Source organism: Stigmatopora argus, chromosome 13 (assembly GCF_051989625.1).
Source record: "Stigmatopora argus isolate UIUO_Sarg chromosome 13, RoL_Sarg_1.0, whole genome shotgun sequence".
Lineage (NCBI taxonomy): Eukaryota > Metazoa > Chordata > Actinopteri > Syngnathiformes > Syngnathidae > Stigmatopora > Stigmatopora argus.
In genome coordinates this window covers 9,353,163-9,494,428 of record NC_135399.1, presented here as the reverse complement: position 1 = coordinate 9,494,428, position 141,266 = coordinate 9,353,163, and the positions used below count along the sequence as shown (strand labels likewise).

Here is a 141,266-nt window from a genome sequence, read left to right as displayed (position 1 = left end):
AAATGATAAATTGAGATTTGCTAACTTCTGCATTAAGTTTGCATCACTTGCATAATTTTACTCAAGTAAAAATCTTTACATCTATTAAAAATATCAATCTAGCATGACTAAAAATGCATTTTTTTCACAGTGTAGAAAATGGAAAGATGACTGGTTAAATCATACATTGTGTTCAACCGTACAGTAGTTCAGTCAATGTCCTTAAAGTTGTCCACAACATCATCCAAATTGAGGATCTCGTCCAATAGAGACCGTGACTTTTGACCCTCACATTGGTCTGAAGCCTCAAATCAATTATTTGGCTCTGAGGCTAGGTGAGAAGAAGTCAAACTTTAAGAGATTTAAATGTCATTAAGGCTGTAAATTTAGAATGTTATGACTGTTAGTTGACCAGCGCTTGTATGCGTACTTGACTCTTCGTCAAACATCAAATACAACGAATGGCATACATAGATTTAACTACAGAACATTGCTGCTGCAGGTGAATGCTTTGTATTTCAGGAAAAATACAAGCCTCGTCATATTATTAATATATGAAACCAAATTGTCAAAGAAATTTGGTGGTGTTCTGCACAGTTGCTACATTTTTCTGGTATGTTTTTAGCAGGTATCCAAGTGCTTGTAGCCTAGAGGTCATGAGTAATTCCGGGTCTGGCTTTTTCTAAGGATAGCCATCGGCATCCACCTTCTTCTTCCGCTTATTCTATTTGTTGTGTTTAGTTTTCCAAATGACCTTGACACAATGCGAGGGTCTCTTCTTCACTGTGATCCAACTGCTTTTCCACATGGAAAAACCCATACGCGTGGTCATTGATGACACAATCGTCACATTTTATGGCTCTGATGTATTTTAATAGAGCCAGGGATGACATAGCATCATCATCACCTACCTCGCCAACGTCTTTATTGCTCGCAGCTTTAGCGAGAGAATATGAACAGATGTGTTATAACAAAAAAGAGCCTCGAAAAAAGGTAGTTAAATAGTATACAACTGCTGTTTTTCAACTCTGTTTAACAGGTTTCAATGAGAGCTCAAGAGAGTATTTTTCTGTATTATCAAGCGGTATTCCATGCTAAATGGGGTTGGCTGAGGTTCTTTCAAACAATCCAAACTGCAAATTGTAAACTTATAATTTCTATGACATTAAGTTGGATGTATACTACAGTATCACACAGCTGCAGTGCAGTACGGCCAATTGCTAAATTGACATGTAGAGACATATCGCTGCGGTGGGATTTTATAATGATAAAAACAGATTCATCCGGTAGTAATTATCTGGTAAAGGCACATCCCATGTATAAAGAGGTACACAGATGTTTCCCTTTTCGAGAGCTGATCAAACCTCTCCCTTTTATACCCACGATAAAACAAAAACAAAACAAATAACAGCACAGTTTTGTCCTACTACTTATCTCTCGATTGTAGTTTTGCTTTAATATTTGACCAGCCGTGACTAAAAAGCCCTCTTGTGTTAAAAATGGCTCCACAGGGAACATGAGTTGGGGGAAGGGGGCATTTCTGTGCCCACAGGAGACAACAGCTGAGCGACATTAATCTATTTTTGTTCTCCCCTGTAGTGTTTAGATCATTGTATATCTTACGCACACACACAAACCTTTATTTTAGAGGATGGGTGATCCAGTAGTTTAAAACCCACGTTTGTACATAGCGATCAATGGCTGCCGGCACCTCCCAGTCAAATTGAATTGAACATCTATTGTTGACAATGGCTTTACAAATGTATCATTGTTTTGCCTTTGGAACATTTAGGTAATTATTTTGCCCTAGTTTTACATATACTGTTTAAAATATGTATTTTCCCACATAAAGTGGCATTGTCTTTTTGTCTTTTCCTGTGTCTGTATTCTCACCCTCTTGCTACTGTGACAATGAAATTTCCCGAATACGGGATGACTAAAGCTATCTAATCTAATCTAATTTTACAACCGTAACACCAAGAAGCTCAACGTTCACTGGCTATCTACAGGAATTTAACATTAACATAAATGACATATAAGATTTATAATTGCTCAAATTATCTGCATTGATTTTCTAATTCCAGTTTTTCCTGTACTGGTTGTCGTGTACTAAACACTCAACTCACTTCAACTCCAGAGGATTTTCAAAAACAACCACAACTGTCACATAAAGATTGAACATAAATAGAATAAAAAGCCTGGGATAAAACACATAAAACAAACGCAATCATAACATGGTCATGACTAGTAAATAGAGTGCTATTGGCAAGATCAATGCTCTCAGGGCACATAAAATGAGAAGAGGTAGTCATTGAAATGGTAGAAATAGCCAACAATGAATCTTCTTTGTAGTTCTAGGGCACTAAAATGTGTTTAAACTCAAAGCAGAGTTAAATTGCCAAAAACACAGCCTAGGAAGGACATCCTTGTCTTTAGAAAGAAAAGACCTTGAAAATTGACAGCATTGAATAAAGCTGTTAAATGTGTTTTTCACACTACCATTGACTGTGAGAGACACCTGATCTATTTTGAATGGGAGAGGCTGGGATCCCACAGTTAATATGGATTGGTCGTCTGTCACTGTCGATGACACTAACTCATACCTCTTCACTGACTGCTCTCCATCCATTTCTGCCAATGGCACCCCGTGGATTAAAGAATTTGCTAAATACAAGGGCAGATAGAAGAGTAATGGTTCCAAAAAGTTGTATTCAATATTATTCAACCCCTACAGCAATATTCTGTTCAACTAACTAACTATACTATCTTGTTCATAATCAAATCAAGACTTGTAACACTTAGATTTGTTCATATCACACTTAAGTCCCTTTTTATCCATTTATGAATGACATTTAAACAAAGGGTTACTCTATATACCTCACAATTTATACGGTTAGAATTCAAACACAAATAATTTCTTCAAACAAAAATGGCAGACACCCTGTTTGGGATTTTAGGCATGTATTCTTGTTTTCTTGTTTTTTTTGTTTTTTAAAATAAATTGTTTACCATTAATCCCAGTTCATTTGCTGTGCAAATGGTGAATTTGAGCTTCCTTTGGATGAGTAAAAATGTAAACATATTTATCTTTTTAACATTGTAATTCATTTCTTTTCTTTTTATATTAAACGAAATCTTCAATTTCAATCATGTATGTCTTTTTCTTTTCCAAATCCTTGCATCATCCCTGTATATAAATGGAAAAACAAAAGCTAAAACCAACAAAGTCTTCCTTGTTGTCAACAGTCTTCCATAGCTTTTTTTTGACCCGAAAAAACCCAGTGAGGAACTCCCTTTGACGTGATAATCAAGAAGTGCAGGCAAGCCCCTCCTTTGACAGTGGGAGCCTCTCAGCAAGTTTACTTTAGCCCACTCTACTTTCCTCCACTGAAAAATACACACGCACTCGCTCACTTTCATTCACACGCAGGTTTTCCTGGGACACGCGTGCACACGGATTGATTTTGGATACTACTTAAAAGCGCTTATGGATGTTTCTAATTTGCCCATTTCTGTTGTTTTTACAAACCTTTCATTCTGAGACAACTTGGGTTAGTTAGACTTTGAATTCATTGAGTGCGCAAATGGCATGTAATTGCGGTTCAAAATAAAATAAAGGAAAGCACGCAAATTGCGGAACTACAAATACGCGTTTAATTGGGATGATGAAAGATTCTCTGCAGGATAGATTACGCCATCTAACTAAGGGACTGTAAGGTAAGATTTTAAACACTTTTGGTGCATGTTATAATACTTAAATGAGGAATGCAAAAGTTGTATGCATGAGTTTAAAAAAATGCTACAGAAACTGTGCATGTGCCTAACAACCATATTTCATTCGTATAGAAATAGTAAAATGTATTATTTGTAATTAATCTTACTAGACCCATTGGGTTGATAAAATGAATGAACACAAGAACATTAACGCATATGTAAAATAACTTATTTTACAGATTTGAAATATGTATATTAAACAGGCAATAACTTGGCCAATCAGCAGTGTACGTCTGAGGTCGTAAATTAGAATCTCGTTTCACTATATATGGAGTTTAATGAATTCTAAAAACATGTATGTTAATTTAGCAAAGATTGAGACTTGAGTCATATCATCAGGAAAATTCAATTTACCTAGACTCTCTAAATTATACATAGACTAAGTGTGAATTTGAGTGTAAATGGATTGGCTGGTGACCTTGGGTGTAACTACACTTAACTTCAAGAATGCTGACAACTGAGTGAGGATGAGCAGGATTAAGATAAATGCCCTCAAGCAAGTTTTTTCAGGAGATAAATGAAAACATCAATGCATAAAACCATGAACTATTGCATTTTGGACTTTTAGGGAAAGCAAGAAAACTGTTTACATACATTTTCAGGTGTACACCTCTCAATTTTCTTGGTAATAGCTAATTTTTGAAAATCCTGTCCTGCAAATTTCAATTATTTGCTGATCTCGATTTTTTTTTCATAAACAACACTTAACATTCTAATCAATCTTGTTTCATTGAGCAATTCCTGTGAAACAAGACTGTTTAACCATACATGTAGTTTGCAAATAAATGAAAAGTTAATAACCAATGTTCCCAAACTACTTAATTCTAATTTCCTCCATCACAAATTAAAAGGCAGCGGTAGTTTGCTTTAAAGGAGAACTAAGGAAATGAATGCTACTAATTTCATTTTCTGATTAAGAAAACTACTAGATTACATCATGTTGGTATTTCTATCTTTTTTTTTCTTTTTTTTTTTTAAAACAAGTTTTTAAATGTTTTAATGCTGAAACTGTTTGACTAACATCTATCATCTGAGTGAATTCGCAAACTAAGCTCAGGCAAAAGTAACGTAGCCACCTAGTGACGGCAAACCGTGATTGTATGGAACGTCAATACAAACTCCACTTCTGCTCCTTTCCACATTTAACATAGCAAAGAACAGCAGACATGACAACCGTAAACATTATGTTGGGATCACGAAAGTATGAAAGTGCCCTAATATGGTCACATTAATAACCACGGATGTCCGTCACATTCTACATAACACATTAAGATGGCTAACTGAGTCGAGACACAACCGGTAGAGGAGATTGGTTGATGACTATACCCAATCCCTAATAAAATTTTATGAAATTGACCAAACAATCAAATGACTCAACTCTATCTTAAAGGTGGCACCTCTGCTGTACACATATGTTGGATTAATACCTTTCCGACATTTACAGTTACACTAATGTCTTTACTTCAGGCCACTGCTAACCTAGAAGATAAAGATGTATCCGAACATAGCTGCGCTGGTGGCATTATGGGCCCTTGTGGTTCCCGGGGGCCAAGCATGCCCTAGGAGCTGCAACTGCTACCAGGTCAGCGAAGTCCATTGCACTTTCCGCTCCCTGTTCACCGTCCCTACTGGACTGCCAGCGCACACACGGCGCATCAACCTGGGGTAAAGACCGCCGGTTTGCACACTTCACATGTACACGAGCTAATTGTCACACAGTGCCTTTGTTGATTGGGTAAACACATGCTAAGTTGGACCGGAGGTGTCAAACAATGCAGACACGCTAACCAATTGCTGGGCCACCCTCCAGAAAAATTCTAATTTAAAAAAAATGTATAATTAGAATTTAAACCTTGTGTTCACATATGCGGACATGACATTCTAGGGCCACACTTGTACACCAAATGTTAATACTGTAATCACCAAAAAGTTGTGGTGAAATAAATAATCTGTTAACACCACCAGTGTCACAGAATATTGATTCTAGAGGGTCTGCTGCAGAACTAAAGCTGCTTGTGCGAGGCAATTAATTGATGTTTCACTGTCCACCACCCCCTCCATACAGGTTTAACAGCATCAGCAGGATCCATGATAGATCACTGGCCGGTCTACAGAGGTTAGAGCTTTTGATGCTGCACAGCAATGACATCCACCAACTGCCGGACGCATTGTTTCGAGACCTGAAATCACTGCAGGTGAAGTGGGAAGGGGGACCCAATTATCATTCTTGTAATGAGATTCATAATAGAAAATGGCACTTCAATTTAAAGAAGGGTATGCCGACTAACGAAATGAGGTTATGGCCTTTTCAAAAATGCAAAGTATAGTGGTGGGTATATGAGTTCTCCCTAAACTGTGGCAGTAGCTGTAGTGTTTTCTGTTCCCCCAACTGACTGACATTTCCGCCAATGCACCAGCCTTGTATTTGTCCGTGGACATTTAGACAGGAACCCGAATTTAACGATGTTCTTCACCGAGCTGCGGTTTCTTTCATCTCGTAGCCAAACAGGGATATATGTTGAATTCGCCATACCGTGATAATAGGATCCATATTTTCGTCTGCCTGAATTGTCAGCAGCTGGAACTTTCCCACTTTTGGAAGTAGCCACCCTGGAGAGCTGATTTATCATGAGCTTTACAGAAATTCCACAACGTGGTTTTCATCAACATGCACCCTCTCGCAATACTGTCAACTCTTCCCCTATGCCTGGAAAAGTGAGATTCAGCCCAGCATACCAGAAGGCAAACTTTACATATAAAATATTCATGATGCAAAATATTCTCGATGAGCTCCCCCCAATATTTGTCCTAATTCTAGTCACCGAACATATCTTCCGGTCTCTTCTAAATGTAATTTCTTTCCACCACGGCAGATATTGAAGCTGAGCTACAACAAGCTGACAGAAATCGCGTCATGCCAGACTTTCTCTGGGCTGACCTCGCTACTTCGTCTATACTTGGATCACAACCATCTCCAGTACATCCACCCGAGGGCCTTGCTTCAGCTGCCCAGCCTCCGTCTGCTACGTCTTCAAGGAAACAGGCTGCATCAGCTACATCCCCACGCTTTGTGCACACTATCCCTACTCAACACTTACTATTTTTCAACACTCCGGTGGGTTGAGTCTCTAAAACTAAAACTTTGTTTTGGCTATAGTTCACCACCAGTGCTTCGAACATTGTAGTATGTGTGGCTAAACACCCAATCCATTTTGACTGGAGGGATAACTCTGTGATGGTACCTGCTGACCCTACCAGTCAAACTGGATTGGGTGTCTAACACAGTTAATAGCAGCCATTTAGTAAATATTGCTCTGATTGATACTCGTAAACTCTTTGACGTGGTACTTAATCGCCATAAAATGTTTAAGAACTGGTTTACCAAACATACAAATGCAGGTATGATATACAGTCAAACTATTCCTCCTCCTCTTCCCCATCTGTAGGCACCTTGATGTGTCCAACAACAGTTTAATCACCCTGCCCAAGGCTACTTTGCAGACTGCACCGATGCTGGAAACTCTAGCACTTCAGGCAAATCCCTGGAGCTGCGACTGCAGTATGAGTTGGCTCGCCTCTTGGCGTATTCTTCATCCAGGTTTGTTGGCCTTTATTTTAAATTCAACTGAATGAGAGGGCCCAGAAGGAGGGCAAAGGTTATCTTAAGAAATTAAAAGAGAAATACAACCTTCTTGACTGATTGATGAGCCTGTAATGTCTTGTAACATATATCAAAATATCAAATAAAGCTTGATGGTTGATATATGAGTTACATTTACATTTAAATACACGTGGTTGTGTTTTCGTGTACATTTGACATCCCTGCTTTTAATCACATGCACCCTGTTGGCTCTCATACCAAGAATCTTATTCTATGCAGCAATTTTCAAAAAGACTCAAAAGGAAGACAGGAATTTCAAACTCCTCTCATTGACATGCCAGACTTAACCTCCCATGACTAATACATATTGGCAGCATTGTGTGCAGGCAGTTGAAACAAAGGCTAATGCTTGCCATGGAATAATTAGGTTTGCATATTTACGATTTATGGGCAGATTAAATAACCGTATCAAATTACTAAGTGATATGAAGTGTAATTAATAGTACCAAAGAGCGTGCCTTCTAAATTTGGCATTAGCAATGTACGCAGGAATCAACATAGTATATATGGGATGAAGGAGCACGTTCTTACATCTTTCTTTTACTCTTTTCATCCAGACTTAATGAAATGTTCAGGAGATTCTCAGTGTCCGACATGTGAATTGCCAAGGGCCCTTCAAGGTCAAAGTTTGATTGATCAGAAAGAGATGGCCTGCATCCCCCCTGTTTTTACCCCGGGGGCAGAAGAGACGCCTTCAGAGACGTACCTGGATGAAATCCAACCGAGCGAGTCCTTCAGAGAGCCTTTGGGTGCCGCATCTCTAGACTTGTCAGATCAACTGGGGAACAGTGTTGAACTGCGCTGCAACATCAGTCATTTGGCAGACTCTCCGGCCCCAGATCTCTCTCTTCCCTCCTCGTCTCCTGTAGCCATGGCTCTATCTTTCACCCTGGAGTGCCTTGTGGCAAGGGAGAGCTACGAGAGTCTTTGGAGGATCCTAGCTTATTACAGTGAGACCGCAGTGCACCTCGAGCGGGAAATCATGCTAAGTAAAGCCCCAGAACTGGCCTACCGCTACAGACAGACATCAGAGACAGAAGGCTATTACAATACTGGGGTCAAAGCCTCTCTTGCAACAGGACCACACTGGCTAATGCAGCCTGCTATTGGTATTCAGCTCAATAGAGCACAGTCAAGTCGACAAATAGTTAGCCTTACATATTCAACCAGAGTTTCTGCTCATCCTGACCCCACTCCAGTTGCTGCAACATCAACCCCTATTTCCCACCCATGGGTACTCATTTCGATGAACCATACCACTACATCAATAACAGGCCTAGAGGGCACTAGATTGGAGCTCTCCTGCCCTCTACTGAGCTCTGGTCCCCCAAAGGTACAATGGATTCTGCCAGATGGCTCCAAACTGACCTCCCCATCCAGTAGCCAAGACGGAAAAATTCAGGTCTCTGGCTCTAGGCTGCTATTACAGAATGTGCAACTATCAAATAGAGGGATTTACTACTGTGTCGCTCAGGCTGGCAAGGACTTAGATGTTCTCCCACTGCACGTGGTAGTAGAGAGGTCCTCTGCCCCACAATCAGGTGAGAACGTTGGAGCTCCTGTCACAGGAGGATCAGGACAGCCAGTCAGCCTGAGTTGTAATGCTTCTGGCTCACCCGAACCACACATTAACTGGGTATTACCGGATGGAAATATAGTAAGGCAGGAATTAGCAGGACGAGGTGGCTTGTCTGTACAATCAAATGGCAGTCTATTCTTTCCCAACCCCTCTCTGAGAGATGCTGGTCATTATCGTTGTGTTGCTGTCAACCAGTATGGTAGTGCCTCTCTGTCCATGACCCTTGAAATAAATCAAAGGAAGACTTTGTCACTTGGAGATGTTCCCGGGGGGCCACAATCTGCCTCTGGGAGATCAACAAAGATACGAGCACCATTACTAAGTCAAATAGAGGAAGGATCAGGCGCTGAATTGGAGGAAAATGATAGAAGCACTCAAGTCTACAGGAAACATCACATTCCACAATCTTCACACAAACTAAATCAAGTTAGGAAGCCCATAAGACGGGGGCCTTTGAGAGAAGGTCCCTTGAGGAGGGGAGGGAGGCCTCTAACACCGGAGCAGAAAAGAAATCGTTATAGCACCAGCAAACAAAAAATTGACCCACTCAAATGGGCAGACATACTAGCAAAAATACGTCAAAAGACCACAGTCACGGACAATAATGAGGACATCACAACAGAAAAGCCCACAGCAAATTCTTTGAGAAGAGATGAGAACAGTGAAGAGCAAAGAGGTAACATAGATAACATAGAGAGAGAGGGAAATGAGGGATCTGTAATGGAGGGCTCATCAGTTGACGACGCAATTCTCCGAGAGGAAAGTTTACAGCCTGTTTACCCCACCCGCACAATAGTGGTCACAACCCAAGCAAAACTTGCGAGTAAAGAGTACTCGGAAACACAGCCCTATGACAACGAGCATGAGAATGTGACACCACATACAAAAACACAAACGGATTTAGTTAACTTAAATCCAACATTAGAAGGTAATGAAATTGATCCAGATCAAGTACGAGCAGAGGAGCAGGAAGCAAAGCCCACCTCGAGAGTCAGTCCTTTAAAACCACAAAAAGGACAATTTCCTAATTCAGTTCCAAATACTACACGGCCACAAAGCCCTTGGAACTCTCGGAGAAGGATTGGACAGCGAAGGCGAGTCATTAACAGGACAAGGGGTCGAACCAAGAAACCACTTCAACCGTCACCCGATTCACTAAAAAGTCCAGCACCTGACACTACTACAACCCAAATGACAACAACCAAATCGCCGACAACTATGTCAGAAAAGATTGATGATATTAATACTCAGTTTTCAACGTCAAATGTTGACACAGAACGTCCTCCAGTTCCTTCTGTTCTTGGCACAGTTGATATCACAACTGCAAAATCTGACTTGCCCACACCAACACCTTCATCCCCCACTTCATTAACCCCCGATGACACAGACGCAACTACAGATGTGATGACTCATTCAGGCAACATGCCAGATAGTGTCGAGTGGCCTGTCTCTAAAGCAAAAACCCTGGCAAACACTGACTCTTATGATGCACACAGAAACACACAAACAACCATAAGCCTAAATGAAGATGTACCCTCGGGTGAAAAGGGTGAAGGGCTGAAAAAAAAATTGTTGGACGTCCCAAATGGATCTCAATTCCCCACCCCTCACTTAGCTACCCTCACTGTTTCCTTGACAACAACACATCCAATCAGTATTACAAATAATCCTGCCAGCACGTCTGCTGGTGAACCATTTGTTAACGACACAATTCAAAAACTGACTACATTTTCTCCTGTGACGAAAAATCTAATTCCACTGACTTTACCCCCCACAACTACCCCAACTCAAAGGGTCACGACATCTTCCACTCTTACATCTACTGCTCCGACAACTGATTCATCAACCACACTCTTACCAACGACTAGTTTCATGAGGCCAGATAATTCGGATACATTCAAAACTACTCCGACTAAAATCCCTGGCCTTTCTACATCAGGCACAAGCACTCCTAAAAAAAATGCCACTCCAGCCAGAATTACTGAGACTGAGACTACACCAAGTGCATCTTTTATATCTAGCACAACAACAAAAACAACAGCATCAAGTGCCACTGCATCATCCGGAGAAAGGCCAAACCTCGGCCAGGTCATCCCCAAAGGGAGGCCTGTGTCTGGCGTTACGCATGAGAGCCGACCCCCCACTGACTGGAGATACCCTGGAGCCAATTTCATTCCAGATTCACACAGCATCAGGCCACAGTGGTCTCCCTCTCCTCTTCCTGCTGTCCCACGGGTGAGTTTTAATAGATTATTTAAAAAAGTATTTAACCTAACACGTTTTAAAGTCACTTACAATAAGCCTAAGAACAACGGTCTTCATTGAATGCTAATTTATTCACAAAGACGTACGCTCTTTATTTTTAGGAGATTTGCCACCCTCAGTTTGAGATTTCTTAAAGGGTATTTATAAAATGTAATTTACATTGCTGGCACTTTCCCATAAACTGTTATTTGCATTCACACCTACCCGGATGTGGAAGCCCTGGAGCAAAAAGTTCAACAGAAAATGCATAATGAACCTGAAAATAGTTTAATCTGTGATCACATGGTTTGGTGCTAAAGCGCAAGGATGTTTATGGCATTTTCACAATTTGAGGGATTCTTCAAAGCCCCGCCAAAGTCTTTTCAAAAGCCAAGATGAAAAACACATGGTCTATTACAGCTGCATTATGTGGTTGGGAATCTAATCCCAGCGGATCTATAGCAATCAGACGTTAATTCATTTACAAAGCTGTGCAATCCGGTGATGAGCCTGCCGACAAGGACCTATTGATCACAAATGACTATTCTGTAATCTTTCTGTCATACATTTTAAACCTCTATTGGGGCACTCATTTAAACGTATTGGCTGTCATTAACGGCGTTAGACATCCAATCCATTTTGACTGAGAGAGGCTGGCAGCGAATGATAGTCAAGAGCAGGGGTGGCCAAGTCCGGTCCTCGAGAGCCCCTATCCGGTCGGTTTTCCATATCTCCCTCCTCTACCACACATGAATCAAATGATTAACTCATCAGCAAGCTGTCCAGAAGCTTCATACCGATCCCGATTATTGGATTCAGGTGTGTTGGTGGAGGGAGACATGAAAAACAGACTGGATAGGGGCTCTCAAGGACCGGACTTGGCCACCCCCGGTCTAGCGTTATCAATGGCATTGAAAGAAAAATATTCAAAGCCAGTCCTCCTAGTTTAAATTAATTAGATAAAAATCATTGTAAAAAAATGACTGTTTATTGGGGGACATAACCAATGTGTATTTCCGATTTAATTCAAGAACAAGAAAAAAAATTCAAATTGAAACGGAAGCGATTATTAACTTTTAGGTTCATGAGGTCAAAGAAATTTTGGGATAACTTGATAACAAATTTGCAGTGAAAGTGATAACAGAAAAGTTCAGAGGGCACAGAGGTCAGAAATAAAGTAACACTTTAAAATTGGCTGCTTAGGAAGAGGTCTGCTTTCCCAGAGTGCTCTTTTAGATTAAATTGTATTCATTTTTATTTTAGTAAAATCTTGATCGATTAATGCATTTTTTGTCACGTATAAAAATATGGTAAACAATCCATCACTGATGAAAAAACAATCCAATTGAGAACCTGGTGTACACATGTCAACACCACGTTTGGGTCACGTAGTATGGCACACTTGTACTCTCTAGAATGTTAATATGGTGGTGACTATGTCCTTAACTTTTGTGTTTTTATGAGGTTAAGTTTTTAAAAATAGTCGCTTGTCCTAGAGAGTTACCACCAACAAAAACTTGGCGATGTTGTTTTTTGATTCCAATAGTGTTAACACACATTTTTGTATTTGATAAAGCAGTCTCCAGTTTTAAGATCCCGGCCAAGGATTGCAGACCCACACATCAGAACAGTGTCGATCCCAGCTGGAACCATCGCTAGGCTTACTTGTGAAGCTCACGGAGAGCCGAAACCCTCCATCACATGGACCAAGGTTGCTACAGGTGGATGCAGTGAAACTGATATGCACACATTTGGCCTAGCATACACATGTAGACAAAACACACAATCAATTTATATGGAAATGAGACCAGTCATATCTTCAGTTTACATTCATGTCAAACATTTCTCTCCAGAGTTGTTGGATCTGATTTGTAATCTCAGCAAATATGATGTGGACCTCCATAACAAAGACATCTACAGTATGTTTTCCATTTCCAGAAAAAAAAGTAATTTAAATGCCACGTAGGCAGCTGCAGATTTTGTCACCGGAACAGAATAAATAAAGATTGCAGTCACATATTTTAAATTAATATACTTACAACAACCGAATGTCATGGACTGGCTTCTATACACAGTTATGTCCTGCCATTGGCATTGTGTAAAACTCCAATTGTACCCAATTTTTTTCATAATCTATTCACAGCTGTCATTTTGACAAAATTAAAACATTGAGAAGACCGATTAGAGGACAGGATTATGCTAACTTAATTCCCTGAAATGTTGTAGAGAGCTCAATCCAAAACGTTTTAGTAGGAGAGTGCTGTAGTACAAGATTTGTCTAAAAGTGCCAATTTTCATAATTAGTCACTAAATTATACGTGGAACTGTCTGTCATACTAAATCATAATTGGACTGCCTGAATGCTCATCCACCTTCATGGTTAAAAAATACCAGTCATAAGTGATTTCTTTTTCACTTATGTTACAAATTTGGACTTTTACATCTGACATTCGCCTTAGATAAGGCCACTGAGTTGCACAGGATTATTTTACAATTGATTAATAACACAACTGGTTGGCAAATGAATTTTTCTCTCTCTAATTTCTCAACTGGTGCGGTTTCTGATGGGTTTTCTGGGTCTGTGTTTCAGGAGTAGTGATGTCTGTCCATTCTAGAGCTCAACGGTTTGCAGTTCTACCAAATGGCACTCTTACGATTCAGAATGTTCAACTACAAGACAGGGGCACGTACATTTGCAGTGCACACAGTTTCCTTGGTCGGGACAGGTGAGACCGCTTAAATTCTGGATTTTAACTTATTCACTGCCATTTAAAGTGAATAATAAGTTATTGGTGAAAAAACCCTCCTCCATTTGTGTATATTATTTTAAAAAAAAGCTCACGCTTGACCATGAGTCTGGTCTGATCTGGTGTTTACATAGCTGTATAGTCACATCAGTCTATAAGTGTCAATCAATCAGATGCTCATGTGTTTTGGCAATTTGATTTTTGTAAGTGGTAATATGCCAACGTTTCTGTGTCATCAATGTCAAAACAGACGCTTTCAGCAACTCTGGTTCGTCTATCACAGTCAGGGGCAGCCAATGAGTTAATGCACAGCACTTCTACTGAAACTGTTTTGTCTTTCCATGACAAGGCTGCTAACCACTCTGGAAGTGTGGACTCGACCCCCGCGGATGCTGCTTGCAAGCTACAGAGAAGCCACGATCCACCAAGGTGGCAAAGTCCACTTGGAGTGTCAGGCCAGTGGTGTTCCGACCCCTCTGCTATCTTGGGTTCTTCCCGACCGGACTGTCCTGACCTCCACGGCCAACTCGAGCAATCGAATTACCGTGGAGCAAAACGGAACCCTCCATATTGCATCAACAGTTCCCAGTGATCGAGGGTCCTATCGTTGTGTGGCTTCCAACTCTGCCGGCGCCGCTAGTGCTTCGGTGCGCTTACACGTGATGGCGTTGCCACCGGTGATACAGCAACCGAGAGACGAACACTTGCTTTTGAATCCGGGAGGACCACTCTATGCTCACTGCACAGCCAAAGGAGCCCCACCACTAACTTTGCATTGGCGCATCCCAGATGGGTCTCTCATTAGTCCTTCTCAGTTCCTCCACGGCAACCTTTTCGTCTTGCCAAATGGGACCCTACATATTCGAAAGGTCGGCCTGAAGGACACTGGCAGTTACGAATGCACCTCCCTTAATGCAGTTGGAATGGATAAGAGGACAGTAAGGGTGGAACTTATAAAGGAAGCTCAAGGAGAAGTGTCAAGCGATCTGAAAAACATTCCGTTTTCAGCCACAGTTCTGAAAAACAGATCTTCGCCTCATCCAGCCTTCCAGTCAAAGCCGCTTGACTCTTCCAAATTGACCCCTCTCAACCCGAAATCCCCATTTTACCCTCATCAGCCCATTTATGCCGACTCAGCCTCGAAAATCAATAGAACAGTCATCACCTCTCCCTCGCAATTGACTAACTTGACACAAACGTACGTAGCTACACACAACAGCACACTCACCTCACACACATCTGACAATGGCAAAGCTTCAGTTATTTTGCACACCTTGCCAGCGTCTCCATTCAGCAAAGCCCGAATTGTTTCAACCTCGCCCTCTATCACTTCTGTGACCTACGGGGAGAATCTGCAGCTCCACTGCTCTGTAACGGGCAACCCATCCCCCATTATCATTTGGAGGACTCCCAACAGAAAACTGGTGGACATTAATTTCAGGTACGTGCAAGGAAAACATGAAAATGACATGAAATGTTCATATTCACATTTCCGTCCGTTTTTTGTTCTTGCCGACATCGAAACTGAAGTTATGACAGACGACTTAAAGTGCACCACAACGGAACACTGTCAGTCCAGTCAGTGACAGACCGTGACGTCGGAGACTACCTATGCATTGCACGCAACAAAGTTGCTGATGATTATCGCCTCCTGCGTGTGTCTACGGTTATCAAGCCAGCAAAGATTGAGCCCAAACAGCCCTTCAATCAGATGGTGTCATTTGGAAAGGCACTCAAGGTACTGTTTCACACTATAGAGGAATACGTCAACACTGACATTACCTTTTACGAACCATGACAGATTATATATCAGCGTCAAAGTAATTGATCCAGAGATTAGATTTATGACATAAAAAGTCCCAGGCGGCTCAGGTCAATGATCTAATCAGCACATGTCTTAAGCCATTTGTCAGACTTTCAGGGTTTGAGAAACAAGACCTTTATTTCATTACAATTGTCTGGGATTTAAGATGCTTGCGATATCTTGGGTCAAAGTCAACACTAAGGCAGTTGATTACTATAGGCTGTGGATGTGTGACAGATCTATTAAAAAAATTAAAAACTCATTTTGTAAAGATTTAGAGAACTTTTTTTGCTACTGCGGAGCCTTGTTGTTTCATTGGTCAAAAAGTGATTGAGCAGTTTAACCCTCTGTAGGCTAATGAAGACCTGGCACCCACAGACATTTTGGGTCATGTCACCACAAAACTAACATTTCGGGGATAATTCCCTGAGAGCCTTTCCCAAACAAAATATCGCTGCGCCAACGGCAGCCAATTAATGAAATGAGTGCCTATGAATGATCATTGGAACAGCAGTTACAAGCAAATAACATTTTTTTGTTCATTATAGGTAGACTGTTTGGCATCAGGATTACCTGAGCCAGCAGTCAGTTGGAGTCTACCAGATGGAACTATGGTGAACAGTATCTTGCAAGGAGAAGCAAGAGCAGGCCGAGGACGCAGACTTATTGTTTTCAATAATGGAACATTGCTGGTTCCAATTGTGGGCCGGGGAGAAGAAGGCGAGTACACTTGTTACGCTAAGAACCAAGGAGGTCAAGATACCATGAAGGTAAGAGTCAAGCAGAATACAGAAAAAACAGTTCTTTTGCTTAAAGCTATTTCCTTTTAAGGTTCAAGTCAAGGTTATGATGACATCTCCACCAATCTTTAACGATGACAAAAGTTATCAAGTCATTAAAGTACGTCAGGGATATACAGCCATCATTCGCTGCCAGGCTGCTGGGGATCCAACGCCAACCGTTACCTGGTTTTCCCCAGCGCGTCGTGTTATCACATCCAGTTCCGGTTTTTATTCTGACCGGGTTGTGGTGCCTTCTCCTGGAACATTGGAAGTGCGTAGAGCCCAGAAGATTGACGCAGGAAACTACACGTGCCGAGCGAGCAACTCAGCTGGAGAAAGAAGTATGGTAGTAGGCCTGGAGGTGGATGTTCCTAATAATGGATACAATGGCTATAGTGATAGCAGCAGCCATATAAGGACAATTGCTGGATTTAACAAAGCGACTAATAGCCTTGATCCAGTCCCCAGGAGTGATAGCGAAAATGGATTCAAAAAGCCAAGTACTTTAGTCACAACACAGCTTGGTCGTCTTGTGCGTATCGGTGTAAAGAGTGATGGCAATACAGGCGTAAGAGCTGAAAACAGTGAAATCGACAATAGAAACCTACATGGAAATTTGAAACACCTGAGAAGAAACAGTCCCAGTTCAGTTACAGAAAGAAGTGTTGCAAGCAATCTTGGACCGAGAAGTAATGAAGTGGCAGTGCAAAAAGCTAACAATGACCCCAGTCGGAATGCAGGGCTTGTCAGCGGTATTTCAAGAACTGGCGTACAACTCAGTACAACCAACAGAGGCAGAGGCGACTTGAGTAGTTGGAAGAGTGCTGCCAGCGCAGGCACTGGTAGCACCACTAATAAACTTGTGGGCTTGGTAACAACCGGGAAACAGCGGATAATGAAGGGCCAAACAGTTGTTTTGCCTTGTCCGTCTCAAGGGTCCGCTCCCTTAACCTGGTATCTGCCTGGCAACGGCGTGCTGCCAGCCCCTTACTACAGTAGCCGGCTCACAGTGCACAGGAACGGTTCCCTGGAGCTGCGGGGTGCCCGGATGAGCGACAGTGGTACTTTAGTGTGCGTGGTAAGAGGCACCACAGGAGAAACCAGGATTCAGGTGGAGTTAGAAGTCTCGGAGCCACAAGAAGCATCCCGCCCACTTTTGTCTCTGACATCTCGATCAGGAGCCGTACGACAAGCCTCTCAGTCTGGACCCCTCGTGTTTGAGGTGCCTCGCCCCCCAGTTTCTCAAAAGTCATTGCAACGTGGGCCGTCCTCACTTGTAGGCCCCGACCCGGTGGGTCCTCCCGCCCCTTCTGCCAACTCCCCAATGGCCGTGAGCTCCCAAACAGCTTCTTTGATGAGCATAACAAACGGAGAGACCCTTCGCTTACCCTGCTATTCTTCTCAGACGCCAAAACGTACCCTAGGGCCCCTTTCTTGGACTTTTCCAAGTGGCAAAGTTATGTCCAGGGGTGGCAGCGGGGACTCTGGCCGATACTTTGTCCAAGAAGATGGAACGCTAGTGATCCAACAGGCATCTGTGTTTGACCGAGGCACTTATACCTGCAGATCCACTGACCCTGAAACTTCCTCAGTTTCAGTTGTTACAGTTCCCGTCATAATCATCGCTTACCCGCCGCGCATCACAACAGGGCCCTCGCCTGTGACCTACACACGTCCTGGTGTCGCCGTGGAGCTGCCTTGCCGCACCATAGCAACTCCCAGGGCGATGGTTACCTGGGAAACGCCAGATATGACACAGCTGAGGGTACTGGGCCAGGCCCGTATCTATGGCAACCGTTATCTCAGTCCTCAGGGTTCTCTAGTGATACAGAAACCGTCGAGTCGGGACACGGGATTTTACAAATGCACGGCTAAAAATGTTGTAGGGGTGGATTCCAAGACAACATACCTGCATGTTATATAACGAGGTAAAGCACATGCATATAGTCTTAACCCTTTATAGGGCATGTGACATTTTTGGGTCATTCAAAAAATAAATTAAGCCTATAAAGACCTAGTATCAACTAATGTGGACATTAAATTTTGGGTTATATAGTCCACAATATTACCATTGGGTATGCAAAGGTGGCATAAATGATACAAACTGTCCAAGTCTTCTAACTCTACATTTGATTTAGTCTGTACCAACCTTTGACAATGACAGATGTCCAGTTTTAACTAGCATAACTTTGTTTCATTGCCACTAATGGCGGTTGATGTCCAATCCATTTGGACGAGGTGGGTCTCCCCCAATCCAAAATGATTGGATGCCTGGTGCCACCAATGGCAGCCCACGAGTTAAAAAGTGCTCTATAAAGGGTTAATTCAGTGCCTTAATACAGTGTGACCCTCATGCCCAAAGGAACTGCAAAGCTTTGTTTAGGTATTGATAATTTTGAAGACTACAGTACAATACATTCTATTTGTCTGTTTGTTTGTGTAGGCTGAAAAAAGTTTGCGTGTTTTGTCTCAGTCTCTTGAAGTTATTTGTTTAGACACGGTCACCAATTTACTAAATGTGCCTTGTCTTTATGGAAAGACTAAACCCTATTTTCAAAATGGTGCTCAAGTTACATATTTATGATTTTATGATGCGCAACACTGTGGTGGTTACTTTGTACATATAAATCAACTTTTGGCTGTGGTTTGGAATACTGCCACTGCAGCGTTAATTACATACAGTATAGTAATTTCTCAATCAACAAATGCCACATTTAAACAATCCAAATTCTCATACATGACACTTATTTTCTCTTAAATTCTAAATACTTTGGATAAATATTTGTTTTTTAACACCTAATTCAGATGCCTGCATCTTCTCAGACTTATAACGCGGCAGCGTGATAATATTCAAAGACTTTTAAAAATATGTTTGCAAGACAAAGTGCATTTTGTAAAAATTGTGCTGATAAAAAAATGTCTTATTCTCAATATGGGCACAATGATAGCAACCCATAGCATTTTTTGGTTGATTTTATTTTAAGTTATTGATCTTGCAAATACTTTATAAACATGATTTCCTCATGACAGGGGTGGGGAACCTATGAACTGTGGGTAATTATAAAGACCACTTGAGCCTCTAATAGAGCAGAGGTCCACCATATTTAATTGAGTTGCCACTTTCCTCCTCTATTCTACTCAAATACCCAGCAAATTTGATTTAAATAAGCTAATCTCCTTTAAACTTATTGCAAAATAACTTTTTCTGAATTTTGTGACCTTGACCTCATGACCCTAAAATTCAAACACTTCTTTCAAACACGTCCTTGCCAGTTGCATAATGCTTATTCGTTCTTGACTTCTCTTGTGCATACTCTTGGCAATGGCAATAAACATCATTGCATTAATATTGTCCAGTTTGACCTCCCGTAGGACTTGTTTGAAAATTGAAAGAATATCCGCCCCTGTCTAATCTTAAAAGAGGGAAATTGTTGTATCTGTCAAGCAATAAGAGAGTTTTATATTTTTAACAGCAGCAATGTAATAATAAAAAGAAAAATAAGACATAATTGGCCTTCAGTGTTTGTTTGCTTTTCAAATGCAGCCGTGGAACCAGGAATGAGGTTTTGAACATGACTATATTATTTTCACTGGAAACTGCAATAAACTCATGAGCCCACAGTGCCAAATGAAAGAAGACACATGCCTCCTTGTGTGTTCAAACATCCCCATAAAACATCTTTGCTTCAACTTATACATTATGAGGACAAAATTAATGATCAACTGACTTTAACAAGATTAGTGAACAAACATAAACAGTTTTTATTGTGATGTTATTCAGATGATTCACGAAAACATCACATCTGTTGGCACACCAGGAGCTCTGCTAATTTAAAACATGATCCATTACTAACGATATTTCTTTTGTTGCATAAGATGCGATAGAGCACAACAAATTTACTTATGGTTTCATAATTCCTTTTAATGTGCAGGACATTTTTTTAAAATCCAGCTTTGAGGATCCAATTTACATTTCTGGAATATACCTACCAAATTTCATTCTGATCTTTTCACGCTTTACAAGCGTAACAATTTTGTTTTATGCCCTAAAAAGTACAAGTCTAACCGTCTAAAAATTGAAATTAGTCAAGTCACGCAAACCGCTAAAAATGACTATTTTGCATATTTTTAACTGCGATTTCATTCCATTATCAGGATCGCCCAACACAGCACAGTATCAGAATCGGGTAATTAAATATGGTATCATAAGACCAGTATTTTTTTAAATAAGCCCTATGATTTAACATACAAGATAAAGGAAATTGTTGGATTGAATGTTAAGATTTCCCTCATATTTTTCCGTTTTTGTTGTACAAAAGAACACTATCGGGACAGAAACATCCATCAAACAGACCGAGCAAATAAACCACTCTTTAAATAAACGACAACAACACAGTAAAACATGTTAATAAAGGCCCATTTACTTAGAATGAGACTCGTTGTTGTGCTTTCGGGCCACGCTCGCATCTTACTCTGTACACTAATGGCAGCTTAAGCTTTCCAACTGTTCCAACAACACACAAATTACTAGTCATGTCATCCGTTCCTAAGAGCACTAGTATTTATGTATTCAAATAGAAACCAGGCTGTCCTCATTTTTCTTCCCTAACCGAGATTTGAACGAAAGAAATGCTCATAACAGTGGATGAAATGTTTGCGAATACATTTTGCTACCGATTACCTGCTATAATAGCGATTAACGTTCATAATGAGCGTGTTTCCCATTGAGATCTCTCAGTTCTTCCTAACGTTCATTTGGAAAGCAATATATTTTCCTCAACACCTCATTAACTCACACCAGTATAAATAAACTCTTGCCGTGATTCTTCACTTCATTTTCCCAAGTGGCTCCAAGAAATTGATTATCATCAAAATCTTTTTCTTCCAACTGTATAACTGCATTGTAAAATTGAAAAAAAGATCAAATAGAATTGTTTGAAAAGCATCTGCAATCAGTTATAGTTATGTATTGAAAAAGAAAGGCATTTGCTCAAGTATACATTTAGTGAGCTAGTATATATACTATATATACTAGCTCACTAAATGTATACTTGAACAAATGCCTTTTTTCAATACATAATTATAACTGATTGCAGATGATTTTCAAACAATTCTATTTGATCTTTTTTTCCAAATTAAGACTTTATATGAGAACTTGCACACTATATAATACAGTGGTACCTCGTCATACGACCGTTCGTCATACGGAATGCTCGTCTTACGGGGGAAATTTCGATCGAATAATTCGCCCGTGATGCGGTCAAAATTTCGTTATGCGACCAAGCCAGGTGGCCATGGCATTTTTTTTTGCATATCTTTCGTGTACGTATAACAATATTTACGAGCACCGGATGAGCTATTCAGACCAGGAAACGCACAACGCCCATGCGCGGGGAAAAGAGGGCTTTCTGGGTAATGAAGTATACTCGTGCTCGCAACAGCATCCCCGGGGATGCGAACACAGATGCTACAAGCTAAAAGGAGCCGCTAGCCAGCGCCCCCGAAGCTACCATGAGCAGCGGGGCGATCGCTGATAAAAGACTCTGCTCGTTGGCTGCTCATAAGAACATCGGGGGCACTGGCTCGCAACAGCATCCCCGGTAGAAACTCTATCATAGTCGCCGTTCGAGGGGATGCAAACACAGATGCTACAAGCTAAAAGGAGCCGCTAGCCAGCGCCCCTGTAGCTCGCATGAGCAGCGGGGCGATCGCTGATAAAACTGCTTGCTGCTCGTTGGCAAGTGGTCGTGCGTTCTCCGATTGTGAGGACATTTGTGTGCATCATTTTCGGAATATTTTGAAGGGAATAGTACGACAGCAAACAGCCCATGGATAGCGAACGTGAGGGTGGAGTGTTTGTTCTGTTTACGAGTGCGTCGTGTTGAAATCAAACCGAAGCCCCCCGCCCCTTTTGTGCGTCTCTCTCTCCCCTCGGCGAAATCCGCCCAATTTTAGTTAGATTAAACACTTTATTTCTATTAAACCACTCGTTATTTATTACTTTGTCAATATATGGCGAATTATAAGAAATAAAACATTTTTTTCAATCCAATATCCTGTTTTTGGTGTTTTTTTCAGAGAGTTGGAACGAATTAATTTGTTTCCCATTCATTTCAATGGGAAACTTTACCTCGAGTTACGAGAAACTTGTCATACGAGCTCAGTCCCGGAACGGATTAAGATCGTATGTCGAGGTACCACTGTACATAGTATCAGTTATACTTATGTATTGAAAAAGAAAGGCATTTGTTCAAGTATACATTTAGTGAGCTAGTATATAATATATACTAGCTCACTAAATGTATACTTGAACAAACTGAAATTGTATGTTTGCCTTTAAACAAAATGTCCAAATTAAGATTTTATATGAGAACTTGCACACTATATAATATATAGTATCAGTTATACTTATATAACTTATTCTATATATGTATTGCATATATAGTATCAGTTATACTTATGTATTGAAAAAGAAAGGCATTTGTTCTCATATAAAATCTTAATTTGGACATTTTGTCTAAAGGCAAACATACAATTTCAGTCCACTTTTGAAAATGATTGGAAGGACAAACGTATTCATTTAGCATGGGGTGGAAATGGGAAAGATTCCATTTCCATGCCCAATTCTTGAGTACTTTTAAATGGCATCTGCTTTCAGTAAACAAAAAGATTACAGTGTATGCAATTTAAAGCCAGCAGGCTCACATTCTAAGACTCCATCTTAACTACAATGTGCGAGATGTATTGCAAATAGTTTACAAATAGTAGCTGATTAGGACCAAGTTGATTAACTGCGGCAGCTCTAACAATGATGCATGCATACAAACCCAAGTAGCAAGCGGACTGTAAATGTATTTACTATTGGACTACAGCAGCAAATCCTAATGCTAAAAGTATTCCAACCACTTACATTTCAAAAAAGACTTTCTGTATTCTCTAACGGTTTACTCCATTTTATTTGTCATTCAACCATTTTCTTGGGGTGTTTCCCCCATGTGTGCAAAAGAGAAGAAAGCCTGAATTCAAGGCTGCCCTGTCAACAGCTCACCCTCTCAACATACTCCGTCGCACATACTTCACACGGTGATATCACCCCTCTGAAACCGGCTGTGTTTACACTAACACTTAAGCCCATCGTCATTGCTTTTCAGTGTGATAAGCATCAGTCCACAGTCTGGCTAAAAGTGTGACGAGAACTCAACAGGAAGAACATTATTTGACGTAATTTATACAGGGCCATTGATGGCAGTGGTCCAAATGGATTAAACGTCTAGTGCCGTCAATAGCACGGCTAGATGAGTATTTGTACCCAGTTCTCCCAGTTTAAACAAATGTGTTGTTTACAGTCTTCAATGGCAGACAATGAATTAATAGCAATAGATGTCCAACCTGTTTTGATAGGCAAAACTGTGTGGATGTGTATTGCCATTTAATGAAGCCAAGCAGTTAATGGCACTATTACTGAGAGGAAAAAAAATGTTAAAAATTAAAAAAATCTTCTCCAAACATATTGGATGACTATCGCCATCTGTGGCGATCAGTAATTAAACATTTCAGTTTCATTAACTCATCCATGCCAGTAAATGTATAAGACTCAAAGAGTTTGTGCAGTGGTAGGTAGCGAAAAATGGAATTACATTGAGGGGACATAACACCCATTAACATTAATAAATGTCCTATCCGTTTTGATAGACAAAATGGAAAAGAAGTCTATTACCAATAATGGCAGTTACTTTGGCGGGTACTTTAAATGTATAGTACTTACAGACTATTTGTGCTATGGTGGTTAAATGGATTGGACATCTATTGTTGTCAGTGGCGGCAGAAGATGTAAAAACACAAGCTTTAAACGAAAATGCTCCCCAATTATAAATGACTAGCCAAGAGCAGATGAATCCATTATCGGGCAGCCAATAAAAGGCCCAAAAGCAGCGAACAATTCATGGGGCAGCGAGTTTGCACTGAATGCATGTTACATTAAATTGCACAATACCGCAACTATTCTGATAGAAAAGCATTTTGGTGAAAAAATTGTGATATCAATCCAGAATTAGCGATTATGATGTTGAAATCAAAGACATTTCCACGATTTCTAAAGGTCCAATAACATGGAGGTGATGGAAAAAGAAAAAAAAACCTTAAGGAAGTTGTTAACCATGGTCCACATCAGCCTTAAATTCAGCTAAGAGTCAGTGACCTCATCACCAGGAATGATATTTTACACCCAGTGAGACAACTGGTCACTGCTGAGAGCACACTCAAATGGGTGTGTGTGTGTGGGTGTCTGAAGGGTCAGCTGTGTGTTGTGTTAATGGGTTGCCAGGGAGACTGAGAAGAAGTTTAATGCTAAGACAAGTCTTTTGAATGGGTCAGTCACAATAATGTTTTAGACTGTAAAATCGGGCCGTTTAAATAAAGCAGGAAACTAAAAGTAAACGATAAATCTTGGCTGCCAGTGTGTGTGCGCACATAAATGCATCCGCTCAGCCTGGATGCTAATGTCTCTAACATTTATGCGAATGATCACTCTGAGACAAAGTTTAAAGTGACAGCAGTCACAGCAATGGGCCTCAGTCTGATTAACAAACCGCAGGCACAATTTCCTCTCTTCTGTCAAGGCAACCTGACCTCCGACTCTTGAATTAGCCGGATAAAAATTCATAAATTGACACATTCTGGGTACTCTGCTGCATCTGCTTAGTCTAGATTTGACGTGTTGTCCATTTTACGCAGAAAATCTCACTGTAGTTTGTGACCATAGACTGGAGGAAAGAGTGGATAAAGGCTTAGTTATGCCACTCATGGCGTTAAGTAAACTCCAATTGCTCCCCACTTCTCACGAATTATGGCGCTGAGTTTCCATCTGCGTTTGTGAAGCCCATTTAAGGAATTTTTGGGCAGTATTTGAGACATCTGAACACTTGTTGTTTTGGTCAGTGGCTGAAGAACAAGTAAACAAATCCTAACATCATACAGGACATAAACGTAGAAACTCTTCACTGGACATTTTTTGCGCAATTGTGTATCCTTCTGTAATCCTAACATATACGCGTGTACCAACTAGAGTATGTGAATCTGTTTTCGGGTTGCAGGTGATTGCGAAAGAAAAACAATGACCCACAAGTACACTTGATAAGTCTTGATACCTGTGCATGGAAGATACTATAGGCTAAGACCAACAATACAAAAAAGCGCTTTCTATTCTAATAGAACACGGATTTCTGTCACCAAAATGACAACAGGCCTAATTTAGAATAATGTGGTGAGCCTAAACCTTTTCAATATTTACCAATATTTCGCCAAAACAACACTTACAGGAAACAATAAAAAAATCAAGAGATGTTTCAAGTGTTTTCACAGTCAACTGAACAGTGGACCACAAGTTCCTTCATTCATTCATTTTCCGAATCGCTTATCCTCACAAGAGTTGCGAGGGAGCTGGAGCCTATCCTAGCCAACTAAGGACCACAGGCAGGGGACACCCTGAATCAGTGGCCTGCCAATCGCAAGGCACAAGGAAATTGACAAATATTCACGCACACACCCATACCCAGGGCAAATTTAGAGTACTCAAACTCAGACTACCCTGCATGTTTTTGGGACGTGGGAGGAAACCGGGTTACCCGGAGAAAACCCACGCAAGCCCAGGGAGAACATGCAAACTCCACACAAAGAGGACCCACCTGGGATCAAACCATAGATCCCAGAACTGTGAGGCCGAAGCGCTAACCACTCGAACACCGGTTAGTTATAACACTCAAAGCGTTAAGTAGACGAAAGTTAATGACGCTAATTTAACTAATAGAACTGAATACTACAACCGATCCAAAAAAAAATCATCACCGGTGAAGCAAAGACAAAGCGACCAAACTCAAAATTTGTATACTGGGTTTAAACAAGCTGACTCTGATGGTCAAATCAAACGTCATCATTAGCGACAATGAAATTGCTATATTTTGAATCCAGCCTCCACGAGCAATCTCCAAGACATTTCCAGAGACGTATTTTCCGCATTGTAAATCATCCCTTGTTTGTGAGACTGCAGTGTATTTCTGTTTTTTAGTATTCCAAAGATTTGCGAATCTACTGTGAAGGGTGGGTCAGGCAGATGGAAGAGTGATGCTCTGATGTCAAGGCAGTCTCCATTCTCTGGAGGGAAAAAAAAATGACTCATGGGCTACATTAGTGGATGGCCTACATATACTGAAACCTGGATCACTACCCCGGAAGACAACACTCAGGCATGCAATCAAAGATGTAGAATTTGAAAGAACAAAAAGAGAGAGAGAGATGAGAAATGGTTGCAGAAGGTTAGACTGCTGCCTTGAGCTGTATGGATTTCGACCCCTTCAAAAGTTGAAATATGCTCTGACTTTGTGCAGATTGGAGGCAACAAAAGAATACAATGCTAGCATGGATTAACCATTCGAGTCATGTTCCCAGGGACAAAGATTTCCAAAGGAGTCGAGCCGGGGCAAAGATAGCATGAGGCGTGAACCCAGCTATCGTGAAACGAGGGACCTCTTACAAAGATAGGATTTATATTGCTGGAGACTGACTCCCTAACGTCCACCGCCATTTGGCAATGATAACGGTAAAAGGACTTAATTTGTACAGTGGCATTTATCGCTTTTAAAGGAAAGTATCCTGCTCCCCCCCAAAAATAAAAAATCACTCACAATATTGCCTCTTTCACGTGATTCTGATCGTCAGGGTTAACATAAAAGCCAGTCCAGGGGTATCAAACTCATCGTAATTCTGGTTTCCTATCGAAGGATAATGTTTACCGACTCAAACAGCTATGATTCATCGAGTAATCGGCAATCAGTCGGACATATATTTGGATTTTTGATGAATCATTTTCAAAATTATTGTATTTGAGCCCATATTTTCTTCATTATTTTTAATTATTCAAATTATAATTCCGACACAAGAGGAAAAAGAAATAATATTGTTATTTCTATTTGGGTTTTTTTTGTTAATTTTGAGAGGTAACAACAGTACATATACTCTTAACTCATTTATTATTTCCACTATTTTAAGATTTAAAAAAATGAAAACAACTGAATACACTTTTTTGGGTTTTTTTTCTTTTGTTTTGTTTGTTAGTTTTAAAAGAAAACGTGTAAATGGCAGTGTGGATAGTTGTCGGTCTGTCTCCATTTGTGCCCCTACAACTGACTGGCGACCAGTTTAGTTTGTGGTCCACTTTGCTCCTAAACCAGCCTGGATAGGCTCCAGCACCCCAGCAAACGCAACAAGGATAAGCAGTATGGAGAATGAACTTTGTTTATTTTCCTATTTACATTCTCTAATTTGCCTTTTGCTAGATCTTATATTAAGTATGACTGCAATTGTATTTAAATGTTATATTAGAGTGAAACACAAGTCAATTATTATTCTTTCCCCGTCTACACAAAATGATGTGGCGGGCCAGATGTAGCCCTGGGAACTTGAGTTTAACACCCAAACATTAGTCAAATATTAAGCACTATTAAGTGATTGAAATGCCCTTTTCTCATTAAACATATAATATTATCGTTGACAGTTGTAGATGTCCAATCCATTTGAACAGGAATGATTGCTCCGAGCCCTCCTTATCCAATGACTCCAATTTTTTTTAAATGTGTCTTTATTTTTATTTCTTGCCCATTTTGTTAAAGCACTACTTTTACATGCCGTTTTGCCATAACACCATCTGCCTCTGGTGCTGAGGGAAATTCAATCTGCAACCTTCTAATTTGTCTCCGTTTCCTCGGGGTGGGAATTGCGGAGTAACTCATGATATAAGTATAGAGGAAAAACTTGATGGCTCCAAACCAAGATGAATCAAGTTTAGCATCATGAAATATAGTCGACTGCACTGCAACCTCTCGGTGTTTCTATAATTATTCATACGTGATAGCAACGTCTGACTCAAAGTCAGCCATTGAGAAACGCCTAAAAGCAAAAGGTTCAAGGTCATTTTGATGATGATGACCCACGCCTACATTCTTTGAGAAGTGCAAAAGTAGCAAAGACGCAAGCGTTACCGTGACTAACATTTTGCCAACCATGATGCACAGTGCTGGACGAGACATGAGACAATCTTGGAATGACTGTTAGCACAGATGTTATCATGAGAGACTTTTGCCTTTATATAATCTGTATTCTAAAATGATGGTTGTTACCAGCTGCTTATGTGGTGGTCGATGAAAACCATGGTTGATGAATTATTATTTTTTTAAGAATACAGTAACCCCTTTATTATCCCGTCTTCACTTATCGCGGATTCACTACTTTGCGATTTTTTTCTGCTATTAATTATTATTTATTTTTTTTAAGTTCACGCTGAAACTTGTAAGCGGACGGCACTAGAAAAAAGGTTGTTATAATGGGGTGAATCTAATTTGCGATTTTTTAATCATCATGGCCATGTCTGGTCTACATTAACCGCGATATTTGAGGGATTACTGTATACCCCTTTTTCCTATAACTTTCCTTAACGTGCACACTTCATGCACATTTATTTGAAAGACATGTAATAATAACAAAACAATGTAGAAAAAAGAAATTATTTTTTTAAAGAAAATAATGTAAAAACAAAACAAATAGTACTAATAAATAAATATTTTTAAAAACTAATAATAATTTAAAAAATACTCTACATCTACAGACAAATTTACCCTTCCTCAAAATTACAGAAAGTACACACTAACTAACCGACACCGAAGCACACGCTACAGGTGTCGGAGATAATGACTCACGACAAAAATCTTGCAGCAGGTGAGCTTGCCAAAAGTGAATTAAGATGGGAAAGATTAGCACAGGATAACGAGATTTGAGCAGTGCATAAAGGAATGCGTGACTAGATAAGTGTGAGGGAGGCTGAGAAGAAAACGCAAGAAATCGGCAGACGTAAGAGCGTTACAGTATGTACGCAACAATGCCAAATGATTTATGGCGGTCCTCTTGAGAGTTGACCAAAAAAAAAAATGTTGGAGTGCTATGAATGGAGGGATGATAAATGAGGACAACTGGATAGTATGATTAGCTCAGAGAAGGAAGAGGAGGAGCATGATATGAAAAATCACCTAGAATCTCCAGCTAATTAACTCCCTCATTGCCATTGGCTGGAATAGACGTCCAATCCATTTGAACTGAAAAAATTAGCTTGCTATTTTGATATAGGAGAATTTATAGACTACATAGCTTCATTGGGATGTTTTTCTTCTACTATCCTACATTACCGTCAGTCTCTATGAAGTGACATCACACCCAAATCAGGGCCAATTACAGAAATATATAAAAGTCATGAGGGAAAAAAAAAGTTTAAAAAAATTGTGAATTTAATCAAGATCACATACGTAGTAATATTCCGCATTTTTTTCCCCACACCTGTTATAGATTACACCTGTTATAGATTCCGATACGTGGTTGAGCTACTGGGCCGTTGCTACAGATTGGCGAGAGGAGATAAAAATATTTTTTACTAGTTTACTAGCATTTTTTGATACCAGGTTCTGATACATGGGTGTGCTATAAAACACCACTTGGAGAAGAAAAAAAGTATGTTTTGTTCTGTTGCTATTTTACTAAATGATTGTTGCTTTAAACTTACAATACCCATAAAACAGAACGTCAAATTTAAAACCTGTGTTGCAAAGAATACAGATATTTTGCTCAACCCTATCTGAACAATGCCGTCCTTTTAGTGCTGTACCAATACAGGTACAATACTAATGGCAAGTGATTTTTTTTTTTAGATCACCCAAATTGAGACTGATTGTTCCATACGTCAGTAGTCCTGAAAATCTAAACAGGGGCAATAACACAATTACATAAGCTCAGCAAACCAGAAGCTGTCCAAGATAAATTTCAGGGATCTGCAGACATCTGTTGCATGTCGACAAAATCGGATAGGAGTCTAAAGGTAGTGTGGAAAAGATTACATAAGAAGAAATGTACAATCAGAGGTGTCTGGGTGCAGACAGATAAAGCAAAAGACTAAAAGACAACATGTGAAGAGAATCAAGCATTAGAGCGCTTGGTGTGGGTGACGTGTATCAATAGCGGTATTGCGCTCTCACTGACCCGGACTTATTCAACCATGAGAAAATGTACGTTTTGTGTTCGGTGTTGTTGTTTTTTCTTCTTTTTTTTTTTTTTTTTTTTTACAAAAGATTATTGCTAAAGCTATACATGAAGTCAATTGGGACATCAACCTGTGATTTGAACTCTTTCAGTGTCATTGATGATGATAGACATCTAATTGTGTGGCTCTTTTCATCCTTACGATGTGAATTTAAATTAGTTTGACACTAGTAGATGTCGAGTTTGTTTAAACTGAAAGGTATGACTATTACTACTAAAAAAATGCTATAAATCCGATGTTAAATATGAAATCTCATTGACGCCAGCTCCGTAGGATGCGTCGAATTTCCCGATCAAACCAAAGTCAGACGCTTATTTCCCCACGATTGCCCCACAAGATTAAATTTGTAGGACTTTGTGACAGCGCAGCTGTGCCGTCTTAATTCTTTATTGCAGGGAAAATGAGCTTTCGTGCAGTGCTAAAAGGTTTGAGACAGCGTAAAAGGTACACAGCGAGGAAATAAAAGGACGAGATTCAGCTAAGAGAGGACACGTTTTAGACTCCTTAGCGATAAGTCTTGTCACATTTTTTAACTTAATAACAACTATACAAGGTTAACTCATTCGCTGCCATTTGAACATTATCAAGATAATGTAATGTTACATCAAATGTATCCACGAGATGGAAAAAAAATACGTCTATGAATGTGTTGGGTTCTAATTCTGACCAAAACTAAATCCAAGTGGTCATTTCACACATTATCTTGCCTCTTGCACATCATCATTTTGGTTTTCATCACCCTTTGCCATTTCCCATCACTTGGCTCGTGAACACGCCCCTTGACACCGAGCACCAGTCCTGAGTTGACTCAGATACCCTCAGGTTTGCTGAGTCAGAACGCCATCCTGTTAAATTTCTGATGGTGTCGCCTGTATTCCCGGCGGCCCGTCACGCGCGTACAAACGCGCACGGGTTGGCGTTGATTTGCCCAGATTAATCTCCTTGTGCACCGCATCACACTGACGTGCACACGGATCATTAAGGACGCTTGAATTCGTCCATGCCAGTGTCTGTTTAGCGCTTGTAAATTCATGCAAGAGCAGAGGCAAATATTACATTTTCACAGACGTGACTTTTCAAACGTGGTTTACATCTGAGCAAAAGAGATTTTGGCAGCAAGCGCTTCTCACTAATTAGTGGCTTGGCTACCCTACTAACATAACAGCCAATATACAACTTTTTTTTTAACGGTATCAAAACTGAGCATTGTTATCTTAGCAAAAACAACACCGCTAGACGTCCAACCCATTTTGACTTTAGCACATTTTTTGGCGCAAAACTGTGCTGCTAACTTCTTTCTAGCCAAAAATTAAATGCTCTCCACCTCGATACAAACACTTGACCAAAACCCAATGAAATGAAACTTAATGACATCATTATGCAACCGGTTTTGCTTCCCATCCACTCCTAAAATAAAATTAAAATACAGATTGTGAAGCCCTTCATGAAATAATGAAGACTATACGTGAACCATCAAATATTGCTGGCTTCTATTAACATTTTGAGCAGAATAAAATAATTATTCAAAGATAGAGAATATAATACATTTTCCGATTTTTTAAATAAAAAAGTTAATGAATACAAGTTAAGCTTTACCAACCATTTTTGAGAAGATAAACAGTGCAGAAAATAAAAGGCAATATTTACCATTTTCTTTTCAAATTAAAAAACAAATTAATTAAAACGAAAATAATGTTCCTTTTTTAACATTTGTAATTTAAAAAAAAATCACTTTACAATTTAGAAACAAAAAGTATAAAGAAATTATACTTTGAAAAAAAAGAGCATCTTTAGGTCAAAAAACTTTTGACATTGCGGTTTTATATCCATAAGCATACTTATATGTTCATTAAATATGTTCATTTAGGAAAAACTTCTAATGTTGTTCTATAATAATAAATAAAAGTTGACCTTACAGTTCAAACTGATAAACGACTGGCTTAGCTCATTTGCTGCCACTGACGGCGATTTTTTTAAACCCTCCTGAATATTTGCATGACTTGTTTTATCTTTCGCGACATATGAGTGCAATTCTACGGAAATAACGAGAAGATGAGTGAGATCTATTGACATCCACTGCCTATCATACACTCTGTAGCCCAGTGGATTAGCCTCTTTGTGAGTGAGGGGCGAAGGGAGCGTGACCCACAAATGCAAACAGAGTCAGAGGCGCAGGGAGAAGAAACATCCCCCGAAGCTCTCGGTACATATTTGGACAGACAAACAGCGGCATCTGCCAAGCAACTCCACTGACCAAACTCAGCCTCGAGTGGCTGCCACTATTTCAATATATACTACTACTACACACACATTCTCAAACACATGAATGCCTTTTTGTAAGATTAAAACATGACCCAGTAATCTTCCGCCGTTATCGCATGTCGACAACAATGCTCCTCCTCCACTGCAAGATTTTGCACCAAAAGATTCCAACACATCAACAAGGGCTGGCTCTAGAGGTGACTGTGTAGTTCCCTTCAAAAAGAGGGCTTTCCGCCAAAGCACCTTCTCATACCTGGAACTCAATACTAATTAACATACGTGAACTCCCGTCTCTGAATCTCTTTGCCAATTATCTTAAAGCCTGGCTCTTAGACGAACAAAATTGCAATCACAACAATGTCTAAAACAGTGCTACTTGTGTGTGTGTGTATGTCCAGTCTAGTATGTGTCATCGTTTATCTTCAACCTACACAAGGGACTAAAGTTGGAAATTAGCCCTTTGCTACAATCTTATATATTTACATATACCGTAAAACTTCTATTTCAACGGCATGCCATTCTATTTTTCAAACTTTCCCCCGTAGTGCCGCTCAATTCGAGGTGCCGTTCAACTAATGCAGGGGTGTCAGATTCGGGTTGGTGCGCGGGCCGCTTTAACGTCAACTTGATTTCACGTGGGCCGGACCATTTTAGATATAATATTTAGATTTTTTTTAATAAATGGATTAAAAGCCCTGAATATTCAGTTTTTTATAGATCTAAAACAATGTTTATTTGAGCTTTTTTATATATATTTAGATTTTACAAAATGATTTTTGAACTAAAAAAACAGAAAAAAATGGATTAAAAAATTACAATTATTGATTTAAAAGGGGGAAATCAGGAAATTTAATTTACATCTATACTCTTCATTTTAATTTGATCCTAAAACAGAAAGTCAGCACTCATGATCTACTTTTCAGGGCCACACAAAATGATGTGGCGGGCCAGATTTGGCCCCTGGGCCGCCACTTTGCCACGAGGGTGCCGTTCTATTTTTCAATTCTTCCACCAAGGTGCCGTTCAATTAGAGGGTGCCGTTCTATTTTTCAATTCTTCCACCAAGGTGCCGTTCAATTAGAGGGTGCCGTTCTATTTTTCAATTCTTCCACCAAGGTGCCGTTCAAATAGAGGTGCCGTTCGATTAGAGGGTGCCATTCTATTTTTCAATTCTTCCACCAAAGAGCCAATTTATTAGAGGTGCCGTTCAAATAGAGGTGCCGCTCAAATAGAGGTTTTACGGTATATGTTCATTGACATGAATATGAATATGTTGATATGTGTTGTCCCTTATTAAATAAATCAAACTCCAAACTACTTCTGGTAGCAAACCTCTACAGGGGATGTTTTCTGCAGCTGTGCAGACAACAACAACAAAAATGCTCATGACCGTCAATTGGTTTGAGCAAGTGCGTAGGATGACAAGGTAAAATGAAAAGAATAAACGCTAGATTGTTAAGTGCAGTTTGGGGGATTGGGAGAGGTGAAAAGCAAAAAATGTGGTTGTCAGAAGTTGAAAAGGTGGTTGGCATAGAAATGAAAGGTTTGGAAAGCAGAAAGTGGCATTTATGCTGTGGGCAGTGAAAAAAAATACCAATAACACTTAGTAGTTTTGTTGCTTTGCTAGTATTTTCATGTATAAAGGCCAGAAGATTGGATTTATTTTTTAATATTTCTAGTATATGTAAAACTCTTGGTGTCATATTTGGTGTGACTGACACTTACATCAAATCCAAGTTGCATAAATTATATTTCTCTGGTTTTGAGTGACAATGTGATATTTCTTTTGGTGATTATAAAAATCAAAACATTTTCAATTCACACAAACTAACGAGTAAACTTGTAAAGCTCGTTTAAATGTTCATCATTTCCATTTGTTTGGCTTGTGTCGTTTTTTTCCCCCTTAATTGTGCTTCCCTGCTTTAGTTTTGAAATATTGGACTGCTGTCATCTGCTCAACCCAAAGTGTTCACCTATTGTCACCAAATATTCAAAAGAGGAAAATCAAGGATGAATCCTGTTTGCTAACTATCATTATTGGTCATAATTTTGTAATTTAACAAATAATGGGTATCATCCATACAATATAATCATTTTTGACCAAACTTCCTTCCGTCTCCATGTCTCTATACTTCATTCTCCTGTCCTCAGCTAATCCATCACTCTCCCCCAACCTTCAACGCAGCCCTTGATGTTTGTGTCCACCTACCTTTCACCTCGATGTTCCCTTCAACTAGAATGACTCTGCGATTTCTCCTCCGGTTTCCAGCTCATCTGTTTTTTCAGTCAGCTCATCCCACTCTCGCCCCGGAGGAAGCCGTCACCTTTCTGACACGGCCATCAGCAAGAACCCTGCAAAGAAGCAAACAAATCATCAATAACCACGAATGTGATGAGCTTGCCTAAAATCATATGGAGCAAATTTAAAAAGATGTTGGGAAAAAAAATAATCAATTCAAATATCTATATTATGCTCGAACCCAGCTAAAGTGTATTATTAATATCCTTATCCTTTCCTTACTTTTATATTTTCTGACTAGATAAATGTAATATCTTATCATTTTTAACATCACGCTTTTCTTTTTTGAAGTTTACTTCCAGTTACCAGGAACTGCCTACACTGAACATTTGCACACTTAAATCTTGTAAAAAGACATTGCGCCTTTCAAAATATTGACGACTGCCAGAGAAATTAAAGACATCTGTGGAGTAAATCTCATGGCATTAACGCCCTTGTAAGGCAACATACGGTATGTGTGTGTTGATTTGTGACAAAAACATATAAACGTCATTTTCTTTATTTGCTCTGGAAATAGTATAAACTATGGGTGTCAAACATACGGCCCGTGGGCCATAAACGGCCAGCTAATGAGACCAATCTGGCCCGTGGAGTTGAAACGCTTATGTATTTTTGACACGGGTGCCGTGAAACCAGAATTTAGTTGTTGTGTGAAAGAGTGCACTTTGCTTAATTTACCATCCTCGGCCACATTCGTTCTTTCGCCCCCTACAGTCAAAATGTGCCGTCAATGGCGGCCAATGATTCAACAAGGAACCTTAAAATGCGAGGAAACCCAGAGAAAGTAGCCTGAAAATGCCCCGAAATCAGCAGAAAGCAGCCACAAACAGGAAGCAGGCCGGGAATTCACAAACGAACTAAGAAGTCATCAGGTTTCCGCAACCTAACACTGACATTGTCAAGTCGGTCTTTTTTGGCACTCAGCTAAACTCGCAGACCCTTCGTAGAGGGACATGAGTCACTCTGGATAAAGTCCATACGTCTGCAATAGACAGGTCTGCTCTGACAGAAGTTTGTGCGTGATACGTCTTTCTCTCTCTCTCTCTCTTTATCGATCCCTTTGGAGCCATTTCGAACTTCCCCATCGGAGTGCATCTCCCCTGCAGAGAAATAGATAAATCATCCGCTGTCTCCGAGCCCTTCTCCCTGAAGAATAACTCTTCTCAACAAGGCCGTAGAATGACTTGAAGTTTTCTGCATCTGTAGATATTCTCTCTCGATTACAGCTCATGTGACCGTTTCCTTTGGAGTCTTCCCTCCTGCGGGGCTCTCTCTCTGATCATAAACGCCACCCCCCCCCTTTGCTTCATCGCCCTTCTGTCTTTCCCGAGCCAGAGGCCTTCTCTCCATCACGGGCTGTCTCGCTTCATCATTTCTCCTCCGTCGAAACATCAATATCTCTCAATCTACTTCCTTCCCGCAGCGAACGGAGTGAGTGACCCTTCAGTCTTCCGTCACCCACTCTGCCTTTGCACACGTCGCCATGACTCCCCATTCGCTTCTCGCCCTGCGGGTAAACATGACCGGCGCTTCGATTACCCTCTTGGCATTTTGTCATTATTATGCCCTTCCTTCCCCAACTCTCCTCCGTTCTCATCTGTCTCAAGATGACAAACGCTTCCATCAGTCGTCCAGACGACGCTGCCTCCTTCCTGCCCCTTTAGTGTTTAGCATCATCTGTCTTTCTGCTTCAGATAAGACGTCCACCCCTAAACATCTATCCTGCAATCTGCGGCGTAAACGCTTTGGTTGACGTTCAGCAAATCGGCCTTCAAAACTGGATTGTAAATGCACTGGTGCACTGTGGGCTTGTTTATACTCCGATTGGGCAGCGCCCTTAATGGCACGAGAGCCTGACGCCGTAACGAGCAATTATTTTCGGTTCTGTTGGCGCGACCGCTTTGTTCTCAACCGGCAACATTGGCCGGTGGCCACTCGGTTTAGTCTAATGGGATATTTGGATAATAGCGATCAGAAATGTGACGCTCATTTTAGCTTTCGTGACAATGCATACGGACAAGGAGACTGAAATGGAATAGCGGGACAGAATGTCTCAGTATTAAAAGCGGGAGTACAAACAGGCACGTAATGGATGTGGAGTCATTCAGATTTTAAAAACAAGTCGTGATGTTAGACTAGGAATGTCCGCCATGAAATAAGAGCCAATTGAACAATGTAGTGAGGTTAATTCATGCAAGATTAGCAAGCGTTATCATACTTGCATTGTTTTCTTTTTCTCAATTCACCGCATTAATTCCGGCGAGGAAGTTATCTGGCAAACAATGACGACTTGTCTAATCAAAATGCAAATGTGATGGGATTAAAATTAAACCTTGCTTTTGCCCACTTGTCTATCATGAAGCTTTGGTTATCCAATGCCCTTGACAATAATACACGTCCAATCCATTTGAACTAGGAGAGGCTGGCAGCCCTCCCGGTTCTGGGTTGGACATGTAATGCCGTCAGTGGCGGCCCCCTCGCATTAATAAATTGGAAATGCAGGCATGAAAACGTGTTCAAATCCTCGAGTAGTAAAAGTACTTTAAAAAGTGAGACCTATTTATATGCCGCATCATGAACTTCATCCTTGTTTTGTGGCAAAGGACCGCTTCAATTTTCTGATGTGAAAACTAAAGTCCTCTTGTCATGAGGCTTAAGCCTCAAGTTTAGATTAGTTTTATAATTATTGAGACTCCCTATGCTTCTCCAAGTCTCTGATGATGCTCTGACTTCAACCTCTCCCGGGCCACCGGATTCACCAACTCATGGTGATTCAAATGACTGCTGTCATTATTTTACTATATTTACATGAGATTCTCAAACAACGACTCAATAAGCAATTAAAATGTGTTCCGTTACAATGTCTATAAACATCGAGAGGGGTCATTTAAAACGAAACAAAATTCTACCTAATACCTTCACTCGTTAACTCGTTAACTTTGATAGACATCCAATCAATTTGAACCTTTCACAATGAAATTTCCCGAATACGGGATGAATAAAGTTATCCAATCCAATCTATCTGGGGTTAGCCAAAACACTAAATCTTCCCAATTTTGAAATGAGACAAGAAGAAACAAAGAAAAGTATTTTTTCCAGAATATTCTTGTTAGCTGGGGACCAAATTAACTGCTATTTCCACTCTAAAGTTTGATATGTATAATGTTTTTATATATATATATATATATATATATATATATATATATATATATACATACATATATACATATATACATACATATATACATATATACATATATACACATATATACATATATACATATATACACATATATACATATATACATGTATATATACATATATATATATATATACATACATATATACATATATACACATATACACATATACATATATACATATATACACATATACATATATACATATATACATATATACACATATACATATATACATATATACACATACATATATACATGTATACACATATATATATACATATACACGTATATATATATACATATACACATATATATATACATATACACATATATATATACATATACACGTATATATATACATATACACGTATATATATACATATACACGTATATATATATACATATACACGTATATATATATATATACATACACACATGTATATACATATATATACATATATATACATGTATATACATATATATACATGTATATACATACATATATATATACATGTATATATTTACATATATATACATATATACACGTATATATATATACACACATACACATATATATACACACATACATAGACACATTCACACATATACACACACATATACACTTACATATACTATATACATATACACACAAATAGACACAGACACATACTATACACACATACATACACATATATATACACATACACATACTATATACATATACACATACATGAGGTTACAAAATGTTTGACCAAATTTCGTAGGCCAATAATTTTGACAAATGCTTATACATACCTAAATTGGCAGGACGGAGCAACATTCCAGCCCTTTTCTTGAAATTTTTGGTGCCAAGTCCTAATTTGTTTTGTAGTTGGTGCCTTCTATGCAAAATTTGTGAAGAGGTCACGCTGCACTGTCTTCGGTGACTGAGTCCGAGCATGCTCTAACACCCAAAATGCCTTTTCATTTGAAGTGAAGGGCATTTCTTAACCTGAAAAGATAGAAATAGCAAACGTTACACACAAAAACCTGAAACGCTTCTACACAAGCTGTAAAAATTTGAGGTCCATCCAATGAAAATTGTCAACATGGTTGGTCAACGAAATGGGCTCAAACATTTTGGAACACCCTGTATGTGTATGGATATGTACGTATGTGTGTGTGGGTGTGTGTGAGGTGTCAGAGCTCCCCAACATTAAGTAATAACTACACAATAAATCAGTCAAATAGATTTTTATGGAATAATCTATTGAACAACTTTTTGCTCGATTTCCATTCTCTTATCTGCTGCTCTCTTATCAGTTGCATTAGAAGACAATTGACACCAATATTTATTCCATGTTACAAATATATGCATAGTTTTTTTTTCGCCACCCAAAATGTATTCCTTTTCCTGCGGTAACAATTTTTCTTAACTACACCAATAACAGTTATATCTTGACAGTCTTATGGGCATGCTTGTCAAAATGAAAAAAAAATATTGATGCATAGGTCAGGAAACCAATCTACGATATTTTGTAATAAAACTATTCAAAAGATAAACAAGCTATTTCTACATGGAATAATAAACAAAGTTTCCGAGAATATTTCAGTGCAACATTTCTGTGACTAAATACACCCACACTAGATTGCAACATTTTTATAAACAAATCTTTCTTAATGCATTGCTTGCCATGATGGACATTGTTTTGCCCGAGGGGAAAAAAAGTATCTTCAAATTGGCTTAAAATGATCAGGAAGTGACCATCTGTCGGAATAATTGAACATAGTTATCATTTATTTGTTTTTATAGTATGTGCTTATCAGCTTGGCATTGGAAAGTTAGAAAAAAAAAAAACTTCTGTTCTTAATAGTTTCATTTGTGCTTAATAAAGATGAAATACATGCTGCCGCATTCGAGTAAATTACATAATGACACACCCACTCACATAATAGATGTTTTTGCTCCAATATCATTCAAACGTGCTTCAACATCAACAGGAATTTGCCTCAAATCAGCAAAAAGTGATGAAGAAACACCTCACAATCAAAGGCTAACCAAAAAAATAATATGAGACCTATCCCTGCGCCAAAATACACAGGAAATTATCCTAATGGAAAGGAAGTGATCCCACAAAGCCTCAAAACATTCACAACAAAGCCCATAATTGCCCTAAATTTGGAAGGAACTCACCCACATTCAACTCATTTACAATGATCGACGTCCAATCCCTTTACACTAGGAAGATTGGCTCTGAATGCTGAATCCTCGAAAAATTCAATGAGATTTCACATCACTAGTCATCAATCAAAATCTAGCCGTACATCACTCACTGAAAACCGGAGTCAGAAATGTGTGTTCAGTGGCGATTGGAGTGTTTCAAAACATGAGTCGCCAAGTCCTTAGTGTACCGCCAAGCCTTTGCTACACTACAAGCTGACCTACTTTGAAGAAAAAGGAGTGTTTGGGGGTCCGCGACAATAAAAGCGAGCTGTCCAAATCCTTGACTTTCCCATCACTAGCAAGAAACAGGCCGTACATCACGTATTAAAGCACCTATCGTAAAAATAAGGTGACTGACATCACTGGAATATCTGCAGGAGGAGATGTAATACAGACAGAGGCGGCCTCGTATGCGTTTGAAATCAGGCGTCCAATATAGGAGGTGGTTGCCTTGATGAAAACCTGCTATTTGCTCAAATGAAAATGGCTGCACTGACCTCTTCTCAATAAGCGAGAGTCATTCATCATTTCTGCAGCACTGGAGTGTTTCCGTTAACGTGGAAAAGTAGCACACCCAGCAGAGCTTTATGAGCTCACGCTCCCAGCCAAATTCTGCTAGATAAAAAGGTCCAGGAGATAAGCTCAGGCTGTGTGTGTGTGTGTGTGTGTGTGTGTGTGTGTGTGTGTGTGTGTGTGTGTGTGTGCAGAAAAGTAATTGTCCCATTAGTTTGCTTATTACGCTATCTGTTTCTCATCAACTCCACCTCGCTAAATATTTCCTGTAAGAGAAAAAGCACGTTTATAGCATCAACGACAGTGTATGTGCGATACAAATGTTCAATATAGTAACTGTAATACTGCACTAAGTGAAAGTGACAAAAATAATAATGGTTTTTACAGGGAGGCTTTTTTTTTTCTTAAAATGGAACTCCAAATGACCCAAAACTGCTGTTTTGCTCTCCTGTGGCAGTCTGTGAGGAGGGGTGGTTAGATGTGGGTAACATATTGCTGGCGGATGTGCTCTGATCAAAATCAGGTGGCTTTGAAATGTGGACAAAATCAGATATGGCCCGTCAATGCAAGCTTGACAACATGGAAGTACACCAAATGGTGGCAAAAAATGACCCAAAAAGCACCAAAAACGACTTGAAACGAAGCACCGATATATTGAGATGGCAAACTAGATTAATCTGTATTGAAGAAAAATAATTGCCAGTAGAGTAGAGTGGAGATAATCTAAAACCATGCTTTAATTATTGGTCTTTTAATGTTTACATAAGCTTGTGGATTTACTTACTCGCTACAGTTCCATTAGCGTTAACACCACCATATAGAATAAGTGGCACTTTGAAATGTACACATAAATAGCCCAAAGACAAAAAAATAGAGCGCACCACTTAGACTTGCTGCGTGAATCCATTTTAAGAGTTATTTGTGGGAATATATGAAGACCGGCTGTTAGGGTTAGCACTTAAAGCATACATACAAACAAAGTAAACATGTGCAAGAATGTACCACTGAGGCTGATTAAATTCCATAACACTTTTTCACAATTCATATTTTATTATTGAAATATTTGTTTTCCATTATTCATGCATTTGCCATTAGGTGTTAGCTCTCATTTCATGTAGAGTAAGATTGCAGGCATCCAGTTAAATGGATTGGTGGACATCTATTCCCATCAAGGGCAACTCAAAGAAAATCCACATAAAAATATATTCTAAAGCTTCACAACTATGTCTCAACTGTATTCAATACAGTGTCATTCTGGAAAGAACCTCATTAATCATACAGTAAGCCATATTCAGCAGTTTAAGTATTCATATCGTTTTTTTTGTTACATTATCATACTGCATTTGAAATAAGCTCACATATAATAGTAGGAAGGTGCAGAAAAAGGTGTGGGTTAGGTGGGCTGTCTCCCTCAGGTCACATGCAGCTTCTCCTCGCATCCCCGCTATTTCAAGCCGCCCTTTAATATTCCGCTTTTCTCTCTGCATCTGTGTGTGCGTGTCAAAGCGGGTGTTGCAAAAAAAATGCTTTATGGCTTCTCCTGCAAAACTGACCTTTGCAGAAAGCGGCCTCACCCGCTCGGAACATAATATACAGAGATGCGTGCGTTTTTGCTGCACGTGCGCCGGTGACATGATGAACAACCGGCATCCTTCCTTCCATCCCACCAGCCATGATTAACATTGATGCACGGGCGAACGTTATTAGGGACGCTCGGCTGCGTGATTTACGTCCCGGCGAGATAGAACAGAGGAGCCGCTGCAATGAACTTCAAGTGGATTGGAGGCACTTCTCTCCACGGCCAGGATTGGGTGGGTAGTAAATACCGTGGCTGGGAGCGCAACGATTACTGTAATGATGTACGTGACGTTTGCCCGACTATACTTGCAGATGCAAGCGGAATATCTGCAGGCAACATGGAGAAGGAGGAGGAGGAGATGAAGAGAGCAGTTGGCGGAGGTGGAGGAGAAAAAAGGAGGAGATCGGGGATGGGAAGAAGAGCAATTATTGGCTTCTGCTGCAGCCAACTCTGATGTTTTGACAGTCAGCCACTGCTGGAGGGGGACAGGCCAAGTGCTGATGATGATGAATGATGACACTGAGGCTGGAGAGGTTCACACAGTCTTTACAGTCTTTTATTGGGGAGGATACAGTACGGAGAGCCACGGGGGGATTCTTACGGGCCCACCGGGACTATATCCACCCTAGCATATATCCACCCTAGCATTTTGGAGTCTTTCACTTGCTGAGAGTTAGCTCAATGAAAATTCCAATGCCGAAACAGGCCATAACCAAGTGGAGGGTTGGATGGAGTATGTTAAAGAGAGACCAAAGTGCAGTGTCATGCATGCACACGTGTCTCTTCCCCTTAAATTTCCGTGGAAGGCTTAAAAAAATAACTAACATCTTTATTTCTAAAGATAAAATATATTTTCAATGAATGAGATTTGAATGATGAGATTTTTTTTTCTTATATCAATGCTCACTATTAATGTTGGAATGTGACACACCTGTCTCAACTCCAAGTATTTTTTAACCGCTGTTATAATTTTGAAAACCATCATATATTTAAAATTCTTTGTTCTTTTTAAATCTCACATCCTGTCCATCTTTTGACAGGGATGATTTACACATGACTAAAAAGTTTTGTGTCAATGACACAAACACACAAAAAATAATCATGAAACAATCATTTGCCGTCTAAACACACAAATTTGTATTTTTGGTCGTATGGTTGTTTGTTGAAAATTACTATGTGCCCCATAAGCAAAACAAAACTGTGATAGGCAAGCAATAGCAACGAAAGTCTTTCTTAAATCATTATAAAAAAAGAAAACATGTCACACAATAGACCTTGTTGCTAAGCAAAATTCAGGAAGTGCAACCATTAGAAGCTTTTCAGAAAAACAGCAAATAAAACCTTGAACCTTCACACAACATACTGTAAAACAGTAAGGATGGCAACGCGATGCAACAGAATAGCTACATTAATTGTTGCTAAGCACAAGTCAAAGGGGCAAATTATTTGTCACTTCCGTTAAGTTGGCAGTACCTCTTGAAAGATACTCCATGCTCTTAACAAGATGTCATATTTTGGTACACCATTCATCAGTGAATAATCATTTTTAGTGCCCTTGACACCAATAGATCACCACTTTATTTGGATTGGACATCTATGAGCGTCAATAGCTGCCTTGAGATACCATCGACCTCAAAGACCCTAGAGCACAGGTGTCAAAGTAGCGGCCCGGGGGCCAAATCTGGCCCGCCGCATCATTTTGTGTGGCCCGGGAAAGTAAATCATGAGTGCCGACTTTCTGTTTTAGGATCAAATTAAAATGAAGAGGTACATTAAATTTCCTGATTTCCCCCCTTTTAAATCGATAATTGCTATTTTTTAATCCATATTTTCTTTGTTTTTAGTTCAAAAATCATTTTGTAAAATCTAACAATATATAAAAAAAGCTAAAATAAACATTGTTTTAGATCGGCAAAAAACAGAATATTCAGGGCCTTTAATCCAGTTCATTTAATCAATTTATATTTAAAAAATCCAAATATTATATCTAATATAAAGCGGCCCGCGAACCAACCCGAGTCTGACACCCTTGCCCTAGAGGGACCACGGACAAATCGGCTACAGTACTACTTTATATATAAGAAAAGCATTTACGTTTTAGTTTTTATCTACTAATCCCCCTCCTTTATCAGAGACATGTTAGCCAAACACAGTCTCTCTCTGCCCTCTACAGACAAACATTGCAAATTACAATCTTCCATAAAACACACAAATGGTCAAATACTGGTCTGAATTACCTCGTGTCTTCTTTGCAGGAACAGAAGGGGAACGTTCCACAACAGGGCTGAAGCCAGGGCCTCCACAGAATCTTCTCCAAGGTAAGCTGATTTGGCCGCTCGCCCGTCAAGGAGCGCCGATGCACTTCCGCAGCTTCGGCGACCTGACGGAGAGCCTCGGCGTAGCGCGGCTCCGTGTCGGGCCCGAGCGGACGAGACTCCGAGGGGTCTCGGGAAAGGTCAAAGAGAAGAGGAGGGTCGTGGCGTGTCACGTGAGTCCCGTGACAAAGGCAGATTTTTGTGTCGTAGCAGCCGCCAGCCCCCGGAGGGAAGAAGTTTGGGGTGACAAAGTGCACCTTAAAAATGGAGTCGCCTGTGAAAAATGACAGGTGGCTGATGTTGAATTTGAAAAGGGGGAGAAAATACTGAAATTACAACATTTCTCTGGGAATTTTGAACTTGGTAACAAAATTATACAAGTTAGAGAAGACTGTGTAAATTTTGCTTGCAGTAGCTACAATGGTAAAAAAGTCTTATTTTACTGTGAACAAACTGTATTTATTCAAAGCCAAAAATGCCCCAAAAGCATACCTGTCAACCTCTGCCGATAACTGCCCTTATAAATGATTATGATTCCCCTTACAAACCCCCCCCAAAACTTACAAACACCGTACGAGCCCCCCAAAAAACCTTACAAACAGTTTTTTGGGGGTTTGTAAGGGGAATCATAATCATTTATAAGGGCAGTTATCGGCAGAGGTTGACAGGTATGCAAAAGTGCAACTTTGGCGGGAGTAAATTTTTTTACATTTTTGTCATTTGTAATGTTGCTTTTATGGTTTTACCAAAATTTCGAAAGTTCCGGGTAATGATAAGAACTGGCATCAGGAAGCTCGGCACAGCCTCAATATACCAGACTACCATAGTCAATTTTGGAAAATTCCAGCACTATGATGGAAATGGAAGGTTAGGTTCCATTGGGTTAAATTTAGTTTATTTTAATTAATTTAATGCACACTGGCAAGGTCTACATGCACAAGAGTTGCACGGCAATGTCAACACACAGACATGATAACGCAAATTTTACCATTTCCCTATTTGATCAACCCCAAAAAACGTTTTTTTTGGGGGGGGGTTAAACACCCTATTCAGGTACTTTCTCCCACCAAAATAATGTTAACTTCAATTCTTTCCACTACACTAAGAAGTCATGAGTTTCCCCCTCACTCCAAAAGCATTTTGTATTTTTTTTACCACATAATAAACAGCAGCAACAACAACTTCCTGGGATCAAAACCATTTCGTGCAAACTTAACACGTACAAACAAAAAAATCATATATTTACCTACAAAAGACCACATTTATAAACACATTTACATGGCATTGCGTGACCAGGATATTGCTAAATGGCTCCTTGGCTACATGCAAACAACATTAGAAAATGGGACTTTACTTACTGTCTTGTGGGTGCCAGCGTGCTGCATGAAGATGGCTTCCACAGTAATGAAACATGAACTCATGCTCTGATCGATCCACCTTTCCTTCTAACAGCGGCATGAGGTTATAACCATCTAAGTGTCTGGAATTGAAACTTGCATGAGTACAGTCACAGGCTGTCATTTGCGACGCTAGATATCCAATCCATTTGGAGGAGGAGAGAAAGAGAGCCCTCTCAGTCCTCCCAGTGGATTGGACGTCTAGCGGTGTCAATGGCTTGCTTACCTGTCTGGTTGGAAATCCCCAGCCAGGTGTTTCAGTGTGGGGTATATATCCATAAGGCTAGTAGGCTCGTCTACCACTTGCCCAGCTTCCAGTCGACCCGGCCAGCGGAAGATTCCGGGAACCCTGATGCCGCCTTCCCAGCCCCCCATGGATTTGCCACCTTGACAGGACAACAATCGTTTCAGAAAAAGAAATTGTACTTAAATGTACAAAACGCCCCGAACAGGGGTTTCAGATGTATTCCACATCAGAATAAAAAGATCGTTTCACCAACTGGTGTCCTGGAAGTGCAATCAGCAGATTGCAGTCAGGGGCTGTTTGTTTCAGCAGAAACCTCATTGGTTGAACTCTATGCTGGATCTATTGAATTAAAAACTTGAGCCCACTGTGGCTGGCTTTGCATCAGTTTATAGTCTCACTAGGCTATGTTTTTATACCCACTAATTAAACAATTGAATCTTGTAAAAGATAATTCAAAAAATAAATGATCAAGACTTTGGCTTATCCCCTCAGGGGTTGCCATGACAAACCTGGAGAATCGGCTGCAATTTATAAAAACAACTGAGAAGGACTTAAGAAAAATATCTTATTCTTTTAAAAACTTTCTTTTATATTAACTATATTCAGCCTGTCGTTGTTGCTTAGATTTATTTTTTCCTAGTCCTCCAATCAAACTGTTAAATTCAAATGTTGATATACGTTCATACAAAGACAATGGTTCACCAATTTCGTTATACGCAGCTGTGTATGATGACAATAAAGGCTTTTGATTTGATTTGATTTGGTTGAAATGAAACTAAAGGTTTAGTGTTACTGGTCACGTGAACTTCCACGCTTTGACACCCGGTGGCAAAAATTAAGCATCATTTGTCACTGGTCAAGTGATATTTTCGTCGTCAATACACGCCTTAACACGACACTTAATTTTACACTTGACACATGCTTTGAAAGCCAAGGCACACACCTTTATAAATGCCATTCCATCCTCCACTTTGACCAATCAGAGGATGAGAATCTTCAAGGTGTCCACCATGATCTGACGTGAAGTATATCAAAGTGTTGTTCGTCAGGCCCAATGAATCTACAGTCTTGGTAAGTTCACCTAGAAAAGACCATTTTGCCGATTATATTTGGTCAAATATAACATTTTGCACTCTCGTGAAATTTCTAAATTTTAATTATTTCATGCTCACCCACAATCCAGTCCATTTCTTCTACGTCATCGCCGTAGCAGCCGTGGCGGCTTCTGCCGGCGAATGAGGGCGTGCGGAAGAGCGGCGTGTGGACGTGAGCCAGAGAGAAAAACAGAAGAAATGGTTGACGAACATTCCTGGACAGATGGGGGAAAAACACACATGAGCGTGAGCACACGCTGTTCCCAAATAACAGAATGTGTGCCTTCTGGTGTTCAAACCTTTGGATAAACCGCTGTGCTTCGGTCAGCAACCTGTGAGGCAATGTGTCCATTGTCATGGGCTGCTCCACCACCTCCTGGTCCCTCATGATGATGCAGTTCCACCGGGGCAGAAATCCGAAGGGTACGTACCACACTGCGACCGCCAGGACGCCCAACGTAAAGACCAAGAACAAGAGCCGTAGGCTGATTTCCACCAGGCCGCCAACACGTACGCATACCTGGGTATGCAGGCATTTTTTAATTTTTATTATTATTATTTTTTAAATATTTAAAACAGAAACCGTTTTAACCCCTTGATGCCTGAATTTACAGTGCCACTGATGATGCTAGATGTCCAATCAAGTTGCATCTAACCATCAATCTACAGTAGATTGAAATGAGTTTGTCACTTGTCTCTTGTTTTCCAAGATGGCGGCGCGCACAGGTGCAGCGGCTCAATGCTCTCCAGTTTGGTGTCGTTCATTATTTACTATCAGAGAGTGATTAACACTGCCCAGAAGATCGCCGGCTGCTCTCTCCCCTCACTGGAAGACATTGCCAGCCCTCATTACCTCAGCAGAGCCAGGAACATTGTCTGGGACCCATACCACCCTGGTCACAACCTGTTCCAGCTGCTGCCCTCTGGCAGACGCTACAGGTCTCACAAAGTACGGACAAATAGGCTTAAGGACAGTTTTTCCCACATACATCAGGACTCTAAACTTGCGGTAGCACGGCACACAATGCCTTCTGTGTAATAACTTCAGGGTGAGGTAACGTGAAAAGACGTTGGGCGGTGATCTGCCTCCTACTGGCTGAGTGAAGGTAAGTGATCCGCTCGGGGGATGATCCATCACGGCAGAATGCCAGCGAGTCTGAAATTATCACTTATCTGGGCACCTTATGGAGAAGCACTACCAATTTCGTCATACGCAGCTTTTGGGTATGATGACAATTAGGCTTCTGTCGACTCACTGATGATGACAAAGCCTATGTCCGATTATATTATATATTATGTAGTCGTCCAATCTATTTGACATGGGTGTATGGTTAGCCCTCCCACTGCAAATTGATTGGACATCGACGGCAGCCAGAGTTTCATATAAATAAAGTATTAGAGGAATACATATTAAGTGGGTAAAAAATGTAGCAAAGAAAAAGATACTGAAGGTATAAAAATAGAAAAAATTAGTTGATTCCCTCCAATGCGTTGAAATGCATATTTGATAAATGTAAATTCAGGCATCAAGGGGTTAAAGGAAAATAGTAGTCAATATATAGTAGTTTCAGTTGAATACAGCTGAACCGTACTTGATTAACTCATTCGCTGCCACGGCAATAAATATCAAACACTTGTACATTTGAACTGGGATGGATGGCATTGAAATGATCATATTTACATGCCATAAATCATTTGATCGCTGCCAGCCTCTCATCGTCTGTTGGATTGGACGTATGTCACAGTCAATAGCAACCAATATTAATTCATGAAATTAACATTAAAGCTCATCCAACAGTCGCAAGGTTATTGAGCTGTTTCCTTAATTTCGGTGTTCTAAGAGATAATTTGATAAAGTTACAGTGGGGTTAAAGAATTGTTTTTTAAAAGCTCATTTTCTTAAGTAATACTGGTTCGTCTATCAATGTCAGTGGCAACCAATGAGTTGTAGTGTCTCCAAAACCATTGTTTGAACATTTAACTTTTTGCATACCACTAAAACAAGCGTGCCTATTACTTGTCCAACTTGTACAACCAGGCTTACAACAACATGCAGAAAGAGAAAAACCTAAGGAAAAGTGAGGGAATTTCCAATTCAGCCTTACCATTGTGAAAAGTCCAACCACTAACAACATGGACAGTTTTTGGAGCGCATTCTCCAGCCAGGGCAAGATATCCGACTCCATTCCCGGAATGCAGTTCTTGAATAAAGTAAAAGGCAGGCCGTAGAAGAAATTAAAGCCATGCTGATTGGGATGGTGACAGTGATCCCTTCTGCCCTCACAGTTTAAACCTAGGTGCCATTTACCTGCAGAGTATAAGTCACATTAGTGCTGATATGAAAAAAAAACTGGTCACAATATAGACTATCAAAATACTTAGAGATAATACATTTTACATTTACATTTTCCAACCAGTGTCCTTATTAAAATGTAAAGGATTTCATTTTTTTGGGGGGGTGAGATATGTACAGTGGTACCTCGACCTACGAGCAGCTCTACCTACGAGATGCTCGCGATACAATGAAAATTTCGACCAAATAATTCGCCCCAGATACAAGAAAAATTTCGAGATGCGAGAAAGCCAGGTGGCCATGACATGAGAGGCTGTTTATCCTTGTAGCGCACTGTCTTTTTTGGCCGCATCTCTTTCGTGTATAACTACTATATCTACGAGGACTGAACGATTTATTCAGACGAGTTTCGACCAGGAAACGCACAACTCGCATGCGCGGGCAAAAAGAGGGCTTTCTGGGTAATGAAGTATACTCGTGCACACAACACCGATAACCAATGGCACCCTTTCTCAGAATAAAACTTCATTACCTACAATCAATACGTGGGTAGGCTGAGCTGTTGCATTTCCTGTTTTTCCTTCCTTAGCCTGTTAGCTCCCGCGATCGTTCATTCAAGACTACTTCTCGTTGGTCCTATTGTGAGGACATTTGTGTGCATCATTTTCGGAATATTTTGAAGGGAATACAACAGCAACGTGAGAGTGGAGGCGTGGCAAACTGCTAACCCGCCCAGAACGAAGGTAAAAAATAAAATTAAAATAAAAAATAGATTTCAGTTTTGTGTAAAGTTACATTAAACATATGTTTGAGTGTGTCTGTATATATTAATCCAAGTTAATTTAAATTTGTTTGTTGCGTCATGAGTGCGTTATCGTGGAAAGATACCAGAGTTGAAATCATGCAATACAATAACAGACCACTAGAGGATACTTGTGGACCACAATTTCGTGATGGAAAGCACTACAGTAAACAAGCACTCACCAATAAGGCCAGTGGTGTATCCGTGTTGCTGCAACCTCTTGGCAAAGGTGGTCTCATTGGGTGGGAGCCCGCCAGAACCCGCCAGGAACAAATTTACCTGCACTGCGCCTGATCCCGCCATCCCTAAAAAGAACAGCATGTCAAGAAACAGACAATATACAGCAGAATATATCGTAATAGTCTTTGTTAAAAGACCTGAGCGGACCGCGTAACGCCCAGTCATGAAAGCGGCTCGGCTCGGGGTGCAAAGTGGGGCCGCCGTGATGTGCTGAGTCAGCTTCACCCCTTCGGAGGCCAGCCTGTCAATGTTGGGGGTCCTGAAATGGCACGTTACAGATTGGAAGACAGCTACGTGACTGCATCATCAATTTGGGCCTGACCTGATGGTGCTGTTGCCGTAGCAACCCAAGTCGCCGATTCCTAAATCGTCCGCCATCACCAGAACAACGTTGGGCTTCCTGATGTTTTCCTCTGCTGAAATCTCATTCGCTCGCGAAAGGAGGAGGAGAGCAGCGGCGAGCAACGAGGACCTTATTGGAAATATACATATTTTCAGCTTTTAACTTGATAATTTTACATTTTGGAGTAAAATGATTGAAAACTAGAAAAAAAGCTATTAATGGAGAGATTTTAGAGGAATGCTTTTCTCTGATATCATTCAATTCCTGTACATTTTCAGCCACTTGCTACTAATTTTAAGGCATAGATTGGACGTCAAGCGCCGTCAATGGCATGCAATGAGTTAACAAGGAAGTGCCCGAAAAATGAAAGGGACCAAAAATGGACATGATTCATGTTAAAAAATGCCCTTTTTTTCATTCCTGAATAAGAAATTAAATAAACAAAACGCAAAACTGTCATGACTAAATTGGAAAACGTTTTTATTTTGACTTTCATTAACTCTGCTGAGTTTAGTGCGATCTCTTTCAATTTACGTGCACGCTGAGTCTATTGTAACCCGAGATCACCTGCACATTGGTATGTAGTATAAATAACGAATTTAAAAGGCATGAACGCGTGACCTTTGACGCATGGTTAAAAAGTCTCTATTCCCCAAACATTTCTAGATTTCCGGTCAAAATACGTGAAAATCGTCCTAACGTCAATGCCTACACAAGTATGACAAGTGCATATACGTTTTGGTGGTATAGCTAGAGTAAATCAAACAGTGCACCCTTTTTGAATAAATATAGATTTACCGCATATCTGCAAAAGTTTGCGTGGCGTTCCTGCAGCGTGCATTGAAGACGCGTTGCCGTTAAGCAATCTCTTCTGTCGTAATGACACACCACGACTACCGTAAAAGTGACAATTACTACAAATACGTACAACTGACGAGTGAAACCATTTGAAATATACTAAAGACTTTATTTATTTATAAGATGTTTAACTTTACATTTTAAATATTTAGAAGAAAATGTAAGTAATGAAAAAGAGACATCCAACAAAAAACTACAAACAGAAGTTGTGAAAAATTTGGAAACTGTAAAATTATAAAACAAGTCATGTTTTAATCATATTTGACTTAAAAAATGTTAAATATTTTGAAAAATAATTAACCTACAATTCATGACCTGAATTTAAACTTCCATTCGAATTCATAAGAGGAATGTGGCAGTGTGAGTACATTATCTAATATGCTTTGATTAAAAAAAATGTTCAATAAAATGGTCAAATAGAAAGCAAGACCAATTAAAACTGTGTTAAATTTAGCTCTTTGACATAATTTAAATCAATTACAAGTGTTTGGTGATAAACATGAAAAACATCTATATTAAAACACACACAGTAAAGTATAAAGTATATATTTCTCAATATTTTTAAAGAAAACACCGACCATAAACAGTGATAGACATCCAATCTAATGGAGTCTGTGTCTATTGTCGTACATACGCCCTCGTTTATGACTTGACAACAATCCCCAATCAGTTTTTGACAAACAACCCCAACTCGTGTTTAAGGCCAAAAGCTAAAGTTTTGCGTAGGAAGCAAATACTATGCTAGAGCAGAGGTGCCCATTATATAGATTGCGATCTACCAGTAGTTCGGCAAGGAACTATTGGTAGATTGCCAAGGTATTATTGGTAGATTGCACAACACTAACATTTTGATCCCTCCCCTCTGTTGATTTCCATATTAGGCTCTTATGAATTTGGCATGTCTGCAGTAAGCTTCAGCGTGACTCCATAGTGGATTTTTACCCCCGTTCCCTGCCACTCCCATACATGTTGATAGAGTGAGTCTAATGCGTGGTTATATCATTACATAATTGCTGAGCTTTGTCGGTGGCCTGTAAAAAAGAGAGATCATGGAAGGTTAATTCCTTGAAAAGTAGATCTTTGAGCAAAAAAGTTTGAACACACTTGCAGTAAGTCATGTGTGAAACCTTTCCACAAATGTGGTATGTTCGAAGTCCAATCACTGGATTGCAGTCAGGTGCTTCCCGCTTTGGCACAACCCCCACTTGTTAAAGTGTCCGTGGAACAAAAAGCTGCACCCGCAGCGGCCCTTCAAAGATCGCTTCGCCCACCCCTGAATTCTAACCCTAACAACAAAGCATACCTTACAAACACTGTACGAGTCGTACGGTGTTTGTAAGGTTTTTTGGGGGTTTGTAAGGGGAATCATAATCATTTATAAGGGCAGTTATCGGCAGAGGTTGACAGGTATGACAAGGTAGATCACGGGAGGTTGGCTCATTGAAAAGTAGATATTGGAGCGAAAAAGTGTGAGCGCTTCTGTGCTAGAAAATGTGAATCAACAGCCCAAAAAAGAATAGTGACCTGGATTTTCTTTTAATTGACCCTAATCAATTTCAATTACATTGCAATGTAATGGTATTTATTTATTTTTTTTCTAGGCACAATTATGGTACTCGGACTTTTGGTCGCCAGACTTTTGGTCGCCGGACGTTTGGTCGCCCGGAAGGTTATTGATGATTACCATTTAAAATTGTTGCTCAAATTCCCTAAATACAAACTGCAAATTATTATCTGGTCATACTTAATGCCCTATTAATTATTAGGCTAAAGAAAAGCTCCAAATTTCCCGTACTTTTATTGTGTTTTGTTGGAGAACTTGTTAAGACCCTGACTAGCGTCCCTTCCGGACGTTTGGTCACCGGTTGTTTGGGTCCAGGCGACCAAACGTCCGCGACCAAACGTCCGCGACCAAACGTCCGGCGACCAAAAGTCCGGCGACCAAACGTCCGGTCACGACAATTATCATTTCAATACTTCAATACTGCACATACTCCTTCTCGTGTTCAAGACAACTGACCTTTGTGACAATCAACCCCATTTTTCCTCAATGTAAAATAAGAAAAACTTCTCTTACAAGCTATTAACTTCTAAAAACAAAAATGAAACCCCCCCACACTTTCAAGAGGGAAAGCAGCGCCTCTCAAAGTCCAGGAGCAGCTGTCGGCCCAGACGCTCAGCTCTGCGTTAAGTATAAAACACAGACACATAATTCGGGGATATTCACAAAAGCAGGGTGTGATTATGATGCAGTGAATGGAAAAGCAGGGTTTATGTTTGACTCACTGGCAAAGAGGAGAAAAGAGACAGGAAGGGACACCACATGGACGGCCTGAAATGAAAACAAGCAAGGATGGGTTAGAGTTGTTGTTGTCTTTAACTAAATTTAGATTTAAACTATAATTTGGAAGCGCAAAGCGATCTTAAACCCCAACTTCAAAACCAAAGCCGAACATACAAGGTTTTCAAATTAGGGTTTTGAACTAGGTTTAGAACTTTAAGAATCAAACTAGGATCTGGGTTCATCACGAGGGGTTTAAACCAATGTTTGTCTTTTAGTTTAAGGTTTCAAGATTGTGTTCTGGATGTTAAAGTAAGGATTCAAAACAAGGTTAAGTTTTCTAAAATGTAATGTTTTGGGGCCTATCATTGTAGGAAAGTAGGATTTAGGACGTTGTGTCAAATTTGCAATTTAAGATAATGTTTGCATTCATGCATTACTTCAGGGTTGAATTTATAAAGCAGTCATGTGTTGTTGACCTTCCAGTCGTGTGAGCTCCAAGTCAATTTGTGTCTGCTGATCCAACTCATCAACGTCCGTCTCATGTAGTTGTTGACGATCAGGCTCTGAGGACATCCTCTTTGTTTCTGTCCATTGGATGACTTCCAGCATCTCCAACACCAAGTCCACCATCAGCAGGTGAGCATTTTCCTGTGCGCAATAATCCAATATTAGACCTCCATCCTAAAAAGATTAAACCCTTACCTAACCTTGACTGAAAGCCAAAAAGATTCAAATCAAACCCTGCACGGTAATAATCATATGTAACCTTTTCCAGTTCCCAATAAGCAATGGAGTTGCCATTGCCACACCCCCTGTGCTTCTTCCCAGCCCATCGAAACTTTCCACTGACAGGAAGGCCAAACCAGCCCTCCAATCTCAGACTGGGACTCCCGGATCTTAAAGGAAGAAAAAAAAAAGTCAAGTTCAAACTTTGAAGGACTTGATTGATTTTAGAATCAAGTTTCAAAGTCCCATATAACCCCCCGGAGACCCACCTGTGGCTGCTGTGACAAACATCACTACGGTCCGCAGAATGGTTTTCAAAATCCTCCTCATTAGATATTCCACCATGAAGCGCTGACACATGAACTTTTTTGTTTGGGAAAATACCTGGTGCAAAAAGTAGAGCTACCACCATTTGAGTGAATTCTGCATAATAAACAACACACTTATTTATTTATATATGTATTTATTTATATATGTATTTATATATATATATATATATATATATATATATATATATATATATATATATATTTATTTATGTATTTATTTATTAACTTTTTTATTACCTATCTATTTATGTCTAAATTGTCTTTTCCTGTGTCTGTATTATCACCCTCTTGCTACTGTGACAGTAAAATTTCCTGAATACAGGATGAATAAAGTTATCTAATCTAATCTAAAACAATCAAAACATCACTTGTGTTTTCCTCCCACAGTAGGGCATTGCAACACCTGCCCCTCATTCATTTTTGGCATTAAAATGGTGGTACACGATTGAAAACATAGCAAGAATTATTCCATGACAACAACATTCCATTTCAATGTGTCTAGTGTGTTAAGTCAGGATGCTAAAGTGTGCTTCCTAGTGTTTCTATTTGTAGTATCTATTTATTTCCACCTATGAAATTTTCGCCAGCTTTCACACCGGCAAGCTTTCGGTAAATCATACATTTTAGTTGAAAAGCAGAGGTTACCTGGTCTAGCTGATGCAGGAATTGACCGGTCCATGTTCCAACTCACATATTTCCCTCGGTGGGGCCTGGTCGACATTAGCCTTCCTGAAGCCGATATTACACTTGGTTTGCCCTGCTTTGTACCTGTGAGACAGCTGTCAATCAAGATAACGTTGAAACTTCCTGTGTCAACACACCAGTCATCACATTGCAAGAGGTCAAGCACACTTCCTGTATGTATACTTGCTTTAGGAGATATTTCACATTCGGATAACAAACCTCTCGTGTCTCAACCACCTGGCTTTCTCGTATGCTCATCTCATCTCATCTTATCTCATTTTCTGGGGGTGCTGGAGCCTATCCCAGCTGACTTTGGGCCAGAGGCAGGGGACACCCTAAATTGGTGGCCAGCCAATCGCAGGGCACAAGGAGACAAACAATCATTCACGCTCACACTCATACCTAGGGGCAACTTAGAGTGTCCAATCAGCCTACCATGCATGTCTTTGGAATGTGGGAGGAAACCAGAGTACCCGGAGAAAACCCACACAGGCCCGGGGAGAACATGCAAACTCCACACATGTGGATCGACCTGGATTCGAACCCAGGTCCCCCACTTTAAGGCCAATGCTCTAACCACTCATCTGCGGGGCCACCCTGTCTCGTATGGTCGTATCACGGAATTTTACTCGCATCTAAAATTCCTCGTATGTTAGGGCACTCGCATGTCAAGGTATTACTGTATACTAATGCCAATAAAAACATTCAATTCAATACAGTGAACACGTAACGTCGCTGTCATCCAGTAGAGGACGCCGCTATCCAAGTCTGTCCTCCCATTTAAGTGCGCCTGCGCCCTTTTTTGACGTTTGCATTCTTCAAAGTATATGTCGTTTCGACGCAGGACTTCCGCTAGCTCTATTTTGAAAGGAAGACAAGCGGACGTGTCGTGAGGGCTGTTATCTTAGCGGTTGAGTTTGATGCCGCTCGCTCAGCATCGACGCGGCAGAAAGCGGACCGAGCATCGGATCGAGAGGAGGCGCACGGAGCAGCGGACCCAGAGGTGGAGCGCCACCGAGGGTGAAGCAGCAGCATGGAGGTGCCCCTCGCCGCCCAGCTTGCCGCGCCGCCGCCCGGCCACAATCTCATCAACGGAGGGCCCGCTCCGCCTAACAACCGCGGCTTGGAGCGGGCGCTGGAGGAGGCGACCGTCAGCGGTTCGCTCAACCTCAGTGCCAGAAAACTCAAGGAGTTCCCGAGGACGGCCGTCGGACTCGACCTAAGCGACACGGTGGAGGCAGGTAAGCCAGCGTGGGCGTCAAGGGTCGTTGTGGGGGGCGGGGTGGGGAATCGGGAATCGGGATTTGTGGGGTGCCATTCTTGTGGAATTCCCCCCGTCGCTTCCTGTCTGTGAAGATGTCAACATCCTCGGGGGCGCGCGTGCCATCAACCTAGGAGGTCTCTAACGTCACAAATGCAAAGACGCGTCAGGCTCTGGCTCGCGCGCACGCGCGCAAACTGTGCATCGGAATGAAGCAAACTGGGCACATGACAGCAAAGAGGAGACTGTGGAACAAGGGTCTTCATTAAGTAAATCAATGGCTGCTAATTCAATTACATTTCTCCCTTCTGAAGTGTAAAAAAAATGACTCGGATTACATTTTGTGCATAATATGCGCTGTAGTGGTATTTTCATTATTGAGGATGCAATCGTGTGAGCGGCCGGGGTTCGATTCCCGCATGTGTGGGTTGTATCAGGAAGGGCATCCGGCGTACAACTTTTGCCAAATCTAATGGATGATTGTACGGTTTCGATGTGTCGACCCTTGGGAGGATGAGCTGGAAGTTCACCTGTGGTATTTTGAGTGTAAAAAGACTCGCTATGTCTCTAAATGAGTTTTTTTAAAGCTCTTTTAATGTAAAGATATATAATAAGTCTTTTTTTAATATTTAAATAACAAAAAATAAAGAGATTTTAAAAATATATAGGAAAATGTAACAATTCATCGAAATATAAGAGAATATTTACTGTCTTGTATTGGATTGGTATTTAAGTTTATGCAGCTCTATTGTACCTCTTTGACTGCCATTGTTGGGAGGAAATTGGCAGTACTATGGTCATGTTCATATTATACTACCAATATATCATTGGCTGTTCTTTTTCTACAATAGATGGTTATCGATGTCTACTTAATTATCCTGCTATTATAATATTTAAGTTCATATGATAGGTCTGGGGCGCCCCTACAAAAATAATGACGTGATGAAATTGCTTTTTTTACTTCAGGTTAAGTGTTACTGATTGTAATTTGTAAACAAATCAATCAAAGGCTCTTGAATCAAATGCGGCAGACTTTGTAAAATCTGCAAATAACGTATCGTTATCCAAAAATCAAGATTGTATCTTCATGAATGTGGTGATACACTCCTTTTTATAACAGTAATGCTATAAACGTGTTTTACAGAGCAATAAAGCGGATGTACTGTATATATGAGCAGTTTAGTGGACCAATTGCAAAACTAATTGGTGATAAGGAGACTTTAAACGACGTTTGTGGCAGTTCCACAATTAAAAAAATGGACTCTATGGGACCTCGTGACACCAAAGAGACGGCACGACGTAACAATCCAAAGCACAGCAACAGACTAAGGAAACACGAGCGTGTCAATTTTCGTCACTTCTGGTCGAAGATTCTAAAAAGCGAGGCCGACCACATATGGATCAGAACAGCTACAACCAGGAGGGAGTGACGCGAGCTGGTTAGTTAGTTAGCGCCCTGGCTGGAAGAGACGGGAAGTGGCCGCACCCCAGCTCATTGTTTCTGGAGGCCATCCTTTCCTCTGCTGTTAGGCCAGAAAGAAGTGGTACACCTAACCTCCACTTAAAATCTTAGATCATAACAAGAACTGGCATTTGACTTCATTTTTACTGGATGGAGGCCTCTCAAGTCGATACTTAAGTGGTACTTCTTGTGGACACTAATTTTGAAGTCCTACTCCTGCGTCATTATCAGGTTGATTAATTATCTGCGGGCCGAAGGCAGTGGTAGTTACTCACAAAAATAACAAAAGATGCTACAAAATCATTCAGTACATCTGTGAAGGTTCAGCGTACAACCAGTTTTTTAAACACATTTTACCTTCATTCCAAAAGGTTTCTTTAACTCTACATTTTTGAATGTGACGTCCATCTAGATACGCTTTAATGCAAGGGTGTCACGCGGGACGCTTTAACGTCAACTTGATTTCATGTGGGCCGGACCATTTTAGATATAATATTTAGATTTTTTGAAATAAATGGATTAAAAGAACTGGATTAAAAGCCCTGAATATGCCATTTTTCTAGATCTAAAACAATGTTTATTTTAGCTTTTTTAAAGATATTTTTAGATTTTAAAAAATATTTTTTGAATTAAAAACACAGAAAAAAATTGATTAAAAAATTACAATAATTGATTTAAGAGGGGGGAAATCAGGAAATTTAATATACATCTATACTCTTCATTTTAATTTGATCCTAAAACAGAAAGTCGGCACTCATCATTTACTTTCCCGGGCCACATAAAATGATGCGGCGGGCCAGATTTGGCCCCCGGGCCACCACTTTGACACGTGCTTTAGTGGATGTGTTCCTTGTGGGGAGTGGGTCAACAATTAGTTGAATCACTGGTATGCTGAAGAGTCACAAAAACCCACCAAACCTGACAAAAAAAATGTGACACCCCTTCACCCACCTTCCAAGGGGCTCCACACCGGAAAATTTCAACCTAAGAAGATTAAGGGCTAAAAAAAACATGAATAGTTTTCTAGACCTTCCGAAATTATTATTTTTTGCAATTCCAAATAATCCAAAATCCCTCTAGGGAACCTATTAAAACTGGCAAAGAAAGCCTCAGCAGCAGATGAATAACTTACTGACCGTGTCAATCCAAAGCGAGCGTTAACTATTTTTGGATACGTTATTTGCATGTTTTACAAAGTCCCAAATGAAACGAAGATGCTCAGTTGCTTGGACATTTTCTACAGCAGACAAAAAGGAGACAGCCACGTGTGAAGGAGGCGTCTGCAACTCTGTGGCGTCTCGCAATGTGACAGACAGAAAATCCTATTCAATAAATAAACTGGAGCAGTCGCCAACCCCCCCTCCCCAAATGTAGGCCAAAATCAACCACACGCTTACACATACTATCACACACACACACACACACACGCTGTCATAGTCTTCAGCACAGTGAATCACTCCTGGCTTACCGTAATACAGAGCGAAGCTCACTGCAGCGTACATAAATGAGCTTTATCAAGCGCACGCACGATTGGCTTTCAGTCCAATCGAATGACGGGAAGCTTTTGAAGCCGCTGTTTGACCCGGTGGCGTCTCTTGCCAGGTGGAGATGAAGGGCCCCTGGAAAGCAAAAAAATAACAAGAAAATAATCATTGAATGTCAACATTTCAATTTCTCCACAATATTCCGTTGGCTTGGTAGCAATTGGAGCAAAATCTTCGCCGTCGTTGGCCTCGAAGGACCAAATTGACCCGAGATTGGATAAAAAATGGCAGGCTTTTTATGTATTTTTAGACATTCCTTCTTGAGACTATGTTATAGGTCTTCACATAATAGGTTTATTGACAAAATGTTACTTTGACGAGTTAGGCTGTTTGATTTTGACTAAAAAGCCTAGTTGTAATTTCTTGCACTTCAATTTGCGATTTTTGTACTTTTTATAGTTGGTGTTCCAATCTGATACTCAATATTGGCATGGACACCCCCTTACTGCTATTTTTGGGGTATGGGACTGTCTCGGATTTAGTCACAAGATTGGATCCAGTCCAGTATCTGCATGTGTTTTCAGTATGGTTTTCGTGGTGTTCGGGTGCTGTAAATTTGTATTGATTCATTCATTTCAGGCAGTTGCATTCATTAAGATGAACAGTTTTTCCATTTTCAACTGGTTTACATTACAAGTAACAAAATAATGGTAAAAAAGAACACCACTAAACCAGCATTTTCACTTTTCTTTAGAAACTACAGACATAAAGCATCGTATCCACCATTATGTTTTTCGTGTTTTACAGCTTTGTACTTTGTGCTTTTGCTTTGTTGTTCTGTCTAATCACCCTCTTGCTACTGTCACAATGAAATTTCCCGAATACGGGATGAATTAAGTAAATACCAAAAAAATATGATTTGTCATTTAGTGTAACATTATTATTTTTTTGCTTTATATTTACTGGTCTCAATTTTGGGGCAAAACATATCTTGAAAAAATCGGATTGGAATTTAAAAATAAAATCATCTTTGGCACTTCACGACTTTTAAAAGCATAAACGCAGATTTAAAGTTACAGTCTTGTATAAATTCTGTTCACAAACATGAGAATAGCGTTTTAAGACTTTATATTTCTGTGTTAAGCAGGTTTCAGGGACTGAATTGTTAAAATGGGCTTTTGCAGGACCCGAGGAAAACTATCAAATCGACTTAAAAACGATTAAATTCCCCTTTTGGGGGGAGGCATGGCTTCTTCAGACTCTCTTATAAGTGTACACAAGAAAGATATGTTTTTTCAAATATTTGTTTGCTCATTTGTACAAGCTTCAGGGGTTGAATTCCACCCTCACTTTAGCATGAGATCACTGAGATGCATTTTAGTTGAGCGTTTGTTTAGCTCAAAAACATTATCACCATAGATTTATGTGTACACACACACAGACCCAATGTAACAAACCCCCCACTGACCCACATATTACTCTGCCTTCAGCAAACCGGTGTGTATGTGGGTGTGGGTGTGTTTTGACACGTCTGGTGGGTTCCCAGTTCAAACCCTCCTTAATTCCTTAATCCTGTTAAATCCCACCTTGCGGTTTCCCCTTTTAAGCATCTTCTCATACTCACTTCCCTCTCGAGTTTTAGCGAGCTAACAAACGAACGGTTTGGTTTCTCCAAAATGAGAACAAAGGGATCGGTCGCGGTCGTCACGCCGCCGCTCTCTCTTTTCTCCTCGTCCTACTTTCTACTGACTGCGAAGCGCCAAAGTGGGCCGGTTTGAAACAAGGACCACGAAAAAGGCTTTGGCTTTACATAACGCTATCGAGAATAAATCATTTATTGAGTCATCACAACTCTACTTTGTTGACTCGAGCGTCTTTTTATGTGCGTGTGAGAAAGAGAGAGAGCAATAAGTGAACATGTGTTTGAATGAGTGAATCTGCGAGTTTGTCACGAACGTATGTTGTTGTTTTGTCCTGAATTGTGAGCACAGACACGTGTCTGTGTGTGTCAGAATCAGAGTATAATCAGAATCATATATACACATACATTTACATGTGTACATACATATATACATACATACACACATATATATAAGCACATATATACATACATACACACACATACATGCACATGCATGCATACGGTAGGTCTCAAGTCTTTATTGTCATTATACAAGTATAATGAGATTTAAAGCTTTCACCGCACAAATAAGACAGACAAATATATATGTATGTATTTTACATTTTTAAAGAAACAAAAAAATGGAATAGTTCTTACGTATGTATATTTATATATATATATATATATTGATAATTAATGTGTATTCTTCTATTTCATATTTAAAAACAGTAAATAGTATGATTTTTGCAATGAGAAACAACAAATCAATGTACATGATTTACTTTTGCAGGCACCACAAAACAATGTTACTGGCCTGATCTTGCCCGAGAGCCTTATGTTTGATACTTGTGCCATAGTGCATGTGTTGGTGTGATATAATTACGTTTATGTGTGTGAGTGGTAGAGTGTAAATTTGTGTGTTAGATATCAAAGTGTGCATGATCTTGCCTTGTGTTCGTACTTGGCTTTGATATGAGAAAGTGTTAAGTGGGTAAGTATTTATGTGGGTGAACTATTTAAGATGTAGTCACTGGGATGTAACAGTGTTAGCACAGTCCCAATTACCCTACGGCGAATTCATCTATTGGAGCATCAAAGATGTTCCTTTAAAAATGTGTATGTGAGTGTGGGCATGAGTTCACAACAGATGGACGTAGGTCAAGAAATGGGACATTTGGAATTCGTGTGCCCAAGTTATCTAATACATTTTCCAAAATGAAGAGCTAAAAGGATAAACACATCTTGAATACACAGAATACCCCATCGATATGTCTTATCAATGAAAAAGATTATGCTGCATACTTATGTATTCAATGAAGGATCCATTAGGATGACGAGGGACCCAGACGTCATGCATAAGAAATGCGACACATTTATTTTTTATGACTATTGTCTATGTTTAGAAATTGGTCAACGTGCAAATATGCAGCTCTCTTCCCCCACAGAAACACACACATTCATGCTGACACACATTTTCACCGCCACCCATGCGAGTACACTCTCTCGCTTACACACACACTCACGCAAACAGACTGCATTCATGCAGAAATGCTCTGACGCCGAATCGGTGTGTTTTTTTTTCACGTGACCGTGGGAGGACTGTTTGAGTGTTTTTTTAATGTTGCCAACGATTGCCGACGCTGTTTCATTTCCGCTCTACTCTTGCTGCAGCCTTCAAACATTACCGCATTCTAAAAATACAGAAAAGTGCGTGTGCATGTACGTGGGTTTTAGCAACGTATACCCCTGTGTGCGTCTCTGAGTGTGTCACCATCAATGTGCACATTCATGTGTTTGTACCAATTGGTGTGTGCGTGTGTATGCGTCAGCAATGTGGTTTGTGTGCGCACACGACCACGCTGGCTTACTCAGCGGTAAAATTCTTGACTCTCGTTGCTTTGTGTTTTCCTTCGTCTGCCGTCAAGTCCTGACCTGGTCGCACATGTTATATCGCCATTCTGTTTTCCAGGTTTTTTTTGTTTTGTTCTGTGTTTTTTGGTTAAATTATATTTCAAAGCAGTTTAAGAATATAATCAAGCCTCTTGTTTCTCATGTTTCACAGTATTTTTATGACCACTGTGGGTGGTGCACCCTTTCAAACGTGTATACAGTAATCCCTCGAACATCGCGGTTAATGTAGACCAGACATGGCCGTGATAATCGAAAAATTGCGAAGTAGGGTCATCCTATTATAACTTTTTTTTTCGGTGTTGAGTCCTAGTAGCAAGAGTGGCTTCTGCTTATGAGTTTCAGCGTGGATTTTGTAAATTTTCTTTTAACTTAAAAAAAATGTTTTAATAATTAATAGCGGGAAAAAATTGCGAAGTAGTGAATTCGCGATAATCGAGGGATAACTGTAAATCAAGTATATCAGACTCGGGTTGGTTCGCGGGTCGCTTTAACGTCAACTTGATTTCACGTAGGCCGGACCATTTTAGATATAATATTTAGATTTTTTTTAATAAATGGATTAAAATAACTGGATTAAAAGCCCTTAATATTCAGTTTTTTATAGATCTAAAACAATGTTTATTTTAGCTTTTTTTATATTTTTATATTTTACAAAATGATTTTTGAACTAAAAACACAGAAAAAAATGATTAAAAATTACAATTATTGATTTAAAAGGGGGAAAATTAGGAAATTTAATATACATCTATACTCTTCATTTTAATTTGATCCCGGGCCACACAAAATGATGCGGCGGGCCAGATTTGGCCCCCTGGCCGCCATTTTGACACATGTGCTTTAAATGATAAAAATAAAACAAGACTGGAATTTGTCAAAACTGCATGTTGCTAAGCCGCAAAGCTTCTGGAAGAATGTCCTAAGTTTTCAAAAATTCCATCATATGTGATTTTAACTCACGGTCACAGAAATGTACAAACTGTAAATACAATATCAACATTGATACTGTACCATCGGATTGCAACATAGGGTTATAAAGTTGTTATGGTGTTGTCCAACAATTTCTATGCCGAATGCAATTGTCATTAGAACCCAGCATCCTGTGTCGGTCGACTGGGTTCTTTCCATGGTAAGGGGGTTGTCTGAAGCAGAAAACGCACCTCTGGGCCATTTTTGGATGTGCGTTGAACAGAGGTGGTGACCCGAGACAACCACACCCTGGCCATAGGCCATTGGGCCACCGTTAATGTCAGGCACAAGCCAAAGAGAAGGACAGGGTGTTGGTGAAGTGCTGTGTCGTGCCGTGTTGTTGTTGCACTTTTGCTCAAGTCTGTTATTATAAGGAGGAGTCTCGCCTTTTTCCTGAGGATGCAGCTGCTGCACACACACACACACACACACACACACACCAAGGCCAGGCTTTACACCCAACCCATACCTTTGCAGAATTTAAATCTGCAGTACTATAGTGTTTTTGGGCCATTAACGGTGGCCCAATGGCCTAACAACTACGATAGCATGTTTCATGGTGGAATACAACAACTAAAGAATTTCCCTTTGTATGTCACTCACAATGATTGTGTTTTCATCAATCTATAAAATAACCATACAATCTGTCATTGACATGAGTTTTTCTGTGTGATTATTATTTTAAGATCTGTCCAAGAACCGTCTGTCGGACGTCCCCACTGAAGTTTGCCACTTAGTGGCTTTGGAGACCCTCAACCTGTACCACAACTGCATCAGGAGCATCCCGGACACAGTCATCAGCCTGCACTCGCTCACCTCGCTCAACCTCAGGTACGCAAAATGTGAACACATTCATTTCCGGCAAACTTTAGTTGGAGCGACTGGCATTAAACTTGAAAACTTTACTTTAAGAAAAACAAAAGGCAATGGCATTTATTCTTATATCGTCCTGTTAGTCGCAACCAGCTGAGTTCGCTTCCGGCCTGCCTGTGCACTCTGCCGCTCAGAGTCCTCAACGCCAGCAACAACAAACTGGTCAGTCTACCTGAGAGTGTCGGGCAACTGCACCGCCTCATGGAGTTGGTGAGTGTGACTCTGCTGTTCTGGAACATGACGCAATTCCAATTTAAGACAGATAAAAAGGTTTGTTTACCCTTCAGGACATCAGCTGCAACGAGCTGACAACTTTACCGCGACACATTGGACAACTGCGAGAACTACGGGAGCTCAATGTACGCCGGAATCTGCTCTGTGTCCTTCCAGAAGGTTGGAAATGAGAAAAAATTCCAATTTGTATCTCGAACCCTACAGTGTAATGTAGTGCACACAGCACAACTAGTGGTGTCCGAATGTAACAGTCGGGATTGGCGCCCGACAGGGCTATTTTTTTGGAGTATCAAATAGTATCGGATTTGGTCACAGAATCGGATTCAATACAGTATTTGTGTGTTTCCATACCATCTCATTTTTGGGCTGCTGTAAATCAAAACCCTTGGCAAAACATGTCCGCCGTGTCGGCTACTTCTTATTAACTGATGATACTAGGAGAATAACATTTCTGCGGGAATCTATTTAATACAATAAATATGATTCGTCATTTACTTGATTTTTTTACAGCTCTAAAAATATGGGCATCAGATCAGTATTGCCAAAACATTTTGGGGGGAAAAAATCGGATCGGAAATAAATTAAATAATTTTATTGGGACATCCCTAAGCATAACGCCACCGCTGTCGCATGCGTGCAGATCTGTCCGACCTTCCACTGGTCAAGTTGGATTTCTCATGCAACAAGGTGTCTACAATTCCCTTGAGTTACCGGAAAATGACGCATCTGCAGGTCTTGCGGCTAGAGAACAACCCACTGCAGAGTCCCCCAGCACAGGTACCGCCTACATCCTCCATGCATAGAATGCCATTAACAATGTAGTTTAAATGTTTCTCTCTGGAATGGAACTTAACTCTCCTATAGCTACACACGCCCTTGGGATTAGAACCATTTCTTTGACTAAAACCACAGGACTGAAATCAATCAAGTTAGAAAATATGAAGTTAAGCCTTCTCTTGAGGCTGAATATTTTGTTAGAGCAAGAGCCTTCAGTTGAGACCAGAACCCTTCCTTTAGATAAGAACCTTTATTTTTCAGAATTAAGGTTATAAGGTTATTAAGGGTGAGATAAAGATTATTTTTTAAGATCACTTCTCGTGACTTCAAACGTATTCACACCAGGAAAATCCGCAGTTTGCCTTACAATGGCAAACTTTGGTGCGGTTCAGTTTCTCATTGCAATTCTCGCCAGAGTCCCAGAACTTGAAAAGACTTGCATGTGCAAAACATTGTTCAATCAATGGACACTGCGATTATACGGTAAAATACAAACGTAAGAAATCACGGAGCTGTGACGTTGACCAAACAACATTTACTATAATACCTGTGGCTACATGCAAAAAGGAGTGCGAACTGGTCCACTGTGGACGCAAACCAAAACTACCCTTCCAGCGAAGTCTCGGTTCTCTTTGTTTCTTTTGGGACGAGGCCATTCTCTCATGGAAAGACTCAGAAATTTTGCATCAGTACCTTCTCTCAGTAAAAAAAAATCTCCTGAAACTAAAGCGTTCCCCAGAACATTTGCTTTCAGGGATGGAACATTTTCCTGACAGCAAAACCTTTTCTTCAGACTTTTGTGCAGTGGACTCGAACTTTCACTTAGATTAGACCTTTCTCTTGGGGAAGCAAACCTTCAATTTGGGATTAAAGGGCTTGCCTCTCCTTTCCTCCCCACAGATCTGTCTCAAGGGCAAAATTCACATCTTTAAGTATCTCTGCATGGAGGCGTGTCGCAGCGACAAGATGGCTGACGCTCTCTACCTGCCCGTTATTGAGCGTCTCAGTCTAACGCGGTAAGTTGCATGCTCGGAGGCTAACATACTAGCTAATAATAGTGGCTCGCAACACTGCTTAAAGTGCAATTGTGGATTTATTCAAATACATACTCGCTGTCACACGCCTAGTTATGTGTCTGTTTTTACCTTTCAACCAGCAAAATAAACAGGCTAAGTAGTTTGATCTCTCCAAGCTGCTGCCTTTTAACCATAAATGGGTAGATCGTGTAACTATTTAGGCTCATTTAACCTGCCCTTTATAAGTGTAACTATTCTGGTTCATGAAAGCTGTCTTTGATATACTATATATAAGCAGTTTATAAACTTGAGGAAAAAGCAGAATCCTCCCACAGATCCAAACCCTTCCTCTCAAAATAGATGGCCCCTTTTACCAGCCACTTAAAAATAAATAGAAAGTCCAATTACTTATTTTATTTTTAGTAATAAAGCCATTTTACATGGAAATTTGATACACTAAATCTATGGGGAAAAAACACTTTCATTAAACTATTAGCTACATTTTTCCCACCGGTGAAGTGACTATAATTATATGACTGGATCGACCCTGGTTGTTCATAAATGCTTATCAGAATGGTTTGTTTATTTATTTAATTTGGAATGTTTTATTGCAAGATTTAGTTACCCATTCATGACATTGTAATTTATGACATTATATTTAGTCAATAAAAACGGAAAATGTCGTCTGTGTTGGTGCGGGCAGGGAAAGGGAGGAGAGCGTTGAGCTTCAGGTGTGTGTATGTGTGCATGTGTTGGCAGAGTGGAGGATATCGAACAGCAGAGGAAGCAAGACAGCGACTCAGGAGTCGGCAGCGACATCGGAGACAAAAGGCTATCGGCGACGGAGGTACGCAGTGTATGTGTTGAAATCTGTTAGGGATTTTCTTTTTCTTATTTAATATAGTTATAAGTAAAAGAAATAACCACACTTAAAGCCGGTTATTGACATAGGTGTGCAATACAAAGGTGTCGTGAATCAGTGCAGATGTAAAGTGAATGCTTGTTTTTTGTTAATATTAGTTGTTTATCTATGTACTTTAAAGAGATGCACTTTTACATTTTGTTCTCGTACAATGACATTAAAGACTATTTTATTCTAAATTTGATGAAATATAAAGCTACTTTATACATTTATTTTAAAAATGGTGTTATTTTTCCTCGAAAATAAATATTTTGAGTAAACTAGATTAATTACCATAATAAATGTAAGTGTACTATATATGATTTAATGAAAGGATTTTTGTATTACATTTAATCACTTCAAGTTAAGTTATGAATTTCATCCTTGCTCATATATTAAGTAATGATGTACATGATAAAGTAATGTGTTATCATTAAACACATGTTTTAATGAGTCTTTTTACATTTCATCAATGGAACCTAAATCACTTTTTTCCAATTTATTGAGTAATGATTGAAACTGTCATACGACACAGTCAAGTCTATGCTCATTATTGTGGCTTCAAGTTATTTAAATGAATCTAGAAGTGGCTCTAATTTTAACATCTACATTATGATGCAATAGTTTTTTTTTATTGTGTAACGTAATGTTGTGCCTGCAGCCATCGGACGAAGACAGTTTAAGTCTCAACGTGCCCATGAGCCACATCACAGAGGAGGACGGACTCAGTAAAGACGATTCCAGCGACCACATCAGCTCTCTGACGGGTATGCGCGCACTCCCTCGTTGCACCACTTAAATAGACTTTAATCAGCCTAAACCAGGTCAGAGCAGGCGGGACAATTAAAATGGATGCTAAAGACGCTAAATTGTTTCCTTGCTTGAGGTCACCCAATACTCTGGGCATTCTGAATGAAGCTCTTTACCAAAACGATGTCATTAATGATGCCATTTACAGTATATATTTCACTTATCGGAAGCCAATAAACTGGGGCGATCTAATCATAATTGATCAGAAGCACCAATTTGACAGAATTTCTGTTTGTGCGCAGACCCAAACTCGGAGCCGGTGCGGCTTATCGAGGAGAGCCCTACGGAAGCGCTGAGGGAGCAGCTGGTTTACCAAGAAACCGCCGCCCCCCTCACAAGCTACATCAAGGCAAGTCCACTTTGCTGTTCTTACGTCATCACGTGAAGCCAGCTGTTACCAAATAAGGGAAAAGAGACACTACCCAGGGAGCCAGACAGGCTTTTCAACTTTTCTTTTTCATGTGGTTGCCAAAAAAATGGACTAACTGTGAGCACTGTGAGGTTTTGGGGCAATGCTCTTCACCAGAAAAAAACATTCTCGTTTTAAACATGTTGCTTTACAGCCAAAAGGATTACAAGGTGTTGCCTTTTGAACAGTAATATTTCCTCACAATTGGGTCTATATTAGGCTGTGAAAATGTCATGTTTTGCAGCCAAGTATTAAGTTCAACAATCTATTTTTGACAATAAATATTGGCCGTGTTTAATCTGTTTACGCATAATGTACAGTCAATCTCAAAAAGCGACATTGTGGCCCCAAAAAGAAATCAGAATGTTGCACTCTAAACACAAGCAAATACCTCAATACAGTGGTATCTCTACATACGAGCACCTCTACATACGAGCAGCTCGAGATACGAGGAAAATTTCGAGCAAATAATTATCTCTAGATACGAGAAAAAAATTCAGATGCGAGAAAGCCAGGTGGCCAAGACATGAGGCTGTTTATCATTGTAGCACACTTGTCTTTTTTGCCGCATCTCTTTCGTGTATAACAGATATCTACGAGCACTGGGCGGGGCGTTGCATTTTTTTCAGTGTTTTTTTCCGTCACTCAGCGCGAATGCCGGAGCGATCGCTAATACGAGCAGTATAGTATATTACTTCTCGTTGGCTGCTCATAAGAACATCAAGGGCACTGGCTCTCTCCCCCGCAAATCCTCGTGTTATATCTCTGGTCGCAACTATACCTCTTTGTAACGTCTCTGCGAGCACTGAGCGGAGCGTTGGATTTTTTCAGTGTTTTTCCCCCCTTAGCCTGTTAGCTCCCGTTAACGGAGCGATCGCTAATTCAAGACTACTTCTCGTTGGCAAGTGGTCGTGCGTTATCCTATTGTGAGGACATTTGTGTGCATCATTTTCGGAATATTTTGAAGGGAATACAACAGCAAACAGCCCATCGATAGCGAACGTGAGGGTGGAGGCGTGGCAAACAGCTAACCCGGCCAGAAGGTATAAAAATGTAAAACAAAATTAGAATTCAGTTTTGTGTAAAGTTACATTAAACGTATGTTTGAGTGTGTCTGTATATATTAATCCAAGTTAATTTAAATGTTTGTTCTGTTACGAGTTGCCGTGGAAAGTCCCCCCCCCCCATGTTTCTCTCTGTACCCGCCGCGAAATCTGTCTAATTTTAGTTCTATTAAACAAATTTTATTACTATTAAACCACTAGTTATGTGTTACTGTGTTAATTGATGGCGAATTAGAAGAAATAAAAAAAAAATTCCAATCCAATATCCTGTTTTTGTTGTTTTTTCAGAGGGTTGGAACTAATTAATTAGTTTTTAGTTCATTTCAATGGGAAACGTTCGTTCGAGTTATGAGAAAATCGACATACGAGCTCAGTCCCGGAGCGAATTAAGGCCGTACGTAGAGGTACCACTGTATGCAGTTTAATGTTTGGCCGGGAAACTAGTATTTTTTTAATAAAAATGCACAATTCTGTTAATAAAATGCTTGGGTCAAAAAGCTGCATGTCAAACATTTTCCGTGACAAAGAATTAGTAAGCCTAGCTTTCTTGTGCACAAAAGCATGCACCCAAGTGCTTATGCGTTAAATATTTATATCCGAAGAAAAGAACATTTATCAAGTGTCACATTTTCATTGGTCGCAGCAAAAGACAAATACAATATTTATTAAGGCAAATTATATATTTTTTGGCCTAACATTTGATTTTGGTTGATGTTTTTGAGGCTAAACTTCATAGTCATGGCCTAATGTATTTTTTTCCTTTTTACAAAATAGAGTTTTAATAACAAAATGGTGCATTTGTAGACTAAAATAGATTAGAAAAAGTAAAATTCACTGGTCTACTCCTACCTTGGGCAGGCGTTGTCATCTGTGTTATTTTTCCCTTTGTCTCTTTAGGAGCATGCGATGACTACGTCGGACTTAGACGAGCCGCTGAGGATCGACGAAGACCCACACTGGAACACAGAGCAGCAGTAAGTAAATGGCTTTCAAATTATTTATTAGTTGGCATGTATGTCTAATGATGTTAATGCTAACTAAGCATTTGATTCCGGTCTAATAATTTTACACTTCTTTATATTCTACTACACATTTGGAATATTTTTTTATGAAATGTAAGTCAAAAATTATGTTAATGCCAGGTCAGAGGTATCACAAGAGTGCGAGGTGCAATTGGACATGATCAGCCAGCTGAAAGAAGCTGTGGAACTGCTTCAGGATCCCAGCAGGTCAGCGCTAGGCCTAAATCCTAACATTAAGAATGATTCCTAAGATTGCGTGTGTCCTTCAGAATCAACCTGGAGCAAGAGGATCTTTGTGGAGTGCGACTCTACCCTGTGGAGATGGTCAACGTGGAAGAGTCTGTCAAGTAAGTCTGACTGTTCTATGTTGATCGTCCTTTTTGGGGCAGTGTGCAAGGTTTCAGGGTTTACGTGTAATGCAAGGGTGTCAGACTCGGATTGGTTCACAGGCCGCTTTAACGTCAACTTGATTTCACGTGGGCCAGACCATTTTAGATATAATATTTATATATTTTTTTTAAAATGGATTAAGAGAACTGGATTAAAAGCCCTGAATATTCAGTTTTTTATAGATCTAAAACAATATTTATTTTAGCTTTTTTTATATATTTTTAGATTTTACAAAATGATTTTTGAACTAAAAACACAGAAAAAAATCATTAAAAAATGACAATTATTGATTTAAAAGGGGGAAAATCAGGAAATTTAATATACATCTATAGTCTTCATTTTAATTTGATCCTAAAACAGAAAGTCGGCACTCATGATTTACTTTCCCGGGCCACACAAAATGATGCGGCGGGCCACATTTGGCCCCCGGGCCGCCACTTTGACACATGTGGTGTAATGTTTCTCTGCGGTCAATGTGTTGCTTTTGTTTTACATGCAGGTGTTTCAGCACTCCTTTTTAGGAGCATTTTGAATAATCAACACAATTTTATCAAGCAAAATCATCATTCATTTGAAAACAAACAAATTCCCTGTTCCTTGGACATAACACAAATTAAGTTTCACAGACAATTTTAAGTGTAAGGAAGCCAAAATGTTTCAACTGTATCCACAAGGGGGAAGTACAACATGTTTAACAAGGTTATCTTGGCATCTTTTACCAGCAGTGGAATTTCATCATCTTTTGGAAGATGCGATATCACCATCATATCATTCGATCTGTGATGTCATGTCCCAGAAACTTGGTTTTACAGAAGAAATAGAAAAACTTGCCCCGACTGGTAAAATGAGAAGATAAAATCTTTGTTCCATTTTGCCCGAAAAATTATAACAAAGTGCTATTGAGCATTGAGAAACAGCTGTTGAAATGGAAAATAGCTAAATTATGTAAACTGGTCCACCAGAGGGTTATCGTCATCCTGTTTTCATTCCACATAAGGACATTAAAAGGCAATGGCCATTCACTCCAGGAATTTAGTCATCTTTTGTTACATTTGATTCTGCTCCCCCTTTGTATATTTGAGATAGATAAACTGTACACATTCAGTTGGGAGTGTGAGGTGCCTAAACTTGTTAGAGTTCTACCATTTCTTTTACTTATAATTCATGTGACAGGACTTTCATCGGTAAAGTTTGTGTTATATTTGCACCGGTCTACTGGCACAAAATTTGATGTGTTCTAACAGGCCTTTTGTTTTTCTTCTCAGCGGGCAGGACAGCGACGACGAAGTCATGACACGAAAGGTATTTTTACACAATTACCATTAAATACCTGCTCATTTTGTTTCAAAATTAAGTAAAAGTAATATTATTTAGGGTCATCTAAATTCATAGGAATGAATTTCACGGTTATTGGGGCAACCTTGATTGAAAAAAAAGTTGATTCAAATGAACCTTTAATTGTAGCCATGACACTTCAATTTTTGAAAAAGCTCTTTTACTACGAGTTGGTACGGTTATTATTGGGTCAAAATGGTGACAAATTCAGTTTTCATCTGTAAATTAAGATCATGTAATTAAATATAAATGGTAAGAGAGGCTGCCATCGCCCACTGAAGAAAGATGTCACTTATTTTCATGGTTATAAATAAGAAAAATAAATAATCGTTTATTTAGCTTTGATAAAGATGTGGTGTTGAAACGTTTCTTTTCAAAATCCACTTTACTGACACCATCTCCACGATCTGATGCAAGGGTAAACAAGTACAGTAGCTTGTAAATGAGTCTGAATTGACACTACGGCTAATTTTGAAAGCCTCAACTGCATCCCGCAGCACGAGGAAGAGTTGGGAGGTGGATATGAGTTCCAGAAGAAGCGACAGATGATTCTAGAGAAGGCCCGCTTTGAGGCCCAGCTTGCGTTCCGCCAGTATGAATTGCACATGTCCGTCAAGGTAAAACTTGGTGGAACGGTGGTAGGTCGCGCGTCCTGTTTTGTCAGCTGGCTGCCATGGGTAAACCTGACGCCTTGTTTACTGGCCTGGTTTGGTCTGCTGTGGTTTGTGTGTGTGTTTTTTATCATAACCCAAACCAATATTTGTCGCTTCGCAATTAGTTTTAAGCCCGGAAGCAAATTTCATTGAATAACATGAAATTTGGCGGGCATATCTATGATAAGTATAAACAATAAAATAAAGTCTTAAGAAGCAATGCCTGAAATTGTTGAAGTGGTCATTTTTAGGTTAGGTCTTTGTGTCATTAGCAGCATTTCACAGCTGTGTGGTTTGTGTGCTGTCGGGTTTTTTGTGGGTGATCAGCTGTCACTTTTGCCTGATTTTTTTTCTTCTACATCTGTTACCATAGCGACTGGATCAAGCGCCCAATCCCTCCTCCAGCGCGCCGTTTGGACTGAAACCTCGCTCGGGTGAGTTGTAATCTCAATAATAGTGCTATGTGTATTTAAAATTAAAATGTTTTTAGATTAATCTAGTCTAGATGATCAGATTAATCGGCTTTATGGGTAAAATGCAGAAAACTGATTAGATAGAGCTGAACTCTGTGATTGATGGGTTTTCAAAAAGTGACATATTGTGCACTAATATATGTAATGAGGTACATTTTTCAAATACCTGCCCTGGATACAATCATGAAGGTATTTTTTTTAAGTTATCAGTTTAAAAAATATATATATATATATATATATATTTTTTTATAAATTACAAAAACAAGCCACAAGTTGAAGAAAAAAGCATTGTGATATTTTTATTTTATTTTGCCAAAACACCCAACCCTACGCCATATTATACTAAATATGCCTATTAAAATATTAACTTGGTAAAGAGTTTTGTCGCACAATTCAATCATAAACATGGTGATTTTGTAATAGTCACTGCGGAGTTGTAAATCCCAGCTAACTGTGTTAATTGTTGGCCTCAAGTTTTCTACCATTGCTACTATGCTAAACACTTAGCATCTTAATGCTAAGCGCAGCATCTTTGTTGTGCTCATCCACGCTGCTTCAGTGTTGCTGCTTGTTAAAATGTGGCTAACCGCTAATAAGGCTAATGTGACGCTAACATATTTTTTTTGTTTGTTTAATGTGTGCTGTCTTGTGTTGCCATCTCCCATTTTGACATCTTTGGATCCTTTTTTTTTCTTCCCAATTTATTTACGAATATCGTGACGATCCGCCGCATGAATTTTTACCCACGATGCACCTGTCCGCATGCGCCCCTCACTATCTGTTTGCAGCCCCGTCTTCACTGCCCTGCTCGCCTCCTCCCTCCCCTTCCCGTCTTTCACAGGCCTCGCCCCTCCTCGGAGGTTTTCGCAGTAGCCGTGGCAATGGAGGCGTGCTGGACCGTGGTAGGTTTTAGGTCAACGACCAACCGAGAGGCTAGGATTTGATCGACGGAAAGAAAATAGAATGGTCACTGTGACAGGCCATGATTGCCAGGCAAGCCTAACGTGATTTTTTAAAGAAATCTTGTCAACTGGAGTCTAACAGAGCGAACTCGACTCAAAGTTACAGCATGTAACCAGTGGTAATGAAATTGCAGAACCCTGGCCATAAGTCCCTCAACTCTAAATGCTATAAAACACTTGACAATAGGGGAAACCCTGCTTTGACGACACCTGCCTCTTGTCATTTTTCCAAGTTTTCCTAAGAAGCCACAAAAGTGTGGAGAGTGTCGACCCACAGTTCACTATGAGGAGGAAGATGGAGCAGCTGAGAGAAGAATTGGAGCTGACGGAAATACTCCGAGACGTACGTAGCGACCACCCACTTGCATTTCCAGAAAATGTCACTCCCAGAGCTAGTTTCACTGACAAAATGAAATTGAATTCAACTCTCCCGATCAGAGTATTGAGAGCCGCCTGAAGGTGGTTCTTCCCGACGACCTGGGCACCTCCCTGATGGATGGCGTCGTACTTTGCCATCTGGCCAATTACATTCGCCCTCGTTCCGTCGCAAGCATACATGTGCCATCACCTGCCGTGGTATGCCACGTTCCCCCCTTCTGTGGCACTCCCTCAGAATCCTTCCCTGATGTTTTGGCTCTTCTTTTCCATAGCCCAAACTCAGTATGGCCAAGTGCCGACGGAATGTGGAGAACTTCCTGGACGCTTGTCGGAGGATTGGCGTGCCCGAGGTAAAGCAGCATCACGTTAAAAAAAAAAAAACAATTCTTGGCACAAACTGGGTACGTTCTCAAGTTTGAGTGTTCCCAGTCAAGTCGAGTCCAAGTGAGACTGACCATCCAGCATCTCACCCTAAAAAGAGCCCTCATTTCATTCTGAAATTGGACCCAATTTTAGTTAAGAAACAGCCCCAAATCCAAAAAAAATTTCACAGCTACATTTTAACATAAAAAAGTCCTGAATCTCAGCCCTACATTTGAACCAAAACACATTTAGACAAGTATACGAACCTTTCACAGCAACAGTTTGAATGTAAAACCTCCCAAATTCCAATCCACTTTTAACAAGATAACAGTACAGACTGTTACGCACATTCACAAGTTTGACTTCATGTCCCCCTTATTTTTTTCCAACTGAAACAGGTCCATCTCAAAAGAAGTCAAATAATCAAGAATCTTTCCATCATAAAGACAATCCAAATTTAGATCTTCAAATGACCCAGATTTGACTTAAAATCAGTCCCAATTCCAACCTGATGTTTCCCGATTTGACAAAGTTGGTCCGATATGAATTGTGAAGCCTGAAATCCTAACCCAATCTTAAAACTTGAAAACTCCTTTGCTTAGAATCCCAGATTAAAACCTGAAAACGTCCCAGTTAAAGCTTGTGCTGCTGTTTGTCTGGCGTGCCAAGATGACAAACGCTCTGCGATCTGGTTTTCACTGTTTTGACGTCACTGAAAGCTTCTGACAAATTCCTGACGGGAAGGCAGAGGCTTCGACCTCGTCCGTCCCACCTTTGGGGAGAATCAAAACCCTGAAGCGCTCAGCTTTTCTCATCCAGTTCGTCATTCTTGCGTCATGGCTGCTTCCTCCATCCGAGCGGCCACTTCCTGTTTGTGCTTTCTTGTATTTTGTTTGTTTCATTTGGCGGTCCTCTGCGCTTCAGCGTGAACACAATCGCTCAAATACTACATTAGCATTGTTAGCCTGCGCCCTTGTTCTGTGCCAGCCTGATTTCGCCAACCGGCGCTGGCGACAAGCTGCCTGCGCCAACTCGCTGCTAGCCCGCTTCTTGTCGCAGTTCGCGCCGGGTAGCCATGGTCACACCCGTCTGTCTGTCGCCATGGTTACCCACACAATCTCTTGCTCAATTTTTAACCTTGTGCCTCCTCTTCTTTGTCTTTTCGCTCTCCACTTGGATTTCCTCTCTTTTTTTCCTTCATTATTCCCTCCATTGGGGGTCGCCAGCGTTCTCTATGCTCCCCTTATGACATCACCCAACGCCGCCTGCCTTCGCTTTGCGTAACGGTTGAAACGTTGCTGGGCGGGAAGTGGACGGGGGGCGCGCCAGCTCGGATAAAAAGCACACCCGTCGCCGGTCCCCGGCCCCCGAATTCGGTCTCGGTGACCACTCAGACTCCGCCGCCCCAGACCTGGCACTGGTGGGACCTGATTGGCTGCAGCCTGGTTCACATCCTCTGCCTACTCCTCATGTTTGCCGTCTACGTGTGGAGCGAACTGACGTAACCACGGCCAGAAACTTTTAACCGGAGCGCACGCGGCAATCGGAGCGCTTTTCCCCCCAAGTCCATTTTCAGATAATTGCCAACGGAAAAGGGTCCTGTCTTAAATGTGAAAATGACGACTATTTGTACATAAGAATGTTTCCAATTTAAAACATAAAAATGGCCCAATTTCAATGTAAAGCCAGCTTCCATCAACCTGAAAATCGTCCCAATCTCAACCTTACATTTAACATGAACGCATACTAATCTGAAAATGTCCATTTTGAATGTGGAAACAACCGCATTTCAATTTGACCTTTTTGAATTCTTGAGCTTCTGAGTCCAACTTAACCGTCACAAATTCAAACTTTGACTGAAAACGTGAAAATCCCCCACTTTGAATCAAAAGGTGAGCCCAATTTCAGGAAGATAACCATCCAAATTTAAACACAAACATAATCCTATATTTCAAATAGCTCAATTTTAAATCTAAAACCCAAATTGTTTGCTTTCAGCCTGGCCCATCTCATTGGTGTACCCTTGCAACAAGTATTGCCATGATCTGCATCATTACTTATAAAACGTATAATATCGTGCTTGACGATATTCCCAGGCGTGCGACGATCCCAATAGAAAATAATTGAAAACATCTACGATTCTCTATCTTAAACGCCCTATCATGCCCAATTTAAGAAGCTACCGTTCAACCTCAAGACTCTCCCCTACATTGTGATATTGAAGTTCTGCTTCACTGTTTTTAATCAACACTGTTGCTAGAAACGCAAAGCTAACACTCGATTGTGTTACCATAGCTGTGTTAGCATCATTTTGTCTTGACTTTTCTAGGTTTTCCAATTGCTGCAGTTGTTGTCATTTTGAGCCATAAAATGATTATATAGCACAACACAGGAAGAGAGTATTTAAACAGAGCAGAAGTGCTATTTTTTTGTTCCTGCGAGCAAACAGCGGAGTGAAAGCGCGCAAAGCTGAAGACGTGCCTGACAAAACCTTCTTTGCGTGGTCTGAAAAATCGAATCTCTAACCCAATCCCAATTTCGTTTATAACAGAAGCCATATGGAAATGTTCACTTTAAAACTAAATGTTGTGGTTTGTTCTGTCCTCGAAAACTTGAAACACAGACAACATTGGAACAGGGTAAGAAGAAGATTTATGAGATGGATTTGATGTTTGTAACAAAAAAATACTCATTTTTATGTTGGGCTAATGAACCGCTTAAATAATTGCCGTAATTTGTGTTGTGTATTTTTTTATGCTGTGCTTACTGTTTATGGACATTAGCTACACACAAATGATTGTTATTTGAGACCTTGTTAACCTCCCTGTTCAAATTGTAATGTGGACAACTACCAAATTTTAACAGGGAAAAATGGCCACAATTTTTAAATCCAAATGCAGCCTTGAATTGGAATGGAAAACTGCAGTTTAGATCTAAAAAACTAAATTACAACGACAAACTGGATTTTCCAAAAGCAAATGTGCAAATTGTGAATAAAAATTGAATGCAATGATGTGGATATGGAAGTGCCAAATTTAAATGTTTTTAGAAGAAAATGTAGATGACGGGTCAAAAGTTTACTGATTTAAAAACAATGTTAAGAGAAACATTTTCATGTTCATGGAGTCAACATTTGAAATGACTTAAACGTCATGACATTCAGTTTTTATTCTTTTTTGTAATCTGGATTATATATTTTAGGCCCAATTCTACCCATCATCAAAATATCTGGTTTTCACCTGTAAATCTCTAATCCCAAACTGATTTTAACCTGAAAATAGGCACAATGTGAAAAGGAAAATTTAAGAAAATAACTTATTCCCAGCATACTGCTTCATTTGACCAAATAAGGTCTTTCATTTCAAATAGAAAGCACTTCCAGTTTCATAAAACAACCAGTGGAAAAGGATTATTTCATCCTGGACACCTGGTAAATGCTTATCTAAACCACATGCCGCAATTTTTCTCCCCTGCCCCATTTTTCTTTCTATTTTTTTCAGGACAAGCTGTGTCTACCGCACCACATCTTGGAGGAAAAAGGCCTGGTAAAAGTCAGCGTGATGGTCCAGGCTTTACTGGACCACAAGCCCTCCAGACCAGGACTGAACACGTGAGGACGCGTCATGTGACGGGACTGTATTTTTTCTTGTTTGTGTTCCCGGCAACTGACAGATTTTACATGTCACACTGCAAATCGGGCTTGGTACCAAAAACAAAACTAAACAAAAAAAAATGCTAACATTGGGAGCTGTTCGCTGTTATTTTAATTTTGCACGAAAACATTCTGGGTGTTTGAATCCAGAGACACTGAGATTTTTTTTCCAGGACTGAATTTTAAGTAAAACATCGTTAAATATCCTATGAAAGGCTGTTTTTTAATGACGATTTTTCCCCCCCGTAAGTATTACTGTCGGAAAGACGTCGTTTTCATAAAGCACTCATCGCTTTGCGGTTTGTCGCCTATTTTGCGTGCTAACATGACGACAGTTTGGATTTATCCCTCGACCTTGGGAGAAACATTTTTAAAGTGTTTGTATTTCATCGGCGCCAAAAATATATTTTTAGTGGAACTTTGTGTACATTCAGGAAAAGCTATTTTCGGCTAAGATATTTTTGTTAGAATTGTGTGGGCTTTTTTTTTTCTTTTTTAAATATTGTTGCGTCTTGATACACTCGAGCATGCGTGTTATGCAAATTTTTGGCTGGGCTTTAAGGGAAATCCTCTACCAAATGTGCGAACAATCATTTTTTTAAAGTATGTACATTTGTTGGGTTTAAGTCAAGCACATAAGTAGGCTAACTTCCACTGGGGGCTCTTATTTTGAAACTGAAACATCCAGTGGCAGACACGCACAAATTCAAACTTTGCTGCTTGGTATAGTAAGGTTCACTACTGAGCTCTCAAACAACTTTGACAACACAAAGCAAGCCATGAGTGTTAAAAATGCCTTTAAATGCAAATAAATTTGGACTTACTCATCATGCACAGGTCTTCCAAACTTTAAACCAAGTCACAATGCGATCCAGGCACTGCAAAGGTGCAAATAACATTAATTAGACTCATAAACATTTGAATTACAAAACTCATTTACTACTATTCACGAAATAGGCATTAAATCTATTCGAAATTCGTTCAAAAATGAACAGGTTTCCTCAAATAAATGGCAACATCAGAAATTCAACAGCATTTTGTCAAGTGCTGATATCCCCTTGAAACTAAAATCAATTTAGCATAGACAAATCCCGTCTGAAAATTTGAATTATGTGATAGTATTTTGTCTTTACATGTATTGAATGTTTCTAAAAAGTCATTTTTGCAACATTTCTGTCGTTTGTAAGCAATTTTATTTTTTGCTCTGACAGCAATAAATACAAACTGACACTTATTGGCACTTTAACTTTTCTATTTATATTTGGGGGGGGGGGGGACTAATGGAAACCTTTTATTTAAATTTTAAAAAAGTGTAAATGTGAGTTGATCATACTCACATTTTTGTTTTTGTAATACAACTGGGTAAGTGTATTGGAAATATTTTGATTCATGGTGTTTCTGTCATTAATGCATGAAAGTCCCGTTTAACCCGCCTTAACTGCTGTGAAGCTTCTTGTACATAGTGTTTTGTTATCACTGCAAGTAAAGAAAAAGAAATGCCTTGACTTTTATTCTGCATTAATCTTCCCAAACACATGTGGACCACTTTGAATCGTCAAAATGATTACCAAACTGTCAAGGTTAGTTAGACAGCTTTAACCAATAATGACTGACTGACTCATTGCCTTTTAAATTTCAAGCATAATAGACATGTAATGCAAATTTTAAATGAACTGGTGAAACCTGAATCTACCTACCTTACAAAGAATGTCCTCTGAAGAAGAAAAAAAACGTTTTTTCACTGAAAATGGCAAAGCAGGATATTTTATTGCGTGAAACCAGCGAGCACACAGTCACATTCTAACAGTGGTTAGCTGATTAAACTCTGAGAAAGTTGCTTATGCATTGAGGAACTTGGCATGGTGCTTGATATGATCATTGATGAAGGAGTAGATGAAGAAGTAGCTGTGGTCATAGCCCTACAAGACAAAAAAAAATGGAAATTTTGTTTTCACAGCGCTACCAATAATATATTTTTTTAGAGATGCACCTAAAATTCGGCGCCCAAAAAGAGTCTCATCTCATTTGCAATTAACTATATTTACTTTTACCAAATTTACACTGAGCTCTACAAGCAAAAAAAGACTTTAGGCGGGCAGATTGGGGAAAATAACACGTATGGTCATGCTCTTGTTCCATTGGACTGGTAATGTAAGGGTTCTCAAACCAACACTGTCGGAACAACACTATTGGTCATATTTCCCCAGCCAGATTTTTTTTTTAAAGTTGCACTTTATTTTTTACAATCCAATTTACTCCCATCTTATTTTTATGAAAATGTAAGGAATTAAAATAAAAAAAACGGTTTAACGTCTGTCAAGGTTCACACTTGCATATCAATCAACAAAATAATTGCTCATTTAAAAAGGTTTAATTTAGTTACATGTTTTGGACTTTTTTGGTGCATCCCTATTACTTGTACTCATAATGATGTGAAAAAAATAATAACGCTAATTAATAGCTTATTTAAATAACATCTTAAAAATATGGTTGTAATTTTTAAATCATTTTCCTCTTTTTTATACTTTAGATAAAATACATCTATTTCAAATAGTATTTTTTTCAATCATGTTTGAAATACTATATGTAATAGACTTCAATATGAACAGCATAAGTAAAAGGAATTGGACTGACCGGTTGCAGGCGAAAGACGACGGGGATCTTCTTTTCGGAACAGACGGCGATCAATTTGTCAGGCAGCAGTTGGCCAGCGGATAGGAACTGGTCCTCGCGGCCCTGGTCCAACAGGATGTCCAGTTGCGGGCCAGAGTACTTCAACGCCAGGGCTGTGGCGTCGTACTCCTTGGAGGCCACCACAGGCGTACGTTATTGTCGTAGGCACTTTCACTCGACTGTTTGACCTTTGTGTATGTTTTTATTCGCAAACTCTTATCCACCCGTTTATCGCCATCGTGGAATCTATTCATAAGGCGTGAAAGAGGGTCACGGCCAACTTGTCTGTAAATTTAAGTTTGTAAACCACATTAAATTTTGGGTACATTGTAATTCTTCCTGTGACTTTCAATAATAACGAAGCATTAAAAAAAGTTTTCAACCAAGTAGCCACTCCCCAAAAAATTCTGAGCTCACAAAATAACATATTTTCGCCAGTCCAAGAGGAGATGACGTGAACTGCTTACCTCCCAGGTAGTGCGGTCAGGACCAAGATAGGCAGCGAATGCTTTGTGCCCCCACGGGCATTGCGTTGGGTTGCAGATGGGAGCGAATGCAGATACAGCCTGCCGTAGAACCAGTAAATGGTATGTATTATAACAACTATATACACTTGGATTAGTTAAACAAACTTTGAAAAACAAAGAGATCATAAATGTCGGGAAAATCACATTTAAGAGAGCTTGATCAAAAGTATAATTATGCAAAAACCCATTTTCCTATTTTTACACAACCTTATTTTGTGGTGCACAACTGAACTGGAAAAAAAATGTACCTTGTACTTTCCAGGGTTTTTCAGGGCACAGATAAGTGCCCCATGGCCGCCCATAGAGTGACCACTGATGGACATTCTATCAGGATCGGCAGGGAAGTTTTCGTTGATTAGCTTGGGCAGCTGAGAGCGAGACAGAAAACAAAAAGTTGGTCTCCGCAATGTTTTTTGCGTTAAGGTCAAATGAAAGCCACGAAACCCCATTGACGCACCTCTTGGGTGACATAAGAGTACATGCGGTAGTTGCTCTTCCAGGGCTCCTGAGTGGCGTCCACATAGAAACCAGCGCCGGTGCCCAAATCCCAGCTGTCATCCTCACCCTCAACGGCGCAGCCACCTGGAAAAAACACAGGCGCAGTCTTCAAACATTCCTAGATTTAAAAGCTCAAAATTGGCCAAAGTCAAAACAACCCTACGCTACAACAAATACACCCAAACTTCACTCAACAGCGCTGTCACAAAATGTGATTTGTAAACATCGTCGTGTTGCCATACGTGGGCTGGTGTCCGGTGCAACAATGATGATCCCGTTGTCCGCGGCTGCCAGCTGACTGCCTGCCTTGGTGATGAAGTTCTGTTCGGTGCACGTCAGACCTGCGAGATACCAGAGGACCAGGGTCATTTAGTTAACGTTAGGATTATTGCATAATTTATTCGTTTTTGTGTAGTATTTATTATCACTGCTTTGTTCATTCTTGTTAATAAATATTTATAACTGAATCAAATGTTAACAGTAAATCGAGTAGAAAAAGTCATTTCCGGGCTGGCCAGTAAACTGCAGGTCACTGGTTGATTTTAAAATATATAAATGTTCCTTCCTGCTGATTTGGGGGCATTTCCATGAAAAACAAACTACGGCCCCCAAATCATCCTTTTTTTTAAATGTAATCAATAGCATTGAAATGAGTACAGGGAAGCAATACATTGAGTAGTAAAAAAAACTCATGGCCTGCAATTGACAAGAAGGGTAAAATCCATATAAATAGTCAAAATGGTTAAAATGGATTGCACAACTAGTAGTACTACCACTGGCAGCCAATGAGTTTTTTTAAATGGGAGAATAAGCTGATGTCCATTAAACTTTATTTCAGAAGAGTTCAACTATTTAAAAAAAATGCATCCATATTTGTAAGAACAAACAGTAAAGATTTAAACCAAGAGGAATGAACTTAAAGATAACCAATTACTATTGCATTCATTCTTCATACCACTCCAGGGAGACCTTTCCCAATGATTGGATAAATAAGTGAGCAGAAATGCAATTTTGGAGTACGAAGCAAGAATGCATACCTGAGAGCCAGTACAGGACGGGACATTTGTCCGTCTCCGCTTTAGGCGGCAGGAAGACGGCAAATTTCATTTTGCACTTTAGCTCCTTGCTGCAAAAAAGCAAAAAGAACCAAAAAGAAGCTCTGGTTAACTACCCCACCAAAATTGTAAATACACAGACATACTCGGGTATCACCTGTCGTGTTCAAAGACCTTCTGGAAACCTCCTGCACACTTATTCGAGGACACCTGAGTGACCGCCATCTAACGTTGGAGAAAAGCACAATAGTCTATATAAAATATCTCGCCATTTGGGTACTGTAATGCATATGCATTTATGAGAGTTTAGGATGAAGGTAAAAGTTTATAATCGAGTCTGAATGTGATCAGTTTCTCTTGAATTACCCTCCAATTTTAGTTCATAGAAACTGTACACATCAACAGATACAGTCAAGAAAAACACAGAAAGAAGGCCCTGAACTCAATCACGGCCATTGACAATTATAGACATCAAATCTATTTTAACTCGGAAGTCTGGCATTGAGTGATCATGTTTCCTGCCATTAGTTTGGGTGTCCATCACAGTCAACAGCAGCCAATAAAATAATACCTCAAATAAATACAAATTAGCTCTTTTTGCCTGATCGTGATGCTGTTCAACTTAGCAAAGTAGAAGAAGAAAAAATCTAGACACCCCTGATCTAGGCCCAGCAAAATTGAAAATGATCCAATGAAAAAAGCAGGGGAATTTCTGCTATTTTGACTTATTAGCATTGTTGTGACCTTGACCTTTTGACAGGTGCAATGCTTTTAACTCCAACACCCTTTTGGTAGACATGTATAAATGATTTTTGCCAACAACAACAAAAGAACGCTGAGCTAAAAACTTGATCTGTAAAAAGGAAAAAATCTAAAAACATAAAAAATAAAAATAAATGTTCAGATATAGAAGAAGTTTAGTTACAAATCATAACACAGTTTAGTGATAGCAGACGGATAGAATTAAACCAATTTGCAGCAAAAATAAAACGCACACCAGGATCGAATTCACCAGAAATGCTTACTGAACTAGGCCACCGTCGTAATTTGTTTATAGTGACCAAAACTTTGGCAAAAGTGCATTTGGACATGTGCAGTGAAAAAAGTTAGCTAAATAAGTGAGAAGATGCCTTTCCGCTATAAATGAGGTTTAACATTCTTTTTTTTCAATGTTTGTTGTCAGGTACATGCCCAGACGACTAAAACGTACCTTCAAAAAACGCAGTATTTTGTTGTCTTGTTTTTAGTTTTTAGTTTTCTTGTTTTTGGCTAAGGTTCGCCTGCAGGTTTGCCCCAGCGACAGTCCAAAAGTCCGGTGTGCAAGCACCACATAACACTAGACGTCTGATATGCGTTTATCCCAACTGGAACGAGCATCCTCACTTGTCGGCCATATTGCGTCAGAAATATTAAAAATCTCAAAAATAATTCAAGTTTAGTTCAACACATATCGCAGAGATGCCTTAAAGTTACTATATAATATATAGTAACTTTATTATATTGATATATTATATTTATATATTATAGATGTATTGTACTGTATTGTATTGTGTTTTTTAATCATAGCCAAATAAATGCACATGTTAATAAACTTAAGAGCTTGTAAATCCTATATATAAGTATATATATATATATATATATATGACCCTATTTGACTTGGACAGGCTCCAGCGCCCCATATATATATATATATATATATATATATATATATATATATATATATATATATATATATATGCATGTATGATGTGGATGATTAAGATTAAGTGGATACCACTTGGCTCGATGACTTTATTAGAGCTGTTAAGACTAGCAAACACATTATACACATAATCAAGTTGACCCTCGACAATTTTATCACAATATTTGATCATGCAAACAAAGTTATATTTTTTAGTGTGCAGTAGTAATTGTTAAGTCCAGCATCAACAACAAAGGAACCCGAGTGAGAACTTTCATTGACAGTAAAACGCTTCCAGTAAACTGCTGTAAGACAAGCACATTCACAGGAGATTAAACACCTTTTGCCCCATAACAAAGATTGGAGTGCACATTTACAGTATGTTGAAATCACAGGACCCAGGCTGCAGTATGCGTAAAGTGAGAATGTGCTTAAAAGCATTTCTAAAACAAGGGTAGAAGAAGGCATATATCAATGGGTTCAACAAAGAATTTACCTGGTACAAATATAGGGTGGTAATATTTATGACATCATTTGGATGAACATTAGATCCTACACTTACAACAAAATATGGACAGAAGCAAACAATGAATATGAGAACAAGAAAGCCAAGCATTCTGGCAGCCTTCAATTCAGATCTCTTTGCTCTTTGCTGTTTGCCATGTATAACATGAGAGCGCATGGCCCGCGCCTGAGACACAGCAACAACAAACACTCTGGTATACAGCATAATAATTATGCTCAGTGGAAGGATGAAAGTCGCGATCACATCCAACACTCCTTTCTGGTGATCTAAAAAAATGACACACTCTCCATTACAGGATTTTGACTTTCCAGGTTGGCTCAGCTCACTAGAAAATATAAATCCACAATAAGCAACAGATAAGATCCAACACAGAGAAACGCAACAATGAATTCTTTTCACAGTCACTTTGGTGTTATAATGCAGAGGATCACAAATCGCCACATAACGGTCAATCGATATCAGCAACATGTTTCCAACTGATGCGGATGTTATGATAAGAACTGTATAGTTATACAGAGAACACAGACGATCACCAAGATACCAGCAAAAAGTCAGCCTGTACATTCCTACTGGTAATATCTCCAAGCCAACCAGGCAGTCGCTGACCGCCAAAGAGAGGAGGAGGTAGTTGGTGGGAGTGTGCAGCTGCCTACAACAAGAAGACAACATTCAAAGCAATGTAAAATCAAGTCACGCACAACCTTTAGTTGAAAAGGAATTATACGTGCCTGAAGTGCAACAAGGAGACGATGACAAAAAGATTGAGCAGCACTATGACGACAGAGGTGAGAGAAAATACCACAAAGTAGATTAGATCTTCAGTTAAGGGCTTTCTGCAGGAAATGTTGCCTTGCTGTGGGAAGCAAAGATCTAATTGACCCTCGGCGAACATGGGGGAGATGGAGGCCTCAGAGGGTTCTGTCAAAACCTCTCTCCTGTCCATCTCATTTATACTTTTCTGGTACCCTCCCCAAGCAATCGTCATTGGTCAATCCTGCCAAAGATCGACGTCATAATGACTGCCCTACCCTAGAGTAGACAATCGATGATGCGATTTTTTCACATTACTTTTCAAACATCACCTAAAATGTTTATTTTGTGTAAATTAGGCTGCCAGATGTAAAAGTACAATGTCCACTCTTGCTCGTTTTGTGTTTTTGCTGCTTTTCTATCTCAATGATTTGATTTGGTGATTCTCAATGATCCCATTTACTTTGATTTGCTTTGTACTTTGTGCTTTTGCTTTGTTGTCTGTCTAATCACCCTCTTGCTACTGCCACGATGAATTTTCCCTAATACGGGATGAATAAAGTTATCCAATCTAATCCAATAACTACCAATTATCGAATACATTGTCAATATGGTATCAAATCATCATCAAAATGGGCAATATTTGAGTTTCTCCAGTTTGTCCAAAATGCTCTATGACATTTGTCATTCATTTTACATTCATTCATTCATTTTCTGAACCGCTTTAACCTCGGGGGGTGTCTGTATATATATATATATGGGGCGCTGGAGCCTGTCCAAGTCAAATAGGGTCATATATATATATATATATATATATATATATATATATATATATATATATATATATATATATATATATATATATATATGCATGTATGATGTGGATGATTAAGATTAAGTGGATACCACTTGGCTTGATGACTTTATTAGAGCTGTTAAGACTTGCAAACACATTATACACATGATCAAGTTGACCGTCGACAATTTTATCATAATATTTGATCATGCAAACAAAGTTATATTTTTTTTGTGTGCCGTAGTAATTGTTAAGTCCAGCTTCAACAACAAAGGAACCCGAGTGAGAACTTTCATTGACAGTAAAACGCTTCCAGTAAACTGCTGTAAGACAAGCACATTCATAGGAGATTAAACACTTTTTCCCCCATAACAAAGATTGGAGTGCACATTTACAGTATGTTGAAATCACAGGACCCAGGCTGCAGTATGCGTAAAGTGACAATGTGCTTAAAAGCATTTCTAAAACAAGGGTAGAAGAAGGCATATATCAATGGGTTCAACAAAGAATTTACATGGTACAAATATATGGTGGTAATATTTATGACATCATTTGGATGAACAATAGATCCTACACTTACAACAAAATATGGACAGAAGCAAACAATGAATATGAGAACAAGAAAGCCAAGCATTCTGGCAGCCTTCAATTCAGATCTCTTTGCTCTTTGCTGTTTGCCATGTATAACATGAGAGCGCATGGCCCGCGCCTGAGACACGGCAACGACAAACACTCTGGTGTACAGCATGATAATTATGCTCAGTGGAAGGATGAAAGTCGCGATCACATCCAACACTCCTTTCTGGTGATCTAAAAAAATGACACACTCTCCATTACAGGATTTTGACTTTCCAGGGTGGCTCAGCTCACTAGAAAATATGAATCCACAGTAAGCAACAGATAAGATCCAACACAGAGAAACGCAACAATGAATTCTTTTCACAGTCACTTTGGTGTTATAATGCAGAGGATCACAAATCGCCACATAACGGTCAATCGATATCAGCAACATGTTTCCAACTGATGCGGATGTTATGATAAGAACTGTATAGTTATACAGAGAACACAGACGATCACCAAGATACCAGCAAAAAGTCAGCTTGTACATTTCTACTGGTAATATCTCCAAGCCAACCAGGCAGTCGCTGACCGCCAAAGAGAGGAGGAGGTAGTTGGTGGGAGTGTGCAGCTGCCTACAACAAGAAGACAACATTCAAAGCAATGTAAAATCAAGTCACGCACAACCTTTAGTTGAAAAGGAATTATACGTGCCTGAAGTGCAACAAGGAGACGATGACAAAAAGATTGAGCAGCACTATGACGACAGAGGTGAGAGAAAATACCACAAAGTAGAGTAGATCTTCAGTTAAGGGCTTTCTGCAGGAAATGTTGCCTTGCTGTGGGAAGCAAAGATCTAATTGACCCTCGGCGAACATGGGGGAGATGGAGGCCTCAGAGGGTTCTGTCAAAACCTCTCTCCTGTCCATCTCATTTATACTTTTCTGGTACCCTCCCCAAGCAATCGTCATTGGTCAATCCTGCCAACGATCGACGTCATAATGACTGCCCTACCCTAGAGTAGACAATCGACAATGCAATTTTTTCATATTACTTTTCAAACATCACCTAAAATGTTTATTTCGTGTAAATTAGGCTGCAAGATGTAAAAGTACAATGTCCACTCTTGCTCGTTTTGTGTTTTTGCTGCTTTTCTATCTCAATGATTTGATTTGGTGATTCTCAATGATCCCATTTACTTTGATTTGCTTTGTACTTTGTGCTTTTGCTTTGTTGTTCTGTCTAATCACCCTCTTGCTACTGCCACAATGAAATTTCCCGAATACGGGATGAATAAAGTTATCCAATCCAATCCAATAACTACCAATTATCGAATACATTGTCAATATGGTATCGAATCATCATCAAAATGGGCAATATTTCAGTTTCTCCAGTTTGTCCAAAATGCTCATTATGAAATTTGTCATTCAGACAACCATTCATGTTCACACTCATACCTAGGGGCAATTTAGAGTGTCCAAACAGCCTACCGTGCATGTATTTGGAATGTGGGAGGAAACCGGAGTACCCAGAGGAAACCCACGCAGGTCCAGGGAGAACATGCAAACTCCACACAGGTGGATCGACCTGGTTTTGAACCCAGGATGCCAGAACTGTGAGGCTGACGGGCTAACCAATCGTCCACCAGGCCACCGTCATTCATTTTTAAATCTTGAAATGATATCACACTGCCTTACCTTAATGAGTCGTATCATTCCCAGAGATGGGCTTGCTAGAGTGGACAGGGGATGTGAAACCACAGTAAGAGTCAAAAACGGCACAAAAGAATACTACATTCAGTTGACACTTGGTCAGAACAATTGAAATTCAGTGTCAATTAGATGTTGAATTTTATGGTCAGTGGAATAAAAGGTTTTCATAACATACGGAAGGAAAAACTCAAAACTGGTCTTGGTTTCAAAATCAGTTTCAGTCATGGTTTCCAAAGGTCTTTTCTCGATCTAAAACTGGTCGGTGGTGCATACTAAGGATTTTGTGTTGAGACTGTTCCAGACCAGCATTGAGCTATTATCCAGCTTGAGTTTGATTTATTTAATAATTCAACTCATTTCCATCTTTAGTCCCTTGTGCATGTTGAAGGTAAACAATGACACATACACACACACACTTCATAAATATAATAATGAAGAGGAGCATTTGGTTGTATCCCAAATACCTTTAATTCTTAATTAAACAAATGTTTATTTTGCAGCACACTTTGCTTTCCTCTGCAGGATGTCCTTCGAGGTTTCGTTCAACCATTTGCAGTTGTTGCTTCACACCTTGGCCCATTAGTATGGGATGATGACAGTGATTTGCAATTAGAGGTGTGAAAACAACAAAACGGCAAGCAAAGGAATACGTAATTGTGTTTCTCCCAGCAGACACATGGAAAGACAAACAGGCAGCAGTCTTGTTTTTATCATATTGATAACGTTGAAAGCAGAAAGACGGCAGTAAAGTCAAATGACCTTAGAAGCTACTTTTTGGGGGGGATTTGGGGGGTTGTTAGGTATGTGTAAATGTTGTGTTCCATTAATGGCTGGTAGACGGTATTGTTCGCCGCTTCACAGTTCTCATGTTAAAGAGCTTCTATGTGGAGGTTGCATGGGTTTTCTTCAGGTACTCCGCTTTCCTTCCACGTCCCAAAAACATCCTGCAGTATTTCATGGCACCTTTAACTCGTTCACTGCCATTGACAGTTATACACATCCATTACAACTGCTACGGATGGTATTGATGCTCATGTTAAACTGCCATTGACATTTTTTTTCTCTAAGCCTTTGGATATTTTTCCATCGCCAGATTGACAAACTCTTCGCCGCTGTCCAGGGATACCAGGCGATCCTAAAATAGAAATGGAAAAAGAAGAAAGTCCCCATGCTTCATACAGTCAACTGCATAAGGAATGTATTTACTTATTGTAAGGAGGTAAAAATAAATGAGAAAATAGATAAAAATACAAGAGAAGCTCAGGTTGGTTCGCGGGCCGCATTAAGGTCACACGCCATTTCATCTGGTCGGACCATTTTAGATCTAATATTTAGATTTTTATTTTATTTTTATTTTTAATTGGATTAAAAGAACTGAATCAAAAGCCCTAAATAGTCAGTTTTTACAGATCTAAAACAATGCTTATTTAAGCAACTTTTTCTTAGTAATGGAAAATTTTGTTTTTCATTTCAAATGGAAATTAATTATCTTTTTAAATTATGTACAATGTTAAAGTGGAAAACGGAAAATATTTGTACATTAATTTTTAGATTTTACAAAATGCTTTTTGTACTAAAAACACAAAAGAAAAAATATTGGATTAAAAAAAATTCAATGATTGATTTTAAAAAGGGGAAAATCAGGAAATGTAATGTACATTTGAATTTGATCCTAAAATAGAAACTCATGATTTACTTTCTCGGGCCGCACAAAATGAGGCGGTGGGCCAGATTTGGCCCCCGGGCCGGCACTTTGACACCTGTGTTTTAGGGGATGAGTGTACCATGACATAGAGGTATCTGGTCCGATGTCCTGTTCCTGGCGGAAACAGGGAAGAGTTTTCCAACAACTGGGTTAAGAGTGCAGTAGCTGTAGTGAGGCTCTCTTGGTGACGATTCACGTAATTTTGTTTGTTGACATACAACAGTGCATCAACTTCAGACTGATAACCTGCAGGGAGAGAAACAACCTATTTATTAGTAGTTCTGGAGTGTGTTCTGTTTTTTTGAAGGAAGTGAGGAGGACCCAAGAGCAGTAAAAGTGTTTCACCTAATTGCAGCAGAATTTTCCTCCATCTTGCTCTCACTTCTCGTTTGGCGTAGCGTAAAGTATGGATGTCAAAATTAAGTTGTTCCCATTCCTTGGGTGAAAATATAATGTAAAATACATTGAAAAAATTAGAAATATTGTAAATTAAGCGTAAATGATCGTTTTCCCTTACATTGCTTGTTGTGGGGATGATTATGAAAAGGCTTATAATTAAGTTAATTCAAAGCAATTACAATTAACATTTTATCTTTTATTTACTTTTGACAGCACTCATTTCATATGATTAATTAATGGAAACATTTTATTCAGTTACACTGCTCATTATGCGCAACAATAAAAGAAGCGTCTAACGTTCCACGCTAGATGTTTTTTTTAAACGTCTAAGCCTAATAAGATATTGGCCTATTTATCAAAAAGGAACATGATTTAAGTGTTTAATTTGTTCCATCATATTATTATGTGAATCTGAAAGTTGTCACATGCAATGTGTTTAGTTGAACTATGATTCTTTTATTGCCAGTGTGTGGCTGCTCTTTTGAACTAATCTTGTTGTTGAAACATTAAATGTTCCCATATACTATAAATATCTCAACAATAGCTGTGAAACCGTAAAAAAACAAGAGTAAAAAAAAAAACTCACAAGGGGTATGCTGGGTTTCCCCCAGAAAGCCAGGTGGTAGAAACCCCCCAAATAAATTCATAAGTTGACAGGCATCTGGAAATTATGATTATTATTGAATGCCATACATCCAATAAGATGTTTTTTTAATATTTAGAATTTTGGACTAAAGCTGGTTTGGACTAAAAACTAAGAAAATGATACACTGAAGCCCATATGTTGTTGAAACATAAAACATTTTTACTTTAGTGCTGTATGAGGTTTAAGAAATAAATTGATATAAATGTACTTCTAAGGACATTTTGAATACTTTTTACCAAAGCGGTATAATGAAAATTGCAATAATCATCTTAAAGTGTAGTATCGGGATTAATCACAATCGTGGCAATTGAATTGTGATACGAACCGTAACGCCAGATATGGGCGATACACACATAATAATGACAATAAAACACATTTTTTCAATATTTTCTTTTTTTTTCAAGGAACGGTTGGCAACACCAGGCCTAAATTTTAGCCCCCCGTCCCATACATGTCAAGTCCCACTCGAACCACTGGCATAAGGGGTAGTGATAATTATTATGAGGGTTATTGAAAGTCTTCCAGTCCGCCACTGAAAGCTCTTACCTCTGTTGCCTGGTCAACCTGATTCCTCATGCTGATGAAAGCCTGAAGTTCTCGGTCCGATTCCCTTCTCCGATATGAGGAGGCGTGTTTATTTGCCCCCTGGTTTTGTGGCGTGGTCCGTGGAGACCTTGAAGTGAGCTCTTGCCCAAATTGGTTCTCCTCCTCTGTGTCGCTGGATTCGCCAGAAAGCTCCTTCAGTGTCTTGGTTGTATTTGAAGTTTGGGCACTGTTCATGCTGCAAAGTGAAAACATGTTAAATTAAATGAGGATGCTAGATTTGGATTTGTAAACCCGCACAACAGCAGCTTACCGCAGGAGTGATTTTTTCTTCTCCCTGTTGTATTTGAGGAAGAAGTGACAGCAGCACAGAGTCAAATTGGCACCCATTTTTTGGAACTTCTTCTCGCTCGGCGTCTCCGACTTGCTCTCAATGTTTCCAACTGAAATTGTATCAGATGATGAATACAAGCAGTGTCCACATTTGTGTCCAGCCCTCTGGCCAACGTACCCTTGACCTGAATGAGAGTCATTAGTCAATTAGTGGGAATCCACGTGAATGGAATACAGCAGACAAAAAACACAGTGTGGCAGAGATGGAATTCCTCAGGGATTTTTTAAAATATAAAAACGGTTCTACATCTGATTATTTACAACAATGAACCTCAGATGCATGGTTTATTTATTTATTTATTTTATCTTGGGCCAAAGTAGCACTTTGTGATTAGGTAAAAAATGATAATCATAATATATTGTGATCATGATTTGGACAGGGCTTAGAAAAACCTTTTAAGCATCCAGTGTGAACATATTCAAACTTTTTGTGTTATTATAGATGTTTGTGCAGTTTTGGAGGGGAATAATTTATAATTTCCCTCACAAAGATAGTGACATTTATTTTCTAATGCAGTAAATATTTTGATAATTTCCCAAAGCAAAATTAAATATCTTTTGAATCCCAGCCCACAGGTAGCTGTGGTGTATGTGTAGTATAATTATTCTTATTTTTGTTGTAATGTTTTGTCATAAAGACCACCACACCCACCTGATGGTATAGGGCAAGGGTGTCAAACTCGGGTTTGTTCGCGGGCCGCAATAACATCAACTAGATTTCATGTGGGCCGGACCATTTTAGATATAATATTTAGATTTTTTTCAATGTAATATTCCAATTTTTTAATTGGATTATAAGAACCGGATCAAAAGCCCTAAATATTAAGTTTTTTTATAGATATAAAACTGTTTATTTGAACTTTTTTTTCTTAGTAAGAGAACATCTAATAATCATTTGTTTTTCATTTCTAATGGAAACATTTTTTTAAATTATATTCAATATTAAAGTGGAAAACCGAAAATATTTTTATATATTCATTTTTAGATTTTACAAAATGCTTTTTGACCTAAAAACACCAAAAGAAAAAAATGGATAAAAAAAATGGAATTATTGATTTAAAAAGTGGAAAATCAGGAAATATAATATACATCTATAATCTTCATTTGAATTTGATCCTAAATCAGAAATTTGGCACTCATGATTTACTTACTCGGGCCACACAAAATGAGGCGGCGGGCCATATTTGGCCCCCGGGCCGCCACTTTGACACCTGTGGTATAGGGCAAGGGTAGGGAACCTATGGCTCGGGAGCCACATGTGGCTCTTTTGATGGCTCTGAGATAAAATATGGAAACCACTGGTGACAGAGTAGAGTCCCAAACGCAACAATAAGAGTGTCACATCGACTCAGTGTAACTTTTTTACTTTAAGTGCTGAAAGGACAAAAAAGGCACACATTTTCATGTATTTTTTTACTTTTAGTAAATTCGGAGCATGGTTCTCACGGAAAAACATTTGAAAATATGAATTATTTATGGCTCCCTCTGTCAAAAAGGGTCGCAGCCCCTGGTGGAGGGGGTTCACTTGCCTAACTTCAGTTCGGACAAGCGTGGCGCCGATTCTTGCTCGGTGCTGATTTGATTGGCCGTGCAAATAATTGTCTGTCTCTCTGTATGGCGACCAGTTTAACGTGTGGTCTACCATTCGCTCAAAGTACGCTGGGATCCGCTCCAGCAACCCCCACAAACCTTGTACGGAAGATGAATGAATGAAAGACAACAACATTTTTTTCTTTCTTTTATTTAAAACAAACAAACCAATCAAATAACGTCAAACAAATCACTCAATTATAACGAGTATTAATAACAACATGCATAGTATAACAAACAAGAATGAATGAAAAACACTAATTAAGAATATCAAACCACTGCAAAAACAACTGCAAGGCGTCTGAAGGACTTTCGATCAAAATTACAAAGTCTTTAAATACTGCAAGACGTGCTGAGCCGCCGTCTCTCTCGCGTTTTCCAGCGTGGCTTCTTTGCTGGGTCCGGGCCAGACCACCAGCCGCCCTGGGAAGACGGCGCCTACGTCTGGGATACAAACCTTGTAGATGAAGTTTAAATATCCTTCGCAGCAAGAATGGCTAAAGAAGAACTCAAACTGCGGTGCACAGATTCCAGTGACAGCGCAAATATTCTCCAGGGAAGAGAGAGCGGAGGCTACCGCGCAGGGATGCGGATTTGGACCCGCGGCTCTGGAGATTTTAGCCCGAGCGAGCCGAGGCGGTCGCAGGGGTTGAAGTGGGCCTGACCCCCGCATGTTGCCCAAGCGATAAAGCATTTTATCCGGATGTGCTTGCATTTGGGTTTGCCAGTTGACTGAGATGTTTAAGCCATACTGCTTCCTAAATGCTAGAAAGAAAGAAAAAGTGTCCATTAAAAAGCAAGAGAATAGAAAATGTTCCCGATATATAAAAGCAACATCATATCAGTTAGTCAGTTCTACAGTGGTAGCGTTCGATAGACCAGGGGTGTCCAAACTACAGCCTGTGGGCCATGCAGGCCTGCTTATTGTTATGATTAGCCTCGGGTGCGGAGGGGAGTGGAACCCAGGAGAAAATATCATTACAAAATAACCTTACAAGCAATAAAATTGGGAAAAACAACAAAAATACAAACATAACTGGGGAGGACGAAAACGAGGGACACCCAAACCGACAAAGGGCTACAAAACAAAGACAGAAAACACTTTTACACCGACACACACAAACACGGGGTTGAATTACACAGACCAATTGTTGATGACAAAAACGAACATCTGGCTCACACAAGGGAAGGAGAGCCAGAAAGGACTAAACATATTTTAACTAGAAACATTGAATTGTTTCACTCTCATTGCCAGTCAAAATGCATTGAACGTCTATCGCCGTCAATGACAAGTTAATACTTAAAAATAAACTTTAAAAACCTGTTTTTTTCTTTTTTAATCTCATTCCGATCCTCTTTAACAAATGACAATGGAAGGATATTTAGTTGGACCTGATTTTCTTTGATTTTTATGAAAGTAGACCTCACAGAAAAATGTTTGGACACCCCTGAGACACTCTTTTACAGTAATTGTTAAGTTCCAACCATGATTGGATGGCCAGTAACTGTAATTTACCCACCTTCTGCAAGCACCCTCTTAGCCATAGAAGCAGCATGGTGAGATGTGAAGTCGACAACAGCCAACGAAGTCTCTCTTTGGGATTGACCCTTCAGATAAAGCCTCTCAACACCTTCTGTCATTCTGCGCAGGACCTGGCGGATAGAAAAAAAACCGTATTTGTTTGTGTTAAATGTAATGTATTGTTAATTTTACCTGGAAACAGTGTTCCTTTCGTTAACATGAAGGAAATTGTTTCATCACCCAACTTTTATTTCATGACGTAACAACGAAGAGCTAAAAACATATCTCGATGACTTTAACAAAAGATGATTGCCAGTTTTCATCGGACGAGAGGAAAAGGCGACAGAATTTCTGTCATATGTTCTTGATCTCTGACATTTGCCTATTGCACATGTAGTTACCCAGCCTGCACCCTGAATGCATTTTTTCTGTCGCCTACCACAAATCTGCACCTGAAAGTTTGCCACACCAATATTTATTCACAACTAAATAGTAAAAAATTCAGTTTAAGATATCATAGACACAATTTCTTTCAGAAAGTCTGTTATCATTTTAATATTTTTTTGACTTTTTTTGTGTAAGGGGGGTTCAAATCCTGGTCGGTCCACCTGTGTGGAGTTTGCATGTTCTCCCCGGGTCTAGGTGGGTTTCCTCCGGGTAGACAGACAATTATTTGCACGGCCAATCAAATCAGCACCGAGCAAGAATCGACGCCACGCTTGTCCGGACTACGGTTTCCTCCTACATTCCAAAAACATGCATGTTAGGCTGATTGGACACTCTAAATTGCCCCTAGCTATGAGTGTGAACATGAATGGTTGTCCATTTCCCCGCCTCTGGCCCAGAGTCAGCTGGGATAGACTCCGGCACCCCCCGCGACCCTAATGAGGATAAAGCGGTTCAGAAAATGAATGAAGGAATTTTACACAGCAGTGGAGAAATATGCGGTGGGAAATTGGGAATTGTGATCAGCACGCAGGAGGGGAGGGGCCAAGCCACACTGGTCAGAGTGTGGGGGTGTGGCTTATAATTATTTTCATACAAAAGAGTAAAATGAAAATTAAAAATGCTGCCAAAAATAACTCTGCATATAAACTATATTCCTAACTATGGGTAAAATTTAAATTATAAAAAAAAACAACGACTCTCGGAGTTAAAAAAAAACCCAGAGCAGCTGGATTACCTTAAGAAGCTGATCTTTTTGGATGATCATTGGCAACTCAGTGATGCAAAGCTGCCTTTTCTCTGTGCTACGGTACACGGTTATGTGCACGCCGGGCTCCAGCATGTGACCGTGTAGCTGGTGTATTGCTTCTTGAGCAACCTCCGCTGAGCCGTATTTGGCATAGGCAAAACCGCGGTTATGCCCACTGAAGTTCATCATCAGTCGAAACTCCCAAAGAGGCCCCACGGAACTGAAAAGGGGAATCAGTTTGTCTTCGTAGGTCTCTCGAGGAATATGGGTGATAAAAACTTCACAGTTGGATCCTGGTGCCGGACCATTCCACACTTTCATAGAAATGAAGAAAAAAAGTAGGGAAAGGTTTGACATTTGAGTTGTATGCCTTGCGAGAATCTAGAAGGAAATGTTCATTTTCTCACCACTTGGTGGTCCCCCGTATTTGCGCTGTCCATTTACTTGTGTTAGCTTTATACTGGTCTCTTGAAGCCACTTTTTCAGTGTCTCCAAAGGCTTCTTACTTGGCACCTGAGAAGAAAGAGCAATGCACAGTGACGACCCCAATCTAATTAAAAATCAAGAAATCACATTACAGGGGGCCCAGCGGATGAGTGGTTAGTGCGTCGGCCTCATGATTCTGGTGTCCTGGGTTCGAATCCAGGTCAGTCCACCTGTGTGGAAATTGCATGTTCTCCTATGCGCCTGTGTGGGTTCCAAAACATGCAAGGTATGCTGGTTGAAAACTCTTAATTGTCCCTAGGTATGAGTTTGAGTGTGAAATGTTGTTTGTCTGCCTGAAGGCAGCTAGGATAGGCTCCAGCACCCCTCACAACCCTAGTGAGGATGAAGCAGTTCAGAAAATGAATGAATGAATGGATGAATGAACATCTCTTTTAAGTGTGCAATGCTGTCCTGAGTCAATTGTTTTTGTTGGTTCATAGTTTGTTTTTAGGCCAATCCAATGTTCTATGAATTAAGATTTTTTTACTGCACAAAGAGAAGAGCTTAAACTACCCTCTGCTCTTCATTTTATATTATTGCAAAACAATATTATGGGAGTCAGTGTCAATGTATTGCATAGCCTGGTAGGCCTTATATATGGAGAACTGGCCTTTGTTAAGTGAAATGTGTGTCGATCCTGACAACAGTATAATTAAGTCAAAATCACAATGTCAGACATGACAAGTTGTTATTCTTAAACTAGAGTGAAACGTGTGCAAAAGCACAGCTGACAAACACTAATTAACTCCGTTTCAACAATTTGACATCGAAAATGGCGGACCATCAAAATCTGACTTAGTGTTGTCGAAGTACTTTAAAAACAATGTACTATATACTCACCAGTTTTGCATTCAACAACATAAATGCACATGCAACGGGGGTTTATTGTAACGGCGTTTTAAAAATAGTTTTCCATGTTCTTTTCCCATGCATTTCATTGTTTAATTGTTTTTAATTTTTTTTTTTTTTACCTGGAGCTGGTTGTTTTCCATCGTATTACGACGACGCATGTGAATTCCACAGTTTAATCGTCTTGATCGTATAAAACGTGCACTTAACAGTCTTCTCGCTTAAAATCTACTTAAAATCAACTCGACTTTGACGATATTATGCTATGAAAATACTAGTCTAATGCTTAACTGTGTTAGGTTTATAAAATATATTTATACACTATCCCCCGAGCAGGTAGGGGAACTTTCATGATTGGAGGATTCGCCTGCCAATTTTTGAAATACGTCGTCATGATTGGATCGTGAGAGTAAGGAGTTAAAAGTTGTAAAAACAAGCAATGGGAAGTGAGGAAAACAATATCGGTTCTTTATAATAATAATAATAACATTCCACTGGGAAATGTTCTAGTCAAATATATCTGCATGGATAAGCCGAATGTGCACCCATATTAAGTCCACTTAGTAGCCAGAGTTCATTTTTAGTTTTAATTATTTATTTTTAGTTTTAATTATTTATTTATGTATATATTTATTTATTATTTGCGGTAGCCAATTTGTGAATTGCCATTATACAAAAAAAATTCCCCACATCGCGACTTTTTGCCCCTGCGTGAATCAAGCGATGGCGATAAATATAAATCTATACATGATAGGTTCACAGTCATCTCATTTCATCTCATTTTCTGAACTGCTTTATCCTCATTAGGGTCGCAGGGGGTGCTGGAGCCAATCCCAGCTGTCTCCGAGCCACAGGCGGGGTACCCCCTAAAACGGTGGTCAGGGCACGAGGGGGATTTAGAGTGTCCAATCAGCCTACCATGCATGTTTTTGAATGTGGGAGGAAACTGGAGTATCCAGAGGAAAACCACGCAGCCCCGGGGAGAAAATGCAAACTCCACACAGGTGAACCGACCTGGACTCGAACCCAGGACCCCAGAGCTGTGAGGCTGACATGCTAACCACTTGCCCCACCAGGCTGCCTGTTCCAGGTCAGAAAATGTTTTTTCAACCAGTAGAACAAGTGAAGTACACCCTATCCAACCAAACCAATGTGTAAACATTAAAAGGAAACTGTGAGACTTTACTTAATGATTAATAAGTCTTAGTCTGGTCACCTCCTTTCGAGCCCCGAACTATTTATGTCAATTCAGACATAAAAAAATATTATTATCGCAGGTAGTGACCTAGGGCAAACTAGCAAAGCTATGTTAGCTAATGCTAACTGCACTATACTCGCACCCAAAGACTGAATTCCGATAAATTTCTTTTTTTTGGGTTATTATATCAAAATATAGAGTTGTAATAGTGAAACATTTTAATTTGAGGTTTTAATCTGGGTTGTTTTAATGGGATTACAGTGGGATTGGGTTTGAGGCAAACCTGTTTTATATAGTTGAAGGGCCTGAGGCCCTCAAAATCAGAGTTTATATTGAGCCCGGTTTCTTCTTTATGTATTTATTTATTTTTTTGTCTTGGATGATTAATTGCGGATTTATGTAGTTACTCGAGTTCTCCAACTGATGGCAGTATTGTGTTGCATCTTGTTTTGGTACCGGTCTCACACATTTCATTTGAATTTAATGAGAATAATTCTGTATTCATTCATTTCCAACACTGCTTGTCTTTTTCAGGTTCGCGGGGTGCTTGAGCATATCCCAGCTGACTTCGGTCGCCAGTCAGTCGTAGGTCACATATGATAATTGAATACCATTAGTTTTAATTTCAAACATCCCTTGTTTTGTTGGGAATTGAATAAAATATTAAATTATGATCATTTGTATAATAAAAAAACAACTAGTGGACACACATTTGACTTTAATTGAACTAATAGTTTAACTGTATTTAACAAAAAAACAAAAATTGAGAAGATATCATTTTATTGTCATTATACAAGTATAGTGAGATTTAAAGCTTCACCACAAAGTGCACGAATAACAACAACAAACAAACAGACAACTTGAAAAAAAATCAATCAATAATAACAATAAATAATTAATAAATAAGTAGTCACAGAATAGTCAACAGTCAAGTATATAACGACATAAATGAGTAATATACCTTGTTATGTAAATGATAGCCCTTTCAAGTGTACATTCTGTACTACTGCAGTATTCTTCAATCTTTTGTAGGTTCGGATGCTAACTACGTCATTCTGGTGGGTGAGTGATTTTGATTTTTTTGGCTTCGACTAATGAAACGTTCCTCCTTCCGAAATCCGGGAATCTTAGTAACGTGTTTCTTCATGCCAGCATTGTGCAAAGTGGGTCGTTCCGTTTCAAAGTCCGCATATTTTCCCATGCCCTCTGCGCCATTTGCAAACAAGAAAAAGAGCCGACCAACAAGCCCCTCTGCAGAAGAAAAGGACACAAGATGTTCGCCAAGGTTGCGAGCGGGTTCGGTTGGCGGACCACCCGGAACCGGCACTGGATTCAGACCGGGATGAAGGCGGAGGTGACTGCCGAGCCTGACCGCTGCCGCCCCCGAAAGAGGTCCACCTACACCGGTGCGGTGCGGGTGAAGAGCATGGACGAGCTGGGAGGACCGAGCTTCCTCAACACGCTCTATTGGCTCTTTGTCAAAGGATACTTCAATACGACTCAACAGATGCAAGTAAGTGAAGCATATCAGGCTCATTTGTTTCTATTTTATGTGGTTGTTAACGCTCTGCAACTTACTACTTCATCTTGCTATGGTAAATTACAGTGGCTATACAAACGGGTGTTTAACTTGGTTTTTTTAAATATGTATTTTAAATTGCAGCTCACAGATTTAGCAATATTGGCATTTTTCTATTTGGACAATTTAGCTTTTGCAGCATTTCTTTTTGTGAGTGATTTGAACTCATTGCCGAGCGCCGTCCAATCTATTTGGACTGGGATGGTTGGCCTGGCAGCGATAGTTGGCTCCTGGTCTTTCCCAACATCAAGTGGATTGGACGTCTATTGCTGTCAATGGGTGTTTTTTTTCATTAGAAAATATATTCTTCTACTATTACTAACTACCACAACACATTGTCTGGCAGCGATGAATGATCATTTATTGCCAGTGCTTTCAGTTCCAATGGATTGGACGTCTATTGCTGGCAATAGCAGGTAAAATTATGCTCAAAATTGTCCAAAATAAAAATACCAAGATTTTTATCAAGTCAGCCAAGTGGGTAATTATTAGAGGACTAGACAGAAAGTAGATTATATTGCATGCATTACAGTATTATAAATGTTTTTTTAAACGAAAAATGAATGAATAAAAAAATCATAACATATCAAAATTACGATTAAAAACAGTAGTGCAGTGTTCCAAAATATTATTGAAGAACCTGATATGTACTGTAATCTTTAAAATGATCATTCATGCTTTCAGATCGAGCACAAGAAGCTGTACGGGCCCCTGTGGAAGTCTACGTACGGACCCCTGGTGGTGGTGAACGTGGCCAGCGCCGAGCTCATCGAGCAGGTTCTGCGTCAGGAAGGCCGACTGCCGGTCCGCACCGACATGCCTCACTGGCGACACTACCGGGAGTTCCGCGAACAAGCCCACGGACCACTCACAGAGTCCGTGTTTGCCACATTCACACTTGCGCCCACCCACGGGGCCCCCCACACTCATTTAGCAATGCCTTTGCCGGCATTCGGTTTTTCCGGTCTGACTTGTAGTGGGACGTTTTCTCCGCATGCATTCAGCAACACTGAAATAATATTTCAGGTATTGAAAAAATCGGGAGAAATTTCATGGCAATAAACGTGCAAATGTAGGGGAAGACAGAAAAAAAATAGTTAATGTTGACAATTAGTTCATAATCAGAGAATGTTGAGTTTCAGAAAAAATATTTGGAATGTTGGGTGAAATAGATCATTTAGAGTTGGTAGATTAACAGTATTTTTTTGAATATTTTTTTTGCTAAATCCTGTTATGAGACAAGGTTACAATGGTCATTCATTAAAAAAGTCAATATGTTACTTAAGAAAACAAATTACTAAGGTCAAAATCTTACAAGAAGAAAGTGTTTTGAAAATAACTATAGAGTATAACATGACGTTTTTAATTATTTCAAGAAAAACCCTTAATGTTAGAGGAGACAAAACATTTCAAAGGGCTTCAGTATTCCAAATATTTAAAGACTTACATTTTATAAAAGTTACATTCTTACTAGAAAAGTAATACTAATGTTAATAGACCATTAAACGGTATGACAAATCTTAAGAGAAAGTTGCCATTTTGTTTAAAAAAGTTGCTGTTACAATTGTACAAAATCCCAAAAGACAATATTACTATGAATGTGATAAGAAGTAATATTTCAAGAACAAATCATGTTTCATGATTAGGAACTAAAATTGTTACAATAGTCATTTCAAGAAATAACTTGTAATGTTTCAATTGCGTCGGAAAATGAGTGTTAACAATTTTGACCATCGTGGTCATTCACAACAAAATTGTCGTAATAAAAAAAGTCATTTTATGACAATAATAATGTTGCAATTAAAAACTCATACCAGTCCGGTGAAAAAATATCCATGTGCCAAGAAAAGTCGTAATGTTGAGACACAAAGTGGACAAACAACAGCAACAAACTAACAGACAAATAAAAAAATGAAGAATAAAAATAACTAATACATCAATAATAAATGAATAAGTAGTCAACATAATAAGTAATCACAACATAAATAAGTAGGGAAATGCACGAATAACAACAACAAAACAGCTCTTGGACAGAAACAGTTCTTGAGTCTGTTTGTCTTGCCTGTTATGGTCCTGTAGCGCCTGCAATAGGGCAGCAAGTTGGGATATTACAACATTTACATCTAAGTGATATCATGCTCGCATTGTTGTTAGCATGGAACTAAGTCTTCTCGTTGTGATTTTCTAGGATGGGTGCCAATTGGCAACATATTCGCAGCATCCTCAACCCTCGAATGCTAAAGCCAAAGCACGTGGCCTCGTACGCAGACACCATCAACCTTGTGGTGGCCGACTTCATGGAGCGACTCCGCTGGTTGCGCGGTAACAACATCAACGACGGTGGCCTGGTTCACGACGTGACCGGGGAACTCTACAAGTTTGCTTTCGAAGGTACAGTGAGTAACACTTAGCATTTATATGTGAAACACGCCAAGCAATGCTCTTTCTTTTTCTGACGCGAGTGCGTTATGTTATTGTGTCAGGCATCTGCTCGGTGGTCTTCGAGACGCGTCTGGGCTGCCTGGAGCAAGACGTGCCCGAGGAGACGCGCAAGTTCATCTGGTCGGTGGGCGAAATGTTTCGCCTGTCTACTGTTGTCATCCTTTTCCCCAAGCGCTACTGGCCATATCTGCCCTTTTGGAAAAAGTTTGTGGCTGTCTGGGACCACCTCTTCAAAGTCTGTGAGCAAACCACATCACACTTTTGGAGCACTTCATCTACTAAGATAACATTTGTGCAAGCATGAAAACATAGATGGAAGCCTTAGAACTCTCATGATAGCATAGACTTATACATGTTTTTTTTATTTTGAAAACTGACATTTGTTTTAAATACTGTATTTTAGGAAAAATTCTCAAATGCAATAAGTTTCGGCACAACCAATCAATGAAAATATTAGTTATCAAATAAACTATGAAAAATAAAATCAAATAACTAAACAATTAAATAAACTAACAAAAATGAATAGTAGAAATACATACACAGATACAAAACTGATATAGATGTGTGAATTCCAAAAATATACATATATTTTAAATTCATTCATTTTTTAAAATTATTTTTTTGTTTCATTCCTACAGTGACAATCTTTTTTTGTTTGTTTATTTAAAAAAAAATCTTTGTACATAAAACATCCAGGATTTTTTTTCATCCCCAAATCATATTCATTTCAACTTTTCTCTCTGTTTGTCACCTATCATCGAGTTAGTTGTCAATGATTAAGTGTCCACTAAGGAAAACTAGTTGACATTAGCAAATGAACACAAATGTGAATTATTTGACGTCTTGATCCTGTTGCAGGTCAATACACCCCAGAGTCTGACTCGACCTCTCTCCACGCACAAAGTTCATCAGCCTTGCAATGCAACTACATTTATTTCACATTTAACCTATTTCCATTTTTTTCCTTTAGCACAGTGGTAACTATCAGAAAATACAATTGTACCATGATACTTTAAGGAACAATAGTGATCACTATAGTAGACAGACAAATGAACAAAAAGGTAATGATACATTCCATTACAACTAGCGAGAGAGCCATCATGCAAATACTATGTCACTTTCCTCAGACTAAACTCACAGCCTTTAAACAAACATGTTCAAAAGATGGTCACCACTTGGGCTGATTTCTGTGTAAACAATTTGTATTTTAGCCGAGGATCTGGTGCAGAAGAAGCTGGAGGAGCTGCAGAGGAAGAAAGAGAGAGCAGACGGGGACGGAGACGTGGAGGGCGCCTACCTGAGTCACCTGCTGCTCAGTGACAAGATGAGCCTCACCGAGATCCTCGGAAGCATCACTGAACTCCTTCTGGCAGGAGTCGACACGGTCAGACCCACTTGCAACACAAAATCAACTGATTCGTCTCAATATTAATGTTCAACAAAAGATGTATGGCACTTCATGCCATTTTTATTGTCTCATTTATGTTTACAGTAACTTGAGTAATATGAATTTATTGTCATGAATTTTGAGTGCATCATTTGGAATAATTGTTGATTCTAGATGTAATCCATTTTTTACTTTCGTATTGATAATTACAACAATCATGAAACACATTCAATGCAAAATAAATAATCAAATAAAAAATATATAAACTAAAATTAATTAAATAATAGTTGAAAATAAATAGAAATGATTGAAATTAACTATTATCCTACATGAAGTAACTATACATAAAAGAAAATATAATAAACTAAAATTAAATACATTATAGTTGAAAATGAATAGAAATGATTGAAATTAATTATTATCCTACATGAAGTAACTACACATAAAATAAAATATAATACATTAAAAATGCATGTTATAATAATATTGTTCATCATCATAGCTGAATATAATAATGATTTTATTCATTAAAAAAAATCATAAGGCACTCTTTAACTAACTGTCACTCCATGTCACAGAGTATGTGTTGTTTTACTTAACAAAAGAAGGAAATTGATATTGAAAAAAACCCTTAACGGCGATAGACGTCCAATCCATTTTTAAATGGAGCGGCTGGAAATGATCGAATCATTGGACGTCTATTGCCATCAATGACAGCTAAATACTATTTAACTTGTATATATAACTATCTATCTGTAGCTTTTCCCACATTGACATCATAATCATCATCATCAACATCAAATACGCATCGAATTAGTTTTTTTTTCTTCTTTTTGTTCTTCAGACCTCCAACACCATCTCATGGGCTTTGTACCATCTGGCTCAGGAGCCCGCCATCCAGGAACGTCTCTACCTAGAAGTTTCAAGCGTTTACACCCCGTCCCGCGGGATGCCCACAAGCCAAGACATCGCCCAAATGCCCTTCCTAAAGGCTGTTGTCAGGGAGACGCTGCGGTAAAAAGCATGATTTTATGGTTCTTTTCCTATATTTATTTATTTATTTTTATTATTATTATTATTATGACCGCTTTCTATACCCCGGAGGCAGGCTCTACCCAGTCGTGCCGGGAAATGCTCGCCTCAATGTAGAGGACCAGATTGTGGTGGGAGAACATCTCTTTCCTAAAAGGGTGAGCACAAGGCTTCAGATCTCACATAAAGGATTCATTCGGTTTACAATGTCGTTACAATGTAATTGAGATAAAACCTTGTTTGGCATTACCCACACAAATAAAATTGGATTACTTCGATGATAGAGTTAGTCTTCGTGTCTTGTCATCCACAGACGTTGTTCCACCTCTGCCACTACGCCGTCTCCCACGACGAGAGCGTCTTCCCCGAGCCGCATCGCTTCCTGCCCGATCGGTGGATGCGCCGCGACGAAGGCGAGCGGCACCCGTGGCACCCGTTCGGGTCGGTGCCTTTCGGATTCGGGGTCCGAGCCTGCCTAGGACGGAGGGTGGCCGAGCTGGAGATGTACCTGCTCCTGTCCGCGGTAAGTAAGCTTTCTGGCTCTAGAATTCCACGACGTCTTACTGGATGAACTCATTTGCTCTGTGCTCCCCAAGCTGATGTCACGCTTCGAAGTGCGACCGGATCCGAGCTCCAGCGCCCCCGTCAAGCCCATCACCAGGACGCTCCTGTGCCCGGCCACGCCCATCAACCTTGTCTTCGTCGACAGGCCGCGACATTGAAGACGAGAAGGCTCAACACATGCGCGCACGCACACCGTGGCACAATGAAAGGTGTATCTTATAACGCACTTTATCCAATCACCATCACCATCCTAAATTGCCGTAGTAATAATAAAAAAAAAACTTAATAATGTGTAAAAATCTGAAAGAAAAACTGCATTTGGTTCAAAAAATAGGAATTGGTTTCAAATTGGATTAAATAAGTACATTTCTGTTTTAGATGACAATGGCTTTAGTAAAAAACACTTGAAAATATGAGAAATAAATATATGTGATGCATATATTAAGGATCCCTCAACTTGTAATTTTTATTATATTCACTTTTACTTTTTAACTAATTTTCTAGATTTCCTGCTTTTTAATCACTAATATATGGTTTTATACATAGTATAACTCATTGGCTGCTATTGACGGCAAAAGACGTCCAATTCTTTCGAAGTAAACATACTAGTGACAAAGATATTTTTTGACGTCTGGCATCGTTTGTAGCACTTGAAAGAATGAAATGTAAATTCAGGAATCACAGGTAGAAAAAATAACATATCTTAAATTGGGTTTTCCATTTGATATTTCTGATCTTTCATTTTATTAGCTTTAAAAAAGTAACTTGACCTTATTTCCAAACCAGATATATTTGTTTTGTTTGTTGTGAAAGTGTACCTAATCACGTGTCCACTTAGTGGCCCCGCCTCCATCGGTCACGTGACCCTTCTTTTCCAGCGCTGCAAGCCAAACGTCAACAGAAGGAAAAAAAAGTCTCACGCTATCCACTGTCCTATCTTAACTCGCGTGAACTTTTTCCATTAGTGGACTTTATTTTATTCAAATTTTTGTTCCAAATATGTGTGGTGACGTCACTCAATGACCACTTCATAGTAAGTAGGGAAAAAGTTCTTTTGAGGTGCACGAGCACGACGTGGTGGTGGGGTTCGCTCAGTTTTGGGGGTCTACTCGGCACGGCGGTCGTGCACGACATTGTCAACATGAGCAAGGTAAAGAAGTTTAATTTTATTCTCTTTTTTTTAATTGAAGTAAAAAACAACACACAATTGGTATTGTAATTGAAAATTCTCACTCGTCCATCGACAACGTGAATGCGTCACACGTCACTTTTCTTTGCCTCCAGCCTGCTTGACTAGTCTTGGCAAAACCTGACTGAATTAAATTAACTCATTAAACTCGACTATTCCTTCTCTAATAAAATAGTAGTAGTGAAAAAAAGTCATAAAATAATGATTTGAAAATCTAGTAGTGTCGTTTTACATCGTCTAGCTGAAATTTCCTACTTGGTTTTCAAGTTCTTGGAGTTGCACTTTCCCCTTTACTATTATCTCACCAGAAAAAATGTGGATTTAAGGATAAAAAAAAGATACTATAACTTGAATAACGGAGTGTGATTTGCAATACAGTTTATGTAATGTTACAAGGAAAAGAATAAATATTGTTAATCAGCATCTCAAGCTAGTAGTACTTTGATTTATAATTTGGTGACTGGTCTGATGCAACAAGGGGCCCTCAGGGGGCACAGGCCTCTTTTCATTCAAGAAAAAAAGAAGAAAAAGGCTTCAAATTTGTCTTTGGTTGTTTGTCGTTCAAATAAAAATAAAAAGGGGGTTTGTTTTTTAAAGGGAGGTCTTTAACATTGCAAAAATGCTTTAACCTGGACATTTTTGACAAATTAAATTGTCAAATACATTGAAAAATGAATTCATTTTCCATACCGCTTATCCTCACAAGAGTCGCAGTGGTTGCTGGAGCCAATCCCAGCCAAATAGGGCCACCAGGTGGGGGACACCTGAAATTGGGTACTGGCCAATCGCAGGGCAATTTTACAAGAATACATTTTTAAAAATTGTAATATCTTTAATCGTTTTATTAGATTTAAATGGAATAGTATCACTCAAAACATTGCTACATTGAAAGAATACGATTATCTTTTTAAAGAAAATTATGACCTCAAAAAAGGTTTTGGAAGACTTTTTTGTGAAGAAAGGTTGCTAAAGTGCTTTGAAATTCAATACCAAAAAAAAAGAGTTTATATTTTTAAAATGAATAATGCATGATAGCAAACACATGAACTTGCATGTATTATTTCAAGTCATTGTACAAATTATTTTAAAGATAAATATGCTACATTTAATGAATGTAGTGTGACTTTTGTATATAATGGAACGTTTGAGTTTTTTCGTGAATTAATCCCTCCTATGTTTTTCTCATTCCAGAATCTCTGTGGTACAAATTACCCAGTGAGCATCTGCTTCATTGTTGTCAACGAGTTTTGTGAACGTTTCTCCTACTATGGCATGCGAGGTAACAAAAAAAAGGCACATTCTTCCATTTTTTAAAAAACCTATTTTTACTCATTCACTAGCATTGACTGCATTCTCTCCAAAGTGATTACATCATTTGGGAGTTTTCCCAAAAAGTGACTTATTTTAGTGAACTGACATCCTTTTACAGGAAATTCACTCCTCAGAGCTTTTTTAGTAAAAATATGTCACCTGCAGAAAAAATAACCGGTATTGCAAAATCAGTTTTTGCATGTTCAAATGCAAAAATATTGTAATGAGTCGCGTTTTGTAACGCTGGAATAGCTGACCCTTTTCACTGAAGTCTCTCAGTGCCTTTGACGATGCTATACATCCAAAATCCAAAATACTTCTGCTGTGAATTTGATGAAAATGACTTTTTCACTTGGTGACTTCCCATTGCAGCTAATGATTTAACAGCTAGTTAGCTAGTTGACGCTGAGGCGCTCATGGCGGACAACCCTTGCATTTTTCTCAACAGCAAAATGTGATTTAAACTGTTTTTTTTGCATTTTTGGTTTCATTTGAAAAGAAAAGGACTATGGGTTATGGCTCAGTAAAGTAGTCCAAAACTGCCCCAGAGTAGCTGTCCAATTGCAACCAATGAGCTAACCATAAAATGTTAAATAAAATTAACATTCTTTTGAATTGCGCTCCGTGAAACTCACGTCCAACTGGTTCCAAACTCAGCTGATAAAAATTCCAAACAAAAGATTACCTCAATCTAACTAAACAGCCTTCAGGGAAAGTTCGTACCGGTGATGACAAACAGGATAGTGGAGCTAGCTCAATAAAACCGCTCATTGCAAAATGCAAAATGATGTCTAGAATGACTACGGAATGACAAATGCAAACTTCCAAATGGCTTGTTAACGCGATGTTGTTTTCCAACACACTTAGCGGCTTGTTTGGAAAAGTCTCTAGGCCAAACACAATCTCAGGTTGTGTTTAGGGGTGTACCAATTATATAAATATGTTCAATATATCAATTTTTCGTTCATTTTCTTAACTGTTTATCCAAACAAAGGGTCGCTGGGGGTGCTGGAGCTCATGCCAGCTATCTGTGGGGAACAGACGGGGGAAACTCTGAATTGCTGGCCAGCCAATCGCAGGGCACGAGGAGACAGACAACCAATCATTCATGCTCATACTCATACATATGGGCAATTTAGATTGTTCAATCAGCCTACCATGCCTGTTTTTGGGTTGTGGGAAGAACCCGGAGTACCCGGAGAAAACCCACACAAGTCTGGGGAGAACATGCAAATTCCACAAAGTGGGGTCTGCCTGGGATCGAACCCTCAACATCAGAACTGTGAGGCTGACGCGCTAACCACTTGTCCACCCGGCTCACCTGAAATGGTTATTTAATCCTCTAAAATAGCATTATTTGTTTTCTGCTGTGTGGATGTGATGAGGGTGTTGCTGATGATCCTTTTTGGCTTTTTTTTGGTGCATTAGCGGTGTTGACATTGTACTTTCTGACCTACCTGGATTGGGACCATGATCTTTCTACGGCTGTGTACCACGCTTTTTCCAGCCTTTGCTACTTCACCCCCGTCCTGGGAGCCATCATCGCCGACTCCTGGCTCGGGAAGTTCAAGTCAGTTCTTTGTTTCTCTCACTTTCCATTTATAGCTCTGTCGGGATTACACATTTTAGTAGGCAATATATTGTATGTACACTCTGGTTTATGGTGCCTAATAACATTCAAATTTGATCATAAAATAACATTGACAATTATAACATGTTTTTTTAACAAACCCCTTACTTGTGTTTAGTAATAGTGAATAAACATTTGAAAAGAGTAAAGAATTGGAAAAACAAAAATCAGAATACAGTAATACCTTGAGATACGAGCTTAATGCGTTCCGGGACCGAGCTCGTATGTTGATTTACTCGTATCTCAAATCAACGTTTACCATAGAAATAAACTAAATACAAATTAATTTGTTCCCACCCTCTGAAAAAACACCAAAAAACGGATATTACAATGGAAAAACATATTTTTATTGGTTGTAATTCACCATCTACTAACAGAGTAACAAATAACTAACTAGCTCCGCCCAGTGATCATAGAGATCTTTACAAGAGGGAGATGCGGCGAGACAGTGCGCTGAAATCATAAGCAGCCTCTTGTAAGCTTTTATAACAAAATTTGTCTCGTATCTCAAGGCTTGGAATTTTACTCATATCTCAAATTCCTCGTATGTCAAGGTATTACTGTATTGAAATTTTCCATTTCGACTCCTAAACATAAATGGAACTTCTATTGCAGGACCATCATCTACCTGTCAGTCATCTACGTGCTGGGTCATGTGATCAAGTCGGTGGGCGCCATTCCTACGGTGGGAAGCAGCAGCACACACATGTAGGGTTGACCAATCAGATCAGTCAGGCTGATCACTGACTATTGTTTGACTTTCCGGTTATGCGTGTGTTCCAGTGGCCTGGCCATGACGGGTCTGGTTTTGATTGCCTTCGGAACAGGCGGAATCAAGCCGTGCGTGTCCGCTTTTGGGGGCGACCAGTTCCAGGAAAAACATGTGAGTGGACAAATTGGACAGACGTGGAGATTTAATTGCAAGCAAGTAAGAAAAAAAAAGCTGCTTCAATTTTTTGGATAACCTGCAAAACTTTAAAAGCAATAAATAAACAAAAAAGATATATCAAACAATAATATTCAAGTTAAACAAATTAAAAGCTTATCAAAATTTAAACAGCAAATTCATATAAAAAATGTCATTGATTTTAATTAATCCTGAGATTAGCTGGCCAGCGATTCAGGGTGTCCCCAGCCTGGTGCTTATAGTTAGCTGGGACAGGCTCCAGCACCCCCCGCGGCCCTTGTGAGGATAAGCGGTTAAGAAAATGAATGAATGAATGATTTAAATTTAGCAATGTCATTGCAAATGATATTACATTTCAGTAATTAAATGTTATTATAGGAATAGGAAAAACAAAACATTGCAATAAAAATGTAAACATTCATTAGGTTTCATAAAAAAACTAATAAATCTATAAGTTCATTGTAAACCATGTAAAAAATATTTCAAATAAGAAAGAAGCCATTCAATACCATTTGATATAAAGAATAAACACTGAATGCCTTCAATGAAAAGTTGAAATGTATTAAATATAGTTTCCATTTTGTTTTTGAGGCTAACGAGCGGATTAAATTCTTCTCCATCTTCTACATGGCCATCAATGCCGGGAGCTTTCTGTCCACTATTGTCACGCCCATCCTGAGAGGTAAGAGTGCATTCTCTTGCTCCTCACTAGTCTCCATAAAGCCCCTTTCTTTCCACCCCGCAGAAGACGTGCAGTGTTTTGGCGGCGACTGCTACGCTTTGGCCTTCGGTGTACCTGCCGCTCTTATGGCGTTGGCCTTGGGTGAGCATTTCCTCCAATAAGATTTCCATCAAAATAGCCTATTCTGATGGAAGACGATTAGGGCAAAAGGCTGAATTGTGATTTAATTGCAACTTTAAAGTAAGATTACGGCTTTAATCTTTGATTTTTGACCTTAAAATTAGAATTCTGGCTTTATTCTCAGAATTCCGACTTTAAAGTAGAATTGAAGTCAGGATTTTTACGTTTTTTTTGTTTTTTTTAATCTCACAATTCGGACTTTAATCTCAGAATTAGGGTCAGAATTATGAATTTTTGATTGAAAAATCGGAATTATGAGTTTATTCTCAGAAATCAGACGTTTTTAATTTAAAAAAAAAACAGAATTCAACCTTAATTCTGACTTTATTCTCAGAATTCCAATTTTAAAGTGGAATTATTCCAAAGTCTACCTTTTATTCTCAGATTTCTTAATTTATTTTTCAAAATAAATGGCATTATTTAGTCAGAAGTTCTCATAGAATGCTAACAGTAAAGTATACTTGAAGTGAGAATTCTGACTTTGAAGTAAGAATTCTGACTTTAAACTGAGAATTAAACTAAAATAATTCAGAATTCTGACTTTAATGTGAGAATTAAACTAAAATAAATCAGAATTCTGACTTTAAAGTAAAAAACTTGCCCACTTTTTTTTCCCTTCAGTGGTCCTAACTCTCTTCCTTATACTCCTAATACATAAGAACAATGACAACAATATCCCCCAAAAAGGCACTGCATTTTTGACCGAGCTCCATCTTTTTGCACCGGTTTTCACCGAACCGCTGATCCTCAGCCCTTCCGACAACCCTGTCGTCCTTTGCATGGATGGCCGCTTTCAGTCTAAACAAAAGGCCTGCTTTCAAGCACGCGGAACGATTGCTGCCAACCCTCCCGGTTTGGACGTCTGTCACTGTCAATTGAAGCCAATGTGTTTAACAATCCTCACAAAAACTGTGATACAGTAAAATACGCCCGGAGTAGATCATTACCATCAATGTCCTGAATCTTATCATAAAATTGAAATCACCACACTTAGGATACAAAAAAATAAAGTAAGGACACACACAGCTTAATGATCTACCGTAGTAAGTTGCAGAGGATAAAGAATATGCGCATGTGTGTGTTATTGTATGATCTGTCGGTTTTGCTCATCCTCATGACTATGGTGTGTATTCGTGTGTGTGTTGTTATGGCACAGCTGTGTTCGTGGCAGGCAGCCGCCTCTACCGACGCAATCCTCCAGAGGGCAACATCTTGGTGGCGGTCTGCAACTGCATCGGTGTAAGTCAACAAATTAAGTCTATCTTCTGTTCTTAGACTGTTGATTGATTTTTTCTTTTTTACACACATGTACAGTTTGCCATCAAGAACAAGTGGAGGAGGTCCAAGTATGAGTCCAGCAGGAGACACTGGCTGGACTGGGCCGAGGACAAATACCCGGTATGGCCTCTGTCTGACTGTTCAAGTTGCTTGAATGAAATTTAGGAAAATAAATTATGGCAGTTCTCGAAGTGAAAATGATTTCACGCAGCCAATTATTTCTACTTTGAATTTTTTTTAGGAAGAATGTAGAAAAAAAGTTGTAGTATTCATATTTGTGTGTTATCTAAAGAAGTAAAAAATATTTCTATAATATTACCTCCCTGAATTGACTTGAAATGAATTTATATATATATATATATATATATATATATATATATATACATTGAAATGAATTTATATATATATATATACACGTACACGCACACGCGCACATACACACTGAAATGAATTTATAAATATATATATAGTACATACACATACTCGTACACGTACACATACACGTACACATACACATATACGTACTCATACACAAATATATGTATGTATATTACATACAATTTCAAACTTATGGCCAACGGAAAAGTATTTTGGGATCCCAGGTGACCTCCAGTTGTAATATTAGTTTATAATATAACACAATGCATTTGGGAAAAGCATCAATTAGTTTAATATTAATAACCAGAATATTTTTTGGGAAAAACGAGCAAATTTTAATAAAGTCGTAACCCAGAAAAGCTAAACAAACAAATAATTCTGAATTAAATAATAATAATTAAAAAAACCTCAAACATCCAAAAACACACAGCCGGTGTCCTTTTTCTTTTTTCATGTATTTTTTTAATTTTTTAACTTGTTTGAACAGAAACATCTGATCGCGGACATCAAAATGGTTCTGCGGGTCCTGTTTCTCTACATTCCTTTGCCGATGTTCTGGGCTCTCTTCGATCAGCAGGTGCCCAAACCCGACGTGGCGTGTGTGAAGCTAACATTGCTAACAGTGCTTTATTTTGATTCCAGGGTTCCCGCTGGACGCTGCAGGCCACAAGGATGAACATGGCTCTTGTAATTTTGCTTAGTTTCTCCTGGTTAAATTTCATGTAATCATTCGCCGTCGTAACTTTTTACGACTCGAATGGATCATCCGCAGGCCAATTTTTGGTTTCGATGAACTTCCTGGTACATTTTTCAGGTTAATTTTTAAAGGTTTATTACTTGTCTTTGCATGTCATCGCAGGGAGAATCCTTCTCCATCAAACCGGATCAAATGCAGGTATGTGCTCACTCGCACCTTGTGTGGAAAAAAGTGGTATTACGACATGAGTATATATATTATTGTTGTTTTTTTGCTATTTTCTTACCAAAATAATTAGCTTTTTTGAAATGTGCCCTGACTTTGTGCCCATTTTTCTACCCTTCTAGACCATAAATGCATTGCTGATTTTGGTATTTGTACCTGTGTTCGACCTCCTCATTTACCCACTGGTCTCCCACTGTAGAATAAAAATCACGTGAGTTCCTATCATATCATTTTTGCATCAACGATATTAAACAATAACAGCCATTTTCTCCAGGCCGCTGAGGAAAATGGCCACCGGGATGGTTTTCGCAGCGTTGGCGTTTGCTGCCGCCGCCTTCGTGGAGATCAACGTAGTGGTAGGTGACCAACAAAGTCCTGACCGGCCAATCAGAGATCGGGAATATGACGCTGTGTTCAGAAAACAGTGGTGGAGGTGCCAGCCGCGGGAAAATGTCTGCTCCAGGTGTACAACTTGGCACCGGGGGACGTTCGTCTCCAGTTCCCCCAAGGCAAAGAACCCTTTCCAGACCCTCTCCCCTACCTTCAGGTAAAAAAGGTGTAAAAAAAACAAAAAAAAACCAAAAAGGAATCAAGTGTGTGTGTTTTTGTCAGGATCCTCAGCAGTACCTCACATTTCCACTGGGGGCGCCAAGCGTCAACATGAGTTTGGAGGTCAACTACAAGGGCGCCGCCTCTCGCTGCAATGTTACTTTTAATCAACAAGAGGCGTACAGTTTGATCTTGCGGCCTACCAATTCTGGAATAGGCTGTAAATTGGTGAGTGGCTGAAAGTAATGAATTAAGAAAATTGAAACGCTACAAATACAGTTTTCTTTTAAAATCAATCTATTTCTAAATTAGGTGAAGGACCACATCACTAAGGATGACAAAGGAGCTCCTTTTCTCAGGTGAAAAAGTCTAGATTTGGCGTTGAGTGTGAGGAAAGCTAACGCTAAGCTATCCTTGACCCGCGCAGATTCCTCAACACTTTGTCGGAAGCGATCAACATCAGCTTGGGAGAGGAGACGTTCTACGCCAGCCCTGGTTACGGCGTTTCTCAAAACAAAACCGTCATGTGGGGAGAGTGAGTGCACTGTGACATCTCTTCCTTTTAGAATATTGTAGATATTGATTTTATGAGTCATGTATCAAAAATGCATTGGGGATAATTATCATTGTGTGTCTCTAGAAGTATATAGATTTATATAAAATAATATGGTCTATCATTTTTAAGTCAATTGTTGAGGCATTTCATAGGAAAGATTTTGCCTTAATGTTCACAGTTGAGGAAAATGTTTTCTTAAGATTTCAGTCATTTCTTAAGTCCCTAACAACATGGCACCCAAATATGGATCAAATTTAGTTAGTTGACCGTGTATTTCCTCACCTTGTTGATTCAGGTATAATCAAGTGAGATGCAGTGTGGCCTCAAAGACTTGCCCGGACCTTGACCTCGGTCTCCTGGATTTTGGAGCCTCGTACACTGTGATCCTACTTGAGGTCAAGGAGCTCGCCATTCTTGGACAGGAAGCAGCCTCCTGTTAACTTTTTTTTTTTTATTGATACAGGAAACTGGCAAGATCATGACGCACAAGATGGAGGATGTCCATGCCAACAACGTGCATATTGCATGGCAGATCCCTCAGTACATCTTAATCACGATAGGCGAGGTCATGTTCTCCATCACGGGTCTGGAGTTCTCCTATTCGCAGGTTTGGCTCGGGGTCCTGAGTAGAATCGAGACGGGGAAATGGTGCTTTAAAACAGCGGTCTCCAAACTTTTTATCACCGTGGACCAGTACATTTCTATTTTCCGTGGACCGGCTAATGGGGGGCCAACTTGGTTTTTTTTTGGTACAAAACACAAGTCCCAAGCATAATAGCAATTATTTATTATTATTATAACAACATTTCTCATTTCAAGTAGGAGGGCGAGATTGAAAACGTTAATATTTATTACTCTGACGGACCACTGCCTTAAATGGTGCGATTTCTTCCCACAGGCACCCGCCAACATGAAATCGGTCCTGCAAGCCGGCTGGTTGCTGACCGTCGCTTTCGGGAATATCATTGTGTTGATCGTGGCAGAGGGCGCAGGCCTAGCGCAGGTATTTCTACTTCAAGACACACATTCTTTTTTTCAATTTTTCAAAAATGTTTACTTGATTTGTTGTTGAGTAATTATCGTCTTGAATCCCGTAATTGCTCACGAAGCTTTGTGTTATGGCAGTGGAAGGAGTTTGCGCTGTTCTCAGCTCTTCTGCTGGCCGTGTGCGTGATCTTCTCCTTCATGGCTCACTTGTACACGTACGTAGACCCCCTGCAGATGAACAAGTTGCAATCGGACGAGCGGAACGGCAGCAGTGGCGACGAGGATGACGATGCGCTCAACAAGAAGAAGCAAGACATTGAGCTCAGCGCTCGATTTTAGCCGCCTTTACGACTTCAACGATTGAGCGATCAAATGTGGTCAGAATTTCCATGTTAATTTTTAGTGTTAAGTTTAATTGTAGGTCTTTTGTGTTTACAGTGTTGGTCGCCGCTTACGTTTTGTTATTTGTTTTTTGTGTCACGTCGAAAAAAAAGGCTTTTACTAAGTCCGAATTTAACTTTTTATGTTTCAATGACTTTGTGGAAAAATGTGAATTACTTTGTTTTTTTTTAACAATATCAATTTTATTTGTTTTTTTGGTGAAAATATTTTTTTTTGGTTTTGTTTTTTTCCCTTGCCCCCAAAATGTTCTAATAAGTTTGTGACTTGTTAAATATCCAGATGGATTCTTAATGACTTTTGTAAAATAAATATGAGAATATTCATTTTAAAAGAAACATGTATTTTCATGGGTTTCTTCATTTGAACATTAACCAAAACTTTTTTTCTAACATCTTCAATTTTACAGAAAAATATAACAATGTGGATTATTTTAGTTCTGAAAGAAATTCTGAATTTTTGAAATTTGTCTTTTTTATTTTACATTTTCTAGGCACCCAAAAAGTTCATTTCCACATCGGAGGTCTTCAAAGATGGCTATTCTCTGGGTGACGGAGTGGCCTGCTTGTCCAACAGGAGCTGGGTCACCATAGCGACCACGTCGGGGTGCAGCAGACACTCCAAGAGGTCATCTGTGCCGAGAGATGACTCGTCATGTACTTGGTGAGGGACAGCGCCGTCTTGGGGCGGTTGGGGAATGCGTGGCACAGGAAGTAGACATGGCCCAAACGGCATGTCACTTCGGACCGAGTCGAGTTTTTTCGGGCGAGCTGTGTCTTTGGAGTCCCACTTTGGTTTTGTCTTCTGTTGTTGGGCGCAGGCATGCAGCGACAAGTTGATATAGCGCATGTTGTCATTATGGGATGTTACACCCTCCTATAGACACATGATGTCATTGATCATCAGTCAGATGTGTTTTGGTGTGACAATGTTTCTTTTTATAGCTTTTGACTTTTCGCCTTTTTAAATGGCCTCGATAGGATTGCATTGATTGGGAACACGTTGGCCATTTTGGTAACTATCATTACGGAATTTTTCTTAGCTAGACTTCTTTTCAACGCCAATATGTATTCGACATAATTTTCAAAAAAGGCAAGCCAAAAAAAATGTATATTCCGCAAAATCATTTGGGCATTTGTCCATTTTTGCCTGGTTTTCTTGCCACCCGCATCCATGGAATCCTCTGCTGCCTATCTTAACATCACAGTGGGAACACGGCACCAAAGTGGAGACTAATTTCACACAAACAAGATCAAAACATTAGCTTAGCACGCTTCCTACCTCTGTGGGGTTGAGCCACCGCACCACGCGGTCATCCCCCTGCGCAGTCTTCAAGGCAAACATCAAGGTTCTGGTGATGGCCTCGCCCAGGCGTGCCTCATGGTCTTCGTCCTTTGTGGGAATCCACCAATAAGAAAGGGATTAGCCGTCCATAGCGCCCAATGACTTAAGCCGTCAATGGGCTCACCAATTCAATCCAGGTGTTGACGCTGACGGTGAGGGCATCCACAGACTCCACATAATGCCACCAGTGTCTGGGCACATACAAAACCTGACCACAGAAGAAGAGACGTTCTATTCAACTGACTGAACTTCCTCTTTGAAACACGAGGTGCCAGCACTGGCCCTTTAGCCGCTTCCGAATTTTGACCCCGGCTGATTTTCTGTCTTCATTTAACCGTGACTTCATTTTGTTGCTGAAGCCAAAGGTCGCTACGTTGCACTGCTTGATTGACAGGACCCGAACTTGACCCACCCATTTTTCACCTTGACAAGATGGCAGCCTCAATGGAGGAAAACACGAGTACAGTGATTGAAAAAGGTCAACTCTTGAGTGTTAGGATCAACACATAGACACACTTTGGCCTTTTGTAGATTTTCTGTGTGAGGTGTTTTTGTTGTTTTGTTTGTGTGCATATTTTGTTTGCTTAGGGAGTTAGTGTTTGGGTGTGTGTAATTGTTCAATACGTTTTGCATTTAGAGTTCTATGTATACACATTAGTCTGTGCTAATATAGTTTTGTGTATATTTGGTCTTTGGGTGTGTTTATTTGTAAGTGTATGTATGCTAAGACATTTTAATATGTGAGTATTTTGGGAACATTTGTTTTGTTTGTAGGAGGTCTAAAGTATAGTAATGGTGCGTGGACGACGTCCACGACATCCCAAAAAAAAGGCCCAAGCATAATGTCAGTATTTATTATTATTACAAAAAATGTTCTAATTTGAAGTAGGAGGGCGGGATTGGACATGTTAATATTTATTTCTCGGATAGACCGGTACCAGTGTTTAGTTTGAGTGTACATATTGTTTAGATTAGTGTGTTTTGTATTTTAGCATTTCAATTCATGTTAACCTGGCTACAATACTACAAGTTCTGATGCGAGCAACATTAACCTAAATGGACGACATACCTGTCCCGGCAGCAGCGTGACGACGTGGGCGCTAGCATGCCGGAAAGACGGAAACTTGTCCAGGTCCGGATGTGACACGTTGACGCGGCTAAAGACGCTGGACTCCTCGTATGGGATCCTGCTTGGGTACAGCTTGGACGTGTCTTCCGGTGGGAACAAGTGCCAGCGTTTCCTGGGCATACGCACCAAGCCAAAGGTAAGGAAACTGCATTTTAAGTTTGGCCATTTCTTGTGCACTATATTTAGTGTATTACTGTGTAATATTATGTCTTGTTTATAACCCATTGGCTGCCTTTGACGGTGATAGGTGTCAAAATCCATTTGAAATGGGAGGGGCTTCATGTTTATGCGTGATGTGCCAGTCTGTACTTTGTGATTTTAGTGGCTTATGCTAATTTCATTGTGTATTTGTATACGTATTTTATGTATTATTTTATTTCTTTATTGTGTATATTTGTCGTTTGTATGTATGTTTTGTGATTTTTCAGTCTTTGCATATGCAGTATGGATGTCTACACAAGTATGAATTGCAGCAACTATTAGCTGGGAAATTACAAAAATAGAAGAATATAAAAATTAATGATATATTGCACTTTTGTGGCCAAATTTTAGTGCTTGTAGTACAAATATCTGCTTTAAAAAAAGTACCCGTTTCCCCCAAAAATACATACACACAAGGTTGAGAGATAAAAAATACAAAAAGACAGTAATACGGTAGAGGCAAATGAAGCAAACTATTTTGGTAAAAAATACATATTGTTGGAAGATTGCAAAACTCTTAGATAAGGCTTTGAGGCGAACGTACCGTCCTTCTACCTGCAGAACTAGGTTGCATCCGTAAGAGTCCATATGGCACGGCGTGTTGGCGCCCTCTGTGCCGATCCACAGAGTGCTGTCTTTTCCGTTGCGGCCCTCGAACCCGAACGCCTCCCATTTCACCTCCTGTCACGTACACAGACAGACAGACGCAGACACGCTATTAGCACGTACAAAAGCAGTTGACACTTAACAGCAGACTGGTCAATGTCAGCCGCAGGCACACCTCAACGGGATGTCATTTACTCGTTCTACGCCATAAAAATTAATCTCCCAAATAAAATGTTGCCACGAGTGTGGGTGACCACACTTTGATGTCTTTATCTGCAAGGAGAAGCGACAGGTTTTAATTGAAAGTGTCAAAAAGAGAGATTGAGTGAGAAAAAGTAGGATTATTTTTCCTTGACGCCTCGACGACGCCTGCAGCTTTTTCAATTATGACTTTACTATAGAACACCGGTATATAGGAATCATTCCTGAAATAATTAACTGTATCTATACCCTGGGTCACATGCTCATTGGTATTCATGAAATGTTTTGACTCTTTCGTTTAGAGTTTTGAGTGCAAGGAGGATTCAATGTCTGTCTGGATAGAAAATGGTATCCACTTTACCTTGACTTATCTTAGCCAAGAGTGTTTGATTAATTTAGGACTAACAGGTCTCGGCACTAGCCCAAGAATAGCATCTATGTATATAATAAAGCTAATGTCATCTTAACTCCTTGGCTGCCTTTGATAGCAATAGATGCCTAATCCATTTTTAACAGTTAAAAAAGAAAATATAATTCACTTTAAATGGATTGGACATCTATTGCCTTCAATCAGTGTTTTTTTTTTAAATATATCAATTTACCGCTTTCACTAGGCCAGCAGTGAATGAGTTCATTGAATGCATTTTTAAAAAAATATATATGTTCACTGATTGACCACTCTTCTTGAAAGATGGTTACCAAAGAAATTTGTGTACCTCAAACATATCTGGCTGGTGTGCAAAAATCCTGGCGATGTACTTGTAATCGGCGTAGGCCCAAAAATGAGAGCGTGGGTAGTCGCAGAAAGAACCCACGTCCTCTCCTGCCTCACTTTTCGCCCACCTGAGGAACTGTTGCATGGTAGCTTCCACATAGTGGCACTGAGTTTCAAACTGAGGCTCTGTGGAAACAACCGGACAAAATTGTCAAGGTCACTATTTCTGCTCTCTTATTAATAAAATATTCTAACCATTAGTTTCCCCCCTTCGCCCCAGCCGGAATCGAATGTTCCGGTCTCCGAGATGTTCACGCAAGTTCTCGGTGGTCCAGCTCAGGACAGGCCAGCCGTGCGTCATCTTCAGGAAGACAGCGGGCTGCTGCAGACGACCCACAATCCTTTGGGCCTCTTCCGCACTGAAGGCCGGGGAGTGGGTGGTAGAAGCTGCCATAGCCTTTATGCACAAGGTGGTCAGTGGGGTTTAAGTCAGGGTTTTGGGGGGAGGGGCTCAAACATGATAGTTACCAGGTCTTGTTCTTGTCTTCTTTCTTTGTGTTGTGTCTTTCCCCTCTCAATTCATGAAGCAGATATTGTTGTTGTTTTGTGTTATTTAAAATGTCCTATATCAATCCAATTGTTATTATTGAGTACTGAAGCTTGATCTTGCTATTTGACTCTGTGCCCCATCTCAAATTACATTAGAGCAGATGTCCAAATAAAAATCAGGTTACCAAGTTAGCATTAAAATCTCCAGGGGATCTATAGGTAAGTTTTAAATATTATATCAAATTTGTAATAGTGGTAACTAGGCGTCGATTTTTTCCTCAGAATCTTATCATCTAGCTAACTAGATACGCGTTTGGGGAAAAAATAGGGAACACACTGTTCTCAACACGTGCAGCCAAATTGTGGGCGGAAGTAAACAAAGCTCACATGACAGTGACGTTTTCGTTTTCAATTGGCTTTGGACGTCTTCGGCCTGTGCAAATCCACCATTTTGGCTCCGATCACGGACCGTCGCTGCCTCTGTCCATACCTCCAAAGTGAGCTAAAATGGCGACTGATGAGTCCCAGTTTCCACTCCGGAAACCAGATTCCACGCGCATGCACAGTCGAGGTCCGTCACCAGTGCTGTTTTTGTTTGTGCCATCGACTGATCGCCATCGTTTGGAACATTCTACGACACCGGCCGCTAACCCAAAAGGCGGAATTGATCTACAACGATCTATTAATGGGTGCCGTTTCGAGCACCGAGGGCGAAAGAGAGCCGCTTCTCGCGGGGCCCCGCCACGCCGTGGCGACGAGAGCACCGCCGCCCGCCAGGAGCCGAGTGTACGGCCGAAGATGGCTGGTCCTCAGCCTCTTCTCCCTGTTGGCCCTCATGCAAGGTATGGTGTGGAACTTCTGGGGGCCCATCCAGAATTCTGCAGTCCACGCATTCGGTTTCACCAAGTCTGACATCGCGGTGTTGGTCCTGTGGGGTCCGGTGGGCTTCGTTCCCTGGCTGCTATTCATGTGGTTGATGGATAAAAAAGGTGAGTAAATTTGTCAAAATAGGATAATAACTTAATCGATCGAGTTTATCCTATCATGTATCGATTTGTCACAAGATAAGCAAGTATTGTTAGAGCACAAAAGACATTAATCAACTACTATTTCCTTTCCACGAGGACGCTATCGCCCGTTCAAAATCAATATCGGCACCCATACTTGGAAAAAAATGCAGCCCCAAAGCCTTGCAATCAATTTTAATTAAGCCTGACATGCACATTCTCTTGGAAATATTAAAACTAAGAAATATTTGATCAACTAAGATACATACTAGTTCATCTGATTTATCGCGATATTCAATCATAACATACTGTGTCATTTAGTTTCAAACCACAAACATTTACACTGTCAAATGACAATAAAGAATCTTCCCCAAAATATTGATCTATTGTTCTGAAAAGCAATACTACGCAGTAAATCGTGATACCAAACTTTTTTTCTTCAGATTTTCATATTTTGGAAATCATATTGATGAGGATCCCAACACTGATTTATATAATACTAAGTAAAATACAGCCTGGATGAAATCACTGAGCGAAAACAAACAAAAAACTTCCAAGGTTCAGTAATTGGTATTTTAATGCTAAACTCTTTCAACTACTAAAGGTAGTATCAATATATTTGTATTGAGCTATAATCAATGAATACTTTTTTCCCTGTAATTTATGAACCACACAAGTTTCATTAGATATTTTTTCCAAGTTTAAGGCCAATCCTATGTATTAAAAAAACCATTGACATTCCTCCCCTATGTCTGACCAGCAATGATTATACTCTCAAACAATTAGACATTATGTCCATTCATCCATTATCTGACTACGTCTGGTTGTCAGGACACATCACATTTTAAAAAGATGGTTGCAATAAATAAGTGGCAGTGACACAATGATCAAGTTTTTAGCACTTTATCCTGGCTGTTATTGGTGTGTGACTGATTAAAAAAAATATGGCATAACCCGTCTTCCAACCAGTGAAATAAGACAATAAGACGACACCCAACAAACTGGCCTTACTCGTAAAGTCACTTCTCAACTTTACTGCTAGTGGACTTGGCCAATGTCAAATTGGGTTAATGGAGTTGTAAACCTTATTAAACTCTACAAAGTTTGCAGTTGTCTTCAGAATGACACACACATGCTCTCACTGTGATATAATGTTGTTTATGATAAGAATGGCATAGAGAAAAGGTTGTTAAAAAATAAATAAATACAGGAATGAAACATATGTTTAAAAAAAGGTAATCATTCAAACAAAAAACACAAAAACATCCCAAAATATCAAATACTATTCACAACAAGATCTATATTTTTTACTATACCAACAAATCAGACGGCAAAGTTTGTTTACCAAAATGCGCAAGAAATTTTACACTGGATACTCTGAAATAAATATTAGGATAATTATACAAGTATTGCATTAAACTGAGTTTAGAAAAAAATGAATGATATGAACATATCAAACTCAAAATATTTTAAAGTATTTAAAACATATTTTTTAACTATACCAAAATATCAGCGGCCAAAGTTTTTTTTAACCAAAATACACAAGAAATTATACGTTGTACCCTCCGGAACAAATATTAGGATAATTATAAAACTATTGCTTTAAACAGAGTTACAAAATGAATAAGGAATATCACAATAAAAGAACATAAAATCAACATGAACAAATTTGACAAAATACACAATTGTTTGTGGCAAAACCTATTAGAAAAATACATGTTCCAAACAATGCTCAAAATCTGAAATCATGGTTAAATGTTAAACCAATTAATATATTGAGATGAGGACTCTCTACTTGTTTCCTCCTCTCCTTAGTTGACCTTCAAATATGTGAGTGTTTTGTCAGAATGCTATTAAGTGCCCCTTGCGCCACACGGGTCTCGGGGGGTCTTTTTTTTGAGTCATTTTAGTTCAACAGGCCAACAAAACAAAATCAAAGGGACACCTATGAATCCCTGCTGGGTGGCTTTGACCTTGTTTCTGAGTTTTGTGCTTTATGGCCAGGCCTCTTCATAACGGACAAAGAAAACTAAATATGATTTATGATACAACGTCACCTTTGTCGCTAGTATAAATGAAATAGATGACATCCTGTGCATTTGCGTAAGACCTTTTCTAGGTCGACTTGTGATGAACATTTGAGTCATTCATTTTTTTTCTGAGACGCTTAACCTCACGAGGGTTGCGGTGGTGCTGCCTTTTTTTTTTATATATATCCCAAATTTGTGAACGCAACGCGAAATGACTCATCGACGATCAAAATTATCGCGTAATAATAACTAGGGAAGTATGTGCATTCATCACATGCACACTAGATTCTTGCATTGTGAGCACTTGGTCACTCGGGTCACTAACGTATGCTCAGCATGTGACTTTCTCAACCTTCAAATTCCTCTTTCTGTATTTATTCTCATTCGGGTCCAGAACCGATTTTTTTCAATGGCCATTTAAGGAAACTCTCTCAACTTCCCTTTATTAATATGACTAATGGAAAAAAATGTTCCAAAAAATTCCGGGTGCCGCTGCTTTTCCCGCTTTCACCCACTCTTGCTATTCCTTCCTTGTTTTCTGAGCCGCTGTTGAGTAAAATTCATGCAAGTATATTGGCGATACTTATTCAATACCAATAAATTGTGGAAAGGCAGCTGTTAAAAAAATATTGTATTTACTCGCATATAAGCCGCTTTTGTCGGACAAAAACATGACTGAACCGAGGGTACGGCTTGTATGCGCATAAAAAGTCGACATGCACGAAACTGCAAGTTGACATCGCCATAACGTCATGACGCCATGACGCAAGAAACTGCAAGTTGACATCGCCATAACGTCATGACGCCATGACTCAAGAAACTGTAAGTTGACATCGCCATAACGTCATGACGCCATGACGCAAGAAACTGCAAGTTGACATCGCCATAACGTCATGACGCCATGACGCAAGACAATGCGGCCGATACGGTCATTTTTTCAAAATAGAGAAAAGATAAACAGATAAAACGCTAAACAACATTTATTTTGACTTCTATGAAAAAAATTCAAGAACTGCTCCCTTGGGGCGCGGCCATCCCACCTAGAAATTGTATTGTGTTGACGTTCCTGTGTGTCTTCGCGTAGGTCTCCGGCCGTCGCTCCTACTGTCGGCTTTCCTAATGCTGCTGGGGGCCGTGTTAAGGAGCGTCCCCCTCGCCGACCCTGTTATCCGTCGCTGGTAAGATAACTTGTCCTTTTCTTAAGCTCCTCTTCGGTCCTACTCATTTAAACCGTATGCCCCGCCTACCTGTCGGCCAAGCTCGTCGCCTCAAGGTCAAAGCGGTCGCGGTTCCGCCCTTCGACGTCCCAATGCATGATGGGATTGACCTCGGCATGCGAGGACAAGATAGCTCGTGGCCACGGATGGCCAGATAATTTGCCAAAATGCTGCCGCGGTTCATTTGCGCGCTAATTGAAAGAGGTCGCAGGTGTTAATGGATGAATCGGATCGGGACGATCATCTGCCGGCACAGAATTGATACGTTTGCGGTGCTCCAAAATGGGTAAAAAAGGCATGATCATTAACAAAAGTGGAATATTGGTATGATTTGTCTATTTGTCTGTGTATCTGTTTTTTTTATTAGTAATATGCTTTAGTTATCTGAAAAACTGTTATCAGATGCCTATTTAGCCTGTTGTTCTCCATTTTACTATTGTTATTTTAATGTATGTTTGTTTTTGGTTTCTGGTTAAAACAAAAATTGCCCTCACAAAAATGTTATATTTGTAATCCAGTGTGGCTTATATATATTTACGTATTCCTCCCTATTGTGTATTTTTTTTGGCCAGTGCGGCTTACACGCAGATGCGACTTATTATAGTCGTTGTAATTTTTTTCTCTTTATTCGTCGGCGGCTGCAGTTTTGTAGGTTTTAAAAAAAAATACTTAGATATGTTAGTACTAATCCAAAAATCAGATACCAAATTTGTATATTTGTCTCCAAAAGTACAATATTTTCAGGCGTTGAGAACTTAAGAATGGAATTTGTACATTAGATGCCTTTGTAATTCAAAGCATCAAAGCCCTCTAGTTGCTTTAAAGATTACATGAAGCAAAGAAAATGTTATATTGGATCAAACTCGTTCATGTGCATATACAATATTCCCCAATAGGTGTCACTCTAACAGAATCAAAAGCACAGTGACTATTTGTTGCTGCCACAGTGAGAGGTTTTCACCCGTTTGACCTTGCATAGTCTTTTGGCAATTTTTTTTGTTGCAAAGAAAAATTAAAAATAGAGAATACTTGTTTTTCCCCCCATTTTTCAAAATACAAAATAAGAGAATGTTTACTGTAACATAACATTATTTTTGCATTTCTTTTTTCAAATTATAAAACCCACAATTAAAAATAAGAGTATATTTATGTCCCATCTTATTTAAAAAGAAAAATGTGAACTCAATGTAAAATACAAATCAAATTGTTCAAAATGTGTTTACTGTTTTTCCCTATTTAAAAAAAAATCAATATATGAGAGGATGAATGAAAAAGAAATTAACATTTCACACTCTTATTAATTGATAAAAAATGTAAAAGGAGAGCAATACTGACACAATATATCTGTCAATAATTAATTAATCAGCCCTGATACAGAAAATTAAAAATCAGGCATGTAAAATTGATGAATACTGCCTCTTGCTAGATTAACAGCAAGTTTCAAGAAGATCGCTGACAAATGACGGATTAGGACTTCAAACTTCGTGTCCACAAGAACAACAACAATGGCAACTTGACAGCCTACAGCCTGTGAAAATCACTATTATAAGGCTGTTATTTATTTATTTTTCTCTCAAATTTAAGGTCAACAAATCTCTAAAAGATCTGTCAAAGTAGCAGTCGATTCATTGACTCATCAATCAGATGTAGAAATAAATATTTAATTAATTCGCTCCTAACAAGTACACAAAATAATGACAATAAAAGCATTAAATTCAATTCAAGATGTATTTGGTATTTTTCTTGGCAGGTTGATCCACGGAGGTCAGCTCCTCAACGGTTTAGCCGGCCCCACCATCATGAGCGCCGGCCCCTTCCTGTCCACCACGTGGTTCGCCCCAGACCAGAGGGCCACCGCCACCGCCGTGGCCTCGCTCTTTTCCTACCTGGGCGGGGCCGCCGCCTTCGTAGCGGGACCCCTACTGGTGCCCGCCCCCAACGGCACGCAGGCGGCGGGACACCGCATGTGGGCGATGGCACCGGCGCCCGCGCTGGACGCCGTCATCCGAGAGAAGATCCAGATGGTCATGTATGCGGGTACGTTCTGCCCCGGATCGATGGCGTCAGGGGGACAAAAACAATCCCCAAATAAAAAGCAATCTGCCATCTTCTCAAGTAGCCAGCTGGGAAAAGAAGTCAATTTGTAGGTGTGTCATGCTTAAATGATTTAGAAAATGAGAAGCAGGTGGCGCTGTGGAAAGATAAAGCCTGATGTTTGTTGTTAATTCTGAGGCTCAAGACGCATTCAAAACAAACAACAACAAAAACAATACCTCGAAATGGCGATACTTTGTTTTCCAACCAACGGGTTGCTAGCAATATTTTTCACAAGAAAAGTATTTGTTTTCTCATTCTCACGCTAGGCGTCTAATCCACGTTGAATGGATTAGGCGTTTAGCGCTGTCCGTGGTTCTGAAAGCAGAGCATTCGCATTCAGTCTTACTAATTTTTGAAACTTTTTCAAATAACTTCCTATTCATTTTAGGGAATTTACAGGTCATCTTCAGTTTATTTTGAGTCACGTCCTATTCCGTCACTTCCTGTTCAGTGACCCAAAATCCGGAGGAATTTATCTGTAGTATATCCCAAGATGAACATGAAATGACCCAGAAATCCAATAAACTCAATAGGAAAAAAACTAACAGTAAATTACAAAAAGCTAAATGAAAATGTTATTTTTGGCATGATTCAACAAAAAATGACAGAATATTTTCGCGCAACACCCTTGTAAACAAATGAGTCTCCAAATTTCCTGCCATTGACAACGATAGGCATCCAATTCATTTCAACTAAGAGGCCTGACTGCTAATGCTTATCGTTTAGCGCCATTGACGATGAATATTGAAATGGATTGGACGCCTAGCGCCATCATAACGAAAAATTTCTGTAGCACCCTGCCAGCACTTTAATTAAGTTTAACAGTGACACATCTCTTTCTCCAGAGCTGTCGGTTATTGCTGCACTGTTTGTGGCCGTCCTCTTCTACTTCCCCTCGCGTCCGCCGCTACCGCCCAGCGTGGCCGCCGCCAGCCAGAGGCTGAGCTACAGAAGCAGCATCTGCAAATTGCTCAGGTAAACACTTCATAATTTCAGTTTAACATCAAAACTCCCTTTTGTTGTTGCCATTTTTTTTTTAAATGTACGTCCCACATTTTTTTTGTTTTTCCTAGAATGTGTAACATGGTAGTTCGAGCCTCTTCTTTAGTAGAAATTGAATTTCTTGGCTTTGATTGGCTGGCATTTCAAGGTCTAGCCTGCCTTCTTCAGTTGTCAGCTTGGATAGGCTCCAGCACCCCCGTGACTCATGAGTAGTCTGGATAATGAATGAACGAAGAGTAGTACGTAACGTCGCCTTGCACTTGTTGAATTTAGTTGAACGAATCGCTAACCGAGCCCCTCACCATCTGCCTTGCTTTAAATGAAAGAAACCGATATCTCCCCCTCTAGATTAATTATGGTTTTATGGTAGCCTTCAATATGGGTCATATGTCAGTCCATTTTTTTTTGTTAAATTTATTTTGTCACGGATGAAACGTATCGTCTCGAATAAAGTTTCAAGGGCTGGATTTCCGCCGAGGCCATTTCACGAGAAAGAACATTGCCCGAGCTTCCGGCTACGCATCAAAGCGGCCTGTGATGAAATACCTTCACCGTAGGGGCCGTGGGCTCAGGGGGTCTTTGGACCAACTTCCAAGTGATCATCTTTTGCAGAAAGATAGGCCAAGTTATCCAGGCCATCCGGCTCGGCCTCTGGCGATAAACGGCCTTGCAGGCAGCTTTTTATCTCAGTGAGGGAGCGTTAAGCCTTCCAGTCTGAATTCCGGTGTGAAAATACTCCTGCGTAAAGTCACAGCGGATTGGACGTCAATCTAATGGTAGTTAAAGGTGTTTGGAAAAAAAATCCATTCTGCGATATGTCGCGATACTGCATTGCAGGTTTTTTGTATCGCTTCAAAATTCCTCTGAATTAATTGATCGACACCTGTTTTTGTTGGAAACATCACTTCCACTTGTGGCCACTAGTGAGCAGCACTCAGCCGTCATGCAGTAATTGTGGTTAGAGGTATGAGGGTGCTCTTTCCCAGCTCTAGTCTCATATAAAATTTTACTAAATACTAGGTTTATTCAATAAGTGGACTTCAATCCCCCAAAAAATAAATTTTCTTCCTCACTTTAAGTTATTTTTGTCTTGTGGCCCTGTGTTGGTTGGTGTACTTGGAATGCTAAAGCTAATGTTTTGACCTGCCATTTAAAAAAATAACTACCATACATCCTTTTTAGATATTTTTATTCATATTTAGAATCCTGCATTTAAGCAGGTTTGGTCAAAATCTAAATTGCACTAAAAACTGAAAATAATACAATGAAGGCCATATATTGTTCAAACATAATTTGTTTACTTTAGTACTGAATGAGGTTTAAAAAAATAAGTGGATTTAAATCTACATTTATGTCCATTTTTATTCTTTTTTTTCCCCAACTACAAAAATGAAAGTGTAATATCGGGATTAATCGGAATCGAATCGTAATACGAATCGTATCGCTACATATGAGGCAATGCACACCCCAAGTAGTCGATGAGTTAAAGATAAAAAAAATAGAAATGGTCTGTACACAAACAGTAAGAAACAGCGTTTCCTTCTGGTGGAGTCGTACGCGTCATCAGCTAAGTGGCGTTCGTCCTTGACGGACCCGACGAGATCAATACATCACCGTGACAAGGTTCAAAGCTAAAGTGATTACAGCGGGGGGCGGGGACGTAGACGCCGGTGGTCTCATCAATCCCGTAGCTGTGGGCTGTTTGCGTCTTTGATTAAAATCAAACCATAACTTTACGCCCTCCCCTCCCCAGCCGGATAGTTCAGCCGTGTAGTTAAGACGCTACAGATGTGTTTGACAGGCAAAGGGTTATTAACGCCGAGTTGCACAGCGGCTGACACGCTAACATACAGTTTGACTTTGGAATCTAAAATTTAGTTGTTGTCTATCATGTGTACACCCACAGAAAAGTCTGAAGAAGGTGTGGCTGGAAAGACAAGGGTTGGCCAACATTTGGGTTTGAACTCAGTGTAGTTTTGGCTATTTTTAGAGATTCGTTAGGTTAGGTTAGAATTTATTTCATTCTTGATTGCAGTAGCAAGACAGACCAGACACAAGACATTGTAGACCTAGGTAAAAAAAACTAAATATACCAAAATGCAATAAAAAAGACGAAGTACAAAGCAAATCAAAGTAAATGGGATCATTAAGAATCACCAAATCAAATCATTAAGACAGAAAAGCAGCAAAAACACAAAACGAGCAAGAGCGGACGGAGCTACCGCTACCGGCTGCCACTTGAGCGCCGCCATCTTGGTTGCAGTAGCAAAAACGGATACAGACACAAGAAAAGACATTGTAGAGTTGGATAAAACTGGAACCAAGAATCAGTGGATTTCCCGGAAATTCAGCATCGGAAGCCAGTTTTACTTTTAAATCTGCATTTTGGGTGACATGTCTATCTTGAGTAGACTCCTAAAAAGTCAAGAAACCATGGCTCAGAAGTCTTTCATTTTGGTTTGAAATTGAGCACATTTTGGCAATTTGCATGAAACTTGAGTTTTATTGAAACATTTGACTTAGGAATCTGAAATTTGGTTAAAACATCTATCACGCGTAGACCCACAAAAATGTCTCCAGAAGCCATGCTCGAAAAGAAACAGGAAGTCTGCCATTTATAATTGAATTTTTGCCTTTTGGAGGGATTTGGTGGGTTTCATTTAAAAAAATCAGTCCCTAAAATGTGGTCAACATTTCTATCAAAAGTACACCCACCCAAAAATTTTGGTTGTTTTTTTTGCGTATTTGAAGTCAGCGAGTCCCCTCATTTGTCCTTTCGTTTTGGAATACAATGGGACGTTAATAGCGAGCCTGTGATGTTGATGCAGAATGGCCAGCTCGGCACTTTGCCAAGCGTTTTTTGAAATGATGCTGATTTTTCAATTTCCCGCAGTAACCACCGCTTCCTGATGCTCGCGCTGGCCTACGCGGTGCCCATTGGAGCGATCTCCGGCTGGGCGGGCGTCCTTGACATGATCCTAACGCCTGCTAAAGTTAGCCAGGTAAGCAAGCGCACAGTATTCTCCACGTTTGATTGGGTGCCCAAAATGGTGCTCGATACTAACATGGTCATTTGCCCTTCAAAAATTGCGGCTTTGTTTTATTTTTTTTTGTCATTTGTTTGCACATACTTTTATTTTTCCATCACGTTTTGCTTTATTTCTGAGTACTTTTGCAGCCTCAGTTTTACAACTTTAACCTTAACCTCCTAGGACCTGGCGTCCACATGTGTGGACATAATTTTTCTCAGAAACTACATCATGTAAAAAGATATTTTTTTGTTTTTACACTCATCAGGTCCTAATTAGCCTAAATATCAAAGAGAAAATTAAAATGCATGCCTTGCAAAGAGTCTGGGTCTTAAGAGGTTAAAAATAATTTATTTTTATTTAATTTAATAATTATAATTTGTATTTAATATTAGAACATTTTAACTATTTGGGAATCTTTATCATTAGGGTTCTTTATTTTCCCATAATTTTACTTTGACTATCCCCCAAAAATCTAATTAAAATGTTTTCAACTTCATTTTTTTTTAATTTATATTTTATTTATTTAAATTTTATTCTATTTTAAGTTGTATTATACACTATCAATTTAATTTTGTATATTTTATATTTCTTATTGCATGTAAAATATTTTTTTCCCCCAGAAAAAATCTCATATCACACTTTAACCTTAAAGTCCAACTTTAAATATTATTATTATATTGGTTTCACCTCCCACTAACACAACTTTTTTCTTTTTTTGTACAATTTGATAATAAAACCATGCGCCCAAATTCTCATTAGACTACATCTCCACACTCCAAAATACATCTTAATTGTATTTTTTTAATCTCCAAAAACGCACCATCATATTACCACTGTCTCGAATCTATTTTTCATGCGCATTTAAAATGTCAGGCTTTTCTCCCAAAACGTACGCATGTAGACTTTCACAGTCGTCTAACACCTCGCGACATCCTCCCACATTTGAGTTTTAATGAAAAAAAAATAACTCCCCATCGCTCCTCGCCTCAGGCTTTTTGTCACAATGTTCGGTCGCCCCTTCTCCATCTCGCCGTCCCCTCGGAGAACAATTTCCGAGACGAGCGCGGCTCCTCTCCCGCGTACCCGCTTCCTTCCAATTTGCCGCCAACGGCGAGGACAGACGTCCGATCCGTTTGGCCGACCTCTCCTCCTTCCGACGGCAGAAATAACGAGTGAAAACATTTCCGGAAGGGCGCCGTCGCCGTTAAAACTGTTCGAGTACGAGCTGTTGGACGGGGACGCGTTTGCCGCGGCTCGTCGAGGTAATTACATGGCCGAGGCTCTCGAGGCTAGCATATTCAAAATGAACTCCGCCTCGACGGGGAGTAGTCTGAGAGCCTCGTTCTGAGAAGCGACGATGAAATTGATGCTTGAAGAAACATTTTCAAGTAGACAATGTCACAGGGTGCCGGAAACCAGGGACGGACGGGCACTCCACTCCCTGTCAGTGCTCTTCGAAGGGTAAACAAATAAATAAAAAAAGCCGGTCAGGCTCTCCTGGCGCCGTAAAACGCAAAAAAATTGCTGAAGTGTTCGTTGTGTTAGTCGGAAGTGCCCGAAGCCACTTTTAAGGAGCAAAATACTGGAGTGGAAGTACAAAAACACAAGTGATTAAGAAGACAAATAGTCTTACTCTTGAGCTAAAATGGCTACTTTCAGCGGTTCTCCAAAGAGAGCTGCAGAAAAACTCATTAATACTCCCCCAAAAAAGACAAAATTTAAATTGCTTTCTCTCCGCAACATATCATTTTTCTTCTCAAAAAACAAAACACAACAAGCCTCCTATTGTTGTTTGAATTGGGCTTTGTGGAATTGTTTTGACGATTCAGGAAATTTATAGTTGAAAATTTAGCACCTGACTGCCATTGTCTGGCAATCACTTATTTCTTATTTTTGCTATTTGATTGGATTTGCTGGATTTCATCAAAAATTCTGCTCTTTGTGTAGACCCACAAAAAAGTCTGCTAAACCATGTTCAAAAGACTCAAGAAGCTTGCCATTACTATTATTATTTTTAAAGTGGTCATTTCAGGATCTTTTTTTGTTGGTAAATTTAACTGAAAGTTCAAACCCTCTATACCACGTGTGAAAGTGGCGGGCCGGGGGCCAAATCTGGCCCGCCGCATAATTTTGTGTGGCCCGGGAAACTAAATCATGAGTGCCGACTTTCTGTTTTAAGATCAAATTAAAATGAAGAGTATAGATGTATATTAAATGTCCTGATTTTCCCCCTTTTTAAATCAATAATTGTAATTTTTTAAATCATTTTTTCCTGTGTTTTTAGTTCAAAAATCATTTTGTAAAATCTAAAAATATAAAAAAAAGCTAAAATAAAAATTGTTTTAGATCTATGAAAAACTGAATATGCAGGGCTTTTAATCCATTTATAAAAAGTCTAAGTTTACCTAAAATGGTCCGGCCCACATGAAATCGAGTTGACGTTAACACGGCCCGCGAACCAACCCGAGTCTGACACCCCTGCTCTATACCAATTCTACAAAAAACATTGTGGACACATCTATCTTGAGTAGACGCCTAAAAATACAGATATCACCATCTTTTTTGCTTTTAACATGACATTTTAGGGTCGTTTTGAGTCCTAAAATCATCTCCTAAGGAGAGTTTTCACTTAGCTATGTGAAATTTCTTCCATTTTCATTACGTGGCTTGAATCATCCTGTTTTAGTTCCATTGACGGCAATCCTACTCTTTCGATCCGAGAGAGCCTGGCTGCCAACGATCCCACGTGGATGGCTCCAACAGAATATTGGTTTGCATGCCATGCTGCCCGGGGCCAATGTAATTACAGTTTGGCGTCCTCGCTTTCAGTCTCTCAGGATGCATTTCCTCAAATCCATATATTGTTTCAGACCGCGACGAGACGTAGATAATTGCCCATTGTTTGAAATATGTCCCCAATCGTATACAAAGACTGTGAAATGACATCATTTTGCATTCCTCGCAGGTGGACGCAGGTTGGATCGGCTTTTGGTCCACGGTGGGCGGTTGCGTTTTCGGGGTGGCCATGGCCAGGTAAGCCACCGGAACGCTGCTTTTTATATTTAGCAACAAATGAAACGTTTTCGTGCGCAATGTGTCGTTTAAGCGACGCGCTCCGGCTCAAAACTGGGTCGGCTTCCACCAGTTGACCGTAAGCCGCTTATAGATTGGAGGGATTTTGGGGTATTGATACGCGCTTGTGATCCTCTCAGCCAAGCGATACGCATTTGAAAGCAAGCCAGAGTTGTAAGTTGAAACTTTGCAGGTTCGCCGACTCCATCCGAGGAATGCTGAAGCTAATCCTGGTGCTAATGCTCGCCGGCGCCTCCTTGGCCTCCACCTGGTTTACGCTCACCTGCCTCAGCAGGCTCACGCACCTGCCCTCCAACGCAGGTACAATTCAGGGCCGTTATTTGGCAGATTGGCGAGTTGACGCCGGCCGTGGTCATTGAGTGTTTGTTTGCGGCAGCTATCTTGTACACCTCCTGCATCCTGGTGGGCATCTTCATCAACAGCAGCGTGCCCATCTTCTTTGAGCTCTTCATCGAGACGGTGTACCCGGTCCCTGAAGGCATCACGTGCGGCGTGGTCACTTTTCTGGGGAACCTCTTTACCGGACTGCTGCTGTTTTTCCTCTCCTTCTACTGTACAGGTAAACAGCATTTTTAAAAAATGCGATTTGGTTTGCCTTGTTAAATTCTCGTTCTCATCTAAGCTATTTTAACGACTTTATTGTCAGAGAAATTGAGCCCTTTTATTAGAAAATACCGATGGAGATTGGGCTATGGTGGAGCAGGAGCGTCAAAATTAAATATTTAAACGCATAAATACATTAGTATTTAAATGTGACATTGACATTTTTTATTCGGATCTATTTATTGATGACGATATATCCTCCTACAGTTAAACTTGTAATGATTTCAATTTATTTGATTCAAATAAGTGAAAATGAAATAGAATAGATACAATGGATTTTAAATAGGCATATGAATGTTAAAGAAAAGAAATGTTAGAATAAATACATCAAAAGATCAAAATAAAAATAAAATAAATACTCCCCACGAAAATCCAAATGCCGTATTTTCTGCATTATAAGGTGCACCATCAATGAATAGAATCTTAACATTTCTTTCATTTATAAAGCGCACCAGATTATAGGATGGGGTAATAGTAGTAGATGGTAGTGGTGGTAGTATGTCAATTGTGTTATACATCAACACGATGGAAAAAAAGTCTTGGTGTTGCGCCTTATAGTGCAGAAAATACGGTACATTTTGACGTGAACTTACATGAACGAATCAATGTCAAAATGGGAATAGTAGTAGATCATGTTTTAGGATCAAATTAAAATGAAGAGTATAGAGGTATATTAAATTTCCTGATTTTCCCCCCTTTTAAATCAATAATTGTAATTTTTAATTAATTTTTTCTGTGTTTTTATTTCAAAAATCATTTTGTAAAATCTAAAAAAATATATAAAAAAGCTAAAATAAACATAGTTTTAGATCTATCCAAAAACTGAATATTCAGGGTTTTTAATCCATTTATAAAAAAAAATCTAAATATTATATCTAAAACGGTCCGGCCCACATGAAATCAAGTTGACGTTAACGCGGCCCGCGAATCAACCCGAGTCTGACACCCCTGAAATAGAATATACAAAATACCCAAACATAACTTTACCAATTACATTCTTTTTTTTTTTAAAATATTCACTACTAAAATTGTATGACTTGATTGAATTGATGGTGAAAAGACTCGTTTTAATAGGATCTTATTGTTGTCAATAGTCAATCGTTCCCAGTCAAAATGAATGGGACGTCCACCGCCGTCAATGGCAGCTGTGTGTTTCTGTCTGCAGAGTTGTCGTGGCTCAACTGGTGTCTGACGGGGTCATGCGTTTTCAGTCTGGTGCTCATCCTCTTCTTCCGTGAATCCTACGACCGCCTCTACTTGGACGTCTTTGTTTCCGTCTGACGAAGGGCGGCGAAAAGGTTTCTTTTTGAAAAATCCTTTTCTCTCCACACGAAGCGTCATTTTCTGGCCGGCCGTTTTGTTCGGACCCTCCTCCCACGACTAAAGGCAAGACAGCGGCCATACCGGACGCTTTTTAGTTACATTTTTAACTTAATTATTATTTAGGAGAGAGCGGGTTTATCATGTTTTAACTTAAGTGCCAGGAACTTTTGCCCGTTTGATTTAATGGACTTTCCAAAAGCTAACGCGTCACTTTTTTTGGGGTGGGGGGGATTTTAAGCCAACAAGTTTGTGTTGGCGTGCATTTGTCGGGACATTTTTATTGTGTGACCTCAGCAAAAAAGGGAAAACCTAGCGAATGCTTATTTTGAGTGTTTTGAATTGAGTTTTTAATACTTTTTTCATACATCCAGTTCTCCTTCCGGGGTCTTAAAGGCGATTTGCGTCACGTTTGTTGTGGTTTTAAGCAGACGATGCCATTTTTTTTCTGGTGCGTTGCGGCCAAAACGAGGCGACTCAATGGGACTTTTTCTGTGTCGCATCAAAGAGCTCAAGAAGAATAGAAGGGGAGTAAACAAAAGGATTTTTAAAGGACTCAATGAATTTTTGTTTGCTTGCACAAGGCATAGGAATGCAATTGTTTTTTCTCTTTGAATGTTGTTTGTCTTTTGTCATTTGGCGTGGAACTCCGCTATGTAAATATCCCAAATGCTCCAGAAAGGAGAACTCCAGCACCTTATTAAAAATGTTTTATGAATAACAATACTATGATGATTGACTTGACAAGACCAGCGTAGGATGAGAAACAAGATGGCAACACAGAGAAAATGCAAGGTAGGTTAATAACTTTTAAGATTTTGTTCTGGTTAGCCTCATAGCAGAAAAATAAATTGCTTTAACTTTAGTTATGTACTATTATGATTAGTTTTTAAAATGCTTTTACAATAACTGTAGTAACAATGCAACCATTAAATGATATTTACCATCTTTTTTACAGGGAAACATTACGACTTTATACACGTAAGGGGATTTTCTTCTCATGACGGTAAAATACTTCCAACTTTTTGGTGAGTTTTCGACATTATAGTAAAATTTTACTTCTGTGATTTAGCTTTGTAACATTACGACTACTTTTCACGATTTTTACTATTGCGAGATTGTAATAACAAACCAGGCCATTTGGACATAATTATGAGGTTTTCACGACGCTACCAATTTTTGCTTGTTTTCTACGTCCTCTCTTAACTCAGTTTATTTGCTCGACATAACGACATGAAACGCCACCAAGTCGTAAAAGAGGTCAACGGAATGATGCCGCGTCATTTACGCGTTCAGACTTACTAATTGATATAAAAAGCAGCTTTGATGAGTGCAACATTGCTGTAAATGTGTGGAGTGAGAAAATTGTCCATTAGCGTGAGTGCACTTCCACAATCAAAATATTAGTTTCATCCCCATCATCTCATTTCATCTCATTTTCTGAACCGCTTTAT

At 39.6% G+C, this 141,266-nt stretch overlaps 13 protein-coding genes across 24 annotated transcripts; 5 read left to right on the top strand and 8 right to left on the bottom strand.

The window, feature by feature from the left end:
• The first annotated feature begins 5,245 nt into the window (after positions 1-5,245).
• LOC144087419 (matrix-remodeling-associated protein 5-like) lies at positions 5,246-20,079 on the top strand. 2 transcript variants are annotated; one of them, XM_077617891.1, is made up of 11 exons: positions 5,246-5,418; positions 5,819-5,948; positions 6,627-6,868; positions 7,200-7,351; positions 7,972-11,228; positions 12,817-12,958; positions 13,828-13,963; positions 14,334-15,425; positions 15,515-15,722; positions 16,337-16,558; positions 16,620-20,079. In XM_077617891.1, exons 1-11 carry the CDS (start codon positions 5,246-5,248, stop codon positions 18,492-18,494), a joined length of 7,629 nt encoding a protein of 2,542 aa, XP_077474017.1. In that variant the 3' UTR covers positions 18,495-20,079. The 2 variants fall into 2 exon arrangements, with proteins under 2 accessions (XP_077474017.1, XP_077474016.1); XM_077617890.1 differs by having other exon boundaries at positions 12,814-12,958.
• A 14,932-nt stretch (positions 20,080-35,011) lies between these two features.
• Positions 35,012-52,381, bottom strand: arsh (arylsulfatase H). 4 transcript variants are annotated; one of them, XM_077616695.1, is made up of 13 exons: positions 52,293-52,381; positions 51,474-51,623; positions 51,289-51,410; positions 51,094-51,216; positions 49,922-50,124; positions 48,116-48,336; positions 47,895-48,031; positions 47,666-47,803; positions 46,702-46,861; positions 46,437-46,558; positions 45,001-45,352; positions 39,264-39,459; positions 35,012-35,318 (listed from the first exon to the last, which is right to left on the bottom strand). In XM_077616695.1, the coding sequence occupies exons 1-12, from the start codon at positions 52,295-52,297 to the stop codon at positions 39,432-39,434; spliced, it is 1,761 nt and encodes a 586-aa protein (XP_077472821.1). In that variant the 5' UTR covers positions 52,298-52,381; the 3' UTR covers positions 35,012-35,318; positions 39,264-39,431. The 4 variants fall into 4 exon arrangements, with proteins under 4 accessions (XP_077472821.1, XP_077472819.1, XP_077472820.1 ...); XM_077616693.1 differs by lacking the exons at positions 35,012-35,318; positions 39,264-39,459 and adding an exon at positions 42,106-43,089; XM_077616694.1 differs by lacking the exons at positions 35,012-35,318; positions 39,264-39,459 and adding an exon at positions 42,949-43,288.
• A 2,162-nt stretch (positions 52,382-54,543) lies between these two features.
• Positions 54,544-81,386, bottom strand: LOC144086684 (uncharacterized). Of its 2 annotated transcripts, none has more exons than XM_077616698.1 (8): positions 81,217-81,386; positions 72,014-72,120; positions 60,567-60,717; positions 56,337-56,470; positions 55,632-55,764; positions 55,403-55,532; positions 55,113-55,284; positions 54,544-54,684 (listed from the first exon to the last, which is right to left on the bottom strand). In XM_077616698.1, the coding sequence occupies exons 2-8, from the start codon at positions 72,030-72,032 to the stop codon at positions 54,635-54,637; spliced, it is 789 nt and encodes a 262-aa protein (XP_077472824.1). In that variant the 5' UTR covers positions 72,033-72,120; positions 81,217-81,386; the 3' UTR covers positions 54,544-54,634. The 2 variants fall into 2 exon arrangements, with proteins under 2 accessions (XP_077472824.1, XP_077472825.1); XM_077616699.1 differs by having other exon boundaries at positions 55,632-55,746.
• On the top strand, positions 57,198-81,897 carry lrch1 (leucine-rich repeats and calponin homology (CH) domain containing 1). Of its 5 annotated transcripts, none has more exons than XM_077616687.1 (19): positions 57,198-57,616; positions 65,767-65,911; positions 66,037-66,163; positions 66,241-66,346; positions 66,828-66,964; positions 67,865-67,980; positions 68,740-68,836; positions 69,543-69,648; positions 69,934-70,040; positions 72,062-72,138; positions 72,307-72,393; positions 72,456-72,533; positions 73,842-73,878; positions 74,938-74,998; positions 75,826-75,939; positions 76,233-76,342; positions 76,438-76,575; positions 76,650-76,727; positions 77,967-81,897. In XM_077616687.1, exons 1-19 carry the CDS (start codon positions 57,409-57,411, stop codon positions 78,243-78,245), a joined length of 2,208 nt encoding a protein of 735 aa, XP_077472813.1. In that variant the 5' UTR covers positions 57,198-57,408; the 3' UTR covers positions 78,246-81,897. The 5 variants fall into 5 exon arrangements, with proteins under 5 accessions (XP_077472813.1, XP_077472814.1, XP_077472815.1 ...); XM_077616688.1 differs by having other exon boundaries at positions 57,199-57,616; positions 68,740-68,827; XM_077616690.1 differs by having other exon boundaries at positions 57,200-57,616; positions 80,241-81,897.
• A 243-nt stretch (positions 81,898-82,140) lies between these two features.
• esd (esterase D/formylglutathione hydrolase) lies at positions 82,141-86,516 on the bottom strand. Its single transcript, XM_077616697.1, has 9 exons — positions 86,356-86,516; positions 85,303-85,370; positions 85,128-85,216; positions 84,333-84,431; positions 84,050-84,174; positions 83,841-83,960; positions 83,533-83,631; positions 83,027-83,194; positions 82,141-82,311 (listed from the first exon to the last, which is right to left on the bottom strand). The coding sequence occupies exons 2-9, from the start codon at positions 85,368-85,370 to the stop codon at positions 82,231-82,233; spliced, it is 849 nt and encodes a 282-aa protein (XP_077472823.1). The 5' UTR covers positions 86,356-86,516; the 3' UTR covers positions 82,141-82,230.
• A 683-nt stretch (positions 86,517-87,199) lies between these two features.
• LOC144086933 (trace amine-associated receptor 1-like) lies at positions 87,200-88,253 on the bottom strand. The gene is made up of 2 exons (XM_077617130.1): positions 88,081-88,253; positions 87,200-88,001 (listed from the first exon to the last, which is right to left on the bottom strand). The coding sequence occupies exons 1-2, from the start codon at positions 88,242-88,244 to the stop codon at positions 87,200-87,202; spliced, it is 966 nt and encodes a 321-aa protein (XP_077473256.1). The 5' UTR covers positions 88,245-88,253.
• An 894-nt stretch (positions 88,254-89,147) lies between these two features.
• On the bottom strand, positions 89,148-90,343 carry LOC144086861 (trace amine-associated receptor 1-like). Its single transcript, XM_077617020.1, has 2 exons — positions 90,167-90,343; positions 89,148-90,087 (listed from the first exon to the last, which is right to left on the bottom strand). Exons 1-2 carry the CDS (start codon positions 90,332-90,334, stop codon positions 89,290-89,292), a joined length of 966 nt encoding a protein of 321 aa, XP_077473146.1. The 5' UTR covers positions 90,335-90,343; the 3' UTR covers positions 89,148-89,289.
• A 1,396-nt stretch (positions 90,344-91,739) lies between these two features.
• LOC144086862 (melanoregulin) lies at positions 91,740-95,032 on the bottom strand. Its single transcript, XM_077617021.1, has 6 exons — positions 94,973-95,032; positions 94,775-94,904; positions 94,465-94,699; positions 93,219-93,309; positions 92,953-93,119; positions 91,740-92,303 (listed from the first exon to the last, which is right to left on the bottom strand). Exons 1-6 carry the CDS (start codon positions 94,992-94,994, stop codon positions 92,232-92,234), a joined length of 717 nt encoding a protein of 238 aa, XP_077473147.1. The 5' UTR covers positions 94,995-95,032; the 3' UTR covers positions 91,740-92,231.
• A 1,553-nt stretch (positions 95,033-96,585) lies between these two features.
• dnd1 (DND microRNA-mediated repression inhibitor 1) lies at positions 96,586-100,837 on the bottom strand. Its single transcript, XM_077616454.1, has 5 exons — positions 100,619-100,837; positions 99,569-99,674; positions 99,150-99,475; positions 97,965-98,097; positions 96,586-97,209 (listed from the first exon to the last, which is right to left on the bottom strand). The coding sequence occupies exons 1-5, from the start codon at positions 100,655-100,657 to the stop codon at positions 96,767-96,769; spliced, it is 1,047 nt and encodes a 348-aa protein (XP_077472580.1). The 5' UTR covers positions 100,658-100,837; the 3' UTR covers positions 96,586-96,766.
• Positions 100,838-102,724: 1,887 nt separating this feature from the next.
• On the top strand, positions 102,725-109,154 carry cyp27a3 (cytochrome P450 family 27 subfamily A member 3). The gene is made up of 10 exons (XM_077616451.1): positions 102,725-102,756; positions 102,921-103,207; positions 103,958-104,148; positions 105,462-105,664; positions 105,757-105,954; positions 106,927-107,099; positions 107,947-108,116; positions 108,211-108,292; positions 108,448-108,657; positions 108,731-109,154. The coding sequence occupies exons 2-10, from the start codon at positions 102,968-102,970 to the stop codon at positions 108,854-108,856; spliced, it is 1,593 nt and encodes a 530-aa protein (XP_077472577.1). The 5' UTR covers positions 102,725-102,756; positions 102,921-102,967; the 3' UTR covers positions 108,857-109,154.
• Positions 109,155-109,572: 418 nt separating this feature from the next.
• On the top strand, positions 109,573-120,010 carry slc15a2 (solute carrier family 15 member 2). Of its 3 annotated transcripts, XM_077616448.1 has the most exons (22): positions 109,580-109,848; positions 111,079-111,166; positions 112,627-112,768; positions 113,444-113,536; positions 113,612-113,711; positions 114,327-114,417; positions 114,481-114,558; positions 115,754-115,836; positions 115,912-115,995; positions 116,741-116,830; positions 116,896-116,940; positions 117,113-117,148; positions 117,298-117,386; positions 117,450-117,531; positions 117,594-117,722; positions 117,788-117,952; positions 118,037-118,083; positions 118,152-118,259; positions 118,576-118,675; positions 118,744-118,887; positions 119,179-119,283; positions 119,406-120,010. In XM_077616448.1, exons 1-22 carry the CDS (start codon positions 109,840-109,842, stop codon positions 119,604-119,606), a joined length of 2,109 nt encoding a protein of 702 aa, XP_077472574.1. In that variant the 5' UTR covers positions 109,580-109,839; the 3' UTR covers positions 119,607-120,010. The 3 variants fall into 3 exon arrangements, with proteins under 3 accessions (XP_077472573.1, XP_077472574.1, XP_077472576.1); XM_077616447.1 differs by having other exon boundaries at positions 109,573-109,848; positions 114,327-114,558; XM_077616450.1 differs by lacking the exons at positions 109,580-109,848; positions 111,079-111,166 and having other exon boundaries at positions 112,732-112,768; positions 113,444-113,513.
• Positions 119,980-124,978, bottom strand: hspbap1 (hspb associated protein 1). Its single transcript, XM_077616453.1, has 8 exons — positions 124,391-124,978; positions 124,118-124,319; positions 123,864-124,048; positions 122,885-123,021; positions 122,080-122,251; positions 121,135-121,218; positions 120,948-121,058; positions 119,980-120,542 (listed from the first exon to the last, which is right to left on the bottom strand). The coding sequence occupies exons 2-8, from the start codon at positions 124,314-124,316 to the stop codon at positions 120,204-120,206; spliced, it is 1,227 nt and encodes a 408-aa protein (XP_077472579.1). The 5' UTR covers positions 124,317-124,319; positions 124,391-124,978; the 3' UTR covers positions 119,980-120,203.
• Positions 124,870-140,536, top strand: slc49a4 (solute carrier family 49 member 4). The gene is made up of 9 exons (XM_077616452.1): positions 124,870-125,400; positions 128,533-128,626; positions 130,416-130,702; positions 131,608-131,737; positions 134,658-134,766; positions 137,762-137,829; positions 138,062-138,189; positions 138,266-138,448; positions 139,658-140,536. The coding sequence occupies exons 1-9, from the start codon at positions 124,929-124,931 to the stop codon at positions 139,771-139,773; spliced, it is 1,587 nt and encodes a 528-aa protein (XP_077472578.1). The 5' UTR covers positions 124,870-124,928; the 3' UTR covers positions 139,774-140,536.
• Positions 140,537-141,266: the final 730 nt, after the last annotated feature.

Bases quoted from the DNA above. Each gene is read 5' to 3' on its own strand.
- LOC144087419 (XM_077617890.1), top strand. From the start codon at position 5,246: ATGTATCCGAACATAGCTGCGCTGGTGGCATTATGGGCCCTTGTGGTT. The intron at 5,419-5,818 runs GTAAAGACCGCC...CCCTCCATACAG, and splicing joins ACACGGCGCATCAACCTGGG to GTTTAACAGCATCAGCAGGA. The intron at 13,964-14,333 runs GTGAGACCGCTT...TTCCATGACAAG, and splicing joins AGTTTCCTTGGTCGGGACAG to GCTGCTAACCACTCTGGAAG.
- arsh (XM_077616693.1), bottom strand. The intron at 50,125-51,093 runs GTGAGTGCTTGT...TATACTCTGCAG, and splicing joins ATACACCACTGGCCTTATTG to GTAAATGGCACCTAGGTTTA. The intron at 45,353-46,436 runs GTAAGTAAAGTC...CATTTTTCACAG, and splicing joins ACGCTGGCACCCACAAGACA to GCGACTCCATTTTTAAGGTG.
- lrch1 (XM_077616687.1), top strand. From the start codon at position 57,409: ATGGAGGTGCCCCTCGCCGCCCAGCTTGCCGCGCCGCCGCCCGGCCAC. The intron at 66,164-66,240 runs GTGAGTGTGACT...TTTACCCTTCAG, and splicing joins TGCACCGCCTCATGGAGTTG to GACATCAGCTGCAACGAGCT. The intron at 74,999-75,825 runs GTGAGTTGTAAT...ATCTGTTTGCAG, and splicing joins TGGACTGAAACCTCGCTCGG to CCCCGTCTTCACTGCCCTGC.
- LOC144086684 (XM_077616698.1), bottom strand. The intron at 55,765-56,336 runs GTAACCTCTGCT...AAATGGTGGTAG, and splicing joins TCCTGCATCAGCTAGACCAG to CTCTACTTTTTGCACCAGGT. The intron at 54,685-55,112 runs GTCAACAACACA...TTTTCATTTCAG, and splicing joins GGAGCTCACACGACTGGAAG to GCCGTCCATGTGGTGTCCCT.
- esd (XM_077616697.1), bottom strand. From the start codon at position 85,370: ATGGCGGTCACTCAGGTGTCCTCGAATAAGTGTGCAGGAGGTTTCCAG. The intron at 84,175-84,332 runs GTATGGCAACAC...TGTTTTTTCCAG, and splicing joins TGCACCGGACACCAGCCCAC to GTGGCTGCGCCGTTGAGGGT. The intron at 83,632-83,840 runs GTACATTTTTTT...GTTCTACGGCAG, and splicing joins AAAACCCTGGAAAGTACAAG to GCTGTATCTGCATTCGCTCC.
- LOC144086933 (XM_077617130.1), bottom strand. From the start codon at position 88,244: ATGTTCGCCGAGGGTCAATTAGATCTTTGCTTCCCACAGCAAGGCAAC. The intron at 88,002-88,080 runs GCACGTATAATT...TTCTTGTTGTAG, and splicing joins GTCTCCTTGTTGCACTTCAG to GCAGCTGCACACTCCCACCA.
- LOC144086861 (XM_077617020.1), bottom strand. From the start codon at position 90,334: ATGTTCGCCGAGGGTCAATTAGATCTTTGCTTCCCACAGCAAGGCAAC. The intron at 90,088-90,166 runs GTATAATTCCTT...TGTTGTAGGCAG, and splicing joins CCTTGTTGCACTTCAGGCAC to CTGCACACTCCCACCAACTA.
- LOC144086862 (XM_077617021.1), bottom strand. From the start codon at position 94,994: ATGACTCTCATTCAGGTCAAGG. The intron at 94,905-94,972 runs GTACGTTGGCCA...ATACAATTTCAG, and splicing joins GACTCTCATTCAGGTCAAGG to TTGGAAACATTGAGAGCAAG. The intron at 92,304-92,952 runs GTACACTCATCC...TTTCTATTTTAG, and splicing joins CCAGATACCTCTATGTCATG to GATCGCCTGGTATCCCTGGA.
- dnd1 (XM_077616454.1), bottom strand. From the start codon at position 100,657: ATGCGTCGTCGTAATACGATGGAAAACAACCAGCTCCAG. The intron at 99,675-100,618 runs GTAAAAAAAAAA...CTTTCTTCTCAG, and splicing joins TGGAAAACAACCAGCTCCAG to GTGCCAAGTAAGAAGCCTTT. The intron at 97,210-97,964 runs GTGGGTAAATTA...CTTTCTTTCTAG, and splicing joins TAAGAGGGTGCTTGCAGAAG to CATTTAGGAAGCAGTATGGC.
- cyp27a3 (XM_077616451.1), top strand. From the start codon at position 102,968: ATGTTCGCCAAGGTTGCGAGCGGGTTCGGTTGGCGGACCACCCGGAAC. The intron at 107,100-107,946 runs GTCAGACCCACT...TTTGTTCTTCAG, and splicing joins TTCTGGCAGGAGTCGACACG to ACCTCCAACACCATCTCATG. The intron at 108,293-108,447 runs GTGAGCACAAGG...TGTCATCCACAG, and splicing joins AACATCTCTTTCCTAAAAGG to ACGTTGTTCCACCTCTGCCA.
- slc15a2 (XM_077616447.1), top strand. The intron at 117,953-118,036 runs GTGAGTGGCTGA...TTTCTAAATTAG, and splicing joins CTGGAATAGGCTGTAAATTG to GTGAAGGACCACATCACTAA. The intron at 118,260-118,575 runs GTGAGTGCACTG...TTGTTGATTCAG, and splicing joins AAAACCGTCATGTGGGGAGA to GTATAATCAAGTGAGATGCA.
- hspbap1 (XM_077616453.1), bottom strand. From the start codon at position 124,316: ATGGCAGCTTCTACCACCCACTCCCCGGCCTTCAGTGCGGAAGAGGCC. The intron at 124,049-124,117 runs GTTAGAATATTT...TTGTTTCCACAG, and splicing joins GCGAAGGGGGGAAACTAATG to AGCCTCAGTTTGAAACTCAG. The intron at 123,022-123,863 runs GTACACAAATTT...TGTACGTGACAG, and splicing joins ACCAGCCAGATATGTTTGAG to GAGGTGAAATGGGAGGCGTT.
- slc49a4 (XM_077616452.1), top strand. From the start codon at position 124,929: ATGAGTCCCAGTTTCCACTCCGGAAACCAGATTCCACGCGCATGCACA. The intron at 130,703-131,607 runs GTACGTTCTGCC...CTCTTTCTCCAG, and splicing joins CCAGATGGTCATGTATGCGG to AGCTGTCGGTTATTGCTGCA. The intron at 137,830-138,061 runs GTAAGCCACCGG...GAAACTTTGCAG, and splicing joins TTCGGGGTGGCCATGGCCAG to GTTCGCCGACTCCATCCGAG.